Source organism: Ostrinia nubilalis, chromosome 8, assembly GCF_963855985.1.
Source record: "Ostrinia nubilalis chromosome 8, ilOstNubi1.1, whole genome shotgun sequence".
NCBI lineage: Eukaryota > Metazoa > Arthropoda > Insecta > Lepidoptera > Crambidae > Ostrinia > Ostrinia nubilalis.
In genome coordinates, this window is record NC_087095.1 from 5,289,667 (window position 1) to 5,415,475 (window position 125,809).

At 38.3% G+C, this 125,809-nt stretch overlaps 4 protein-coding genes and 1 long non-coding RNA gene across 5 annotated transcripts; 1 reads left to right on the top strand and 4 right to left on the bottom strand.

Annotated features, from left to right (window-relative positions):
- Positions 1-13,835: 13,835 nt before the first annotated feature.
- LOC135073792 (A disintegrin and metalloproteinase with thrombospondin motifs 1-like) lies at positions 13,836-74,593 on the bottom strand. Its single transcript, XM_063967971.1, has 17 exons — positions 74,017-74,593; positions 73,843-73,949; positions 73,566-73,734; positions 71,857-72,022; positions 55,466-55,606; positions 54,877-54,996; positions 50,515-50,647; positions 41,677-41,837; positions 40,227-40,372; positions 39,199-39,317; positions 37,592-37,700; positions 36,398-36,768; positions 33,755-33,855; positions 28,134-28,256; positions 25,920-26,024; positions 25,542-25,674; positions 13,836-14,186 (listed from the first exon to the last, which is right to left on the bottom strand). Exons 1-17 carry the CDS (start codon positions 74,576-74,578, stop codon positions 13,899-13,901), a joined length of 3,054 nt encoding a protein of 1,017 aa, XP_063824041.1. The 5' UTR covers positions 74,579-74,593; the 3' UTR covers positions 13,836-13,898.
- On the top strand, positions 53,727-54,331 carry LOC135074133 (uncharacterized). The gene is made up of 2 exons (XR_010257758.1): positions 53,727-53,873; positions 54,049-54,331. It is a non-coding gene; the product is annotated as an uncharacterized LOC135074133 (long non-coding RNA).
- A 3,071-nt stretch (positions 74,594-77,664) lies between the features above and the next one.
- On the bottom strand, positions 77,665-78,976 carry LOC135073790 (uncharacterized). The gene is made up of 2 exons (XM_063967969.1): positions 78,866-78,976; positions 77,665-78,178 (listed from the first exon to the last, which is right to left on the bottom strand). The coding sequence occupies exons 1-2, from the start codon at positions 78,905-78,907 to the stop codon at positions 77,840-77,842; spliced, it is 381 nt and encodes a 126-aa protein (XP_063824039.1). The 5' UTR covers positions 78,908-78,976; the 3' UTR covers positions 77,665-77,839.
- A 206-nt stretch (positions 78,977-79,182) lies between these two features.
- On the bottom strand, positions 79,183-93,274 carry LOC135073787 (odorant receptor 4-like). The gene is made up of 9 exons (XM_063967964.1): positions 93,157-93,274; positions 86,088-86,275; positions 85,495-85,658; positions 84,759-85,012; positions 84,524-84,620; positions 84,155-84,254; positions 83,706-83,813; positions 80,982-81,146; positions 79,183-79,304 (listed from the first exon to the last, which is right to left on the bottom strand). The coding sequence occupies exons 1-9, from the start codon at positions 93,272-93,274 to the stop codon at positions 79,245-79,247; spliced, it is 1,254 nt and encodes a 417-aa protein (XP_063824034.1). The 3' UTR covers positions 79,183-79,244.
- A 4,106-nt stretch (positions 93,275-97,380) lies between these two features.
- Positions 97,381-120,949, bottom strand: LOC135073796 (proton-associated sugar transporter A). Its single transcript, XM_063967974.1, has 9 exons — positions 120,423-120,949; positions 119,259-119,521; positions 118,513-118,752; positions 115,879-115,980; positions 115,281-115,525; positions 103,787-103,990; positions 103,047-103,177; positions 100,904-101,078; positions 97,381-99,659 (listed from the first exon to the last, which is right to left on the bottom strand). Exons 1-9 carry the CDS (start codon positions 120,626-120,628, stop codon positions 99,441-99,443), a joined length of 1,785 nt encoding a protein of 594 aa, XP_063824044.1. The 5' UTR covers positions 120,629-120,949; the 3' UTR covers positions 97,381-99,440.
- Between the last annotated feature and the right edge of the window lie 4,860 nt (positions 120,950-125,809).

Below are 125,809 nucleotides of genomic sequence, written 5' to 3' on the forward strand. Positions count from 1 at the left end.
AAACTCAACGACCTTTAAAATGGACAACGAATCAGAATTGTTTTAATAACATAACCTTAGCGAACCTTACAATATAATAAACGAAATCAACGAAATGCAAATTACACAACATTCAACTTAATCGACGGGGGGCTCTAGAAAGGAAAAAAATCTGGACACCGCTTGCTAGTGCTAGCGCCATCTAGCGGTGAGCGATACAGGCGAATACCACGGTGCCGGAGTAGTATTTATTATGAATGTGGTGTTACTCTAGATCTTCGATTTTCCTAGTTTTTATAGTTTTCCCTTTGTGTGGCCATTAAACCCTAACTCTGTACCAAATTTCAGCTCTCTGAGTTTATGGAAAGTACTAGTTCTATTTTGATGATTATCAGTGAGTGAGTGTCGTAAATGCGAAACTTTGCTTTCGCTTAACTTCGGAACTAAATGACCAACAGACTTGAAATTTTGGATTTTAAGTACGTGATTATAGCTTACTAGATGACGAAAATTTCTGCGTTCTGGTCTTATCCAGAGGTTCTCAAATAGGGGCCTGAAAATGCGGCGAAATGGTTCCAGTAAAGGATGGTACGGCAGTGTTTGCTTTGCGCTCGACTTGGCGGGGGCACTGCCGTGCCCCCAGATAAACTCAATATCAGAATGATTACATACACAATCGATTATTTCACATCAGGGCCTTAACTTATTTATTTTGTTTTCCTTTTCATCGTAACGAAATTATTGAAAGTTTCTGTCCCCATTCTGCCTCACGTTCGGATATGAAAAAAATGGCGTCCAATATCTATATTGAGTTCGAGCAGGACAATATTATGTGGGGTAACGTTATTTGTACCCTCGTCACGTGTGTCGATTAGCCAGTATCGATATTTCGCTTTCCTTTATATTAATCGATTAAGTGATGAGCAATTTGAGACCGCTTCGAGTTAAAACGTTCGTTTAAACGTTAAATTTATTTGACAGTCAACATCATTGTCTATCAAGTGAGATGCAGGCCAATAGATTCCTATAATAGTTGGAGATAAAAATAGGTATAATTTTTCCACAACGGAATATATACTCTTATAAGTTAGAAAATATCTGTAAGGTTTGGAGAAATAAATCTAAATCTATATATATAAAAGAAAGTCGTGTTAGTTACTTCGCTTATAACTCAAGAACGGCTGAACCGATTTAGCTGAAAATTGTCAGGGAGGTAGTTTAGAGCCAGGAGAAGGACATAGGATACTTTTTATCCCGTTCGAAATTAAAAAAAAGTCTGTTTATTTATTGCCATTAAGGCGGAACAAAGTTCGCCGGGTCAGCTAGTATATTATAACTCAAAGGTGACTGACTAACTGACTGACTGAATGACTGACATGGTGATCTATCAACGCACAGCCCAAACCACTGGACGGATCGGGCTGAAATTTGGCATGCAGGTAAATGAATGTTATGACGCTAAGAAAGGATTTTACGAAACTCCACCCCTAAGGGGGTAAAATGGGATCCACGCGTAAGAAGTTGCGGGCGGCCGCTAGTTGTTTTTATTGTCTCATGCAAAAATCGCAGATACCACTGTCTTAACTTCTCAAATGACCAAACAATATTTAATTTGGACCTGCTACTGATTACGATTCTCTCTTCGGTCTATTTCCTTTAGCCTTTTTAAAAGTACTGGGTAAAAAGGTCTCTTGTTCTAAGAAAAGGTATTAATGTCAAAGAAACTACAATAGAGTACTATTTGTACTTCAAAGAAGATCTGATATTATTTGGTTTTATCGTAAACAGATGCTATAAACGAGCAATTGTGCTTTTCAAAAGAACTTTCAGTTTGCTGTTTGTTATAACGATTCACATTGCCCCTTTAAAAGGCAAGTATTTTGTTACAGATGTGAAATATCATGAGCTCTCGTCCGGAAAAATGACAAGGAAAATCGTATGTCATACGTTTCCATGCAAAAAGGGTCTCTTTACTTAGGCCTGTAAATTTTTTATATCCTTTAAAAAGCTGCATGCGAGACTTATGATGATGAGAGTGAAAAGTTAACGATTTCAGTTGAAAATTACGTATGAAGATAAACTCTTTAGGCTAAAAACAGCACTTGTAATACTGTCTTTAAACTCAAGAGCACTGCCGGATTATAGTCTTTGCTGCATCGATATAAGAGCAATGTAAACGTTTGTCCGTACAACTTGTTCCGAGGGTAGACCCTCGTCAGGCTGTCGGGCGGAGTTAGTGCCCTAAATAATGGATGTGGGCCACGGATTTCATTCTATTAACCAGTGGATTTCCTCGGAACCACCTAAGTCACGGAGCGATTTTGAAATTGACAATTCCCGGATGTAACAAGTGTGTTACTTTTTGTACCGCTTTCGATTATTTTTAGACTTTATTTATAAAGAAGTAAACATTTATAAACTTATTTCTTAAAGAACTTCTGAGTCTTTTCACGAGTCAACGAAATAATCCGTCCTCAATAACTTTTAGTAGGCCTACTTAAATAGTAGTGTAGTAAAGTATGACCTCAATGGTTCGCTTCGGTAAATAAAATATATAGAATATAGAACGCAGCTCAGTACAGCAGAATTAATGGAATATTGTGATACAGATTGCTTTTAGATTTAATGGATTACAAAAAGTGATTGAAATGAATGAAAATCAATGCAGCGACAAAAAAAAATTGCTCTTCGCTTTCATGTTCGCTTCGTCCGAGCTTCGGGGATGAAATTAATAAAACAAACAAAGGGATTATTTTGCATATGTATATTAATTTTGTGCTTCAGATGACACTCGTCGATTGATCTCAAAATAGATTTAAAGTCATCTAGTGATTAATTGCATATTACAAACATTTTGACCTAACATACCAATTTGATGGCCAGTCGACAGCGACAGCGACTCACATCAAACTATCTTATTTGTTGCAAAGTCGCTTTAATTACAAGCACGTAATAAGCCTCATGGCCGATCTGCTCTGCTACCGTCCGTACTATTTTAACAATAATAATTGATTCCCTATCTATTTAGCTACTGAACTGTGATAGTAACAAACCAAACGTGTAATATCAATTCCCGCCGTCACTGTATAAATCTGCTGCTGCCCCGAATGGCAGTAATCCCGCGGTTCCAATTACCTTTGACAGTAAGTAATAGGCCATACCACCAATATTGGCCCAATTTCCGCGCCAAGCGGCCTGATTCCACAAAGCCATGCGAACCATGCAAATTAAATACATCTGCCATCTGAATTCCGAATGCCAATAATTGATGGTGGTAATAAGTTCTTGTTCACAAACTTTGAAATGAATTGGTTTATTACCACAGTAGGTAATGGTAATGAACGTGGTTATGGTCGACTGTTGGCGTTAAGTAGCAGTATTTGCAAAAGTTAGTGATCATAAATGAACTAATATGGGTGCAATCATGTGAAACCGTAATAAAACTGATGCTGTGTGTAGGGAGGTAATTCCAGAAATATAGGGAATTAATTAATAACCATAAGTTTAAACTCGATGTAGGATCGATCAAAAAGACTTTAGTTTAGTTTCAAGACTTAACTGTTTTGAAATTATTATAAAGAATTGGGTCACATGTATCTATGGTACTTCATAAAACAGCTAAAGCTTTTCCCCGTTTCGATTTACATCTTTATTTGACGAACACAGATTTATTACAAATGGTTACAGCCACCTCGTGACCTGTAAAACAAAGTGAATTGGTCCAATAATACTTTCTGGCCCAGTGGGGCCGTGATCAAATTTGCCACCGCGGCGCACTGTGCAAATTGACCGGCGCACAATGGGGAATCGATGCATTGTGCGTCACTACCTTACCAAATGTATGATTGAAAAGTACTTAGTTAAGTTGAGTTATAACTACAAGGTCCGCTTTTTTTGCGAATTTGACTCGGTGCGATGCGATATAGCATTTTCACATTTCTTTACAGAAACAAGAGAAAAAGGACAAAAGCTGGAATGGCATAATTTAGGCGTTTTATTGCTTTACTTCAGAAAGCAGTTACTTCCAGATAACCCAGGAAGGAGAGGTAATTTTTTTCATGTTTTGCTTAGTTGCTTATGAAAGAAAGCTTAGTGCGTATTTTGACCGTATCAAAAAGCAACTGAACACTGCTCTATCCGAAAAGGTTTAATTTTGAAGGTTTATTCCTTGTTCTTACTTAGCTGATTGCCAATTCACCTAGATTGCTAAATTATGCTTGTTTCAGTCGTTCCTGTAATATCAATATCAATTAACAATATACATGCGCATTTCAGGCTTTATCGTTGCAATGAACTCAGTGAAGCTTAACTAGTTATTCGTTGTTATGGAATGTAGCGGCATATTGCATTGGCGGGGTTAAACCTTGCTTTAGAGTTAACGATATTCTACCTAAATTACCCTAAATTGTGCTTTGGATTTGGTTTTTGTTAACTTGACTGGAGATAATTTCATATCCTACTAATCCTACTAATATTATAAATGCGAGAGTTTGGATGTCAGGATGTTTGTTACTCTTTCACGCAAAAACTACAGATTAACATAAAGGCTATTAATTGATGACGATCTGTGACAAACTAAACTTCACGCGGGTGAAGCCGCGCGCACAAGCTAGTGGCATATAAGTTCGACTTTTGTAAACTGTTACAAGTGAAAATTAGTCATCAACTTTGAGAACTTACGATACTAACTATGATAAAGAACACAGAATCTTTATTAACACTGCGCGACTCTGTTCAACCAGCTGAGCTGAAGTGGACGAAGTTTGCGTCACAAAGCTGAAGGTGAATTACTAGTTTGAAAGGATTTCTTTTCCAAGTATTTTTTTCTTTTTTTTGCTTGTTTGCATTACTTATGCAAACGCAACGATACAGTCCGCATGGTTTATCCCTCAAACAAATCTTCCTCGTTAATTTCATCGTTTTTATCTCTAAAATCTCAGTCATAAGATTGTACGTAGGTATTTTTTTTAAATGACTACTACCTACTAACATAAACTACCTAGAGTTTAGAAAAAGAATCAAGTAATCAACAAAGCTGTTATTTCAGCCATTCTCATTTGCATTTTTTCTTCTCAGGGATTGTTTCGAACACGGTCTTCCCTCCTATTTTCTTCCCTTTTCTCCAATCTTCTTGAGATCGTTGGTTCATCGAGCTGGATCACATTTGCGAGGGCCAGGAAGCGGAAAAAAAATATTTACAGACTTTTAACTAAGCGCTATAATTATTACTTCATCATTTACTTTAGGTTATTCACGTTGTAATGGATGTCAATATTCAGTATGAAAGCTTCATGACAGAAGCTTAAAACCTTAATATTTCATGCCCAGTCGTCGAGTGTAAACACTCTGTGGCACTGATTGAGATTACCCGCTCGCCGGGAACAACCATTAATTAGGTAAAAGCTCGAAATCGCGGGAAGCTTTCACCAGCTAACATGTGATACGGCTAATTGGTTTCACTCATTGGGCTTTTTTCTGATAATTATTAGGTTGTATGAAATGTAAGTAGGTTTCTTGACCCAACAGTAGGGTCTAAATGTTACATACTAAATAACATAGGAACAACAAAAATGGAAACTCTAATAATGTAAACCAACATACGTTCCTACTAATTCCATTACAATTAATTTAAGTTAGATATTGACAACAAGTGACGTCATACTCTTAATTCTTATTGCTAATCAATCTTGGTGAACAAGATTTTGACAGCTGATAAAAAGTATGTCCAGTGAATGGCGCCATTAATCAGCTACCCAATGAAGACAAATGATGAAGTTTTTAAAATGTGACGTCAGATAGTGTAATATAATACAATCAATAAATTTCAGTTCACTGAAGATGCAACGGATTGTTAATCCGAGTGTCTCGCTACGCGTGTCTCCTTTAGAAAAGTATCACTGTACCTACTAATGAGCTCAATCTACATTCGCTCTATTGCTCTCATGCCATTCTATAAAGATTTATAAAAAGCCTTAATCCATTGATATAAAGACTACATTAGCAGCTACTTTCTATGCATAGCTCAGGGTTGTCAATTACTGAACCGATGCATCCCTCTCAGCCTTATTCCCATTAACGAGGGCTACTTTAGAGACTGTATCTTGAGTGAAATGGGGCCGATTCCGAGACTAATTTAACTAAAATTTGCATTGCAAATATGTTTTTTTTTTCTTTTAGTATGAGCCTATTTCGTTCGTTCGTTTCAGCCGACAGACGTCCACTGCTGGACAAAGGCCTCCCCAAGGATTTCCACAAAGACCGGTCCTGCGCCGCTCGCATCCAGGCACCTCCTGCGACCTTCAGATCGTCGGTCCACCTAGTGGGAGGCCTGCCCACGCCACGTCCTCCGGTTCGTGGTCGCCGCTCAATGAGTATTTATCTTTTCTGTTTAGTTAAAGAAGACAGTTACACTTTTGAACTTATCAGCATCATTATTGCTTGGCCAATTTAAGAAAGGTTATTTATGTCTTCATTTCGAAAACTTAGTCATTTGCTTCGACAGTTTGAAGCCCCTTCTCATAGTCACAAGAAAAGAGGTAGACTATCTAAGTTAAAGAGGTAGAATCAGTCCCCAGCAGGTCCATTATTGAGGATCGTTCCGAGTGTTCGGTGAAGATAAACAGCGCAGTACGAGACAAAGGCCTGCCCCGATTGGTTTCGTTGAATGGTCGCCGTCAGCCGTATTATTTCTATTTTGTCGCGATATACCGGGTGGCTCGGCTGCGATATTGATTAACGCTGGAATTGCCTGTATTGTCCCGCGCAGGTGTGAAAGAATCAACGTCATGGAACCAATGATACCCACGTGTTGCGATAGATACGAGTTTATTGTTAAATGCTCGCTTGGGTTGCCGTTGAAATGTGTAATTTTACGCATATGTTCTGGACAGTATTGTACAGATAGCCTTTGTATGAGGTGTACCTACTTATCTTTTTATCAGACACCTGTGGCCGACTTTGCTCACTGCGGATATCTATTCATAAATTCAGTGCGGAAATGCAGCCAGCATTCTGGGCACCGATATGGTGCCGACAGAGTGTCTCGCCTTTAAAAATGCGATTTTGCAACAAAAATGAAATGATTTCGTGCGTAAAAAAATTAGTGTTTTCGTATGTAAACAGCTATTTACCTTCTCTTATTAAAAGCTCTTTAAATAAGCTATTCAAATGAAATTAAATACACTTGCAGAATGCTATCTCAAGCCCTCGTCGCCAGCAAGGAACAATAAATCCACTCTACCCGCGTGCGGCTTTAACCCTCTATACTCTATACAGCGGTTCCCAAACTTATTTTGTCTACTGCCCACTTTGAGAATAAATTTTTTTTTAGCGCCCCCATTTGTAGTCGAGTGTCGAGTGCTCAGTCGGTGTCTAAGAGTCCTCCCAGTAAATGACGCCTCCCAAGCTTCTACACAACGTCCCGATTTTTTTTCTGGGTCTCTTACCGCCCCCCTTTAATCCTGCAGCGCCCACAAGGGGGCGTTATCGCCCACTTTGGGAAAGACTGCTCTATAAGCTTCGAGCGAGTATGTTCAGACATGCATAGTGTAGTGTAATACTGTATGTGCAAAGGATGTTGATAGCGAGCTTTGAAGTAATGAGATGTACCGAATATTCACCGACGATCTTGTGTGCCACTTGCGAATACAACTTCTATTCTATGTTATTACTAGCAGTTGCCCGCGGCTTCGCCCGCGTGAAATTTATTTTGTCACAGATCGTCATACATTATAGCCTATTTGTTATTCTGGGGTATAAACAATAATACTGTAAAGTTTAATCAAAATCCGTTCAGTAGTTTTTGCGTGAAAGAGTAATAAACATCCAGATATCCACACAAACTTTCGCATTTATAATATTAGTAGGATTAAGGTCAATCACAGGCTTGAATCTACTCTTCAAGTGCTGATTCCTACTCAAACGTCTTTTCACATTAATAACAGTTCTATGATTAATAAAATTATACTCGTAGAACATAGTTATGTTTAACTTTACAATGCTTTGTTAGCTCAAGCCAAGAAAATTTAAATATTTGATTGCTATTTCCTCGCTGTCTTTAGAATAAAACGGCCCTTTTGATGTAACTTAGAACTTAATAATATTCACCCATGCGTTTATGTTTTCTTATCTAATAAAAATCCTATACGACACTGAAAAAAATACCTGTTCCTGTAAGTTTTGGTATTACACTAAAACGTACAAGGCTTTTAAAACTTCGGCCACAAATTATGTTCCACTTTGACCTCTGTCGTTGCCCTAAAAGCAAACGAAGGACGCGTGTAAGCACACATACCTTATGTGAAACTAGTACCGACGTTCTTAAGCTAAACATAGTAGCCTCTAGTGTATTTGTAATAGGAGCTATATTGCAACAAAACTGTGTAGTCTCATGTGCTGTCGATTGTATAGTAAGTAGACTGTCCAAGATAATTATATCCGGCTTGTATATTTTGCTTTCATCTTCTTTTGGAACTTGGGTAAGTAATGCTTTTTGGTTGTGTCAACGATAATTTGATTCCATGTATAGTGAGAATTTCCTAGAAAAACACTAGTTTGCGAGCACAATTTTTTTGCCCGACTGTCCAAAAGAGCTCGCTCCATATTTTAGCGGGCATTGAACATTATGTTAAGCTAGTTTACCAACATAATCTCCTGGTAGCATATCCTAAAACCATTCCCACATGTAAAAACAATACCAAAACGAGCAATATTGATGTAGGTCAACAGTTTTTTGTTCAAAACTGCTTTTTACTATTGACTGAAAAGTATTTTTAATCTGTCGTAATTTAAGGATCTTAATTATGGCAAACGGACCTAGCAAATGAGGTCACAAAGATTAAAAACTTCAAGAAAACTCTTTGTAATTTGAGGAAGAAAACTTCGTTAAGTTACTTACCTGCTTATTGTGTAGGTTTTCTCTATTACTAGGTAGTTAAACTACTCGTAGATATGTATTCAGTAAAATTATGCTAATGTATGCAAAAGTTACCCCTTTAAAGCTCATGGGAACCACGAAGTCAATAAAGGTCGGAAAGATCCCAGACAGCTCATGTATAATGGCGCAAGTACACTATGCGGGAAATTAGCCAAGACTTAATAGTGTGAACACCATCTCGGTTACTTTCGCCTTCCCTCGCCCGTGCGTCGCTCATACTTCGATGTGCGGGTTAGCGCTTCGACTTGGTCAATTTTCCGCATAGTGTACTTGCGCCATAACACAGTGTACTGCACTCCAATGTAAACTATAGTATACGAAGGGCACTAAAAGCCCCGCGACCGGTCAACGTCGAAGTTCGTAACTGTTGTTATAATCTCAATAGTTGCCCGAACTGGAGGCCGGCCACGATAGTGTTATGGACTAAGACTTCATAATATACTAGACAAGTTGTTTAGAATAAAAGTTTATAGAATAAATATCAAAACTCACTCACTCACACACTCAAATAGAATGCGAACATACCTACAAGTAAATTATGTAGGTTTCATTATCCTCGGCGCTTTTAAAAAGCCTAATTGCAGAAAATACTTAAAACAACATTACAACATAATGGTGCTGTCCTTGCCCATAAAATGAACTAAATGCGTTATTGATACCTATAAGTAACTTACACCCGTATTCACAAACGACGCTTGTTTATGTGAAGCAGCAAATCGAACGCATAGCGTTGAATAGAGCTCTGTGATTGTTTCGTGCTCTGTGACTCTGTGCTTCCACGACCTCTTAGTAATGTTTGTGAATACGGACATCAGTGACCAATATCTTTCAGCAGATGAAGGAATACATAGACTAAGTACATAGTCTGTCTAGGAATACATCACTTCTATGGTTATCGGACCTATAACTTAGTAATCAACAAGCAATTTGCACCGCCTTCGTTCTTTAGTTAGTATAATGCTAACTTGGTTTCACTACATTTCTAAGTATAAATTAGATACAAAATACGTTAGTTGACACATAAAACTTAGCTTCTAGTTTTTAATGTGTTTTTAACCTCAAATGAAATAAGGAAGAAAATAAATCCACCAAAATCACATAACTTTGGTCCCTTTCTTTCTCAATGCCCAATTCAATCACGAATTCGTACTTCGCATTAAATACGTTTACTTTAAGTACCGACCATCGTTAACAAATGAGCAGCTAATCCCCAGCGTTTCGTTGTGCAAAGGAAATGATCAGTCGGTCTGCAGTAGCCAAGTACGTTTCATGAGCCAAGCGCTCTCGACTGGAGCCTCTGACGGCCCATTAGTGAGCGACGCTTTTTCACTGAAAAAAGCTTAATTTCCGCCCGCCATGCCGAATGTTTGTTATTGAATATTAAATTTGAGTTATTGTTTTTGTTTCAGAATATACAGAGTGTTGATTTCAATCCTCGTCATATTTATTTAAGTGATCTATTATTATGAATTATATGTATAAACGCATTATCCACTGAAGGAAGCCACGTAAAGTAGGCAGTGTAAATAGGTATTTTTCTTTGACTAAGTAATTGAAATCAACACCCTGTATACTTCTGCAAATAATTGGAGATGGATGGATGTGCTTGTTGTTAAATACAATAAGGATAAATGAATATTTGTTTGATGGATTAATAGCTGGGCACATAAGCACATGTGATCAGATTAAATAAAACTGCATTTAATTTACAAGAATTACACATTTATTTCTAAGTTTGACGATTATGGCACTTAGTTACCCATTCATGTAAACACTATACTTATGCTACTTATAAATAATTTATTATGAAAGACAAGTAATAGAAAATACTGGTTACATTGTTATTCAACTAATACAATATTGTGTTCCCATTTTATGATAGAGCTGTGGTATGCTCTATTAGAGTCTGTTAGATTAGTAATTCCTATCATTAGTACATAAAATGCAACTTAATGTGTTGTGAATCATAGCTTCCATTCGCATTTGTGTGGATATACTTAAGACTTTACGTAATATGAATTTAAAGCCTAAGTAGTACGTACTACACAATGGTATCTAGTTTGTTTTTAAGAACAACTAAAAGTATAGCACAGTGAGTTGATACCTGAAATATAAAACATTGATCTTATACAGGTTTTAAGGATAAGCCTGCAAGAGCAAAATTGGTGGATAGTTTTCCCCGGAATTCTCTTTCTTACTTTTAATTTGCAGTGATCCTTATTATTTTTTTAAAGAATATTATAGCGGTATACTAACGGGCCTACTTATTTCATACTGAACTACAGAAAGGAGTAAAGGAAAAGGGAAAATCAAGAGTTTTATAGGATGAAATTCGGCTGTTTTTTCAACTCGGAAAACATGATCTGAACTAGCTGTTTGACTTTATTGCAATCTGCTTACACCATGTATACCTACTATACCCACATCTACATTATATTCGCAACTCCAGGTAAGTATCTGTTGTCTAAAAAGGGTGTCTACGCAATTTTTATTTAATTTGTCTGACGCGCGGTTTGGGGGTTCGCGGGCTTTTCCCTAATGAAGGTGGATTTTGGCACCTTTTATAAATTGTTGGTAGTTGCATGCAGCACCCGTTTAGGAAATGAAATAAGGTATACAATATAAAAAAATAAGGCCTAAGCTTGGTTTAAATTGTACTTTTGTAATTAATTAAAAAGAAAGGTAGAGCCATAACACAAAGTCACATTTTGTTTAAAAGAAAAGCAACCAACTAGTAATCGATTCGGAAATGAACACATTGTCATGTCAGCCGGTAAATAATTACTAGCCAGCAGGTATTATTAAAATGGGCGATATGTTATGATTACCTCAGTCAGGTACACCGCGGGCGGGGTAGGCTCTGTGTTAGATTCTTGATGGTACCCTTTTATTCTGTACTGCTTTAAAGAAACAAATAGAATACCACCCATTTTCATTGACAAGTCATTCTATTAAGAAATTCGTTTTCACTAAACGGATTGATGACATCTAGGTATGTGCTTAAGTTTAAGGGTTAATTTTCGCACTCTTCACACTTTAGTTTGGGGGTCTATTGTTTGATTTCCATTACGAGTTACTTAGCAACACCATCAGTAGCGCTTTATAAGTATACAATATGGGAAACCATTGGTCTAGCTAAGGGATACCTAGGGGTTGTCAGTGAAAATGGGCATACATAATTCTTTTAATTGTTTTTGCTTCGGTAATACGGTTCCAAATTCATCGCTATCCCGAGCTGCGTCGACTAACAGAGTTATCGACATCCCTGCACGCGTTGCAGCAGTACTTTCTGAAAGGGGGAACTGCGCAGTTTCTCTTCAGCTCATCTGCAGCGAAATACTCGCAGTACTGAGTCGCGTCGGCGGCGGGGCAGGCGGGCGTGCGGGCGGGGGGGCAGCGCCGCAGTCGGCAGCGCTTGATATTAAGATTTGGGGAATTATTTGATCTAGCTAGAGGCTACCTAGGCTATTTAGGGGCTTGGCAGTGAAAACGGGCATACATAATTCTTTTAATTGCTTTTGCTTTGGTAATACGATTCCAAATTCTATCCCGAGCTGCGTCGACTGACAAAGTTATCGACATCCCTGCACGCGTTGCTGCAGTATTTCCTGAAAGAGGGCACTGCGCAGTTTCTCTTTAGCTCATCTGCAGCGAAATACTCGCAGTACTGGGTGGCGTTGGCAGCGGGGCAGCGACGCAGTCGGCAGCGCTTGATATTAAGATTTGGGGAATTATTTGATCTAGCTAGAGGCTACCTAGGCTATTAGGGGCTTGGCAGTGAAAACGGGCATACATAATTCTTTTAATTGCTTTTGCTTCGGTAATACGGTTCCAATTTCAATGTTATCCCGAGCTGCGTCGACTAACAGAGTTATCGACATCCCTGCACACGTTGCAGCAGTACTTTCTCTTCAGCTCATCTGCAGCGAAATACTCGCAGTACTGGGTGGCATCGGCGGCGGGGCAGCGCCGTAGTTGATAGATATTAAGATTTGGGTCTGGAGGCTAATTAGGCTAGTGAGGGGCTTGGCAGTGAAAACGGGCATACATAATTCTTTTAATTGCTTTTCGCTTTGGTAATGTGACTCCAAAACTATCCCGAGCTGCGTCGACTGACAGAGTTATCGACATCCCTGCACGCGTTGCAGCAGTACTTTCTGAAAGGGGGAACTGCGCAGTTTCTCTTTAGCTCGACTGCAGCAAAATACTCGCAGTACTGGGTGGCGTCGGCAGCGGGGCAGCGACGCAGTCGACAGCGCTTGATATTAAGATTTGGGTAACCACTTGATCTAGCTAGAGGCTACCTAGGCTATTTAGGGGCTTGGCAGTGAAAACGGGCATACATAATTCTTTTAATTGCTTTTGCTTTTGCTTCGGTAATACGGATCCAAATTCATCGCTATCCCGAGCTGCGTCGACTGACAGAGTTGTCGACATCCCTGCACGCGTTGCAGCAGTATTTCCTAAAAGGTGGAACAGCGCAGTTTCTCTTCAGCTCATCTGCAGCGAAGTACTCGCAGTACTGGGTGGCGTCGGCGGCGGGTTAGCGCCGCAGTCGGCAGCGCTTGATATTAAGATTTGGGGACCTATTGGTCTGGAGGCTAACTAGGCTACTGAGGGGCTTGGCAGTGAAACCCGGCATACATAATTCTTTTAATTGCTTTTCGCTTTGGTAATGTGACTCCAAATCTATCCCGAGCTGCGTCGACTGACAGAGTTATTGACATCCCTGCACGCGTTGCAGCAGTATTTTCTGAAAGGGGGGACCGCGCAGTTTCTCTTCAGCTCATCTGCAGCGAAATACTCGCAGTACTGGGTGGCGTCGGCGGTGGGGCAGCGACGCAGTTGGCAGCGCTTGATATTAAGATTTGGGGACCTATATGGTCTGGAGGCTAACTAGGCTACTGAGGGACTTGGCAGTGAAAACGGGCATAAATAATCTTTTAATTGCTTTTGCTTCGGTAATACGGTTCCAAATTCATCGCTATCCCGAGCTGCGTCGACTAACAGAGTTATCGACATCCCTGCACGCGTTGCAGCAGTACTTTCTGAAAGGGGGAACTGCGCAGTTTCTCTTCAGCTCATCTGCAGCGAAATACTCGCAGTACTGAGTCGCGTCGGCAGCGGGGCAGGCGGGCGCGCGGGCGGGGGGGCAGCGCCGTAGTCGGCAGCGCTTGCGTCGCTCGCGGGGCTTTGGACCGCAGTATAGTTCGTCTGATGCTGGACAGACTAGAGGGCGGTAGGATACGCCGCGGCCGCAGGTTGTTGAACACTGAAAAGATTGATTAGATGTTACAAAATATGTACCTACCTATGTTACATTTCATAAATAAAATATTCACCTAGTGAGGTACTCAAAATTATTTGGAAATCAAGTCAGAAATAAACACATTGTAAAAAAGGAATATTATATTGTTGGATGCTTTGTCGTAAGGTCCTATTTAGTCCACAGCATACCTAGAGTTAGGTATCTTAAACTACACTCAGCGGCACGGAATTTGGCCCAAGCCTAAACAACCAGATTTGAGGCCAAATTGGTGTTGTATACCTAAGTTTCGTGTGACATGTTAACAGAACATTTGTTTTTGTTAATTTAAGAGGCTAGATTTCTAAAAAAATGCGTCTGTTTAACTTTTTTGACTCTAGAAACGCATTTCGTTGTTGGAGCGTAAAGAGTACGGGTAAGTTTAAATTCGATATTAAATGTTGTAAGGGTTTGGCGTTTGGTTTTTTGTTTTTAAATTAATCTTAGGGTTATTCTCGTTTCCATAATTTGAGAATAATGCACATTACTCCAGCTCAAGTTGCTCAAATAGTGTTGCTTAGAAGACAAGGGCGTATGCAGCGGGAGATGGCTGAAACTTTCAATTTATAGCGTACAAACTTAAGATACACGTTAAAAAGGCATGACCAGACCGCCTTTTACACAAGAAGATCAAGAAGTCAGGAATTAAGGTGTAAATCAGCACGCGATGACCCGATTATCGTGCTTGCAATATCAAGAAATCGGGTTCTCACTACGTTTGAGATACGCCAGCGTTCACAAACAGCAAGCCCAGTGAATATCAGTGAGCACACAATAAGAAGAAGGATGGAGGATCATAACCTGCATACTCTGATGTGAACATAACGTGATCTGGGGGTTATCATGGACAGTAAAATGACATTTGTTCCACATCTGGATCACATCGTATCCAAGGCGTCTAAGATGCTGGGTTTCATAATTAGAAATGGTAGAGCGTTTAAGCGTAGTTCTACTAAAATAGCACTTTTCAATAGCTTAGTAAGATCCATCCTCGAGTTTGGAAGTGTGGTTTGGCGACCTCACTATGCTTCGCACATTCTACGCATTGAACGAATCCAGAAACGACTTGTCAGACACTTGGTATTCTCGCATTTTAGAGACAAAAGAAGGTACTCGTATAATGAGATCTTAACTGACTTGGAAATAAAAAGCCTAGAACGTCGTAGAGACCTACTTGATCTTTCTTTCTTTTACAAAATTATGAGACATCATGTGCGTAGTCCAACCTTGCTAGCGAAGTTTAACTTCAAAGTCCCATTACGAATACCACGTAAACCTATTGAACCTCTCTCCCGCCCCTTTGCTAGGAGCCAACTCTCCTATATGTCGGATCTGCAAGATCTACAATAAATGTAGTGGTCCCCTGGATGTGCATTTCATGTCCCTACCCAAATTCAAGGCTACAGCAACCGACTCTATATCATAATAATTTTACTTATATAACATCATTTATGCTAACTAAGCAGCAACTTATATTTCTTGCAAGCTGTGTATACCTCTAAGTGATAGTGCAATTAGCTTAATATTTTGCGTATTTTTTAACATATTGTGTATTGTTGTACCTATCGTTGGTGTACCTAATAAATAAATAAATAAATAATACTCGAAGACCAGCTCGAGGACCAGAACTTCTCCGATACCTTCGCGAAGTGCGACTTACGTTTTCTAGAGAACATGCAAATTGGACGTTAGACTAATGGAGTAAACTTGCAACGGGGCGTCTTAGCTAGCTCAGTCTGACACCCCGCTGTTTAGTACTAAGTCCCAGTTCGCTTTCTGCGATGAGGGATGTGTACTTATCCAGGATGCCTACAGGGATATTTGACCAAGGAAACGCACAATCAATAACACAATGGCACTTTATAATTCAGGTTCCACAATAGTTTACTTATTCTAGTTTCACTGACTCTAAATTACTATTATCTGAATAATGAACAAGTTATTCCACAATTGCAAATCTATTACGACAAGAGGGATAGCGACGCGCCCGGTTCGCGTCCCGAGACTAGTTTACGTATCCGCGTGAGGGGCGGCGCCCTGTGCGAGGTTTAGCGAGTGTTAGTTTGGATACTTATAACTAGGGGGGTAGGACGTGGTTCAATAGCTCGAGCCAGAGACCAAAGTCCTCTGATGAGTATGATACCACTGGGAAAGGGCGTCGGACCTACGTGGCGAGGGGGTATGAAGTTCAGGAAGGGTGGCAGCGGGATTGCTACCGCAGGTTGGGAGTGAGTATCACATGCACTACTCGGTAAGGACGAGAACCGATGGGCTATCAACGATAGAACGTCTCGAATCGACAATTAGATCACCGACCGAGTTAACGAGGTATCGAATCAAACCAGAGTCGAACAGTTAGGGTTAGTGGGAACAATGTGGATAGCTATTCGCTAGGGACTCTGTGCAATGCAGCCGAGGGAACGATAGACGCGCGCGCGAACGTCTGACTGTTGCAATGGCTCCCGAGCGAATGCTAGGCGCCCGCTTTTTTTTTTTTTTTTTTTGAAGGGACGCGCGCTGGTAGCTTGAGGAGCTTTTCCAGCTTCACCGGGCAGAGTGGCGAGTACAGAAGATACTCTAGCCGTTTGGCGATCGTCGGTGCGCGTGCCGACGAGGCCGAGTGTGGGCTTCGCGAAGCGAAGCCCAGGCTCGTCCGCGTCGGTCGCAGACCGACGTTCGCGATCGGGCCGTATCGAGCGCATAAGGCGCCCGATCAGTGGCGAACCCAACTAGAGGGTTGCCCACCGCGGTGTTGGACCAAAGTCCAGCCTACGGCGGGCTCACTCTAGTGGGCCCGATCGAGGGGACTACGGACGCGGCCTGAGGGCGCCACGGTAGGCTCGGACCTCGGCTCAGGCCGTGTCCGGGGGACGGATAGGGGAGAACCGGCCCGGTACATGTCTGTACCGTCCGAAATGGAAAGCAGGGCCTCGTACTCGCCTGCGAGTACGGTGTAACGAGCTACTGTGTTGTGGAGTAGTTGGCGTGCTTAAGGCAGTGATGTCTGTGTTCAGAAATTCGGTAATAGGATCGTCCGGGTCGTCTAGGACATGCCTAGGTCGTCGGTATTGGGCAGCGACATCTTTCTGGGATGTATACGTGGCGGCGCTAACGATAAGAGGGTTCTTGTGGTTGATCGCTTTATCAAAGTAGCGGCGAGAGGCTTCTTTCATAAAGTGATCAATCGATGGGATCTCGAAATCTCTATGGAGATTCGTATTACGCACGAACCACGGGGCATCCGCGGCTCGGCGTAAGAATTTGTTTTGGAGGGTCTGGAATTTCTTAAGGTCTGTGCAGGAAGTGTGAGCAAACACCGGACTGGCGTAAGTCAACACTGGACGGATGCAGGTTTTGTAAATTGTCAACTTATTTCTAAGTGACAATTTACTTTTCCTTCCAACTAGGTGGTAGAGTCGGTGGATGTAGTGGTTCGCACGGCTCAAGACGCGTCTGAGGTGCGGAGCGAACGATAATCTCTGGTCGAGAGTGACACCTAAGTACTTGGCCTCACTTTTCCAAGGAATAGTTTGGTCAAATAAGGTGAGATGGGTGGGGACATTAGGACGAGTGCGAACCGGAGGACGTTTCGCAGACAAAGCCCTAGAAAAGTACACTGCTGCACTTTTTTCGGGATTTACCTCGATACGCCACTTCCTGAACCATTCGCCTAATTGTGTGACTGCGCGTTGGAGCGCCAAGATGACGTAATTGCGATTACGTCCGGACTTGTAGAGTGCGGTGTCGTCCGCAAAGAGGGCTAAATCCGTATTCGGATATTTGGGGATGTCATTGACGTACAATGAAAAGAGGATGGGCGAGAGCACGGAGCCCTGGGGGACTCCGGCTCTTATGGGGCGGGGGGAGGAGAGGGAGCCATCTACTCGGTAACGAAAGGTGCGATTCGATAAAAAGTCACGTAAGATGTGCACGAGACTGTCCGGCACACCGAGTTTGTAAAGCTTGTAAATCAAGCCATTGTGCCAGACTTTATCGAATGCCTTCGCTACGTCGAAGAATAGCACTCCTGTCCCTACGGGTGGCTTAGCAGTGAGGCCGCTAAGTATGTGCTCCGTTAAGCGGTGCACCTGTTGTACGCAGGAATGTGAGGCGCGGAAGCCAAACTGTTCGTTTATTAAGAGATTATTAGAAAAAACATAATCTCTTAATCGAGAGACAATTATACGTTCGTATAACTTACCCATGGTCTTTAAGAGACTGATGGGTCTGTAGCTTGTGGGGTCAGCCAGTTTCTTACCGGGCTTCGGGATGCCAATGACTTCTGCCTCTTTCCACGCGTCGGGAAAGATGCAGTGAGACATGGCCGCGTTGAAAATAGCAACCAAGAGGTATACTAGGGGGGCGGGCAGGGCGCGTAAGACTCTATTAGAGATACGGTCCGGGCCGGGGGCTTTGTTGGGACGGAAACCTTTGATTATCGTTCGCACCTCGTCGACGTTGGTCGGGTCTAGGGTTGTGGTCGGATGGAGGGCGGCTCTACGTTCGACTTCGCTGTCCACCATGCGGAGGTGGGCAGAGTCTACTGGGAGGGTACTGGGGGAGCACTGTGCTTCTAGACTGTCGGCTAGACATTCGGCTTTGGCGTCGTCGTCAAACGCAAGCGTTTGATCGGGACGTAAAAGCGGTGGCGTGGACGCTACGGTGTCAGACTTAAAGGCTCTCGTCAACTTCCAATAGGCTTGGTGAGATGGGAGATTTCTTTAAGTAGATCATCCCACTGATTGTTACGGAGTTCCGCGATACGAGCCTTGACAGCGCGCTGTAAGGAACGTAGGCGGACTCTGTTTTCCTCGGTTGGATAAGCGTCATAATCGCGAGTGGCTGCGTTCTTTGCCCTCAATAGTTCTCGCGCGTCGTCCGGCAACCTGAGACGGTGGTTAGCCATCGCAGGCACTTGCCTAGACGAGTCGCCGATGGCGACCGAGATGTGACTAGTGAGCGCATCGATCGCGTGAATAGTTTCGTGAGGCGAAACTATATCGTCGGGGATTGAGGACAGTTGTGGGCTCTGACAGTTCCCAAGTTTTACCTTGAGTTTGTCCCAGTCCACAATTGTTTTCATAATGGGTGTAGACTCAGGAGAGCCTAGTTGTAGTACGACCGGGCGATGGTCAGAAGTGAGCGCGTGCATGGTTTCTATAGAGTGTAGGCGGAGGCCTATATTCTTTAGAATTGCCATGTCCAGAATGTCGGGCCGATGCTCGACATTGTAAGGATAGTGAGTGGGCGTCATAGGGACTAAGATATCAAAGATGAGTTCCTCAGAGAGTTCGCTTAACATGTTGCCATTGGCAGTGGATGTTACGCAACCCCAATGAGTGTGTTTGCTATTAAAGTCGCCGCCAAGAATGACTGCACTATTCATAGCAAAGAGGGCCTGAAAGTCGCTCCTTAAGGGAGTCTTGTTCGGGGAGAGGTAAACCGAGCCGATGAGGATGGGCTCGTGTCCAGTCATGGCTAGCCGACAGAGTGAGACTTCTAGGTTAGAGAGAGAAGGGGGATCGACTAAAGCACAGTGCAGAGAACGCTTATAATAAATAAGCGTGCCGCCGCCACGTGTGGGCCTATCGTGTCTAATGATATTGTAGTTCGCTATCCTAGGATTGCGAATAGAGGGTGTTAGGAGGGTCTCTTGAACCAGAAAGATGTCGACCTGGTGGTCGGTAAGGAACTGAGTAACCTCGTCCTTCTGCTGTCTAAGACCGTTAGCGTTGAAAAAAGCTAAGGTGATTGACCGGGGTTTGATCCTAGCGGTGGGATTAGCCATTACGGAGCGTGGAAAGAGGAGATAGCGTAGCAAAAGTCTACGTGTTCGGCGAGGATAGATAACCTATCCATGATGTTGCCTTCGCCATTAGTCGCGCGCAGTTTTGCGGCGATCACAAACATCTCGCCGACATTAATTTGGCCAAAGAAGTCTCTGACCAACTTAATGTCAGCCGCAGGTGAATGTGAAGGCTGGGGCATGGCCTGAGGGGCCGGGACTTTGTGGGCTGGTGCCTTAGGGGCAGGGGGACTTGGGTTAGGCGCCTGTTGGGTAGGTGCCTTTGGCGTAGCCTTAGGGGCTGGGTGGGGTTGAGGAGCCTGCTGGAGCGCGAGTGGGGCCACAGCTGTTTGGGTGGGTGTGGGAGTAAGGCAGGCAGCCTGGGTGTAGGCCAGAGGCCTAGCCCAAGCATTGGGCCTGTTGGGGCGGAGGCTAGGAGCCTCACTTGCTACCGCAAAGTTGCGAGTAGCATTGATCTGCCTGGGGGCAGAGGGGATGGGGGCACGCGGCTGAGTGCGTGGAGCCCGGGGACAACCGCGATAATTCGCAGGATGACCCTGGCTACCACACAGTATGCAGCTCGGTGGTTCGGTGGCTGTGGCCTTGTCACGGACACAGTCGGCTGTGCCGTGATCGCCTAGGCACTTGACGCACCTAGGACGGGCGTGACAATTACGGGCAGCGTGCCCGTAATGTTGACAGCGGTGGCACTGGCCGGGAGCGCCGCGCTTTCGGGGTGGCTCAACTTTGAGCCCGGAGATGAAGCAAACCGTTTTCAAATTGAAAATCGATTTCGCTTCGTTGGAATAGTCCAGTTAACGAGGTATCGAATCAAACCAGAGTCGAACAGTTAGGGTTAGTGGGAACAATGTGGATAGCTATTCGCTAGGGACTCTGTGCAATGCAGCCGAGGGAACGATAGACGCGCGCGCGAACGTCTGACTGTTGCAATGGCTCCCGGGCGAATGCTAGGCGCCCGCGGTCGCCGCCGTCTCTTATATTAGCTCGGTCCGTGCGGCGTGCGGCCGCGCAGCCGTAGGGTTGTCAAAATCTCCGTGCTCGGTGCTAGGGCTGTCGATGCGTCGCGGGGCGCGTCACAAACTCTTTATGAAAACTGTCTGTTTGCGTAGTAACTCTTCTCCGCACCTTCTCTATACACTTCCACGGCCGTCTGGAGCTCTTAAGGTGACTCTGCAATCATCGATCCATAGAACTTTACTCCATTAAAAAGGCATCAACCTATCTTCTTTTATATAAATCACTGGTCAGGTCTCAGTTGGAATATGCAAGTGTCATCTGGAACCCTCTCTACGCTAAATATGTAGATCAGTTAGAACGTGTGCAACGCAAATTCCTTAAAACTACTAATTACAAATGTTTTCATGCGAAGTCCTCTTATGAAGTACTGTTGCAGAAGTTCTCACTCGCGTCGCTCGAGGCTAGGAGACATTCTTTAGACCAAGGTGTATTGTTTAATATTTGTCAAAATAAACTTGACTGTAATGAACTAACTAATCAATTGCATTATCGCGTCCCTAGCCGGTCTCAACGTATCCGTGACACTCATGTACATCGTTTATTTATGCCCAGATCATGTCGAACTAATGCCGGAAAGCGTGCCCCACTTCATCGTCTTATGGAGTCATACAATAGGGTAATTCCAGGATACATGCCCCAGTGGGATAGGTGCCGCGATTTTAAGTACACTATGTTACAAGCAACTTAGCCTAAAGTTATAGTACGTATAATAGAAAGGGACCTCCCCGTACCACTTTTCGCCTCGCAAACCATCAAAGAGTGCGTTCGTTTAGTCAGTGAGAGCAAAAATCTTCCGCGGCCAGACCTTAGCGAGCGTCGAAATAATATTGGTAAGTATCTTTAAATGGATAATTTTTTTTTCAGCTGTAAAATGAAGCAGATTTTTATATAATTTGATAGACTATCTTATAAATTATACGGGATAGCTATGTTTAATTCGATTTTAGTGTTATTATATTTTTTATTAAAAAAGGCACCTATCCTGTGCTAAAAGGATAGTTGCCTAATTTTTTTTGGGTATAGATGCCCTTAGGGCCATGTCCCATGCACCTAGGGGCATCTATCCTAACCTGCTCTTTTAGTCACAGGTAGCAAGTAAGAAGAAAAAAAGAATGTAGTACGGCTAACCTTAGGAAAGTAATAAATAGGGTGCCCTTCTGATCGAATTACCTTTTTACCCGACTGCGCTAGAAGGAGTTGTAATATTTTTAATAAAAAATATTAAATTTCATGTTTAATTCATTTAATAACAAACAATCTTAAATTATAATACTTGGCTTGTTTGATTTCAAAATGCATTTGATCCTTAGAATTCAAAAACTATATTAACGAGTCATCTATCCCTGCATCAGGCATCTATCCTTTGAAGCAATCATACAGTGAGTCTTCTATCCCCCACATTAGGCGTCTATCCCACTTTTTAGAGGTCAATTAAAATGGTATTTTCTCAGAATCGGTATAACTTAAACTAAAATAATTATAGTAATATCATAGACGAAAGACCAAAGTTTACAGATACTAAGGTCAAATTGTTGATAAAAACTTACTGACTGAGTTACAGAGCTGTTTCAAAAAGTGGGCCATCTATCCTGGACTTACCCTACATATTTTGCAGATATAGATTTGTTTAAACTTACGCCAATAGCTTTTAAAAAGGAAGTACGTCTTAAATTAGAGGAATTTATATCTTAATTTAATATACTTAGCTACCTGAATTAAACCTAAGGATTGTAAAATTTATAATTTTATAATTTTGTTAAATTTAGTATTCAAATTTTGAACAGTAAACTTAGTGGATTTTCAATAGTAAAACTGATAGATCTCATTTAATTAAATTAAATTCATTGTTTAAATCAGAATATTGTTATAAAATATTATTATGCTGTGTTAACTGTCTGACTGTTTATATAAAAAACTCTGTTCACTTGGAAAATTCCAATTTAAATGATTTGTGGGAATGAATAGAGGTATCCGTGGCCGTGGGCTCCACTGATTGTTCTGTTCATTTCCATAAATCAGCTAGTAGTGCAAAGAGGCAAGGCATGTTTGTAAGATGGGGATAGCGGTGCGGGTTGTACAATAACTAAATGTCTATGTATAACTTTACTGCATATCTGAATTGTACAATTGTTTGTTATCCTAAATAAAATAAAATAAAATAAATAAAATAAATTAGCCTTTCGTCCAATTTGCATGTTCTCTAGAAAACGTAAGTCGCACTTCGCCAAGGTATCGGAGAAGTTCTGGTCCTCGAGCTGGTCTTCGAGTATGCAGGTTATGATCCTCCATCTTTCTTCTTATTGTGTGCTCACTGATATTCACTGGGCTTGCTGTTTGTAAACGCTGGCGTATCTCAAACGTAGTGAGAACCCGATTTCTTGATATTGCAAGCACGATAATCGGGTCATCGCGCGCTGATTTACACCTTAATTCCTGACTTCTTGATCTTCTTGTGTAAAAGGCGGTCAGTCATGCCTTTTTAACGTGTATCTTAAGTTTGTACGCTATAAATTGAAAGTTTCAGCCATCTCCCGCTGCATACGCCCTTGACTTCTAAGCAACACTATTTGAGCAACTTGAGCTGGAGTAATGGGCATTATTCTCAAATTATGGAAACGAGAATAACCTTAAGATTAATTTAAAAACAAAAAACCAAACGCCAAACCCTTACAACATTTAATATCGAATTTAAACTTCCCCGTACTCTTTACGCTCCAACAACAAAATGCGTTTCTAGAGTCAAAAAAGTTAAACAGACGCATTTTTTTTATTAATCTAGTCTCTTAAATTAACAAAAACAAATGTTTTGTTAACATGTCACATGAAACTTAGGTATACAACACCTATTTGGCCTCATATCTGGGTGTTTAGGCTTGGGCCAAATTCCGTGCCGCTGAGTGTATGTATTATAGCGCTGTTGAAGTTTAAAGTAATTAAGTCTCTACTAACAGACAGGTCTCGAGATCACAATAGTTACATCTCAATAGACGAGACGGTATTATCTAGATGAAATCCGACAATTTGAGAGGAGACTGAAACGAAAGCAAATAAACTTTTTAATTAAACTTTCGTTCTAACTTTCTTTCAAAATTTAGATCTTTGAGAACATAAAGTGCTAAAGTGGAATTGAAATTACGATTCTAGCGGTAGAGTCACGTTGAGTCAATACAATTATCAGACATGATAGGTTATTTCCGAAATGTTAGGGCCCTTTTCTGTGGCAATCCAGTTCTGCAGGATCCAGTAAATGCATGAAACTGGACTGTCGTGTAAACACATAATGTGTGTTTTTGAAATTCGTTTTTTTGCGGGACACTGCAGACCGAATGATCGTTTGAATTATTAATATTAAAACAAACACTCTAAACGGGATTCTAAAAAAAAAATCAGTTCCTGCAATAAACGGGATATTATTATCTCCGTGGGAAAAAGCCCTTACCTGGTTCCTTCAAACACGGAAATGTATTTGTTTTGGAAGTCCAAATACGTCTATTTTGGAATCTGATTGCGGTGGGCGTTGATTACAGCCATTTGCCCGCGGGGTTCGTTAGTCAAACGCCGATCAGTGAAGCAAGATAAACCGAACACAAATATGAAAAAGTCGGAACTCGAAAAGTCGAATGAATTTGTGGAATTTATCAGCATTAATAAAATGATCGTCACCATTCATTGAACGGTGGTAATAAATAGCAGTTACTTTATGACTTGTGATTCTCATCGAATATAACGATACGTTGGAAAATCATATTGATATCAGTATGGTCGTTAGGTACTAGGACATTATTTTGAAATAAACTGCGAAATGTTGTCAGTAAAAACAAAAGTAGATATCATTATTTTCGTAAAAAACATCTAGGTTTCACAAAACGTCTTTGCCCAACGGAAAAACCGTACTTACATAGAATCAAAGACTCAATAAGCGCTCAACAGGCCTTTCAGGAAAATCGATTCGGTAATTAAACTTGATATCGTCGGAAAAGGCTTTTAACGTGTTTTCATAGAATTTTGAAATGGAATATGCTTTCTGTTTGTAAATTAAAATACAATGGCAGATATCTAATATTGTGTTATGATTTCAATTTTCGCCATGATGACTAAGTACCTAACTACAAGTTAATAAAGGCCCCGTTGCGGTTAGGTCATAAACATTTAATCCATCCCAAGCAGAGAAGGCTAAGTTAGTCCCTGGGGAAAGTTAACTGTCATTAGAACCGCAACTAAGTATCACTTAATCCACAGTGTTTATCACAATAACATTTACTTAATGGTCAATTGTCCTCTAGTTTCTAGTGTAAAGCAGAGGGCTGTAGGTAAATCATCATTATCATCTCAGCCATAGGACGTCCACTGCTGAACGAAGGATCCCCCAATGCTTTCCATGTTGCTCGGTTGGTAGCGGCCTGCGTCTAGCGCCTTCCTTTAAACTTATCTTTCTTAATTCTATATAAACTTAGCTATAAATGCATAAAGTACAAGTAACTACTGCTACTTATATTTACCGGAGTCCAGGCCATCTCCCGCCAGTAGACCGGGCATGGGATCCTGTTGCAAGGTTGTTGCTTTGCAGGTTTTTCTGAAGGACAGAGCGCAGGTGACACACTGTGCCTAATCAGTTCCATTCTTGAAGATGTCCTGTGAGAAAATAACAAACGAAGTTTAGTTGTAGTACAGATATTGAACCTACTACAGAAATAAGTGAACATTTGACTCCCCAACTAGTCTGGCCAGAGCGTGGGGAGTGTAGGCATACTCCTTCCTTTTGCCTCTGGTAAATTAGAAAGGGTAGGGTATCTATAGCCCTCCTGCAGTGCAGATTAAATGACCTGATCATGAAAAAAAATATATCTATAAGTTCCATTTACGGCCAAATTACTCACGTGAGGTTAGCTGGTACGCAGAAAAGTTGCCTCTCCTGCATACCCTCGGTTCCACAAGTGGCGCTGCATGTCTCCCATTCATCGGGAATCCATTTGAACTCGCAGCTGTCAGAAAATAACAAAACCATGACTAACTAATAAGATATGACCAGCTTATGTGTTGTATAGTTTTAAATTCTAAAAATTTTCAGAGAAAAAGGGCTTAGGTAAGGAATTTAACTTAAAGACAAATTCATCTGTAAAGAAAAACAAAAGATATCAAAATACTAACTATTCTTGTAAAGGCGAAGGAGAAAAGTATGTTTAGTTACTAAGGCGTTATTGTTAATAGGGATCAATAACCTTGAGGAGTTTGGGGCCTCTTATCGATTGAACCCTTACCAAAGTACCTAACTTGAGAATCAAACGTCTAAGTTTAGCCAAATATGCCTTTGATAAATTCTGCAATATCACAAGACCAATTAACTGTTATGAGCGGCGTGTTATGAGTTAGTACGAATTATATTATTATCTTCTAAAAATAGTCTTAGTTAATTTTCTTGGAACGAAAGCATTTAAGTAAATACTGAAATAATTAAAATTTGTTGAGTTACTTGTGCAGATTTGAATAAACCTGACTCAAAGTAAAAGTAATTAAATAGATCTATGTAGATAAGACCTTCATAATTCACACTAACTTTAGGTTTTCAGATTTAGGTCTGCGGGAGGGATACTTATTAAAGTAGTTTCCGTTTCAGTTCTATTTGTCATTGTCTATCAGTCCCCCATCCCGTAATGAGTAAAAGAGATGAGAGAAAAATATAAACGGTGTTAAAAGTCGCCCCGATGACCCGTGGTCTACGAGACAGGTGTAAGTAACCCCTCATTCTCAGAAGGCCCTAGTAATATACTTACATGATATGTAAAGAGGAGGGATTCGGGAGAAAACCTAAAAAGCTTTCGCAAACAATAAATTTAATCATGTCACTTGATTCCTTTATTAAATATTCAGGATCGAATTTCGTAGAATGAGATCTTTCCTGAAATTTCCAAAAGCGAGTAATTTATGGAGCTCAAATTGAAAAGCGTTGTCGGTGTCTGAGCTCTAGCAAACAAGTGTGGGTATTAATACAATTAAATATTAAGACGGGATCGATTCTATGAGTGGATCGACGCGGGTGTGAAACGAACCATTATTCACTATAGATTAGGATGTACTTACTTTTAATTAGCTCATAAAAGATTACCAGCTTATATCGCTTAAATACTTTGAAAATATCTGTAATTCTGAGGAAAAGATTTTGCTATAGCTCTTCCGTCAGCAGCACTGCAACAGAAATGGCAAACTACGCCACCAAAACTGACTGAAAATTTTAACTGAAATCTGCGCTAGGAAAGCACCGAAAAAAGGCTTGTGAACTAATATTATTAATATTTTTGTACCTTTTTGTACAATTTAATGGTTTGTTTCATGTTCGTTCGTTTCAGCGAAATGACATCCACTGCTGGACAAAGGCATCCCCTTAGGATTTCCACAACGCCCGGTTTTGCGCTGCCCGCTGCTCTGTTCGTTTCTCAATGCGTTTGTAAAAAGGCGGAATTTAATTATGTCGTGGGCTGCAATGCTTACCTTTTTGCTAAGAGGAGAATGGGTAAAATAGGGTCCGACCGATGGGAAAATCAACCCTATTAGGCTAGTCGATAAAATTTCGTGGTATAGGTAAAGGCGGCCGGATTGAACGTTTCTTTATTCATAATAATCGTTAGCTCACCTTAGATAGCAGATCTCCATAAATATGTTATAACTGTTAGACTATTGTAATCACTGACTGAATGTTGTGCTAATTGAGGAAAGTTCAAATAATTTAGAAGCAAGGTTTGGGGAATGTGGGTCACCACATGGTAATAAAATGCCAGCCTTTTTTAAGACTTCTACGATTTTGCTTTTAGCCCGGGGGTCCCGCGCACCTCCTACGTTACCGAGAATCGAAGCTATCGTTGTGGGTAATATAAAGTGTAGTTCATTTCAGAGGGCTGAGTGTGAGTTTACATGAAACGTCCTCACCATTGAGCGCGTTAAAAAAATATATATAAATTTTAGTTGTTGAAAGTTTCCTCAAGGTGCGCTGTACAATCCGTCATATATTTATTGACATTTTTTTTACGCGCTCACTTCACTAGTGAGAACGTTTGATGTAAAGTCACACTAAGCCCTCAGGCCAACCTCCTCCTTACCTGTGAGTGTTGCATTTCTCGTACCGCTGCGGCGGGCACCTTTGTCCGCGAAGGCATCGCGGGCGCACCAGGCGCACGCCGCCACCACACGACGCAGAACACTGGCCCCGCTCCGTCGACCATCTAGAGAAAAAACAGAAGCATCTGAACAGGAGTTAACCCCCTTTTTGAAGTCTGTTTGAGGACCCATTGATTTTGGGGTAAAAAAGTAATGTGTACTGTACAGCCAATCAGTACCTAAAAGCTACAGGTAAAGCGCAAAACTGAGTCGGTTTCTGCGGTAGCGGTGGCCCGGGAGTGGTGATATGTGCCGTAACAGAGTTATCATGGGATGCATCATGTATTTTAAGTTTCCGAAAACGTCCTCCCGTACCTACCGCTTTTGTAATGCAGGAACTGACCTAGTTGTTCGCTATAATCGCTTCTGAAAAGGCGCCATGGTCAGTTCTGGATGCACACAAAATCTAAAAATCTTTTGTGAAAATGTCCACATAGCTGACCAACTAAGATAAAAAGTAAGAAAATTAATAACTGTAGAATTCGTAAATGCTTTTCGAGGATAATTTGCTTTATGGGGGAAAATAATGAAACAGAGAACAAAAGAATTTTCCATTTAATTTGCTCAGTGAAACGAGTTAGATAGAATTTCGCGCCCGCGACGCGAAGGCGCGATATTACGACAAAGCTGCCGTTTGAAATATGCTCCTAAAATGTCAGCAGCGTGATATGCATTAGCGTGTTGAAGGAGACGATTTTTGGATTTTCCCGGCTTGGTTATTGTATAGGGCCTTAATTAACTCAATATTCATACCTAATACCTACGTTTATTGTTAGGTAAATAATATACAGGCTGTCCCAAAAAGTAGTGTCAAGCCGAAGCCCAGAGCCCATCCTGTATGTTGTAAAAAAAATCATAACTCGTAAACTATCAAAAATCGCGGAACATACATGGGGGTGATTTGGATAGCCCTAGTGATGCTCTACCTCTGGGATTTGGCTTGATACTACTTTTTGGAACATCCTGTATAAGAGGGGGCAAATGGAGTTGTCAGTCATTTAATAACCAATGTTAATCAACTAACTACCAGAAATGTTGTTAATGCGTTGTTTGAATGCAGCAATACAGTGTCATTTTAGTCCCTTTCCAGAGGCCATTAGTATCAAGTGCAGTCGACACTCGCCTCGGGATTCGCGAAGCTCGCGTTAGGTAAAAGTTTAAAATACCGTATAAGGTGCAATTTAAACTTTCACGAGTTGATTCGAGCACACTGCAAACTACAATATCGACAGCTGACATTAAAACTACTGGAAACTAATATTTCAGCATTTAGTACGTGTCAAAGTAAAGAAGCTTGAATAAAATTAAATTCCTTTCAAATATGAGTAGAGATTGACCACACTATCTCGCAATTAGAGATTTAGATAAACCACAGTTAGTGACATTTTGAGACGGACTAAAAAATTGAATTGCCAAGTCGAATTTGATTAGGCTTCGGAGAAATCGTGATTTTGAATTCTCGTTACACTGAATGCTTTCTCAGAAGATTATACACTATGTTTTAACTTCATTTTATTAGGCTAAGCGAACATTATCTTAGAATACCAACAGAAAGGCCGCCCTAACTGACGTTAAATTGACTAAGACCGCAATCTATCACTCAGATCAAAGAGCTCGTTAAAATCTAGCCTAAACACTTAAAGCACTAAGACTGACTTAAGCGAGTAATTGGTGGATTAAGTACGTATATTTACTATGTGTTTAAACTTTGGGAGGTAAATATTGTAATAATTAAACATGTCTGGAGATATGTAAGTAGGATGGGAACTCGTGTGAGGGTATTTGATTGACATAACCACTGATTATACAAGGGGGATTGGTTAGTTTACATTTATACTAGCATTTGCCTGTGGTTTTATCCACTTGGATTTTAACTTCCGTAAAATAAAATACTATTTACTAATACATACTAGTAGATCTCGCTTTCATCTCTCACCAGGATATCCCTCAATCATAGCCATATACTCTTTCTAGTCTAGGTTCTATATCTCTCTAATAAAAATAATCGTATGTATTTCAGAGTTTAGGAGTGAAATGTAACAGACAGACTGTTTTCGCCTTCCTATATTAATATAATATGAATGAAACAAAAGCAACGATCTTGGTGTAGGATCACAGTCACATCCATTATCACTATTAAGTCAATATTTATTCGCATAATCATGTCTTTATCTTCGACTAAGGTGCTTATATTATGTGTATTTATGCCATGAATTTACCTTTAGGAAAGAACTCCTCAAGGGCAGCCATAAATAATCCTTTCAACGTAATTCTGTCGGTGTTAATATTTAATGGTGTTGGAGCGTGTTATAGAGTGTTACTACCCGACTCTATAATACGGGTTAGGTACACAACCCTTATTTAAGTTGTGGGTAAGTTTTTCTATGAAAGTGGCTGCCACTAGGCTACTGCATACTGAGGTTGTTTACTTAATTTTGAATTTTAAAAAGTGGTCTAGTGGCTCTATGTAACCAGACTTAAAATGTAATGTGTAGAATTTATTAGGAGAGGATAAGGTAAGGTGTATTTTAGATTGACGTCTATTCATTTTGCAATAATAAGTTAATTTACGTTTGTTGTAGAAAATTACTTATATTTATGATAGAATTGCAGTACACCTACTCGTAAGTCTTACTTTAGTGTTTCGGTGTCCTTCTAGACTTGGTACCTAATATGTGCCATTATTCATTCTATATTTACATCAAGTTGACACAATACAACATGATGTTGTATACAAATAAACAATTTCTTCAATTACATGACTAGCTAGACCTAGAAGTTTATACCATGTCAGGAAAATAAAGCTAAGTCGTTCGTTAAGACTTAGTTGTGCGTGACTCTCTCGACTACTTAGATATCATAGAAGCCTGCAGGATAATGCTTATCTTATTGAGTAAATATTTACGGGAATATGATGCGTGTGAATTTAAGAGTAAAACTGAGTTGGAATGAAGTATTTGTACAGCCTTAGATATTACTTGTGAATAGAGTGCAGTTCTACGAGAAGCTCGGGATTTGACGCTTCGACGAATTTGAGCCCGCGGCATTTCATGATGGATTTTCCTTTGTATGCACACAAAAAGGAAAATCAATCGTGACAAGCCGCTGGAGGCTGCTGAATGTTGCAGTAGCAGCAATTGTAAAAAAAAAGAAAAACAGAGTTTTGTGAATGGTTTTGTGAAGCTGATAAAAGGTCAATTGTTGGACTCGTACACAAAGGGATCCGTCCCTTCGGACAAGATTGAACCCTTTTTTATGACTTTTATGTAATCTAAATCGGCACGATTAACGCCAGTTCTTGTTCCTTACGTTTTACTTTTTATTATGTCAGCATTAGAAAAACATAGCTTGAGATAGATAGGTAGTTAGTTACATTCTGCTGACAGCTAGATAGTGGAGGTATAATAATTGGGTCTCGTTACTACTAGGTAACCTTTTGGTGCGGAACCCTTAAAAAGCGGTCAATTTGTAACTTATTAAAAGCATAGGTTTTAACTGTTTCTAGTCAAATCCTTGACCGTCTGTATTATAAAACAATAAAAGAAACAAGAAGTATCAAGGAATAAAAACAAGAACACCTAAATTACCTATTTCTCAAAGTAAATTCGATTTTATACAAAAGAAAAATAGTGAAGGTTGCTTTGAAGTTTGTTTAAGCGAAGGCATCCAAAGGCATCGATGGCTGAAGTTTCGCGCCTGTAAGCATCTTTGGGAACAAGGAAAGTATCGAGGAAGGCAAATATTCACCGAAAGTTCACAAAGTATCGGGAATGTCGAAAGCTCCCCAGAGGCGGTATCGAGTAACTAGAATATTGTTTGTGCATCTATGTTTATTTATTCAACTCTGGAAGCGCTCAGCGAACGAACGGTTTGTGTACAATTGGATTACTTACGTTACGGCATGCAGTGCATTCAGGATATATTTGTAGTTTTGCCTCCATTTGTGAACTATATTGTATCGAACTTTATTTTTAACTTTACTGCCTTCTTCTACAAACCTAAGTAGGTACTTATATTCATTATAGCTTTAGAACGTTTAAGATTAATTAAATATCTAGTAGACTTTACTACAGATACGTGTGTAAAATAAGAAAATAACTCAACGAGTAGAATAAAAGTAACTAGGTCAATCTATCTTTTTTCTGCTTACTGACCTTATTATTATGAAGCGCCCCCCTGTTTTTGTCCATTTTGTATATTTTTTCTTCTTGACTTGCTTCGGTATTTGTAGTTATATTGCGATTAAACAAATTGCTACGACTCGTGAGAGCCACAATTTAAGTTCGCAATATCTACGAGTTTAACTACGAAGTCCTTGAGCAAAGGAGTTACGGCGATGCCAGCATTTCTCGCTATTAGGGCTGTCGGGCACTGTACAAATCAGACAAGCGACCTAGTTTCGCGGTAAAATAAAAATAAAACCCGGGGATCTGTTTATTTTTGCCGCCCCCGCCGTTTTATTAAACGCACACTTCTGGCTGTGGGCTGGTAATCAGATTCCTTTGCTGCAAAGCGATTTTAGTTCTTTAGTTGACACAGCTGTTTGTTTATGGGATTGCGGGATGATCTTAAAATACGGGCCTAAAGTTTAATGAAAAAATATTTTTCATAGAGCTTGATAGTAGATTACGATAAGTAATTATAACAGTATTATTACTTTACTAATTTCTTACAAGAGATATAATTTCAGCAGGTAATTTATTTCGGGAATGGGTGTCGGCATAGATTTTGTCGTGAGGTAGGTACCTCTTTCATTTTTTTTAATCAACAAATAAAATTCTGTGAAGGGTGTGATTGCAGTCTAGATATTGAATTTCAATAGACTGTTGGCTTCGTATTTCATGTGTTTCATAATCATTAGTATTTTTTATTGAAGCTAGCAACCCTATAGTCACATGAGATGTCAAACATACGTCACTCACGTCGCCTGCACATTACGTCTCACACTCGCGCTGTAGACGGTTACATTTTATTAAACGCCAAGATCCGCGGCATTGCACGCGCCATTGCGTTTATAGCCTCCAAATTGAGATTTATTCGCCGTGAAAAAGCTTTGTTGTATTTCATATCCTCACACAAAGGGAGGGAATATAAATTAAGTAATATGGCAACACTTGCCATGGAGCTTAGTTGTAACATAAAATCCAATAGACATCGCAAACAACTTTGCCAAATGAAAACTGTTCTCGTGCTGGCACTCACAACATTTAGAGCGTAGGTAAATCATGTGAATAAACCCGCCTTTAAAAATGAGAGAAGCAATAAGTTTAATGCGATAAAAAAGCTAAACTTTAGATAACACGTAAACAACAGCTAGTCAATTTCGATCATTCAATCTAAAACTGATCTATTGAAGAATTTTACCATTTTGAGTTACGTACGGCTAAATTTTTGTAGCAAAATCTCCCATAATGCTTCGTAAGAGCTTCCTTACCTTGGGGTACTGTCGTCTGTTCACAAATTCCCAACACCACAATACAACTAGGTACATTGAAAGCTGAACCAATAGGATTACTGATCATTATGTTCGCAAATCTGCTTTTAATGAACATGCGAGCATTACCTGTACTCCAGGGGTCGGTAGCGCGACGCCGGCGTGCTGTGGTTGACGGCGACCACCACGCTAGCTACCTCGTTATCCGGCACTCGGTGCTCGGGGACTGCCTGGTAAATAAACATATCAATAATCATCTAGTAATATTATTGTGAATGCGACAGTAATTCTGTATATTTGGATAATTCTACTTTGTTCACCTGGGTGAAAGTGGAATTTTTAGTGTGCTCATTTCACCTCAGAACTACCTATTTCACCTAGCTTCATTTTCCAGGTGAATTGAGTCGACTAGTGGTCGCCTTAGTACACCTAGGAATTCATTCACCCAGGTGAATAAGATGCGAGTACCTGGGTGAATTAATTCATAGGTAAACAAAGGCGACTGCTTTAGTCGAATCAATTCACCTGGGTGAAATGGTTCCCAGGTGAAATGAGACCACTAAAATTCCACTTTGTTCACCTGGGTAAGTTCAATAATACCTGTCTGTGTAAGTATATCTGTTGTTACGGTAAACTTTACTTGAATCTTGGAAAGTGACGACAAAAACAAACTAGTTAGGTTAGACGGATTTTGAAATGCGTGATAATAGTTGTAGAGCATTTCTTATTTAGGAATTTGAAAATTCTAATATTGGTAAGTAACAGTGATTGGTTTAGAATAGTTTTGAATACTTTCAAATTTTGTTTTGCGTTTATCTAAGCCTAGTTATTTGTTGTTAAGGCAGTGTAAACTTATTTGCTTAAATTTTTTATCAAAGCACCGCACAAAAAAAAAATCATGCAGGCGAGACGCATAAAATTTATCAGCATGATTCATCTATTGAACCAGGATCGTTATAAAGTTCCGACGGTACATAAAAAAGGGATCGCGTATCAAACCGGGTCCGGTGACCCCTGTCACTCTTTTCAAAACCGGATACTGTGCAAACGTAATAATTACCAGCTGTAGTCCTACAAATGGCCCTAAACAGCTAAATAAAACCTCGGCGAAAACAAAACTCGTCGCCTAAACCAACCTCGCGGAAAATAAGGTCACCACGTGTGACAAAAAAAGCCTTTTGAATAAAACACTGTAAAGGGAAATGAGATGTAAAGTCGGCGTGAGTTCCCAATTAACGTCAGTGCTGAGTTGGAAGCGGCCGTGAATAATTAAGGACTACCCTTATCATCTAATGTTGTGCTTGGTTACACTCTTCATAGTTCCCTTTTGTATGTAGCTCAGGGTCAACACGTAGCGCCGAGGTTTGAATGTAAAGCGGACCCGTGGAAGTGATTCAAATTGTGCTCAAGTTATGAAATTGTGTGCTAATTTTAGTCGCACGTGCGCAAATAAGGCCGCGGGAAAATTATTGTTAACAATCCTTTCTAGAATGTTTATTATACACGTTTCACTTTAGGAAATAGTTTTAAAATTAAAGTTTCTCTGACTCAGATTGAAGAAAAGTTAATGTAATATCTTGGAGTAGACTAAAGAAGAATAGCAACATTGTTTAGAAAAACCAGTCTAGTGTGTGTTGATTTTGGACTTCGTAGTCGGGTTTCATAGTCCAATACAGTAGAATAAATTGTTTGTATTTTCATTATCTATGTTGAAACGGGTTCCTGTATCGAAAAATAATCCTAACAATACGAGTCAAAAATAACAAAACTTGACGGGTAGATAAGGGAGGTATGATAAAGGTTCATTTTTGTTTTACAACGGATCCCCAAAAAGCAATTAGCCAGTTTCCAGAATGGCAATTTTTCCAACAATATTTCTTTCTCGTTTCTTAACAATAGAAACCCTCTTACCCTGACAAGTTAAGGCTGAGAGGAATGTTATAATTAAAAACTTTACAATGAACAAAGTTAGTACTATCCGCTCTCACAGTCCGTTGTTCTTTCAAGTTTGTATTACACAAACTACAAGAAGTTACCACTTAAAACTTATGCTAAGTACGCTTTTAGTACAAATACCTTGCCTGCTAGTATCAATTTAGAGTTACGATGTAGTAGATAGTAAGTACTGAAGTCAAATATCGTGAAATCACAATATCCTAACTAGGGCTGCTCACATATAAAATACATCGATGTTTTTATTAGACGAAACATCGGAACAGATGGATGTTTTTTCAATATCTAAGATATTCTTATTTATTTTGTTTGCCCAGTAAACGAAACATATTCGTCGATAAAAAACACTGTCCTAACATTATTTTGCTTATATCATTCAGCGTTAGCATTTGAAGCAAAACAAGAAGGAACTGGACTCACAACTTTTCCATAGGATGACGCGTCAGTAAATAAAATCTCCGTATCGTCGAATGGATTTGTCATATCGATATTTAATATCATCTCCCTAATCTCATAAGATTTTGTGCACTATGTAGAAAAAGCTTACATCCTTAATAATATTCCTGGTAACTTTACCTTCCAGAGGGTAATAGGTATGGAGTGTGGGCATAATATTTGAAAAATATTTATTTGATCCTCATATTTGTAACAAAATGTAATGCGAGTTACCTTCCAGGAATAAGACGGCTCTTGACAATATGTTTTAAGAATTTCAATAATCTAAGATCGGAAACCTTAATAGGGTAGGTACCTGCTTACATAACATGTCCCATTTAATGACGGATAATATTTGTAATGTATTAAAAGCGTGGAACTTACCATAATCATCAAATCCGTTTGTAGCCTCGAGTTGGCAGTGATAGAAATGTCAGTGTCAGTCTGATTCCACCTCAGGAGGGTTCCAGCTGCCACCACGGAACCCTCCCACCCGTAACGTTCACTCCCCTCCTTTATATTTATCACGTTGTTATCAACTTCTACAATCTGCAGGTTCTGAGGGACAGGCTCATATTTCAAGTAATTGTCTTGGTAATGGTCAGTTTCGAATTTCCTTGAGTTGTGTTTGCTCAGTTCGAGAATGTGCCGATCCCTTTTGCGCTCTCGGATGGCTATTTTAAGGGGAATGGGGGTGGATATTTTGATGGAGACTTGGTGGGCGTCGTGCGGTATTACTACCATGCGGGTCCAACCTAAAACAAAGAAAAGTAGCCTAAAATACTTACAAATACAATAACAAACTATCAAAGAACATAATGAATTCAAACTGGATGAACTTTTAGAAGGTAAAGTAGGGCAACTACTTTAACCATTGTAGCAAGAGACGTCTCTCTTAGACTTCACTAATAGAATTCTCAAAGTTGGAAAAGAAAAATTAAATGCAGTTAGCAATGAAATAGTAGGTAATTTAAACAGAAAAACACTACTGTGAAAATTGGACAAAACGTGTTTTCTGAACAACTTTAGTGGACAATGTGGACATGAAATAATTTCAGTCGGTAATCACTTATCGGCAAGCGACAGCCATTAATTGGCTGCCTAACCGAATTATTCATCCATCACTATCACACTAATTAAGCGTGATGCAGACCATGAACAACAAATACTACATTGTATAGATAGTACGATAGCAGGTGCGGTGCACTTTGGAATTTGTTTTTTTTTGTTTTATTTGTACATAAGACAGTTGTCATAATTGTGTGACCAGCAGTATTTAATAGATCGATCAGTGTTAGTAGTAACCATGAAAGATTAGAACAATATGATTACATATTTTATGTACTTCGCAACTGTCCCTAGTCATAGATCTAAAAGTTTTAAAATCTGGGCACCATTTCTGACTAGGTACAAGAGACTCAAATGTGGGCCTCAAGTCCGCTAATTTACAAATGGCCTAATTCTGCTATTATGAAAAGACCAATGGTTATCCAGTGACATTCCATTGAACTGCCATTGGACTACTGGTTTGAACTGGGTCAAAAATATGTGCCATCATCCCATGTCGTATATTGTTACCTTTTTCAAGATGTCTGGTGTAGATGTAGGTGTTATTGCTGCAGTATCCATCGGGACACCAGTTGCAGCCCAGGTCGGTCGCGTTGCATTGACCTCTTACGCACGCGCCCTGTTGGGTTGAAAAACTTGTTAAAATTGTAAATAATTATCATGCATGGCATAAAAATATCATACGATACGAGTAACTCGTAGTTACTTACTTACTTCTAAAGAGCTACTTTATTAATGAAAATATATTATGAAGTAATTTATTTGAGAGACCATGTTTATTTTTGTGCTGCGTGCGAGTGAATTGGCGAAGTACATACATGTTATGGTCAAATGAAGTTGTTACATATTTTGGTGCGTACCTAATTGGTGAACTATTGTCGAAGCTTTTTGGCGACGAATATTATTTTACTCAGAACATGATCAGGAAAATCATAAGTCAAATTCTTTCTGATTCTCAAATAAAAATTATACGTTGAAACTACTTGAAACCTAATTACCCAATTTAATATTCTCTACTTTAATTTTAATTCCCTACTTTCCAGTTCTACACAGTACCCCGCATTAGTTTTCCTCAAAGCTCGCTCTTCTAATTTCCAAGGACCAACTTTCAGTTTGAGCAGTTTATTACATTTACTCAACTTTGAAACAGTTACAGTAGTTAGCAAGGTAAATAATTATTTGGTTATTTGTTGCATTATGATTAAGAGAAAGTCAACGTAAATTAAGCGAACTTCCATCTGTACTAAAGATTAGTTTAAAATTACAAAATTAATCTGTTACTGTGTACCAAAATGTTGTGAAATCTTAAGCTAGACTAATCGTAGATTTAAAAAGTTGACCGAGTAAAACAGCGTTGATATCAGCTAGCTAAGATTTTTTACTAAACATTAATACAGAAACGATGACAACCAGACGCTGGGCCACAGTTATGATAAAAGGCCACATAAAAACGTCAGTAAACATTTTATTTCCCCACCCAGACCACTGTGTATTTTGTATTTCATAAAACAAGATAAATGAGAAATGAGTGCTTCATTTTTTAAAAGATCACGCCGGTTTTGGGCTGAAACGGAATGATTCTAACAAAAATTTCGCAACAAATTTTGTTCGTGGAAAGGAATTCGTTTTATAGGAGACTCAATTATTTTTCCATTTGTTTTGAGGCTTGTATAAGGGAGCAAAAGAAAGTAAAGTGGATTATTGTCGCACCGCCGGTCCGGGAGCCTCATTGAAATTCATTAGTTTAATGTAGGGTTCCTCGAAAATAAACGGCTGTAAACTGGCTAATAAAGACTTTTAATTTGAATCGGTCAATCCTCTTAAAGTTAAGTTCGATTGAATGGTTTATTGCCAAGTATTAAGTAATTAAGCCAGTCTCTCGGGTTCCTAATAAAGTTTCAATTGTATCTAAAATATTAGGTAAAGGCTATCAGTGAATGACTAGATTTCTAATAGACGTAACCAATTATTTTTTTTCATTTCATTCGTGGAACATAAGTATACAATATTATGTAGGTAGGTATAATCAGGTAGTCGGTATAACCTTCAGGCTTCAGGCTGCCTGCCTGACCTCTGAAAGGAAATACATATGTACATATTATTAAAATACTACGTACCTGGTAGCAGACATCAAAGGGCCGGTCGTAGCTGCAGGGCGCGCCGTCGGGCAGGGCTCCGAACGTAGACGCGTCCCCGCCAGAGAAATCCACACACCAAATTTCACATTGCTTGGATTCTGGGTAAAATATAAAGCAAAATTATATCAAAGTAATAGAAAAATTTGGTCAATGTTAAATTTATTTGTAAATGGATAATTAACGCCCGTATTCATAAACGATGCTTGTTTAAGGCTGAGTTGCACCACCTAACTTTAACGGTAACTATGACGATAACCGGTGCTTTTTGTATGGAGTTTGACAGTTTTTTGACGTTAGTTAAAGTCAAAATAAGATGGTGCAACCCAGCCTAAGTGAAGCAGAAAATCGAACGCACACAGCGTTGAATAGAGCTCTGTGATTGGTTCGTGTGTCACCCTGTGCGTCCATGCGCACTGTGAGACCTCATAGTAATGTTTGCGTGTCAATAAGGGCGTTAACCTCTTTCACTAGTAGGTAAAGTTCACGTCTGACTGCTGTCTTTGTAGATTAAGATAAAAATATCTTAGTAAAGATAAAGTTAGCCGTGTGGTTTCGTTAGAGTTGAAAGGACCTAAGTTTTCCTCTGGATGTTGTTAGCGCCTCTAACAACATCCAGAGGAAAACTTAGGTCCTGCGTAGACTAAGGGAAAAATATGCGAACATCAGTCCTCCTCAAGCCAGTGAACATTAGACCAGCGTGTGGGGGGTGTAGGCTAAAAAGTCCAGCATTTGGTAAATTAGAAAGAGGGTCATCATCAATCATCCTGCAGTCCTAAATGACTTGATGATAACTCTTTCATGATGCGAACAGCTGGGGACTGGTATTCATTGCCTGTTGCTGTCTTTCCCGAACATTATAATCCGAGCCTTTTCAAGGCGAGAGTGAATAGGCACTTACAGGGCAGATAATGTATCATCCTAGACTGCATCTCATTTAACATCAGATGCGATTGCGGTCAAATACCTGCATTGTTCTGCCTAAATAAAGTTAAAGTTGTACAACTTACCATCACTGTGCATAAACGGTATGAGCCTCCGATCCTGCCTGGCGCAGAGTTCAGAGCGTGCATCGCGCGTGTCAGCGCACGCTCTGCCCGCCCAGCAAGCCGTCACCTGCGACCCGGCGCCTTCGCAGGCGGTGTTTGACACTGACCTGTGGCAGAAAAAAAATGCCCGTTATTTTCTGAAAGTCAGGCACTTTTATAGAAATCCTAATAAAGACGTAAGTACTTACTTCTGCTTCAGGAATCGGAAGAGAATAATGGACTTCAATAGTTTCGAAAAAAAAAAACCGAATGAAGTTAGTCTTACACAATCCGTGGTAACTCGTCTTACTGGTTCTTCCACCTTTGTCGCTCGCTCGCTCCGATATGAGCTCGAACACTCGGTCCATGCACTACTTAGTAACTGTCATCCGCTTGGCAATGGAAGGAAGTCGAACCTTAACTTCAAACTCCTCTGTTCTCTAGTTTTTTTTAATTAAATTCGTTGCGGGTCCATTAACAGTTTAATTTTACCACGGGACAAACTTGACCTTCATTGGTTGGGTTTTTATTGGCGGTCAAGTTGTAGATCCTGGCTACACAGGAGTTGCAGCGGCGGTAACGAGAGGTGGGAATAGTCCCGTGTCATATCAGCTCACCCCTTGTACCGACAGCGCCGTATGCGCCGGCGCAGCCCGTAGCCGCAGTCGGCGCTGCACTCGCTCCAAGTGCTCCACTCGTCCCACTGCGGAGTAGCTGGCTCCTCCACCTTCGTCTCCACTTGTACCGACATCAGTTGTACCGACACTAGTACCGACATCATCACTTGTACCGACACTAGTACAGACTACTGTCGCATCAACTCACCCCTTGTACCGACAGCGCCGTATGCGCCGGCGCAGCCCGTAGCCGCAGTCGGCGCTGCACTCGCTCCAAGTGCTCCACTCGTCCCACTGCGGAGTAGCTGGCTCCTCCACCTTCGTCTCCACTTGTACCGACATCAGTTGTACCGACACTAGTACCGACATCATCACTTGTACCGACACTAGTACAGACTACTGTCGCATCAACTCACCCCTTGTACCGACAGCGCCGTATGCGCCGGCGCAGCCCGTAGCCGCAGTCGGCGCTGCACTCGCTCCAAGTGCTCCACTCGTCCCACTGCGGAGTAGCTGGCTCCTCCACCTTCGTCTCCACTTGTACCGACATCAGTTGTACCGACACTAGTACCGACATCATCACTTGTACCGACACTAGTACAGACTACTGTCGCATCAACTCACCCCTTGTACCGACAGCGCCGTATGCGCCGGCGCAGCCCGTAGCCGCAGTCGGCGCTGCACTCGCTCCAAGTACTCTACTCGTCCCACTGCGGCGTGGCTGGCTCATCCACCGTCGTCTCCACTTATCCCGGCATGAGCTTGCATACTCGGTCCATGCACCACTATTACAGACTACTGTCGCATCAGCTTACCCCTTGTACCGACAGCGCCGTATGCGCCGGCGCAGCCCGTAGCCGCAGTCGGCGCTGCACTCGCTCCAAGTGCTCCACTCGTCCCACTGCGGAGTAGCTGGCTCCTCCACCTTCGTCTCCACTTGCCCCGGCATGAGCTCGCATACTCGGTCCACACACCACTGGGACAAAATGAATAAGATTGAGGTTTTATGTATGTCATACGGGTGGGATAAATACATAGGTCAGTAGCTGTAGTGTGATAGTTCTAAAATAGACGGTCAAAAAAGAAACATTGCCACTGCACTGCAATTAAACGAAACATATTATTATGTTTTGAAGTTTGTTACGTCCTGGTTCCATAGTTTAAATCATACTGTATAATGAAGTCAACTAAAAGTTCTTCATTCAACTAAAAAGCAACATTTTAATAACATCATGTTTATGCAATTGGAAATAATTACATAATGATGTGCGAGGTAGGCCTAATGGAGTGGTACAATGTTGCAATTATTATTCATCCACGCTTCATTGTTCGCCATCGCCACACAGTAATTAAATATAATAGTACGAGAGCCCACGACCAAAATTTTTGTCTCATAGCAATACGGCCAAAACCGCATCAAATCGATAGATACGATTATCCTGAACTCGAAAATACCAATATCAGACATTTTCCGCGTAGCGTTTGATCTGACCGAATTTTCAAAATTGTCAAAGAATTTTACCGAACTGCATCATAGCAATATGTCTGATTTGCAGACTGTAGTTGAATGATAGTTCTGAGATACCGGAAACATTATTTTCAGACGTTAGTGGTGTAGCGCAAACCCGTAAAATCACTTAAAAAAATTAAAAATGAGACAAAAAAAATGTCTCATAGCAATACGTCTGAAAATCTTTTTTATTAGTAAATTTTGGTTATTTGATGCGAACAAAACAATTAACAGACGGAAATGTGAACGCATTAAATTTTGAGACCGTTTTGAAAATGTTAACAAATTTTACCGATCGGTATCATAGCAATATGTCTGAAAATTGTTGGACATGATAAAATAAGTTGTCCACATGTGCAAAAAATTTATATCAGACAAATTAAGTGTAGCACCTTCTCTATCATACAACTTTTTGATACACTTAAAGTGTCTGAAAACAGGTTTTTGGTAATCATGGCAGCAATACGAAAAGTTAAAAAAAATAATTATCCGTATTGCTATAATACAGGTCGGCTAAATTTGTTGACATTTTCAAAAATGCGCACAGGCTATATGCTACGCGCAAAATGTCTGAAAACAAACTTTTTCGTAATACAATTATAAAATCTATGTACATTTTCACTATCAGACGTATTGCTATAATACCGACTGTCTTTTTTTTTTTGACACAGCAGAAATGGCCTCCCACTCAGTTGCTACACTTTCGACCGTTACTACACACCTAGTCGGGTTCAGAATCATACAATCTAACGATTTTATAGGGTTTTTGCCGTATTGCTATGACACATGGTTTTGGTCGTGGGCTCTCGTACTATAATGCTTAATAGCTCTTGAGTTACAGTTTTAAAAATTAAACGAACGGATTCATCAATGAACGCTAAGTGCGATTCGAAATTGATTACGGTTGTTCAAACGGCACTTTTCTATTCAATTTTACGTGCGATTTAAAAACTATTTAAATAAAACTTTTAGCTTTTAATGTCCCGGCATAAAAAATCTTTAGACAGTAAGAATATAACTTATTTTGTTTATTTATTTACATACTTGCATTTCCATTTTAAAGGGATAATCGAGATAGTGAATTGTTTCAGATGTCCGTAATGGGGAAAATATTATAGGTATAATCGCGAGTGAATAGTTTCCAGGAACGGTTTGCAGAAGGAGATTATTTTTTAATTCCAGTTTCAGAATACTCATGAAATATAAAAATGTAGTAACATACTTTTCTCATTTAGCATTTCATCGTGGGCCGAGTACTTAGACCACTTTAAGTCCTACTTATTTAAAATGTTTTCCTCGCTAGCAAATGCTATTAGTATTTAAATGAAGAGTAGTTTAATAAGTTTATTTCATTTACTATCAAGAGAGATGGCTGTCGGAAATATGATGTCATTTCATCAAGCGTATTTTTAAATACATATTTTCTGTACCTACTACGTAATGTAATATTCCAGCATGTTTTCTTATTTTTTACGTGTCGACAACAAACTTTACAGTGTCAGCCCAAAACTCCAGCATGTAAGTACTCTTAATATCCTAAAATATTGACAAGGGCATTTCTACTGTACGGTGTATTTTCTCTCAATTCGGTGCTAAAATTTATATTTATTTTTTTAAGTAGTTTTAATACAAAAAAATAAATGTTACTCTATTCTGAATGTAAAAATAGCATTGTCACTAAATATTGTGAAGTGGTTTATGAGAAATGTTAAGCACCGAATTGAGAGAGCACCGAATTGAGAAAATGAATCACGGAATTGAGAAATGAATCTCCAAATATAAAAATCGCTCCGCAAACTTAGAATTGATGACATTATGAAGAAATACCTAATATATTTCAATAATCAATATAATAAATAATTAAAACGTTTTGATATCTGATTGCTGGTCTATTAGTTAGATGGTTCATTTTAGGTTTATGTGTCTGAAATACCAATGGAATAAAACAAAAATCCTAATCAATATGTTTAATTTTTTAATAACGAACTATAATAAATTCTTAATCTATATTATATATTTTTATATATTATTTTAATTTTATTTAAATAAAACAAATAAATACATAACACAGGGTCTCTTTGTTTATTTATTCTTAACCTTACACATAAAACAAATATTGCAAAACCCAAGAGCTAGATTGACCTGACACTATACCGAAAATATTATATCGGACGTCAGTTTGTACACGATTAAAATGGCTCTCAAATAGATGAAATACAACAAGGCACCAGGTGTTACGGTATTATGGCTGAGCTTCGCCGCTACTAAGGGCTCTACAGAAGCAGTACAATTCCGTCATTCTCGAAGAAAAAACGCCTTCGGCATGGCACAGAAGTGTGGTGTTAGCATTGTAGACTCATCTCACTTATGAGGCGTGTTTACAAGCTGTTTTCGAGAGTCCTTACGAATCATCTCGCTCGCAGACTCGACGATTTCCAGTCTTCCGAACAAGATTGTTTCCGAAAAGGCTTTAGTATTATGGTACACACACAGGTACGCTACGGCAGATTATACAGAAGACCAAGGAGTCACGATATCGCGGATGATATCGGAGTCATGGCTGAGACCTTGGAAGATCTAAGCACAATGCTCGATGGCCTCCGTAGAGACTCTCAACAAGTGGGTCTCAAAATGAACATGGACAAGACAAAAATCATGTCAAATGTCCGTGTTGAACCCACTCCTCTGAAGGTTGGAGACTACACTCGAAGTTGTTGACAATTGTATATACCTGGAACAAGAGTCCAGATAGTTAGGTCCAACTTTGAGAAAGAGGTCTATCGCTGAATTCAACTCAGCTAAGCATCGATCGGGAAGCTTCGCTATTACGTCTGAAATACCGCAGTGTCTTAAGACATAAGTCTTCGACCAGTGTGTGTTGCCAGTGATGGTGTATGGATGTGAAACGTGGTTGCTTACTATGAGCCTAATAAGAATCAGAAATGTGAATATCGACAAGAGAACCAAAGTGACCGGCATAGCCAGCAGAATTGCATAAATCAAGTAGCAGTGGGCGGGGCACATAGGGCATAGCTCGTACAGATAATGGCTGTTGGGACTGAAAAGTTGTCGAGTGGAAACCACGGATCAGTGAGCAGGCCCCCCACTAGGTAGACCGACGATCTGGTGAAGGTCGAGGGAAGAACCTGGAAGAATTATTTTGATAAGATAGCAACAGCAGTGTATTTTTTTAATGAAACCTCAAAAAATAAGTTTTATTGTCTTCGGTTCAATGACTGGTACGGTCCAATGATTGGTAGTTCACCCTATTATTATGCTCTATTGATTTCATTATTATTTTAAGTTACACAAATAATTTATAGTACAATAAAAGTCTCTATTTTCATTTAATATCAATTCGGTGTACGTGTTTTCTCAATTCGATGCCCCATATTCCGCGGAATTGAGATCCACGGAATTGAGGAAAAATCACATTTTATCAAATTACTCGAAAATATAATAAATTGCAACAATTTCTACCAAACGTAATGGCAGATATCAGTTAAATACTTAATTAATTGAGCAGTAATCTCATTATATACTTCATGAACATTATTAATGTCGCACACCGGTTTGAGAAATGACCAGTGACCAAAAATTCTGAGTGATTTCAAACCTCTGAAAAATGCTCCTCAAAGCGACAGATCCCTCTTTTATACTGCTCGACCAGTCGAGTGCAACTGCTAGTTTATGGGAATCAGTCGTGGGTGTTCGTACTGTGCGTTGTTAGTGATATAGGAGCACAAAAGTAAAAATCACGGAATTGAGGCACACACGTCGGACAACATTTAAATGTGTTACTGTATTAAAACTCAAGGACTTGCAATAAAGAAACTCATTTATATAGCTTTATTAACTATCCCTTGTTCTGTGAATGTAGGTTTCATGATGGGGAAGTTATTATTTCAAAAGTTATGAAGCAAAAACGAGTAAATTCTGGAAACCGGACACTCCATTTTAGGCCAAATTTCGCCCGTTTTTGAACTTTCGGATTTTTTCAAGGCGAGATGTAAAACCTGGCGGTCTTCTAAATATGCTCTCCATCAAGTCAAGAGTCCTATAAATACGTGTGATTTTATTCAAGTCCGTACTTCAATTTTAAATGTACTTTTTTCGCCCCAGTAGGTCGATCGGTCGTCCCCGTAGAAATGCCCACAATCCATTCATCAATTTATTTATAACGTAAAATGAAAATGGCTACTTTTGTGCCATAAATGTAATTTCGTTTATTACTTCCCAAAAGCTAATTGATGTAAGTAATCAAAATTGTGGTGTTAATACGATTTCTTTAAATGTATCTAAGCTTTTTCTCTGAATAGTTTCAGATTTGGGTTAACCAAACACAAAGATCAATACTCTCAAGTGTGGTGGGTGGTACTTATAGTAGTCTATTAATATTGGCGATGTGCTTCGTAATGCTGTGAACAATAAGTCAATTAAGTTTCGAATTCCTATACATCTCGAAGAGTAAGTAGGTAGGTACTTCAATCCGTACGGTACGGTGAATGTTATTGCATTACTCATTTTTTGTTCATCTCTTTGTCCTGCACTGCAGACCAGACGGTTATTATTTCGCAATCAAGTGTAATTTAAAATTTATTAGCGAGACGTAAAGTCTGGGCCACATGAGAGCCTCGGCGCGATCAATGCGAAATTGGATGAAAGCACACCTGAGACTTTTATCGCTCGGTTTTGTTAGTGAACCCCTTTTGTCATCGCACGATATACTCGGCTACCTATTTTGCATTTACTTACTAATAAGCTCTACAATTCTATGTGAAGTGAGTAGAAATTACTCGTAGATACGAATAAATAACAATGAGTTTAATAAAAAAATATTTCATGAAACAAATTATATTACGAAACAATCTTCCACTTAAAAATTTAAATCGCTATAAATTATCACATTTACGCTTACCTACTTTCTTAACCCATTTAGCCCTACCGTACCCTATGTGGTACGGTATCTTTTCGAAAATATTTCGAAGTACCAAACTGTTGTTAATTTGTAAAAATGATTGTGACAGTAAGCTTCAAGTGATTATTTTACATAAAAATATTTAAAAATATGTTTTAACAAGTGGTTTCGGAAATATTTATGAAATTCCTCGACAGAAAACAAAAAAAATATTTACAATGTATTTAAGAAAGTATAATTTCTTATTATTCATGGTAAATTATGTTATTTATCAATTTTATTTTAAAAATAGAGTACAATAGATATCATGACTACAAAAAAAATATTATTGAGATTATTTTTATACGGTTTATTCCAGTCTAAAATAGGTGTACCGTATAAGGTACAGTAGGTCTATGCATGAGCAAATCATTAGAAAAAATATAATTTAATATTTATTATTTTTATTTATTTTAGGCTATTGATGCTTCACTATATTACCACAACTCATGAAAAATTTGATAATTTCAGCAAACATAAAGCAATTTTGGTATTTTTCTACTGCTGTCTTGTCAGATGACCGCTAATGATGATCAGATTGACGAATATTTAGGCGATAAAGATAGTGTCAATGTAAATAATAACTCTCAGAGTTTTCTTCGATGGATTTGCTAAATTTCCATCATAGTGTTGCTAAATGCGATTATGGATAGCACTAAACCTAACAAATCAGAAGAAGCCAGGTCTTCTTTTGCTATCCTCACTAACTTCGGAGAAGGTAGGAAAAAAGAACCAAATGTGGTTAGTATCACAGAAAACGTCTTACAAGATATGCCAAGTGTGATACTAGTGATTATGTGATTTTTTTTATTTTATATCATACAAAATAAATAAAAATCTTCTTTGAACAACGACTATGTTTTGCTTGCTTATAGACCTACTGTACCCTATATGGTACGGGCTCCCCACGGCCCCCTATTTATGGATTATTTTTTTAAATATTTTTTTCATGATTTTTAGGCTTCCCTTTGTAAGTTTTTGGTGAAAAATCGATTTTTATTTACAAAAATAATTATCGGTCTAAATGGGTTAAACCTTACCTACCTACAACAAACTTTGTAATAAGTAGGTATTTATTATTTATTATGAAACAAATATTCAAACATCTCACCGTTATACTCTTCTATTTACACCTTCAACACGTGCTTTGTGTGTCCTCCCTACAAAGCACTGCGCATAAAATTTTAAATCACTATTATTTCCCGCGAACAACTCTGCTTTCACGTGCAACTTACAAAGAGACAGAGTAAATAAATAAGAACGCGCTAACGCAAATTCGAGATGAAAACATCATAAAAGCATTCTCGGTTTACTTTGTGCAGCGAGGCATTTATCTGAAGGCCTCAGCTGGCCATTTGCATTGCTCGAGAGTGTTCACAAAGGATTTTTGTTGAATTTATGCTGTTTCACGTGCGATTGTGTGGGCACGTACGAGGCGGAATCCGAACGCGACGTATTCGCTTGTACAACTGTAGACAGATGCAGCAGGTTTATTCTTCAGAACGATTCTCAAATGATGCACTACAGTTACAATCTCTCATATATTAATTTGTAATGCCATGCTAATAAAGTAGAGAGATGGGACTAAGAGAAGACTTTAATTGTTGTCTTCTCAGTGTTCTTTACTTTGCATAGAAATCCTCGCTCTTTTCTTTTTAAGTCATCTACAATATAGTGGCAGAAGCGTAATATGACTATGAAAATAAAAATCCAGAAAAACATATAACATACTAGTTCAAGAGTGGGACAAACATCACTCACAAGTAGATCGTGATATACAAGAAATAAAGTCGTTAATGCAATCACTAGATCTTATGATAGGTACGTAAGACATTGGTCATGGACCCCAGGACGTGTGATGCAACCTTAACAACGGGTGATCCTACTATATCTTCGTATGATGAGTGCACTGATCGATTCTATTTTTTGTTGCAGCCGTGTAGGGTTGCATGTGGATTGTGGAATGCTCCTCGTATTGACTCGTGCAATATTACTTGCAAGTTATCCCTTTGCATTCAATGCTGTAAGGTTGCGCAATTGGAAATTGAGAAAGGTATTGGATCGAGAAAAACCTTCATACTCTATTAAATCGAAGATGTGACGCTTACGTGACAATAGAGTTCCGAATAAGAGCACACTCAAGGTGTCCTTCGATTTTATAAGAACTTGTCGAAATCAGAAACCAAATAGAGCAAACAAACTTATTCGGTATGTCTCTGGGTGTGTCAGGGTACCTAATCTATGTATGTTATCACATATCTTTATGTGGTAGGTATCTTGCAAGTGTGATACTTCCAAAGAGTGATTTTACTTAGACGGCCGAATTTCGTTGCGGATATTGCAACGACAAGCCTTTCTTGATAGGTAATATGGTACTTGCATTGAGGGCTGACATAATCACGGGACTTATCTCTGTCGCTTTGGGCTTGTCGCCTCTGAGTCATACTGAATGGTTCCACTGATCTTAATCTCGTGTTGCTAAGATGCAACTAGAAACTGTGGCTTTAATATAAAGACGTCTGCTGATGTAGAGCTACTGTTACACCGCTAAGCCGGCTATTTTGAATGCGTTAAATCCTTAGTAAATTGTTTTAAAGAGGAATTTCATAGCGTATTTCCACCAGGGTGGCGATAATTTACAACGGGATAGTTTACTTTTTTGATATCATCTTTGTCCATTGAGGTATAACATTAACAAATTATTTTGCTAGAGCAAGAGCTATAGTATCATACCTAGTAAGGCCACAGAATAAGTAATAGTTGGTAAGGCAGCATAGTTTCGACCTTGTAGTTTAAGGCGCATGAAATGATGTGCCATAATTTGCCGAAAATACAACACCAGGTTATATAGGAGTCCCGCCACTCACAAACCATCCTCGAGTTTACCGCTATTTGTGGAAAGACATAGCTCTCCATGCTTGATCAAATAGTGAAGAGAGGGCCTGGGCTAAGATAGATATCAACTCATTTCTCTAATCTCACCCGGTTATGTCCACAAGGCGTGCCTTCCATCGGCGGAGCTCGCTTGGATCGGCAGACGCGCGGCACCGCGCGGTGAGCGCACCAGAGCCTTGAGCACGATGCTTTACCTTCACCACCAGAGTCTTGAGCACGCTGCTTTACCTTCACCGTCGCCAAGAAAGCCATCAATTGTTACTAATACAATAGTTTTATAGCAAATCTCACCCGGTTATGTCCACAAGGCGTGCCTTCCATCGGCGGCGCGCGCTTGGATCGGCAGACGTGCGGCACCGCGCGGTGAGCGCACCAGAGCCTTGAACAGGCTGACTTCACCTTCACCGTCCTGCATACTGAGAACCTGCAATGTAAACAAACTCGTTAATTTATTTAATAATGTGTGTTTGTGATGCTGATGACATCCTCCTTGATTTTTTTATGCAGAACAAGGCCGACCGCATTCACACCAAAATGTGAGATGCAGTCTAAGATGGTACATACCTGCCCTGTAAATGCCTATTCACCTCTAGGTACTTATTTTTTATTGTATTTTTACTGCAACTACGTTTGTAACTTTTTATATTGTTGATACCGTATTTTTTACGAAGCAACAGGACCATACAAATAATGTTAACGTAGGCTGTTTGTCTATCAGCAGGCTGTATCTCATGAAATGTAATAGAACTTAATAGGAAACATTATAAGAAACTTATACACACAAGAAACGTATTATTGAAAGAAAGAAAATATAAGTGGTTTTTTTTCCTTTCATATTGGCAAGAGTCAGTCTCCCATTTGACCAGTATTTGAGTTGTTTCTACTTTGAATTTTGTTTTGAATCTATCAATATTTGAGGCTAATATTGATTTATTCAATAAACAGTAATAGAAAACATTACTTTGCGTATAAATTAAAGTCAAAATAGGTATTATTCCTTTATTTACTCGTGTTATTCAATTGCTCCAATTATAGTGTAACCTATCATTAGCTTGATGCAACCAGTAATAAAAGACTTTAATCTATTATTACGGTAGATTATAAAACACCCTGCAATCATCGCGCACTAGAATCTACTTTCATAACAGTTTAAATATACTTTACCCTTTTTTCCAACTGTTAAAAGGGCTTAGTAGAAAAACGACACTTTAGAGGTAGTGCATTTAGTACTTACTTGAAAAAGAATAGGTACAGTTTATAATCACGAACAGCAAAGTTATGTAATACTGAGGGTCCCAAACTTCAGTAAACCTTAAGCCTTGCAGAAAACCGGCTTTCCTCACTACACTCGTAAATTGTTTTGGAAAACTCCTTGTTAGCGAAACTTTACCTTTTACAGTAAACGAAGGCGCGCTCAGTAAATAACTTTTCTCAAATATCTAGTCTCTTGTGGATTTTAGAACTTTATAAAACGACTCTGTTTGAACTTATGAAATGGAACAAAAGTTTACATTTATAATAATTGGTGACTACCACAACATAATAAACATAATATTTGAAAACGTACGTCTCATCTTCTTTTTACCGTGTTAAATTAAAATTTTATGAATCACTTATCTAAATGTTATACCTAAGTAAATAAAAAAGTAAGTATTTGATACAGAAATAGATCATACTTAGTTACAAATACCTAAATTATTTCATTGATTGAACAGTTTCTGGGTTTCAGTTAATACTTACCTAACGAGTAAGTAACAACATGTTATTTTTCTTTTACTTTCAAAGTAATTCATATCGCCCTTAATTATGATTCCGTATAGTCAATTACCGGACAAGCCAGTTGCCAAAAAAGGTTTGTAAATTAAAAGATAACGCACGCACGGTTAATTAGTCCATCCAGCTACATTGTGTGTGGTAATTATCGTTTGTTTGCCATGGAAAGATTGAGTGAACGCCTCATCTCGTCGTACAATGTACTATCTTCCTTTGTTCTCAATAATTAGGGCCACGTCACGAAATTAAGCGCAGCCAGACCTAAATTCCCATGAATCATATCGTCAGATCGTCAGGCGATCGACCATCGAATCGAGAGAGTTATTCCGACTTCAATTCACATTTCAATTGACAAATCTAACTGAAGCGTTAAACTCCTAATAAACAGATCGACAAAGTTACGAGGCAAAGGAATCACACGAATATTCCGCCTTTGGCATAGGCTTCCACCCACAGCTTAGGTGCGGTTCATGTTAGAGAGAATTTCCCAAGATTCATCGTAATGGTTTTTCTTTTCAGATGGAATATTCCGACCAGCGTTTTTTATTCAAACATTTCTATCATCCCGACCGAACCTTTCAATTTAATTACCTTACCTTCCTTTACTAGTTCGCCGACAAAAAGTAATAATCAAATTACAGTGTAATTATTTTTTTAGTTGTACCTGAACAAATATTAGTTTCTACTCAGAAAAATGTATTACGCAGCAATAAGAAAACTCATATTCAATCTCAGCTATGAAAGGTCACAAATGTATCCTACCAGTCACATGTGTATCATAAAATCGTATTATATTACATACGTATTAAAAGATATTACTCCACGTTTCAGGGAGGAAAGTGAGCGGATCATATGACAAAGGGAAGGATTTTTCATGTCGGATAATCTTTATAAAGGTGGACGTCAGACGCAGACGTAAAAGCGTAAGTAGGTAATCATCTAACCTTAGAACTAGAGCACATCAAGCTTAAGTACCCCTGTAGCATCTTACATAGTTGTAATAAGTGTTATTTTGTAACAATAATGTAAAACCTGATACGCTTCTGTGTTTCCACGAGTGTTCTTCGTATTTGGACGGTGGGAGCGCCTCATATGAGTCAGTAGAGCTGGAAGAGTTCAATGACTCGTGAAATTGCGGTATACTCGTAGTTTTCATGAAGATTACCGAAAAAAGGTACATACTATAAAAGGAGACAGTTCGTTAGACAAAAACTATTTTTTATATTACAACGGTTCAAAAGTTGGAAACTAAACCGTGTGTTTGATTTTTAATTCTCGATGTTATCTAGGTGTCTGAAAACGTGTACATTGTACATGTGACAATATCGATATAGACACTATCGAAACCTAATCTGTCAGCTCGAATATCCCACTACATCGAGATTTGCTCGGAATACCCCAGATACGGTCCGTCATCTTATAAGACTGACATCTTCATAAATACGATCTTATATCAAAGGCTATAAAGTTCAAATTGGGTGAATAAGAGATAGATTAAGCGAATCTCCTTCGGGTTGTATGGATCAGGGTATTGGCATTCAGCTATTGCATGTTTCCTTTGGAGCTACACTTAGTAAGACTATCAAAGGCAATTTGATTGGATTACATACGTAATTGAATAGTGTTATTAATCATAATAACATCTATCGGTTGAATGAGTTTTCTACTTATATCGTATTGGCTCTGTGCACGATTACAGCGCCAACTAGCGTCAACAACTTTGTGGGCTCTGTCACATTGACATTTAGGTCGTATATTTGTGAAAAAATATTGAAATGAAAAAATAACAAATATTTTCAACTAATAAATTGTTGTGATACCACGATTTGGGTGGAAAAAGCGTTTTGAAATAATTTTGGTCATTCAAATCAAATGAGGTAAGTCCAAAAAGTGTGTTTAATTTTGATTGTGTCAGGGTTTGTTTACTTTATTTATAGTTGTAGTTTTACAGTAAAACAAAAAGAAAAAGCTACTTTAACGGTTTCATTATATAACAGTAAATATATTTAAATGTTCCTGTATCACTAGTAATAAATTAAACATCGTTTTCAGATCGAAATGAGTATTGTTTTGAAGACCGGGTTTGTGAGTTTTACAATATCAAATTCCAACCACAAACCGTATTTAAAGGAAAGTTGTTGGTATTGGCTGGACAAGTCCGAGATGTAAAAGAATTAAGAACAAAACAAGGGCAGAGTTCAATAATTCACGCTCTCATCATAAGGCAAACATCTGTGCACAACAACTACTGTGACTCATTTTTGTACTACCACATTGTATAGTCTAGTTATTTCCAAATTGTAAACGGCTATTAAACCAGCCCTATCGAAAAACAGTCCACTCTTTTATTTAAGTTCCCAGTAGGACCCTATTCATGCGATTAATTAATGATATTAAAATGTATTAAGTAGAATCGCTTTGCCATTGACAGATACATCTGATGACAGAGCTTACATTATTTCTACTTTTGACCACCATGAGCGCTGCGATCGATTATGTTACCCCCACCTAGTACTTCGCACCCAGCGAATACCTATTTTGATTGCTATTCAAAAAATTCAAAAACTTGTAAGGTGCGCCACATACCTAGCCAGTATATTGTCATTTTACTCGCCAAATTTTAACTTACATAGTAGATAGTAAGTTACCTACCTAACTACTACGTTAGGTACTACGTAGTAGGTAACATTACTATCTTTACTTTACTCTTTATTGGTTTTCTTTCTTTACTTTACACTTTATCAATCTCAAAATAATAACTTTCACGAGATGTTTTCCGCCATGAGTTTGAAAACGCTCTAAAATGGCAGACAAGAACTTAGCATTGTTGTTCAAGTTACCTTAACTAGCATCATTAATAATTAACGTAACTTATCTTACCCTTCTCCAAACTCCGTCCGACACTGTTCGTCCATGGTGAACACGTAGTTTGAGATCTCCTTAGCACCTCCCAGTTCCACCCCTTCGTCTTGACTTCTCTCATGGAGGCACCACCATTTCCTTGAAAAATATCATAATTATGAATTTTGTGTATTCAAAACATAAGTGTGTACGTTCAAAGTGTGTACATTTGACCGACAGCCTTGCAATATAAATGTGGGACCAAGGACCAAGACCCAAATCAATCAAACTGATAGACTAAAGTAACAATAAGTACTTAAAGGTTGTCCATAAGTGATTTGACATTTTATCCTCTAGCAAAGATATGTTAAAAATGTAAAATAATAAATACCATAATTAGGCTAGGCCCGTGTATTTTTAATTCTCAATGTAATGCCAGTCATTTGTTTTTAGTAACTTTTTTCACCAAAACTTTTTTTTTCTGAATGGTCAGTGCCACAGAATAGTATGTATTTAGAAAAAAATTTGAAATAAAAATAATTTGATGAAAAAAATAGCTTACTCGTAATACCTGCACTTATTTATTTTTTGTAATAGATAAGTATAATTAAGAATACATTGTTATTACTTTGACTTTTCGTGGAACTGCTCCTTGGAACATGCAGACCAGGCGTAGTTTTGAAGAGTGGCCAGCACCGTTGGCGCCATCACCGATCCGCGGAGAGAATCCTTTTCGCATTGACCTTCTCCATCGTGGGTGAGACCTAGTCTGTGGAAAAAAATATTGGTAACTTGTATTTGGAATGTTAATTAATTAAAAATGAAAAAAATAGTGGCCAGTATTTTTTTTATTACAAAAACGAGTTTATTAAAAAGCCCAATTATATGGATTGTTCTTTTACTTATTTTAAATGTTAATTTCTTACAATATGTGTTACTTACGGTCTACTTGTTCAAAACATAATTTATCAATGTAATTGGGCGAAATAAATTACTTTAAATTAAAATGGTCGAAACCAAACTCTAGTAGTTAAGTATTAGATCTCTCCGCTCTAATTTACGACATTCTATTTGGGGTTCCATAACGGTTTGTAAATGAAATATTTATTTATTGTTTTATAACCTGCGGTTATCATAAAATTCGCGATCAGGAAGTCATAAGTAGGAGCTGGTCTGTAAACAAAATAATGTTTAAAATAGATTTATTGGAAGTTCAAGTGGCTTTTGAGAAATTGGCCGTAACGTGGTCTTAGCCCGAGTCAGATGTCTTGAGTCTTGACTCACTCGCTTAATTACGTTTTCTCGAAACTCTATATCAATATTAAGTATGAAAGTACCTTATAGACTTAAAAACTCACTTTTCTTTGAAATGTACTGAATGTAGTTTACATTTCAAGTGTAAAAAATATAGGAAAAAATTTTTTTTGAGAATTAATATCGATCACAGATTGGGCAGGGGTCATTAGCATCAACCTACGGTGTAGTGACATTTGTTTCAGATATGACTGACAATTTTTTTTCTATTACGATTCAATAACGGCAGACGAGAAATGACAGAATTTAAGGAAGAAATTTTTGGCATTTCTTACTCGTGGCAGTAAGAGTAAAAAAAAAACTAATTAGGTAGGTAACCAATAATTTTCACTATACTGTCCACACATTAAAAGGGTAATAGCGAATGGGCTATTGAAGACAGAAATATCTTCATTGATGTAGTTACATTGTAACATTTTATTGCGGTCCGGCTTATATGCTGATGCTACTGTATTTCAGGACCTGTTATTTTACACGACAACATTCCAACGAGAGTCTTGTATGGATTGAGTCAATATGAAAGTGTGAATGAGTCTAATAGCTTGATAGTTTGAAAGCAAAAAGCTGCAATGCAAATGGTTAATAACACCCTCGACTGTTCAAGCAACTGTTTCGCGCGTTGGAATGGTTAAACTTCGATTTGCTCCGGCAATTTGAAAACCACTATCTAGATTGGTTCTACTTGTGTAGGATATAATGTTTCGTACTTAGAGAAGGATGGTGGTTCGAATGTTCTATGAATTTGTATTGAGTCACGATTTTATAACTCAACTCAAAACTTGTCTAAATTGGCCACTTTTAGCGTAATCGGTAGAACTATTACTTGGGAATCAAATTGGAGGTATAAAAAAGTTAATAAAAAATGTAATTACCTTTGAAGTGTCTGTGCAAACTTGTTGAATACCTATTTCAATTAAGGGATTCTAAATCAAATTCATTAAGTACTTTTTTGATGAAATACTAATTGGACACGGGAGAACTAGCATACCGTAAATTTTGGTTGTACCTATTGGCAAAAAACATACTCCGTACTAAGTACCATCTGAAAATGTTACTACTATTAGTACTATACTTTAGTAGTATAGTTGACTGAAACCCCTCGTCACCAATTTGAAATACAAACCATCTGGACAAAGGTCACTCCAACTGACATCAATTTGTTTCGGAATTTAACATTTAACGAGTTAAATTACTATAAAGTTTCATCAAAATCCATTTGGTATATCTAACGCGAGATAGTAGGTACCTACAAACTACAAACACCCATCCATCCAAACTTTCGCGCTTATTTCATTAGTACGATTAAATTTTGTTACTACGAGTAATATCAGTAATATAAGGTTACCGAACTCCAAACTAATATGAAATTAACCTCTCAGTACAAGCATTCTGTTGACTGTACCCATTGTAGCTCTCTCTCATCAAGTTAACCACTATAGCCTCTTATGTAGACGTAATAGATGCTATATTCCAACATAAATGTACAGCCTGATGTGCTACAGTGCTTAATTACGAATGCGGAGGCCGTTCACTGGTCCACGCGGCTCCTTTGAGCGCGATTATTAATTCACTCGCGAAACTTCAAGTGCTCATGTGGACGGTACGATTGCCGGCGGGTACACCTTAGTGTAGACATAGCCTAGGTGAGAACAGTCGATGCAAGCAACAATGTGAATGATATAAATCATAAATAAGTAGGTAGGTAGTCAAAGTATGTCTCCTCTACCTTAGGTAGGTACACTTAGGTATTATACTTTTCATAGATAGTTTTGCGGGTCCGAAGATATTAGACGACTACCAATGACATTCGCTATTATTGGCAACAGCTTGTTTGAATTTGAAGGAAGTCAATCGAGGTTTTCCTTCACCTTTCTATTTTATTTAGTTCAAAACTTCATTATCACTTTTTTCATTTAATTTTGACGATTACGATTTCCCTTTTCCTTCAAGCTAAATTACTGACTCAATAATGAAAATCCTTGACGGCCATTATTTGCCAAAGGCTTTTTAAGATTTTTCTATCAACAGTTTTACTAAAGGTACCTAAGTACAGAAAGGTTATTGAATTTCATTCTTAAAAATCCTTTAGCTCTGTCAGGCTAGGGACCAGTCCATGGGATCCATTCCCATCAGATATAGCAAAACAAGTAAGTATTCGATGTACACATCGATTAAGCACGTCATGTCCGTCAACTCGATCAAAGCGGCATCTTTGTACTGCTGACAGCACATGAGACCATACGTTTTTGTTGAAAAATATACCCTATTACAACCATATAAGACACCACAGTGTCAGCTTGATGTGCCGTTGGTAGTTGTCATCAATTCAGGGCATGATCGTGGTAAATTATACGCCAACGCCGAAAAATGCGCGCGCGCAGATGGGGCGCCATATTGAAAGCATTTCGTCGTTGTAACCAAAAAGCAAAAAAAAAAAGATAGGATAGGATCCATTGTTTCATTCAACTGTCACATTAATTACCAGCTAGACTATGGTTGAAATGAATATGGTCGTACTTTAGTTTACCTAGATGGTAGAAGTGTGATCATATTTTTTAAAGTATTCTACAGATGTTTTGTGTAAAATTAATAAAATGTTCTTTATTTCTATTTACAGACTGAAATAAGTCTATTTATCTTTACTATGAAATCAGTTGCATTTGATCAAGTTCTTTTGTTAATTTCGTTCACATACAGATTTTAATACGCCGTTTCTTGCACTGCACTACAAGGTGCAGTAGCTTCCTGACTAGCTTAATTAAATTCAACTGGAGTTAAGATTAATTATTAGCTCGGAACTTCAAATCGCGCCAGTCAGTCGGAAGCTCTAATATTTAGAGCTTTGGATAAATGTTCCATAAAGTTAAGTTAAGCTTTACAACGTAGTTAAATTGCCCTAAATATTTCCAGGTTACTTCGTTTAATTGATACGTTAATTGAAATTTAAATGGGTCTCGCAAATGAAACATTGAAAATAGAACTGAAGAGAGTTTACACAAATACGTGATGTCTTTGTGTTACTAATACTCTACCTACTATTTTTTAAAGTAAGTAATACTGTTATCTTTGATTAATATTAGTGATAAAATTTTATGTATTAATTTTATTTAAATAGCTTGATTAATAAGAAACGATCAATAGATTTTTATAGGACCAAAACATAGAAATGTATTTAAATAAAAAGCAATTTGAAGTTTAAGTTTAGTTTTTAGTTTAGTTGGTAGAGATTAAAGTCACAAGTCAAAGGTAAAAGTCACAGGCGACGGCTAGCTAAATCATAAAGCAACCACTCGCACTTGACTGTTATTGTTTTTAAACGAAATGATCTCGGTTTCGCACCGTCTCACGTTGCCCAAACAAACAGCTTTGCCCAATTTGTGTGTTAAGGGAGACGATTAAAATTTATCTCTGTTTGCGTCTCCAGTAGGTCAGATGAGTCATGGGCCTTGAAGAATTTAGAGATAATGGGAAAACAATTGCTCAATGCTGGAAAACTCTATTTGGTATTGGCCTTATCTTGTTGATAAATCTCAATACTTCAGAACAGAAAATGTAAGAAGTTTCAGCAAGCTTCCCAAAATGTATTATAATCGAATGTTGAAGTCACTTCCTACAAGAGATGATTACGCTTAGTGCAGAGACCGCTAGATTAATTTATTTAAAAACAACCTATATAATTGTTTAATAGGTACATTTGAGTTCAATAAAATCGAAACCATCCAAAAAATAATCCTAATTTTAGAGTCCAAAAGTCAAAAATAGACTGGTTTGGCAGGTTTCAGGAAAAAAGCAATACTTTTCAGAGGAAATGTGAATCAGAAGTCCTTGACCGCTTATAATCTCATATTAATCGTAAAGCTCGTCATATGTCTTGAAACATCCTTAAGGATAAAAATAAGTGCCGTATAAAAGTAACGCCTGAAACGCGCACTCTCCTTTCTTTGATGGAAGATGGGGGGATTAGAAACGTGCTCTCATTAACAAACCCACATAAGAAGAACATCAAGCAAACATTAAAGTTTCATGAGAGTATTTTTGAGGACACAGATAGTAGGTGTACCTGGGTAATCTGTATATTCTTAGATGTAACTTTCAGCGTTGGACTGACCAGGTCAAAACCGCACTCAAATGGTCCACTCCACGAGTGCACAAGAAAGGCTGCAGTGCGGGAGGAAAGGCGACGGATTGGGCTTATCACCGGACCGGGTGTGACGACCACGACCACTCTGGCAAGGGTGTAGCGACGAAGAAGAAGATGACTATCTGAGTTTGCTGGTAACGTAGAATGCTTAACTTTTTACCTTATTGAGTAACCACCACACACGGTTCAGGTGGTTACTCAATACAACACATCGCTGAGACAGTCTTTTTCTTTCAAGGGTTTTAGATTATGTTAATAATTATCTTATTATCTAAAACGAAAGAGTCTTTGAGCTCTTGGATCACTTTTACAAAACGGAGTCACGATGTCCTTTTACAGTTTTTAGCCAAACACTGAATGACAGTGATATTTATTTTATTTATTTATACTTCAGCACACAAAGTAACAAATGCACTGTGGCGGACTTAATGCCGGATGGCATTCTCTGCCAGTCAACCACGGGTCATGCAGAAAGAGTAAGGCGGTGGTGATATGACAGTGACTGAATGTTTGTGTACACATTTTACAAAGGTCAACATGTGAGCACTTGTTTATTTTTAGCCTACCCGCACATTAGCCGCGAAGCGATGCATGTCATGGCATGTCCTGGTTTCCGTCCAGGGCCAATGCCGTGTCGTCTGTGAATTTGTTGAGCCAAACTGATTGGCTTACTGAAAAAGACTACTTAATGCTGGGTTGGATAAACGTCAAAATGCATTGCAGTTGATACTGTCAAAACATCTCTCTGACGTGATGATCCTCACTGTCGCTCTAAATCATGGTAGGTATTTGAATAATCCTGAAAAACATTCTTGTCTGAATTTTTTGTGGCCAATAACCGTGGCTCTAGCTATCAAAGTAGGATTGCTGCCGGCTTTTATTCTTACCCGAAAGATTATGCAATAGTCATGGACCTATAAAAAAAGTCGGACGGATTCTCATCAACAAAATACTGTGACATTAGGATACACCAGCTTGCCTGTACGTATAGGCCGGCACGCACACATTCACACCCTGATACACCACTTCGAGTGCAAACTTCACACAGTTGACACATTTAAGCAGCGAAAAAACAACACGAATACGACATGTCTTGTGTGACGAAATTGTGTAAAAACCGTTCTGTTCGAACAAACAAAAATTAAGGAATCACATTTCACAGGCAAAATAATAATCCAATCACTTATTTCCCGACATTAAAATATTGAAATTAATTGAAATCAAACGTCATTCACTCGAAAAAATAATACGTCAAAGACCAGTGTTCTCAGTTATTTACGTGGGAAAATTACCCGAAATATGGGAAATTAATAATAATTTTAGGACTTTTTAGTTATTTATTACGCATACTATGGAAATAAAATAATTAGCATAATAATTGTGTTTTAATGGGATATATTTTCATAGGCAAATTTGATCCTTCCCAAAAATGTGGAACTGCGAAATTCAAATTTTCTTTGATTGCAAGTCAGTGTCAGTACCTCTAGTAGGAAAAACTTTCGAGTTCGTTTCGTTGCGTATTCAAAGTGTCATCGAAAAATTTTGTATGAAAAATTAAACAGCGCCCCCTAGGGCGGCTATAATATAGGGGGCGCTGTTTAATTTTTCATACAAAATTTTTCGATGACACTTTGAATACGCAACGAAACGAACTCGAAAGTTTTTCCTACTAGAGGTACAGGTTGTATGTTAAAATCTACCAGAGATAATAATAATATATTGATGATGCATAAGATTATGATTATAATGTACACAAGATTCGTAATTTGTAACTGCGTGAATCATTTTTGATCAAGATTATGTACATACCCTGACACACTGACTTGCAAACAATGTTAGAAAATTTGAACATTGAAAATTTCGCGCCTACCTCAACGCATTCCCCTTTCATCCTTTTAAAATGGCACGGAATAATTCTGTCTACATTTCCAAGTAACATCTGCCGATCTATGTTTTTCTTAAAATAAATGGGTAAAATGATTTGGCTAACATGGCATCCCTAAATTCACTCACACAATAGACAAACGCCAAAATTTTGCGTCACAGTTTTGTTGTAGCGCGAGTTCCGTCCGCCTTTTTTTATAGGTCCATGGCAATAGTATTGTAATCAGAATAAGGCTAAGTATTATTTCTGGAGTCACAACTCTACGCATAAAAAATTAATAGATTTTCACAATTTTCTATTCCATTATTCATGAATACGTAAATATAGCCCCCTGAAACTGAATCTCAATAAAATTAATGACATAACATTTTGCAAAAAAAAAACCTATTTTCGGAATGCCCAAATCCCACGTGTATTTGCGCGGAAATACTTTGATATGCAGCCGCTCATTAAAATTCTGATTGATACCCTCTCCCTTTACTCTTTAGTAAAATAACATCCGAGTTTATCCCGTAGGTAATTAAAGTCTCGGAAGCTGTAATTAAAAAGAGATTTACGACACCAATAATTAAATGTTAACCGCGAGCAAGAAAGAGGTTAACGTTATTAAGGCTAATGTCTTCACAGATCATTTCGAGCTTTGCATACTACATATAGTGCAAAAAAGGCAACAATAGCCAAACGGTGTCGTCATTGGACTGCCGATTCAAGGGTCAGAGTTTTGTGCCTGGTAGACCGTTAGACTATTGTGGTGAACCTGGGTACTCCAAACACTATAGAATATTTAATTTAGCTGGAGCTTTAAGATGTGTTTTTGAAAATATTCGTATCCACCGTTTCTTATTTGCATACAGAATTAATATTCCATTTCCTATAGTAAAATGTGGCAGCCCTACAAAGGATGAACAACCTGCGCTCAATTTATGGTGTCACTCCCTTACTGTCCCTGTAGCGATAAAATTATATTTTTGACGTTTGTACAGTCGACAACACATACAAACCACAAAAACTCCTACTTGATGTAAGCCTTATGGACATAAAGTTAAAATCCATTGGCAAATTCGACATTTTGTGGTTAACGTGCTGTTTACTGTACTTGTGAGTATGCATAAATCACACGCAAGAGTACCTACACATGTTTACAAAAATACATTTTATGGGAGTATCAAACGTTCGCGATGTGAAATATGTGTGACTGTAATTGAGGTATTTATGCGTCATAGATGTCGAGAGGCACCAAAATAAAATTATGTAAATATTCATAACTCATATAAAACTATTTTTGTGAATGAACGATCCAATGTCTACTCTGTATAACAAAATTCGCATCAGCACTTCATTTTATTGTGACATTTTTCTTAAGGAATAGAATTAAGTTAAAAAAAACATTCTTATTACTTATATAAAGTCATCCTCAACTAAATGGAGATTAAATAAAAATTGTTACGTAGTACGAGTACCTATACCAGCTACAAATGTTTAGAGGCAATGTAATAACTTAGCGAGCTGTTAGAGGACCAGCTAGCTAAGTAATTACATCGGGGAACCAACGAAAGCTGGAGTAGATGGGTTCTGAAATGGAGACCACGTTTCGGCTGAGGTGACGTATGTTTTAAGCATATAAAACTGTATTCTTATAATTAACTCGCGGCCGCCCGCGACTTCGTACGTGTGGATCCCGTTTTACTCCCTTAGAGGTGGGGTTTCGTAAAATCCTTTCTTAGCGGATGCCTACGTCATAACATCTACTTTGAGCCCGATCCGTCCAGTGGTTTGGGCTGTGTGTTGATAGATCATTATGTCAGTCAGTCAGTCACCTTTGAGTTATATTGAGGCCGAGTTGTACCACCTAACTTTAACAGTAACTATTACGATAACCGGTGTATTTTGTATGGAGTTTGACAGACTTTTGACGTTTGTCAAAGTTAAAAGATGGTGCAACCCAGCCTTAGATTACTTAGTAATAAACCAACATTCATCGAAGCTATAGTTGTTTGATTTAATTGCAACTTCATGGCATACTACGTAGTGCATTACGCCAACACTAGCTCAAGAAAATTAGTAAATTGCTAACAGGGACTGGATGAAAAATGCAGGAAATCGTGCTTTTAACGTTGCTTGAGAAAGCTTCCGTCGAGCAGGAGAGTGCCATTGGCTGATATGATGTCATTTTTATTATTTCAGGCAACAGACTGTAATCTAATCTAATCAAGTTATTTATGATACCTAATTAACGACTATTTTAATAGTTATCACAACGGATGGTGTTATTTTAGTGAAGAAAATAGGTATTTAATTGGTTAATTACTCTGTAAACTAAAAATAAACTCGTCCCGCCACGTGAACTGCACATCTTTGTGCTTTTATTAGGTCAAAGCGCAATTATTCTCAGCTTTCTTCAGTCGCCTTGTCCTATAAACCTTGAACGGGCGACAGTGACGTTCAAACTGCACTTAAATTCATTCAGTTTAGTGTTGGTTGGCAATTGTTAGCACTTTTGAACCTACTTGCTTGGATCACTGTATTTTATACATTTTCAAAGATAAATAGAGCTTAGATACAAGGACAAGTTGGGCAATTTAAGCCGTCCAATCCTGTTGAGCCTTGTCTTCTTGTCAAACGCCTGTAGCGGCTTATTAAGTTAATCAGAATAAAATTGTATCTTTTGTTATAAATTATATTCTAGATTAATGGAAGGTGAAAAAGGTGAAACCATTCAAACATAATTGTTTTAATTTCTTCAATGCTCACGTGTTTGTTAATTCCAGTAGTTCTATAGCTGTTTCCATCTTTTTTCATAACGGATGTAAAGTGGGAAACATAATATTTCTGTAATTTATACACGATACCTACTTGATGTTTCTGTAATCGTTATTGACTGATTTTACTGACTATCAATCACAATTCAAACTACTGACGTAGACGTATGTATCTGCTAAGAAAGGATTTTCCAAAATTCATTTACAAAGTTTAACGCAGTAAATGTTAGTATTTTTGATATGTTGGGGACCGTTGGCCGTTGGAAGCTTGAATGAGGTTGTTTATTCCCAGCTTGCGGTTCAGGGAGGAAAAGTTCTAATGATTTATTTGCACAGTTCGCAACTACTTCGGATTCATTCCCTGTTGACAATCAAAGGATTGCCTTTGATTTGATTTATTTTATATCTTTCTTGTTATGAAATGCGGTTAGGGAGATAACTTTTTATAAATATGCTTGAATAAATAATAAAATAATTAAAGAACTATAATAATAAGTGCGACTTACACTCGCATAAAGAGAGTATTTTTTAACGCGTCACATCTTATGTAATGTAGGTACGAGTACCTAAATGTGAGATTTATGGTTCATTTAAATTAGGTAAGCATCATAAGCCTTTTCTATGATCAAATCATAGCCATAAATTATTTATCTAAAAAGCATTTCTCTCAAGAATATTAGATGTACTCAAAATACACGTTGTAAGCACAGTAAACTCAAAATTGCGATAGAAATTGTCTCATCTATCCGCCGTCACAGAGCAATTATACTTGCTAACTGCTCAGGTGAGTTTAATTAAAACACAAACGCAGACGGGTCACGTCCTATAGTCATTACACTGGCGGCCCAACTTTAAGGCCACTACGAGCAGCCTCTCTTCAATGGCTGCTATGGGCTAAAAATGTTTGTTGGACAAATGCTTACATGTATTTGAACAGGACCAAATCAATGCGTATTCTTAAAGTCTGAAAAGGACATATTGAATTATAATGAATTTTCAATTTATTGCTCCGTTCAAAAGAAAACTTAATGTCATTGGTTCCGAAAAAATCCTAAAAAGGTACCAAATAACTAGGTAAGCTAAATAATATTATAATATGACTAATATCCCGAATTTACTTGTAAGGTGTATAGGTACATCTTCTGAAAATTTTCCCGCGTGTAAATTGTTACTCGTATCAAGAGAATAAAAAGTAAAAAATTACAAAAAAAAAGCCTTTACAACATTTTTACGCCAAGATGGCGCCGTACTGGTGGCTAAGTCCTGGACCCATTTGAATGAGCGTAACAATGGCATGCAATGCAGTTACAGAGTGCGACGTGGAATGACTCTATAACAATATACGATGATTTAATCACATGCATTTCGTGGTGCATGCAACTAAGCAAATGTTAACTTAGTAAGTTAATGCTTTAAAAGCTAACGATAACTGGTGTTTTTTGTATGGAGTTTGACAGATTTTTAACGTTTGTCAAAGTTAAAGTAAGATGGTGCAACCCAGCCTAAGAGTGCCGAGATAGTAAATCATTGAAACATTTGCTCTACTTTTCTGAAAACATATACTTATTGTCATTTTTGTTTAAAGCTTTGCTTTCTATACAGTCTGGGTGGTTAATTTATTTGAAAGGTTATTTTATTGAAGAAAAAAAGCTCCATTCATTAGATATCTTGTAATTTGTTAAATCTTAAACATGATTGTCTGAGGCACAAGAAATAAATTCAATTTTGCATTGGTGTTACTTTGTCGTATTTCACTGCATCTTAACTCAAAAGTTTAATTATGAGTCATTAAATCAGTTAGCGATTACTACGGAATAGTTTAGGTGCGCCTCGATTGGTGCGCCTTAAAACGGGTGCGCTTTGAGGAATACCTCCACCTCTTACCTACATAAAGGTAATTAGGCAGGCACCTATTTCTACTCGTAATTAAATTAAGTAACCTTTATTTATAACCCTTTGAATGGAATGTCCGCATAACAAACGATGCTTGTACTCGTACGCAAGCGCGGCGCCAGAATAATAAGCCCCACGAGCCCGGACGGCAGAAGCGATCGTGAAATGAAGCGCGATGCAACTGTAATTGATTAATATTCACAAAAGCTGTGATCAATCACGTTCAGATACCTCTGGGAAATTCGTTTGCAGATATTCACTTAATGTGGATGACTTCATCCTTACTTAGGTACTGCGAGTAATGGATTTAAAAGCGAATAAATTTTGAGCATGGGTAAAACTATAGTCTAATACGTGTAGCTTTGCACTACTCACGAACATGGATTGACCGTACATAAGTAAATTTTTCAGTAGGTATTATTCAGTCATCATTACACACGTCATTAATTTTGGCCTAATGAGGTCGGTGGACCATAAACGTAACATTAAAGAAGCTAATAAACATTCTTAAAAACAATTTGATCAATCTTTTCAACACATGAGTATGATATAAGATACTTTGTAGGTATAAACTTATCACATAAAAATGAACCCAAATATTTATAGTGCTTAGATTCAGCTGGTTCCAAAAGCATGAAGAGTTTATAGTAAACTCCTAACATTTCCCGTAACCCTGTCTGATGGTCACCGTAGTTCTAAGTAAGCTGTGTTGAATGAGGCGCACGCGCCGCATGCCAATATGAGCTCGTGAAAGACGCACTCCAGGAAAACGCAAGGTAATTAGAAATACCATTCATCATGTTAACGCCTGAGTTGATTAGGCCACATCATGGTAGCCATTAATAACGGCCACATCTTGTGGAAAATAATATTTATACATGCCGTCTTTTGCGTTGATTTACCAAATCAACAGGCTGAAAAAAGCTCCTAAATAGCCTACCTTGTTCTTTAAACCTATGTTTATGAAACAAGGAGAAGTTTAAAGGAAACCATCGAACCTTTAAAAGTAGGTAAGTAATTTTTCTAGGCACTAGCTATAAGCCTATGGGGCAGTCCGCTACTGAAAGTATTTCTCTCCCAAAGGGCACCAAAGGATGTATAAACCTAAGCTTTTTCATTCATTTTCATTCAGGCACTGCTAGCTATCTTCTGAACTACTTTACGTTTGATAATGGGTTTTTCTACTGTAGAAACTACTCCATCCGAGAAATCTCCATCTTTCATAGGCTCCGCAACTAAAGTATATCAAACTCTATATCAATTACCAACGGAATCCTTACACTAACACTCGTTACTTCCATATCGACTTACTAATTAGGATGTTAACAGCTAACGCGAACAAAAACTAAAGATACCCGACGAATGCACCCCAGCTGCATTTGATTACGTTGCGGCAATGCAACGTTTAAACCAGCTATTTTTACAGCCAGCCGCTATATAAAGGTAGATTCACATTTCTGTGGGGCGTTCGCGGGGCGTACGGCATTTATTGAGACAGAGATGTCTTAGTTTGTCAAATAAGCTGCTTAAACGTAATAATGTATACTTAGTTTTTATAGTAGTTATAAGTAGAACCATATAGGGATGTATTAAGATGCTAATATATGGTTTGATGGTAGCGCCATTTTATAAAGAGTATTTTTTATAAAGAGCTTAGTACGTATTATAAAAGTTAATGTAACAAATCCATACTTAATCCCTTATTTGAATGAATTAACACCTACAATATCTACACGCGAAAATAACTCTTTTTATTATTTTGTATGTAGCGTTAAAACACGCAAACATCGCTGAAAGCAGCTATAATAAAAATAAGGATATAGTAGGTAAGTACTTCGTCCAAAAGAAAAATTCACCAGCGAAATTGAGCATGAACTATTCTTTAAATCACTCTTTTACCAAAATATTATTTTACTGAACTATTACGCCTTTTTCATTGCAGTATTAAGTATATTGTCTTTCTAATAAAGGAGGATGTTAGCAACTAATCCAAACAAAAGTAAACCCTGCAACGCTCGCAGCTGCTCTTGATTTCATTATGCGGCTAATGCAGCGTAAACCAGCTATTTTTACAACCCGTCGCTTCCACAATTTGCCCTGCCTTAGTATTTTGAATGGGAATTAAGCTGTAAAACATTTGATACAACTTTGAAATTTATTGTGTTCTGTTCGAGTGAACTTTACTGCCACAAAAAGTTTTGGGTGTCGCGATAAACACCAACATTTTTATTTGACTTGCAAAACTTTAAGCCCTTTTTGTTGCCAAAAGAATACAGTTTATTTATCTTCACACAAATGCTCTCCCATTTCCTATCTTTTTTCATTGTTAGAAAATATAATCTTAAAGATTCCGAGAAAATTATTATAGCCTTGTAATATATTACCTACAACCTTTTATACTAAAACTTATAAATTCGTGATCTAGACGTGATTTACTTTCTAAGTAATTATATAGGACAAGGATTAAAGTTATTTATATCGCAGGTTCTTTTAAGATGGAGGTTTTTACAAGCCCTGGCTTAGAACCATTCATTCTTCTTTTATAACCCCGGCCTGCCTAGATGGTCTTTGTAATATCTTTTATAAAAACTGTAAGATATTATAAAGTAGGAAGCTTTTAATAGACGTCGGACTTATAAATTTTATGTTATGTATTAAAAATCAGACTTAAGATAGTTTTACTAGACTTTCCTTATAACAGAAACTAAAGTTAAATTAGGCACTTAAAACATGAAAATGTAAGTAATTTTTCACTATTTGATGCAAAATTAACTAGAGTCATTGCTAAGAGATACTGAAACTGTGGCGTCTCACAAAATCAATCAATAATACCTTACAGAACTTCTATTTTCGAATCTAATCCAAAAATACCTCAGATAATTCCCGAGTAAACACCGTATAATTCTAAATTATTTACATCCAATTCCCAAATTACTAATACATTAGTATTAAAATGTAAATAATTCTGACGCAACCTTGTGCGCCGACACGAGCCGATAATCGAATAATCGGTAATAAATCGGATCAGAAATAGATGAAAACGTATCGAGTGAGCACGGGACATCCGACGAGATTCGAATCGATTACAATTGCCCTGTAAAATCCAATAGGCCCTAAACTAATTTAGGAGGCCTTTTACTTTTTCATGCTGATAAATTCGTAAACTAATGCTGGTATAGAACTAGGCTCCAAACTACGAGTAGACTCAAAATCAAGCATCTATATTCATGCCTTGATTGCTTGAAGTCTGTTACTAGGTACATATCTAGACAAAGAATCTAGTTTTGAATGTAAATTGACAGTACTTGTGCGTTATTACTCAAATAATACGTGCCTTAATTTCTTATTTTACTTAACTATTTTAATAATTATTTTACATTTAGATTTTCAGGTGATAAGACAAATAAATTGAAAAAATACTTTCTAAGTATATGAGGAGATTAATTAATAGCCAATAGCTACGTAAGCACATAAAATTGCCTATGAGTAAAGCTTATTACAAAATTAGTCCAGAATTACATGTGATGAAAATCCGAAGTTTTGTATTTGAAATTCAACACACTCAAAACAAAAGTAGGGAATGAGACAATGACACGATTTCATTAATTATAACTTTTGACGGTACAAAGGTACGCTTAAAATGAATTCCTGTTTCCGTACAATTTGGCCAGAATCGTTTCCTCTTGCCACGAGGACGATGTTATTGTTCACACAAGTTTGTAGAGCGAAATGTTACAAATGAAATATAAATAAACAGGAATCCAAACGGGAAGTTCAAGGCACGAGAAATTACAGGGTCGCTGTTGTAAGAGAATGAATGAGCCATTTGTGTCGTACTTTGTGGGACTGAAAATCAGTACGACTGAAACACAGCGCGAAATTGAAATGCGAGCGACAAATTGCGTAACTTCATGATATGAACTTTGCGTTAAAGTTCATTTTGTTGGGAGAGTATTAATGAATATACTATCTATGTATAAATATAACATAGGACACTAGAAAATGTTATATTTGCATTTGATTTTACACAATATTTTTTTTTCAAGCATAATAACTATTAACAAAACTAGTTTCAACAATGATTCTTGAGTAGTAAAGGAATTATAAACGAAAGATATCAGAGTTACATATCTTTTTTATTGGCACTGTTTGTCAGTGTTTGTAGGCAAGTACCAAAGTAACTTAAAAATGTAGAGCCCTCATTTCGAGTACAACGTTTTGAGGACATCGATGCACTTGAAGATAAAGGTTTAAAAATAAAACTACCTTAACTCTTGATACATCAATTAGTCAAAGAACTTTATCATCCATCTTTCAGTCATCGTGAGCGTTCCAGAAACAATTATAATACCTAAATGCAAATAAGGAAAAAAACATCAAAACGCAATGACGGAGCGGGATTCTGACTTATCTGATCCAGTGGCAGTCTGGTTATAAATAACGTTTTTCCAATTAATAATGAACTTTATTTTGTTTTGCAGGTTGGTATGAGAATGAAGGTCACGACCTTCAATTAAAGTTAAAAGGTATTCCAGAAGTATTTACCAGGCAGTACAGTTAAAACCAATTATGAACTGTAACTAATGGAAACAAATAGCTATACTTAGCAAGTTTTTTTAGATGAAAGAGCCAGTTTATGTGTCAACGACAAATTATGGTTGTAACAGCCCCCTTATTGAGACAAATTATCGTGAAAGTTTAAATTTCAAATCGCTTTGCTCCGTAATGCTATCTCAAAAAAATTGGTTCTGTATTAAAAGACACCCATGGGTGAGCTTAGGTGAGGCTCGCTCGAGTCCGAGTCAGCCTGATACGGTACTGCGGACAAATGTCCAAGCTAGGACAGTAACTCGCGGCTCCGTTTTATTGGGTTCTGGTGGACCCCGTCAAGTTTTAGAGGCCCCGCGTTTTAGTGTGATAAGGTTGGAGGTTTTTAGTGGTCCCACATAACCCCGTGGTCGTCTCCGTCGGCTAGTGGGAATGCACAATTTCCCGACGTAAAAAAGGTATAGCGAATGAGTACTTACAGATGTGCCAACTCGTGTGCAATGACGAAGGCGCTGGTGAGCCCTTCATCGCGGTCGATGGCAGCGGAGCGCGTCCGGGAGCATACACCCCCCACGGGGGCGAAGCCCGAGGGCCCGCCTAACTGCGCGCGAGTCAGCCACACCGTCGCGTCCCAGCCAGTGCTTTCTGGAAGATGGGGTATGGGTAAAATACTTACTTTTAGGATGCACAAAGACTACAATAACAAGGATGCGGCCAGAAGACCATCAAGGAGGAGGTGTCACAGCAAATTCGGAGATTTTTTCTACAACTGAGTAAAATTTTGAGAGAAGCATATTGACTGGACAATTTTGTTATAGAGAATTGAGAAGCTTACGGTAAGTATGCAACTAATTTTAAGTTTAACTTTGTAAAGTTTGCGAAATTCGAACGTGTAAGCGAAGAAAATAAGTTAGGTAATATTAGTTCTACCTTAATAATGTTAATGCCTTGTACTAACTTTCGCGAGTGAACTTTATAACTCTTATAGCACACGCCAGGTGCGGAGTGACACAGTTACTTTAGGTAGCTTGATTTTAAAAACGTGAACGTAATTTACTACAGTTAAGCGTAGCTAGCGAAGCATTATGATCGCTATTATTGTCTTATTTTTCACAGTATATTGAATTTAGTTTATTTACTCTGAATCAACATATATTGCAAAAAACCTGAGTACCTAAGTATGTTGATTTTCAAAAATTAGTTCTTCTAGTTTACCCCACAAATTGTTCGGATAATTAATCAGATATTTACGAAATTAAATTTTCTAGCTTTACGCAGCCGTACGTAATAGTAGGAGTATAAAAAGTTGTAAATACAATAAAAATATTGTTTACTTATACTATTATTACAAAAGTTATCTAAGCTAGATCGTTTATCTTTGCGTTCATCGGTGTCTTATTGTATCAATTGTATTATGTATTAAAATTGGCTGATAAGAAAGAATTTAATCCCTCGTCATATTACGATCGCGATTGGATTGTGGTGATGCGTGTAATTATATTGTTTAATAAGCCTTAGTAACGCTTTATAATGAAGTTATGAAATGCCATTAAAATGTGTTGAATTTTTGATTGATTTGAATATTTTTATTCAAAAAATTCAAATAAAAGTTTATGGGTTTTGAGCCGTGCCGTTAAAAGAAGTTCAATGACCTTCATTATGTTTGGATGAGATCGAAGTACTTAGTATCTTTCGACAGTCGATGTAATCAATTACATCTGTTTATTCACAAAACGTATGATGTCACTTTTAGTATTCGGATAAAGTAGGAGATGACTCCATGATAAGAGTTTGTACCTTTACTATGATTTGTAGGTACCGTAAAACGTTGATTTTAGTGACATTTTTGTGACGTCTCGTAACGTTACTTACGTTACGTACGGGTACCTACTAATTAGACGACAGTACATCATGTGGCCGTAGCCGTATAAGTAATGCTAAATGTATTGTTACTTTATCATGGGTGAGTAATGTAGCAGACAATTGATATGCGGACATGATAACCATAACAGTAGATATGGCAGCATCTAGAACTAAATATGACAGTGAATGAGACCATGTATCACTGCGCTATAGTGTCGCAGAGATAGGCCGGCCGCCGCTGCATAGATAACACTATGCGCGTGATTTATGCACTGTGTATGAATTCGGTCATTTATAATTTTAGTTAAAGAAATGCAAAACTTACCAGCGGGTAGCCTCATCAAGTGCCGATAGTTCCATTTATTCACAGCTTCCAAAGATTTCTTCACATTCCCGAATTTTATAATAGGATCTTTCTCTTCGTACAAAAACAGTTTGTTGATAACGAGTGTTATGTTTGCATCCAACGACGGGTCGTTAAAGATAGCACTGACCTACAAAGTGTTACATAAAAATTGAGAGACGAAAACCAGACACTAAAAGCATTGCACCAAAATAAACGTGTACTCGTTACACACTGTCGGCCCGGCGGGCATACTTACGATGTTCATTAAAGCTAAAATGTAGTGCTTGACTCTCTCGCGACCGTGGAACTTCAGCATCGTGTGATCCGCCACTATTGCCATTTCGAGCCACAATCCGTTCACACCTGAAACATTCAACTGCTAGAGCCAGATCTTGTCGCAACGAAGCTCGTGGTAGAGTTCGCTACACACCTGACACGGGGCGAGTGACCGGGCGCACATCGCGAAAGTATTCGGTGTCCGAGTGGTCGCTGTGTCTCGGACGCACGTGCGGTGTCGGTTCATCATCTTCCTCGAAGTCAAGTTCAAGATCGGCGACCGTGTCGCCGGTGAGGTTGTACTGGGCCGGCCGCTCCGACCACAGCACGTCGCGCCGGCGCAGCACGTGCGTCGAGCCGGGACTCGTGGGCTGCAGGACGAACTCCTCGTTTCCAACTTGGAGCAGCCCGTAGAGCTGGCCGTCGCACTCGGTGACGGTGACGGAGGACTGCTCCTCGTGGAGCACTCGTCCTCGGTAGAACTGGCACTCGTCGTAGTAGGGGGATCGGATGGCGCGGTTTTCTTGGAGCTCGAGGTGCCAGCCGAGGATGTGGAGGTGGCGGGTGGCGTTGCCGCGGGAGCCGGGGCGCGGCGGGCTCCAGGCGCCGGCGGTGGCGAGCAGCATGGCGGCCGTCAGCCATCGCGGCATCGTCCGCGCGCCGCCGCGGGCTTGGGCTCTCTGGGCAGCGTCGCGCGCGTCGCTGCGCTCACGCATCTACGCACATGGCGCGCGTCTCGCCGCACGGAAGGTAAACGACTCCGCGCCTCGTAGATTGCATGAGCTACGCATGCGTCATTAGTAAACAAAGGGCGAGCTCCCGTTTTTGTTTTATAATCGCACAAGTTATGGATGTTGATAAGTATTTGTAATAAGATATCGACACGTGTTCTTGTCGCATTATTATAAACAATATTCCTAGTAAAACAAACTGAAGTGCTTCCGTATATATTTTTCCGTAATATAATCTGCGCGTATTACGCGGTGTATTCTTTGTCGTTCATGCGGTATTCTGCAATAACACAGCGAGCATACCGAAGAAACAAAAGATTTCGTTAACATTCTCTTAAGACAAAAGTCTCCTCGGCGTTCTTTTTTCCTTTATATTGCTAGCTTTTGTTTTAGTTTTTGTTTAATATTTTTGTTGCAATACGAAAATATGCTTTCTTGCAAATTAATTTGAAGTGTTAGCATTTTTTGCAAATATTGATGTTTGGATTGTTTGGTGATAAAAAAAGGACTAAAATCTGGAAACTCGTAAATTACCCTAAAACCTTTGAATATTTAAAATACAGGCATAGTTCGAAACTAATTCATCAGTATCATACAACACGTGTTGTATAAAAGTTGTATTACAATAAAATGTAAGCAAAAAACTTGATTTAGTATCATTATGGAATGACGAATCTAACGGTAGCGCCCACGTCAAATCCGTCAAATCGTTAGTAGGTAGTACGAGTTAGGTCAGTATGAAAAAAAAACTAAGTCGGTAGGTATCCTTTTAAACAATGGAGGTCTCTAGTCAGTAAAAATAGTAATAGTAACTGATTTTCATCACCGTAATATCAAGTATTATTTTCTTAAACAATAGATACGAATAAAATAATGTATCTATTAATATGTACTTACTAAATAAAAAGGAATGTAAATATTTTAAAATAATTAATATACTCAGCGGTGTTTTATTGTTTCATTCACATCCGATATTTGACACATGGTGGCACTTTCTCTTTGTAAGTGTTTAATGGGATTGTTAATACCCACACGTGGCGAGCAATTTCAAAGAAACAAAGCGAATACGTTTAAAAATACCTACTAATGTAAGCCCTGATCTGTTTTTGGGACATTGTTAACATCCAAATAATGTAGAGTATAGTCCGCACCAATGTAAACCCTTCGAGCAATTTTTGTACCACATAAACCGAAATAAAATTAAAAAATAAATAATTAACATCATCATCATCATTTCAGCCACAGTACGTCCACAGCTGAACAATGATCGTAGGCCTCCCAAAATGATTTCCATAATGACCGGTTGATAGCGGCCAGCATCCAGCGCCTTCCTGCTACCTATATGAGGTCGTCGGTCCACCTTGTACTCACGCTGCGACGTCCTACGCTGCACTAAAGCTTTAAAAAATCATTAAAATTATTTTTGACAGTACACTCTCAAAGAGCACTTTTGCTAACAACTGAACATTTTATATATCTAGTAAGTAATTTAAGTAAACCTAGTTTTTGCGACACTGAGACATTTCACTCACTATTTTTTTTACAAAATTGCCAGTTTGTATTGATGCGGACTATGGGTTAAAACCTTCATTTGTTTACCGTAACGGGCACGGTAGCTTTAGTTTATTTGAATAGTATTACACATATTTACTAAGAACCCTATTCCTCGGAAATGTCGATCGTACACGGTGTTTGGATACGGGCGGTCTGCGATGTAAACAGAGCTATTTTTATACATTCACAATTTAGTCCGTAAAAGGCATGTCCTTTTTTATGGGACCAGCATTAATATTTGATTGCCGTCAAAAAAGTTTAAAAGACCTAAAATAATTGCGACTAATTATATACCTAGATAAAATCTTCAAAAAAGGGAAAAAAGTTTCTTAAACTGGGGTTAGTGGGATGAATTTGAAGGTCAGATAAAGTTCTATCAAACCAACTTAGCAACTTTAATTTATTATTATGCCAATCTAAATAAATTATTTTTACATAATGTTGCTCTACATCAATTTTGAAGGCTCTGGTCATCATAGAGTAGATGTTTTGATATTTTAATGATGGTCTGTGAAAAAATGGTCCACAAAAGGTTAAGCATAGTAACACTGAAGTGAAGCTATTGTGCTTTTCCCTATTACATCAAGGGCCGTTACATCACAATATGCATATTCGAAAACCCAGTGAACCGTCATTATTTATAGGCGACGTCGTCACAGTTGGCTGGTGAACCGCACCCTGGCAATATCCGTGGAAGATAACTGACACACGTTAAATGTACAGTTCTCAGCACATCAGACTGTGTTATTTTTGCTGCTGAATACGGAGTTCGAAGATTACAATAAGTAAACGTCACTTAGGCTGGATTGCACCATCTTACTTTAAACCTAGGTGCAGACCACTGAATTTTAGTTGGCCGATAGTTGGGCCCGATTCTAATTTGTATGAAGAATCGGCCGATACCAAATCTGTGTAATGTGCGCACTTCCTTACATCTCCAAACTGATCCAACTATCGGCCAACAAAAAGTCTGTGCTCTGCGCCTAGGCTTAACTACATAACAGACGTCAAAAGTCTGTCAAACTCTTTACAAGGAACAACAATTTTGGATATAAGTAGTTACTGTTAAAGTAAGATGATGCAACTCAGCCTTAGCAACCCGTGAGAAAGTCGACGAGAAGTCTCGGTTAAATATCCTGGGTCTAAGCTACAATTGTTATGTTACCCAAAATTAAGCAATTAGAATAAGTGATCTACCTAATTCCGAAAATTGATTGTTTTTCATTTGCTTTCTGGAAAAATGTAATTAGAGTTGGAAACATGAATAAAAGCGCCTATCTACAATCAAGTGAAACAATTTAACTCCAAATTGGGTAAAATTCGTGATAAATGTAAATTTTATAGTAGTTATCATGAAAAGGACCTTTTTGCGAAATGGACTAGCATTTGATAACCTTCTAAAAATTCCAGTGAAAAATTAACCCCTATCTAAAACGTGAAACAAAAATTATCTAACAAATAACATTGCTTCTAGTTAAATTTTCCCTAACAATTGTATTCACAAATAAAACACAAAGTTTTATAAAACAATTTATTTGAAGCATTCTAAAACTAGGGTGGAATTTAATTACCAGCAAAAGTTGGCGCGGTGGTTGTTCGAAACTAGAAGCTACGACAGATAAATTTTATCTAAAAGTTTTATGACGGTTTTACTATACGGTTCGGAATGGGCAGACCTTTCCAACCGTAGTTTTAGCCGTCCAGAATGGCTCTCACTTGCTCCCTTTCTTCATTGCCAATTTTCTTATGGAGGAAATAAGTTAGATTCTCATCTTCTAGGTTGATCGGGCCATCTTTAAAGAACAGGGTCAAAACTACTCCTTCATCTTTCGGGTTTCCTTCACCAGAGTAAATGTAGTCCCGGAGGTTTCTTGACAGGTATTTCCCCACGTCCCCTACCCGGTAATAGCCGGTGGCTTTGAACCCATCGAGGTCCAATCCCGGTATCATTCGCAATTCATTTGTAAGAGTTTGCAACTCGGCCACCTTTATTGACAGATCTTTAACGGGACCAGCTGATTTGTCGAAGCTCTGAAAGGAAAGTAATTTCGAATTAATTAACAATATCAATAGCACTTTTACGGGTCGACCTCATTGCTATTGAAAATTTCGGTATGAATGGAAAATACTACATTTTGCTTGGGATTCATGGTCAGTTCATTTTAATTTTAATACCAATGGTCACATACAACTTGATAATGTATTGGTAATATCAATTTATAAGTGTGTACGTTCTAATGTATGGCAAACATTTTGATGAGACGCTGAATTTCACATGATCAAGCCAAATTTGACTTAGCACATACTCAAGTAACAAAAATGACAAGCATGCAATAATATTGTTTACTATTTTTGCACCTACTCTATCTCAGTAGTAGTTTTTCTTTTACGTTTGAAATATCAACAGAACCAAAAGCAAAATGATGCATACAACCATAAAGCCGTTTTATGGCCATCAATGTTATGACACAATAAAAATAAAATGTCCAGAAATATCACAATATACAATGACATGTGCACAATATGCACTGCAGTTTACTGCACTTTGTCTTTATGAGTTCATTTCTCATTTCTTATTAGGTCACTGAATACTTCTGAATTGCTTGAACTTTATTTTGGTCAATAAAATACGACTGTTATTGAAATGGTTTTGATCAGTCGAACAGGGAATTTATAGAAGATAGAATCTGTCAGAAAGTTAAATAACAATTTAATTACCTGAAGATTAACCAGCGTGATTAGATACCCCAAGAGATTCATGTTTGAGCTCAGTCCTTAGCTCACAGTTTAGTGCGTTCTCTCACTTAGTTAACACAGTTTTGACCATACATCCGACTTCGTGGTATTTATAATTATCATTCGAACATGACAACGTTGACTAATTCCTAAAGGTATATGACATGAAAACATTTTGTCGAATGGTAATAAGTTCGGACAATCGTGGTAACATTAACATGACAATAGCATCTACCAAGTTTATTTCGTTTGTCCATCGTTATTTGCGTCGACAGCTGTGTTTATCTAGATGATATTCTAATATTTGCTGAAATCACTACGCGTGTAAATCTTGCGTGCATTATAAACATGATATTAGCTTTTATTCCGTACTTTTGAGACGTAGCAAGAGCGTCAATGCGCTGTATGATGTTTTTAATATCTGCAAAAATAAAGTATTTTAATTGGGAATTAAAAACCTAAACGAAGCTAGGTACCTATTAGTAGAGGTACCTACATGGTAATCTATTTAGTGGTCTAACACCCATTGTTTTCGAGGAACTGCTGTGACCGTTCCACATTTGACAAATCGTCAAGGGCTGTCACACTGGCGGCCATTTAACAGAGATACAGGCTTAGCAACGGGATTGATCGCGACAGACATAGAGTTACTAAGGATGATGGGCACAAATGTATGGAAAGTGGTACCCGCTCCAATAGCCATAACCAATATATATTTCAAAAGGCCTTTAGATGTAGGAAAATGTCTGCTATGGGGCCAGTTCTAATTCACGTTTTGAAAGCAGTAATTCCACTAAGTATTATAATGAAAGTATAACACAATCATCCATGTATACGAGTATGTACTATGACTACAATCTATTAATATAACTAAAAGAAGCCTTGAAAAGGAAAGGAGTTATACCTACGATGAACTACCCAAGCTATTAGCCCTTTATTCGCTTTCATCATCATCATCATTATCATTTTAGCCATAAGACGTCCAGTTGAACATAGGCCTCCCCCAATGATTTCCTCAATGGCCGGTTGGTGGCGGCCTGCATCCAGCGCTTTCCCGCTACCTTTATAAGGTCGTCGGTCCATCTTGTGGGTGGACTTATTGGGTCTTGTGGGTTTATTCGCTTTAGCAACCCATAATAAAACCCTTAAAAAATAATAATCTTTTTGAGAAAATAAATATCTTTAACCACAAAAAATAATAAAACTCCAACCCCTTTATTAATAAAAGTTACACCCTAGATGAACTCTGATTTAAATTGTCATTTGGTATGGAAATGTCATTTTAATCCAAGGTTCATCCTAGGTATAACTTTTTTTAAATAAGGGGGTAGTGTTCTTCAAATAAAAACATTTATTTCACAATTATCTCTACCAATAATTATAGAGTTAAGGAAGGATGCTGGAGCAGTAAACCCTTCATGCCTCGCATAACCTAAGTACCATAAGATGGACACGTATGATACTTTGGTTACACAAAAAGTATGTTTATCTTCGAACGCAACCAGATCTGAGGCTGGTGGCGATAGTAAATGTTGTTCGTCTTGGTAAGACCTTTCAAATGACACTACAAACATAACTATTGGAGCCGGGTACCATTTTGCAAAAAAGTATGTTTATCTTCGAACACAACCAGATCTGAGGCTGGTGGCCATAGTAAAAGTTGTTCGTCTTGGTAAGACCTTTCAAACGACACTAGAAGCATATCTATTGGAGCCGGGTACCATTTTGCCCATTGTCCTTTTGTATTGTGCGGTGAACAAAGTCACATAATTTGGGAACTAGACAGACTAAACTAGACTCCACCAGTCAATTGTGATACTCTTTTTTCTCCTTTTACTTTATGAGCTGTGATGCTGTTTTTGCATATTTACCTACACAATGGGAAAACTACGTATAACGAACGCACCTGCGGGCTGTTTTTCAGTCTATTGACCGAAGATTAATTGACTTCAAGTCAAATAAATATAAGAAATTTAAAATAGTACATTATGCAATCCCTAAAAAAGACTGTTGTAATTTTAAGAAAATTTAATTTATTATTTGTGAATAGTGTCCACTATAATTTTCAGGTTTTATGAGTATAAACTTGGTTACTCACAGAGCTGAAAGTCATAAGCGACAGATCGTAGACCCCTCCAGCAGTGAGGGTCAGGGGCTTGTTGGCGCGCGTTATCACCATGAGCAGGGACACCTTGACTCCAGGGATATTGCTAGCACCGCACTCCCAGTTCGAGCAGTACACTGCTTCACCTACTCTTTGACTCTGCAATTGAAAAAGATCTAGGTCTTATTAAAGTTTCTTAGCAACTACACATTAAAATGTCGACGAGTTCATCCAGTGTCTAAGTAGCTCAGATGAAAGAGTCACCCGGCAAGCGAAAGGTCGTGGGTTGGGTTCCTGCCTTAGGCAGTTCGATTTTTTCAAGTTATTTATTTAAAATCTAGGTCTTAGCCACGAGTCACGACGAAGAAACTATTGGCCTCAATCTCAACAGATGGAAAGTGGTGTTCACATACATGGAAGTATGTAACATCGCTAATTGACCACTTCTAATTTATCGAAGGTTGAGGGCACAAGAGCGCGCGGCAGGTCGCCCATGCGCTAGACTAACCAGGTCAAAACCGCACTCAATGGTCCACTCCACGAGTGCACAAGAAAGGCTGCAGTGCGGGAGGAATGGCGACGGATTGTGAGGCTTGCCACTGAACCTGGTGTGACGACCACGACCACTACGGCAAGAGTGTAGCGACGAAGAAGAATGATTTATCAAAAGGCATAATATGTCAAAGAGATTATGATGTCACTTTCTTCCTACCTAACCTACACTAAAGAGTATGCTTTTTTGTGATTTATAATTCCTCATTCCACGAGCAAATTAATACTGAGTTACAAAGTAATTTATATATCGTTCTGATAAATTAATTCTATTAATTAGAAGTTAATATTTAAGAAGACCTCATTTACCGTACTAGAGAGAGCACAACCATGGGTGAACGGTCTTATAATTTCTCAAGGTCTATGGAAAAAACATTTTTATAAAACATTCATAAATAAAAAATAATCCAGTTTTACCACAGCAATATTACGTCAACAGCATGATGTCATTTAATTCCGACTAGACCACATTTCGTACGGATTTAGACTAATTTGTTAGCGATGCACATGTTCATCAAGTTGACAATGAGTCGATGGCCTCGCTAAAGCGACACTTCATTCTAGGTTGGCCAACTAAGGTAAGGCGTCCAATTATCCACCAATTATACCACTCAAACGATAACTTGATAGCCCAGCCCAGCGCTTTGTGAACGTGACACATTACACGTGACGTCATGCCCTCAAAGGCTACCGCTAGAGTTCCAGTAGAGGTATTCAGCAGTAGGCATATTATTTTCTAACGAACACATGCAAGTCAATTTCAAGTTTCATGATTCGTACATTTATTGTAATATTTTATGTATTATAATGAAAAAATCGCGTAATTAATGTTCTATCCTTCGCCTTCATCATTTTCCTCCCACTTTTCCTATTCTACATAACTTTCATATTCAATTACCTTAATTTTCTGAGGCCATATAATATTGCTCTAACAAAAAGTTAAGTGACAGAAAGGCAGGAATAATATCCACCAAATACATAGAGATTATTTTTTAGTTTAGAACGTTATCTATTATGTACCCAGTAAATAAGCCTACTGCTTTTATTTCTGTTATAGGTACTGAAACAGTTTTAATTATTTGTTGGCATGACGATGGATCGAGTGTCGTCGTAATTAGTAAGAAACAAATTGGTTTCTTGGTAATTTGTATAACTAAAACCATGTGCTTTAAAGATCAATTTTAACACTAGAGTGCTCGCGCCCCTAAATACTCCTAGAGTGCTCGCGCGGGTCACATATGTCACCCATTATGATATGGGTTTATTTTTTCTAATCTTAATTAATACAAGTAAAACAATTTAAAATATTAAACATAAACAATATTTCTTACTAAATAATTTAAAAAAAGCGAGTAATTCTTTCATGAACTCATATTATACACCAAAATAAATACTTCAATATTTTCCAAATATTTTAGAGTCGACGAGACCAAAGTCGTTTAAATAGTCCTTGGACCCATTATTATGGCAAAAATAGCACCTAATTAGAAAGTTAATCACTAGATTGATCTTATTCTGTGATATTTTGATCACAACTCGGGCACGATTTGATTTGATGATCTGGACAAAAACGCCTATTCCACTTGTTACATTTGCTTACGAGTGCTTCGATTTCTTGCTCTTGTGCAAAAACACAACGTCCTTTGCCACATTACTGGCAAGTTTTGTGCTAGTTGATGTTCTCGCAACCCCAGAAGAATCCTGGTTTTTAATTTTATAGACCTAGGTGTATTATTACTACATTACTTACAATCTAAAACAACTACTTTCTTGCATCAGTTTATGCTTATAAATCAATATAATTATTGTAAAAGTTTAAAAAATGGTTAAAAAGTATAACTTTGAACTTACATGAAAGTAAACTTGATTTTAAACCGCGATGATAAGATCTCAAACAATTCCTCGAGTGCTCGCGCGGGGGACATGCGTCACCCAAACACTTTAAATGTTTTCTGCACTCACATTGATGCGTCTAGCAAGATGGCATTACTACTATCATGTGCGACAATACATGCTCGAGGAATACCTGAGAAGGCAGCACTGTAGCTCGATACCTTAAAAAAATATTTACAAATTTTACACCCTGGGTGACATATGTCACCCGCGCGAGCACTCTAGTGTTAAGAAGATGCGACAGGACAATGGAAAAGTCTTTAAAAAAATTACCTGAACTGAAATTTCTTCGCACCAACGACAAATAATGTAAAACACAAGCAAATTGTAACACAGGTAGAACAAACTCATGAGGCACTTGGTGATGTTGTAAGCTCCAGACTGGAATATAATAATCAGACATTATGACAACAAAAAACAATGAAAGCATAGTTTAGAGGAGATTAAGTAAGCTTGTGAGTTAAAAGGTTCGATTCCAATAGTTATCTAAAGTTGGAAATAAGCGACTATATTGGAGTGACCGATCATCCGGCAATAAAGCTCATAGCAGACTTATCAACTCGGAAAGGGATCAAAACCGTAAGTTTGGAGTTTACAAAGAATACTGACCGCCTCAAGTTGATACGGTTACGGTCTCTTTCCGGGTTGAGAAATGTGGCAAAGCCCAAAAGGTACTACCATTCCGCTAGTCATCGATTAAATCGTCGTTAATGTTTCCTTACCGTAGTCGCTTGATAACCGATAAAGCAAATAAGAGTCCCACTGGCCGCCAATTGGCCTAGCATGGGGCCGCTCAGCGTGTGGCGGAGTTCCATGGCGTGGCTGAAACAATTTATATGGTGTCTATGTGGTCTTGTGTAGTTGTAAGAGATGCAAATTTGCAACAAAAGTTTAAAGTCTGATGTCACACATAGTTCACCCCTGTATGTTATTAACCTGTGTGTGATGTGGGATTTTCTTCATCAGCTTCATCAGTTGTAACAATAGATTTAATCATCATATAAGTGCCATAGGCATATGACTTGGCTTAATCCGATCTAACTTATTTGTCTTTACCTATTTATTGTTATTTAACTTCCAAAAATACTTACTCAAGAATATACCGATGTTGAGTAATCATATCACCCAGCCTTGCTTTGAAGACTTCTCTGTAATTCGCATTCGCCAGCAGACTTTCTCGATCTATACCTTTAAGACATAATAAACATTCTAAAAAACATCTTCTCCGAGGCATATTACTAAAAGACACTAGAAAGTATATGGACTTCGACAAAAACTTCTATAAAACTTCGTGATGTTATTTACGATCCTTACAATACATTTTACCTTTAAATCCTTTTGCACAATCCTCCATTAAGTTCTCAAAGCAGTTGCAGAGTACATCAAACTGGCACACCATGTGCAGTAGATGAGCCTGCATGATCAGGTCGTTGGCCATCACAAAGTGGGATATATACGAGAAGACTATCAACAAGAGCAGGTACACGAAGGCGTAGCACACCGGGCTATAGTAAGGGAAAGGCAGGCGAATCCCGATGAACACGTTGTATTCCAGGTCGTCTACCAAGGGGTACAGAAACCTAGGACATAAACAGGTTGATTAATAAACTGGAATATTAAAAGAAGAAGAAATAGGATTTGTTATCCCGATAAACAGTAAAATTTACTACAAAATACAATGTGTCCCCCCCACTGCCACTTGATATTAGCAATTCTGCAAACTATGTCGGTCACTTTGGTTCTCCTGCAGATAGCTCGTAGAGACGATGGCCTTTGGGGCAGAAAAGTTCTCGAGTGGCGACCACGGGCTGGAAGACGTAGCGTGGGCGCCAGCCCACTAGGTGGACCGACGATCTGGTAAAGGTCGCGGGAAGAGCCGGGATGCGGGCAGCGCAGGACCATGCATTGTGGAAAACCTTGGAGGAGGCTTTTGTCCATCAGTGGACGTCATTTGGCTGAAACGAATGAACGAACGAACAATGTCTCCCTATAGTCCCATGTTTTCAGATTCAATATAAAAATATTACCAACTATGAAGATGTTCACATAATATTATGCTTACCAAGCAATTAAGGTACAGTTTCCTAACACAAGTAACAACTTCACGTTGTTAGCATTCCTTTTGACCCAGTAATCAACCACATCCCTCCTTTCCTTTGTAGATATATCAAAATATTGCGACTCCATGGATGTGGCTAGTTTTTTGTACACATCCTTATGGTATAACTGTGAAAAATCGTGACACATTATCTTATAATGGTTCCATAATCCATATTAAGAACATAATAGGCATTTCTAGGACCTTTATAGAGGTTGTAGTTTTTATACGTATGGGATGGTTTATTTGACCGAAAGTAAAAAACCATGACAGACCATTAAGAATACACAAAAAGTCAAATGAAAATTATCTTTCCGCTTTATTCGTTCGTGCAGTTGATTTTATCGCAATATTGGACGTCAAACTGTTTTGTGGTGGCACTGTTTAATGTCGCTCAGTTGTTCTATCTATCACGTTAAAGTTCTCTGAGCTTCTCTAGACATGTCACACCAATGAATTTCGATCAAACTTTGGCACTTAATAATGTCTAAAATAATGTGGGCGATTTTGCAACAAAATGTATATTCCAATGTGTTGTTGACTGCACTTTAACTTACCATGCTCCTGTATCTGAAAATAGCGATATACTGAATGACAGTGATGTTAACCATGTCGGCCATCTCATCGAAGCTTGTCACCTCCGTGGCGAGATGCCAGAACTCTCCAACAATCAGCAAGAATATAAGGAGTTTCACAACGCTACTGTAGATCAGGTAAGGGATATCTTCATCCGCCATAGATATGCCTGTAGGATAATTATAGTTTTTAACTTTACCGCAACCGTACCTATAGATACATAAAAAAATATAACTCTAAGGCCCGTAATAAGTATGAGACCAACTCAGCCCTCATAGACGAAATACGTGAGGACTATCTGTCATGAATTGCTATTAACCCAGAAGTATTAGAACTTGATAAAATCGATTCAACTTGATACCTACACCTATAAGAAATACTAGACCATGATTAGATTAGTGGGCAGGTTTAGCTTCCAGACACTAGGGTTTTTTTATGCAAGACAAGGCAGGTATTTGACCGCATCGCACAGTCTAGGATGGTACATATCTGCCCTGTAAGTAAGGTTCTCCGAACAGAAGATGATAGCTAAAGAAAAGACTTAATAATCGCTATTTTTCTTCTGAATCATAACGTTTAACTTCAACCTTCCCATTTTCAAACAGCCTTTCTTATTACATTTTGTAATATGAACATTATGAAAGATTCCGCCAGTGAGGAATTTCCTCAAAAGTTCATTAAGCCCAAACGAATTATTAAAGTATGTTCTTAGCAGCGGTTTCATCCAAGTTACTTGAGCGAGCAACTCATACTCTTTGCACAATAGCATTAAATTCAGTAGGCTTACTACGGAAGTCAATGAAAACACATTATATTTACTTAGTCTTTATCTTTATAATATTTCGTCAGATCCGTCCGAATTCGAAATATCTACGGATTCCGAGGTTTTTCCATTTTCATATTGTTTAAGACTTATTTAAATAACTAATATTAAAGTGTAAACGTATCAACAACAGGATTTAAATTTGACAGTTGAAATCCGGATTTGGACAAGGATTGAATATGGGAAAGGGGTGTGTATAACGCCCCTATTCTCAACCGATGCTTGCTTAAGTGAAGCAGCAAATCGAACGTACAACGTTGAATATAGCTCGTATGTCACCCTGTGCGTCCACGCGCACTGTGAGACCTCATAGTAATGTTTGAGAATACGGATGTAGTGTCAAGTTTTAGCGTGGTAGGGTAATTGATACAACTTCAGCTGGAGTTTGAATCTACGCTTGTTCTTGTTACATGGCCTTTTAGTAATTGCTATTGTCTGCACAACTGAAAATACTAATCAATAGCTTATTCGTGAACCTTCTAGACCAACTTTCTTGTGCCAACTTCGCGGCTTGAAGTGGAGACACGTCGATAAGTTTGAGCTAAACTTAGATCTGTGAAGGCCTTTGTTATCGTTCTCCTAACGCGAATACATTCTTAAACTTTTCCAAGAGAATATTTCAGGGAAAAGAAACTTATGTTTGAAACTGCTGGTTTGAAATAAAGCTTGTTTGTAAGACTGACATGGTTTAAAAGTAGTTTGGTTTGACACATTTTTTTTATTTCATCTAATTTGATTGTTATATTTTACAAGAGACTGTCTGGTCTCTAGAGTTTTAGACTGAACTACATTTTAACTAGAATATAAATAAATATTGAGACCAACCCCCCTAGACAAAATGCACTTATCAAAAGAAAATCGAATTCATCAACAAAAAAAAGGACGTTCGACCACTTTTCGACCGGTTTGCGATTTTAATGTGCACTTTGTCTAGACCCCCAATTGACTTGAACTTGAACACGCTTAATGAAGTTGAAATCGCAAGTCTTCGTGAAACCAGAATGTTGTAATTCACTCAAGCCTCACAAAATCAGTGAAAAGGTCCTACCTAACTGGAATCTACAACGCCAAGAGCCACTACGACGCAGTTTTTTGCATAAAGTTTATTTAAAAAATGCAATATCCGCTAGCAGCGGCGACCGTTGCATGCTATTACACGAGACCGGAATTTTTCATACGAAGCTATTTCCATCGACAGGCACTCGAATAACGCGAAATAGAACACAAATTTTCCACTTGCTCTATTGAGATACACACTTTTAAGTAAACTTTGCTGAACTGTACTGTTTTATTTTTATTTTTTTCTAATTAGACATGACCTGCATGATCGTAAACTTTGTTGAACTGTACTGTTTTCTTTTTATTTATTTTTTCTAATTAGACATGACATGGCGTGACGTAGCATGGGCGTAGTTGCGTGGTAATAATATGTTATATCGTCGGTATATCGGAATAGGGAATTTAAATAAGCAACAACCGCTACGTTTAAGTTCGTGTATTCGACTGACGCAACAGCCGTTAGAAACAATGGTGAAACTACCGCTATTACATAAAAATAAAAATAACAAAGTACCCGCTTAGTAGCTTAATATTATAACATCCCTCCACCTTTATTCAAAAAAACTTCTTGTAGTCTACAACGCGCCTAGGCCGTCTCGAACGTGTGGAGACTTCCCTCTGAGGTGTGGTTTGAGGTTCACACTCAGACTCGGGGGGCGTCGCTGGTGTGACATCAACAGTTTGTCCAATTTCATTGCCGCAATCAAACCAGTCCTCTGGATTGCTCTCAGTTTGATCTTCGGGGGAGATATTAGTTGCCGGTTGAGCGTTCGAGGTCCCTGAAGACTCAGCAGTAGGTGTTAACTCCTCCGTACTAGGAGGTTGCTCCGCACTCTGCTCCACTGGAAGTATGAAGGCAGGGACGGTATCTGTCGTCGCCGGTTTTTGTTCGCAACATCCATCTTCTCCCCCCTTATACTTTAACAGTTGGTTTACATGTCTTTTAACAATCTGATCATTGCAGCTGAGTTGTACTAAGTACAATGAATTGCCGATTTTCTTGACTACTACACCACGGGTCCATGATTGTCTTTGTTGATTATAAAGTCTAACTAGCACTAAATCGCCCTGATTAAAGTCTACTTCCCGGTTGCCCCGATAATTGTCACTCTGTAAGCACTGTTTAGATTGGACGCATTTGTTGAGTGCAGTGTCTGATGGAGATGACGCGGGAGGTTTAAGAAGATCTAACCGACATCTTAATTTGTGGCCGAATAATATCTCTGCGGGAGACCGGTTGGTCGTAGTATGAATAGAATTTCTATATGTTAAAAGGAATTCTTGTAATTTAATGTTTAAATCTCGCAAGTTTGAACCTGACATTAATATTGACTTTATAGCCTTTTTGATTATCTTCACATAGCTCTCAGCCTGACCGTTACTAGCTGGGTTGTATATCGGAGACGTTAAGTGAGTGATGCTGTTGCGAGAGCAAAATTGTTTAAACTCGGTCGAAACGAACGAGCTTCCATTATCTGAACAAATAGTATGAAATAAACCAAATCGTGCCATCACTTCACACAGCTTTTCAATTACTATGCGGGAACTAAACCCGGTAGACACATCAAAACATTCTACCCACTTTGAATACGCATCCACAATGATTAAAAAGGTTTTTCCGTTAATTGGGCCGAGAAAATCTAAGTGAACCCGCTGCCATGGCTGAGCCGGGTAGGGCCAGGGCGTGAGCGGGGCGCGCGCGGGCGCCGGCCGCTGCGCCGCGCACGTGCCGCATGCGCCGGCGCGCCGCTCCACCGCCGCGGACATGCCCGGCCACCAAAACCTATGGCGGGCTTCTTCCTTCATTTTTGTTATTCCCAAATGACCTTTGTGTAATTCGTTTAAGACCTTAACTTGTAAGCTATCCGGTATAACTAATTTATGCCCTCTCATTAGACAGTCATTTTCAACAGATAATTCCAACCTGTGGCTAAAGAATGATTTGTACTTATCATCAATTTTATTTGGCCACCCATTCAATACGTAGTGCAAAACCGCTGATATTTTGTTATCTCGCTTCGTAGCCTCCTGCACGTCGGAGAGAGACAGAAACCGTTCGCCCTCATAAACAAATCGTACATACGCGGACCTGTCGAGCGATGACTCATCACCCGCAGTCGGGTGCTCCCGAGCGGACGGCGGGCTGACTTCGCTCACAGACCTACTTAAGAAGTCGGCGCAATTATGAACACTATTGACATATTCTATTTTATATTTGTACGCAGACAGAAAAATCGCATAACGTTGTAATCTATTGGCTGATATTTCGGGAATCCCTTTGTCTGGGTTAAATATTGATATGAGAGGTTTATGGTCTGTTTTCAATAGAAATGGTTTATCTCGGCCGTACAAATATTGATGAAACTTTTTCACGCCAAATATGATAGCTGTTGCCTCTTTTTGAATTTGGCTATACCGTTTTTCGGCTGCATTAAGAGAACGGGACATATAAGAAATTGGCTTTTCAATACCTTCCTCAATTTGTGATAAGACCGCCCCAAGACCGTATGGCGACGCGTCTACAGTGAGTACTAACTCAGCCTCAGGGTTAAAATGAGTTAAAGTGTTGTCAGATGCTAACTGACGTTTAATTTTTGTTACAGCTTCCTCATGCTCCGTAGTCCATACCCATGGTACATTTTTCTGTAATAACTTATGCAAGGGTGACAAGATAGCAGAAGCGTTTTTTACAAAGTTTCTATAATAATTTACCATACCTAAAAACGATTTTAGCTCTGTCGTATCAGTCGGCACTTTTGATTGTAAAATCGATTTTACCTTCTCTGGCGATTTGTGAATACCATTGCGATCTATTACAAACCCCAGATATGAAACAGATTCTTGAAAAAAATTGCATTTCTCCTTGTTCAAAACAAACCCTGCCTCCTCTAGTCTACGGAACACTTCAGCTAACCTTGACATCATTTGGGTCCTGTTTTCAGCACAGATACAGAGGTCATCCATAAATACAAGTGTTCCTTCTAGCCCTGCGAGCACGGTTTCTAAGGTTCTTTGGAAAATAGCGGGTGCGCTTGCGAGACCAAAGACTAATCTAGTGAATTTAAAGAGCCCTTTGTGCGTATTTATGCAGGTGAGCATTTGTGAGGCTTCATTTAAAACCAGTTGATTATATGCTTGTGAAAGGTCTAGTTTGCTAAACAATTTCCCACCGTGCAGTTTTGTAAAAAGTTCATCATATTTTGGTAATGGATATTTGTCAACAAGTAATTGCTTATTTATTGTTACCGAATAATCTGCACAGAGACGTATTGAGCCATCACGCTTTAAGACTGGAACAATAGGACTCGCATAGTCGGAATATTTCACCGGCACTAAAATGCCTAAGTCTACTAATCGCTCTAACTCCTTTTCAACGTTTGCACGAATAGAAAATGGCAAAGGGCGTGCCTTAAAAAAAATCGGTTTCGAATCGGTCTTAAGAGGCAAATCTACTTCAACATTTTTAAAACAACCTAATCTTTCAGAAAATAATTTCGGGTATTTAGAGGTTATATCTTCAACAAAGTTACTGCAATTATTCAAAGCACAAATTTGTAAATTGAAGCGTGAAAAAAAATCTCTGCCCAACAACGGAGGTCCCCCATTGTGCACAACATATACCACAATATCGTTACTTTTATCATTATAAGTAAATAATAATTTAATTACTCCCATAATGTTCAATCGATCTCCGTTGTAGCTGTGTAAAATGACGTCACTCGGTTCCAGGCTAACGTTTGAAAAATAACGTTTATACATCTGCTCAGAAATTACGGTAACCGGTGATCCCGTATCTATTTCAAACAACAGGCTAAAACCATTGACCACAACCGATTCCCGCAGAGGTTCTCCACGAAGAGTGCGAATATTACAACATAATCGCTTACCATCGTCATCGACATCCTCACGGCACTCAACATAATGCTGCCCCGCTAATGTTTTACACATTCGTTTGAGATGGCCTTGAACACCGCACTTCCTGCACTTATAACGAGCAAACCGACACGTTTCCGCCCTATGACCGACGAAGCCGCACACGCTGCACCGCTCGCCAGCCGCCGCCGTGGGCGCGCGCGCCGGCGATGCGCCGCGGCCGCCGGGCCCGCGCGCTGCCGCCGCGCCGCGCGCCATCGCCACCTTCATCACTTGCAGCGCCGGCGCCTGTCGCTGCGCCGCCTCGTGAGAGCTCGCTCGAGCACACCGCACCCCCTCAGCTATGTCCAGGGCGCTGGACAGCGTCAGCTCAGCCAAGTCTTTGGTGAACAATGTGTCTCTCTCTGGTCCAGGCTCCAGGCCCAGAGTGAACCGGTCACGAAGCTGCTCATCCAAATGTTCAGCCTTAAAACCACAATGCGATGCTAAGCTTCGAACGCGCGCCGCCCATTCCGCCAGACTTTCACCCGTATGTTGAGTGGCGCTGTGAAACTTCCATCGTTCAGCGAATGTGCACTTTTTTGCTTTGAAATGTCCATCTAGCAGCGACACAACTTCTTCATAGCTCAAAACTCCCACTTCCTTAGGTAAAGCTAGGTCACGTACAAGCTTGTAGGTGGATTCTGACACGTTGCTTAGTAAAATGGCTCGACGTTTACTACCGGCTTTGTCTATCTCCGCACCAATGTCATTTGCGAGAAACCATTGTTCTAAACGAGCCTTATACACCGACCACTCTTGAACTTCGTGGCTAAATGAAGTTAAAATGCCGACCGTAACTTTCGCCATAATTAATTTGCACGCGTTAACTTTTAATCTCGTTCGCCAAATGTTATATCGTCGGTATATCGGAATAGGGAATTTAAATAAGCAACAACCGCTACGTTTAAGTTCGTGTATTCGACTGACGCAACAGCCGTTAGAAACAATGGTGAAACTACCGCTATTACATAAAAATAAAAATAACAAAGTACCCGCTTAGTAGCTTAATATTATAACATAATATAAATGATAGCAAAGAATAATCTGAGCTTAGACAGGCTGTACTGATCTGAGAGGTTGCTCAATGTTGCATGTTGCAACAACAGATGTGCGGCCGCAATAATTCCAACCGACAAAAAACGACAAACTAAATATCGGTATAGACTCGAAGAAAGAGCTCTTACTATAAAATCAATGAAATAACTGCGTACTTTTCCAATTAAATGAATATTATTTATTTAATAGACACAAACCTGTCAAATAAGAAACCCGGTAAACGGTCTCAAAGAACTGAGTTTCCAGGCAGCCGCTGGATTTTTCCAGAGCTTTGGTATTCGTTAGCTTCCTCCAAATTGAATTCAGGATAGTCATTGTGTCACGCAGGTTTGCCTCCTGAAAATGAACAAAATGTTTAGAATCAAAACATTTGCTCGGAGGTAGGTAATTAAATTCAGACCTAGCGGGGCCGTTTCCATTGTACTATTGAACTTATAGCCGACTTTTAAAATAAAGCTTTCATCCGGCTTTGTTATAGAAATTGGCTTTTTAATTTAACTGAAAAGGCTTAATTCTGTGGCTAATATATAGGCTATTTCTTAATTGATTTGCACGGCTTCATACTTACTTCATCATCATCATCATCATTTCAACCATAGCCTCCTTACTTACTTAGCACTAATCTCAGTAAGTAGTTATCACTGTTAAAATTTGAACAGGTGCTTGGGAATGATTGAGAAGTGAAAATGAATAAAAAATGAAAAAACATTTATTCAGTATCTTTTAAGTTAATATATTGTTACAAGTGGCTGGGGTCTCCTTTTAAGTATAATAGCTGTGTTAGGAGGCCCTAGGAGGCCCTAGGGCCCGAGGAGGAGTGGTATATAAATAAACTAGCGGCCGCCCGCGACTTCGTACGCATGGATTCCGTTTTGCCCCATTAGGGGTGGAGTTTCGTAAAATCCTTTCTTAGCGGATGCCTCCGTCATAACGTCTACCTGCATGCCAAATTTTAGCCCGATCCGTCCAGTGGTTTGGGCTGTGCGTTGATAGATCACTATGTCGAATTTGCATACAAATAAGGAGGTACCTTCATGGTCACGTTGACATGCGAATAGATACGATACTAAAAATAAATATAATTGTCATATCTATTTCCCTAATGTAAATAAGAATTTATTGTTAAGTAAAAACTTCTAGGGTTAGCGACACCGCTAAGTTAATAAACCAATTGGTTATCAAGACCTATCTCATTATGCGTCTTAAAACGCTCGCTAGTACAGACTAGCTAGATGGAAAGAAACAAGGAGATTCAATAAGCTCATATTAAGAAATGACGCTCAAAACTCGTCTCAAACTCAAGCTCAGAATTCATTTGGGTGAATATCAACAAACTCGTTTTTTGCCTAATTCCAGTGGCGAATTTTTATTTCCACTTTCTAAAACTTTTTTGTGGCAGAAATAATAGTAAATGACTTGTGTTATTCAATGATATGGTAGAGATCAAAATATTATTAATACTTCTCGAGATATGTTAATTTGAAATTATCAAGAGCCACCGAAATTGTATTTGAGCCACCGGGATTAAGAACCAATCCACCGAAATTTATTTCTACAGCGGAATTAGGAATGTTATGGACTATTGTCTCAAATTACTTATTTATTTGTAATCAATTAAGTATTATTTATCCAGTAATGATGTTTATAATTCGCAAAAATATTTAGGCCTGTGTTGTGACCCTAAAAAGCATCAGATCTTCCCATGTGAGTCGTAAAAGGCGACTAAGGAATCAAAATACTGGAGGAAGGGCTGCAGCATCATTCCAGGTATTACACTACCATACTGGAACTACCAACCAGCCTGCTAAGCATGGTGATAACGGAAAAATCCCTCCATAGAAAACAAATCCAAAACTTTCTGGCTCTAGCCGCCAGCAGCCCCGTTGTTCTAGACTCATCACAAAGACATCATACATGACCCTCAATCCCAGAAAACAACTCTAGTCCCGGGAGGGCGACCAACTGCCCCAGGTTGGTGTCAGGTTTAACTTCCATAAGTAAAAATTTTGGTCCAGGCTAGCCAAGTTTTCATGATGGTATCATGCCTATCCTACACTCAGAATTACGCAACTAATTATTCGCTAAAGACCATGCGAACTGGAGATTAAGTATGATGATATTTCTAGATCTATACCAGCTACTGAACGAACACATTACATTACTAAATGAAAGTAGTGCAATTAAGAAACGGAGGACTAAATCCAGCCAGCTTCATGAAGAGAGAAGGCCTAGCAAAAGATGCTATGACCGCTTATGACCGCTGTCTATGGAGGATCACTATCTATGGTTGCGATTATCTACAGTGAGGGACCGAGGTAGAAGAAGAAGCGATTACCGAAATAGAAGAATGCCGAATAAAAGAAGCTCAAAACATGTCGACTGATGAAGTCTAAGCCACGACCAGTGCCAATCCAGCTCCAAAACCCCACGAATTATCAGCTCGAGTGGCAGAATAGATTGCAACCTACGAGGCTAGGGAAATTTTAGCTGTTTCAGGACTATTCTCATCTGTTTTTAAGATTCTACTTAGTATGGATGTTTAAATAGCAATCCAAGTCCTCACGCTGATACAAAGTGTATTATAGAGGCGATTTTGTGTAATAAATCAAAAGTATGTATTTGCGATTACCAACATGAATAACGAGGATAGCAGAACCATTTTGGTAAATGCCTAAGCTGCTAGAAGAGATTAAGAAGCACTACTAGTAATTTGGCTGAAGATCGAGATTATCCCGACACTTTAGCGAAGATATCCTAGACTTTAGCTTGAGCGAGATTAGAATGCCCTATTAAAAACAACAAGGTATGTACCAGGAGATGATGAAATCACAACTGAGCTTATGAAATCAGATGGAATGCTAGTACTAAAGTCCCCTTAAATACTACCATGTTCATTGGCCGAGAACCCAAAAAATAAGACATGGAGGTGGTAGAGACTGGAATTACATGAACGTTGGCGATGGTCCAGAGTCAGGTGCGGCCTCCTGCTTCGAGCTTTACCGCTTTTTCCTGAAATATGACTGTCTCGTTATCCAACATCCAGTCTCCCAGACAACCTCATTTTCGAAAAGACGTTCGTAATACTACGTACATATTTAATGGTGCGTCAAATTATGCAGAAGACTGAGGACTATCTATAATCAGTCATTATTATTGGCCTTTTTGTACTATAAGAAAACCTTCGGCCAAGACCTGGGCTGTGTTACAGTCTCTTTAATGGCGCCAAATTGACTGTGCAAATTGACTGCAACATCTGAAGTATTTGTATGAAAACTTCATCATATCAGCCCTCCTCCAAGATCAGAACTCGAAACTTATCAGGTTGCTGCGAGGGTTCAGAGAGGGAGACACCATAATCTCTTAAAGTCTTCACTGCCTCCACTCAGGTTTTCAAGCTTCTGAGCTAGAGCGAGCTCAGTATCAAGATAAGGCGAGTACATCACACAACTTCGACTCACTGACGATATTGTAGTTATGGCTGAGACCTTAGTAGACCTAGGTACAATGCTCCAGAGCCAATAAGACCAATTCTGGCAATAGATTCGCCACCGGAGCCACCGAAATTGCGCCACCGAAATTAAAAATTTGTTACAAAATTCTAATTATAAAGAAAACTATAATTCTGATCAATAATTTCTGTATGCAGATACAACAAAATACCAAACTTGAATCATGTAAAACAATCGTTTAGCATCTAAGTAAGTAGTTTTCACTCATACACTTGTCAGCGGAATTGAAAAATTTTGTATTCCTGTGCCGCTGATACACATATTTTCGTGTCTACTGGAAAAACAATACCAGAAGTCGCAAGTCTTTATAGCCCGATCAGGAGGACACAGCTGAGTGATTCAGGGAAGAAGAACTCTACGTCTCTCAAAGCTTCTTTGGAGAAGTAAGAGAGTGTCGAAATTGAGCCACTGTAATTGCTTTTTCTCGTGGGACATTTTTGAAAGGCTATTTAAAACACTTAAATAATGAATTAAGACATTTCTTTCATATCATTTGGAAGTCTTATTTAATGTATTTTATGACTATATTATTCTTAAATTACTAGAATCCCCGAGAAAGAAGGAATAACACAATTTATGAGTAGAAATAGAGTCAGGACACGCCACCGCTATTAGATTTTGGGTCTTTGAAAATTTTTTCAGCACATAAAATAACTACCTATTGTCCTGAAGACTTTGCTATCGTGTAAAACGCTGTTTAAACTATATACAGAAAAAAATTCATCGCTCTAGTTACATTTCTCCCATCGATTCTCAGCTCCGCCGCGTAAAAAACGTGTTTGGGATATTCACCCATTTCTACGTAATTAAAAAGTCCAATAAAATGACGCAGTTCATTGTCACGAACAAGGGATTCATGCAAGCGTTTAGCTTTAAAATAATTAAACTATGAAATCGTAATAAAACCCATAATTATTTTCTCATCATATCCATTATAATTCGAACCAATTATATTCACATTAATACGTTAATAAATAAGCTTAATATAAGTGTTTTGGTATTGTTTCTTACAGTCATTCTTTACAGTTTAGAAAATAAATATTAATAAAACTAAAGGCTGAGTTGCACCAACTTACTTTCACCGTAACTTTAACAATAACCGGTGCTTTTTGTATAGAGTTTGACAGATTTTTGACGTTTGTCAAAGCTAAAGTAAGATGGTGCAACCCAGCCTAAGTACAATAAGTAGTGTCATGGATTAAGTCAAGTGTTTATCAAATATCTGAAACTTAATTATTATAAAGATCACATTCAGTTCTTTAAATATCAATCATCTATCGATTCTCTATTCACATAGCATGCACACATAGCCTAAGTTGCGTACATTTTATTATATTAATTTGATAATACATAAATATAGGGACATACATACATTTTGCATAACTAAAGCCATAAATCAAGTTAATATTCAACGTGTAAATAGATCATTTAACATTACTTTAAATACAATAACAACAGTCATATCTCTATTTAAATAACATACAAATGTGATAACTAGGACTTATAGTATGTTGTTCCGAAGATCCAATTATACTTAAATAACTTATTTTATTGTCATGTATTCCTTTTGAATGCAAATGTCATGATTTCAAGATCACAATTCATGTCGTCATTATAAAAAGAATGTAGTAAAATCATGTAGAATGACTAACAATCACTCAATATGACTATTTATTATAATAAAATGTAATAGAGTAACTTTGATAAATAAAAAGGACACTACACCTGACATCGGGGTTACAATTTGCACGATAGAAGAAGAAAAAGAATCAAAAAGGAAAGAAATAGAAGGTCTTCTTCAGGAAAATTACGATGGTAAAACCAGCTGAATAAATCACTCTCTCTCTTTATGATTCACCGTAGTCGGATAAAACTTTATAAGTAGTGTACAATCAGCGTCAAATATGTAGTTTGTGACACCCAACGTCAAAACATTGATTTTTCAACCAATGCTTGTCGACAAAAATGTGGACCAGAGGCTCTGGCCCAGAGCTCAAGAAACGCAGTCACTATTGTCAGCCTTTTTATTGATATAAGATTTTAAACTTTCGCGTTCCATTTCAATTAAAATAGTAAGACACGGGTCTTACTATTTTAATACGATAGTGATCTTTAACCGAGATATGTTAATACAAATCAATACTGGTCTTTCGAGCTTTAAGCTGAATACTGTGGCACCTTATATCGTTGTATTAGGAATTATTTTGTAACAACAGAGTAGTTTGACGTACTATACACAATATTTCTCGTTTATCTGAAATTCGATTATTGAAATATCAAGATTCAATTATTTGCATCAAACTGTCCAATATTTTAGAGCCAACTTGACCATAATGACAGGACTAGGTATTAAAGTAGAGTTTTTAATGGTTTTAAGTATTCCAATAAACGCTCCTGCATTGCAAACTTATACGTAGCTGTAGATGGTTTTAAATAATATTGTTATTTTGTAAGTTAAACACTTGAATGAGCCATAAATATTATATTTTTTTAGGTATTATATTTTTTAATTATTTTGTGAGAAAGCTCCATGTTTGGCAAGGATATGGCAACCTAACGTAAACCTGAAAACCATAAAAATAGTTCAAACAAATAACGTAACTCAATTAAATGGGTTACCCCATTATTCACCATTCTCCATGATCACTTTTTGCGAGCATTTAGACATTTTGTAGTACGACCGACTAATGTGGTTTTAGTACATAACAAAGAAGTAAACGCCTTACCTACAACTTAAAAATTATCCATAGCAAATCAGATTTAAACGAGATTACAAATTCAGATTACACGTGATTTTGGTGGCGGTGATATGGTCTTGAGGGCAGCCCTATGATGATAGAGAACAGGAGTTGCACCACGAAGACGCAGTTATGTTTAAATTCAAGCCAATTTGCTAGTACGAACATAGTACAGAATAAAAAAAAATTGACGACCAAACTACAACTTAATCGCAATTATTTAAACTTAAGAGATTACAAATCCAGATATGTGATTTTGGTGGCGGTGACGGCAGCGGCGGCGGCGAGCGCTGCCGCCACCGCTACCACCGCTGCGGTGGTGCCCATGGCCTTGACGGCCAGTCCCATGATGACTGAGACGAGGAGTTGCGCCACGAAGACGCAGCTGCTGACCACGGCTACATCGGTGCCGATACCACGCTCCTGCCCACAACCGCCTCCTGCGTTGTCCCACTGGAATAGAAATAATATGGTGCAATTTACAGGCACGGAAACTACATGGTCCAACTTTTTATGAGAGTAAAAAATCTTATACAGTCAATATTTTTGCTGTCTAGTTTTGAATCTGAGGTAAGTTATACCTAGTTTTGATATTTTGCATCCTATTTGTATTGATCATAGTATCAAGACGTAATTTTAAGCCCATATCAGAGTCACAACTTTTAAAATATTATATGAAACCTGAATTTTAGGATCTTTCCATTAGTCTTCTATGTATTGTATTATTCAGATGCTGGCAGTTATCCTTTCTTTTCTATTAACAGCATTTGAAAGTTTTTTTATATAATTTTATTAGACGTACATAAAACTCTAAATTAAACTGCATCAAACCGTTCAGTACAATGGAAACATCGCCACTATATCGTGTCACGTCAAAATGTTTAGCATTTGCGTTCTTAATTACAGGGCGCGCGTCTTCTTTGATGTGGCATGGAATATGCAGCGCTCTCGATCACAAGGGCATGCCACTTTGCATATTTTATGTGCTTATGAATATCAGAAACGCTTTCTATTATGGTTTATTCACTATCACTGCTACGGCAGTTAAAGTTGAAGTCCTTAGGTATATCTCGGAAAAAGTTGTTTATTAAGTAAAAAATAAATGTTGGTTTTCGAAGTGGGTTTTATTTTATTTCAATTGTTTGTAGGCTCAAAAAATAATTTAAAATCTGAAGAATTTGTAATGACGATTTTAAGTTTGAGGATGATGATGATGATTCATTAGAGCGATTTCGGCCATGGCGTGGCGACCTCTTTGACTCCTGTCTTGGCGGCGCTGGTGCACCCGAAGATGGCTTACGTAGCCGATCTTCGCGGCAAACCCCCTCGCACATTGAAGGCATCTGAGCATTTTTTTTATTTTTTATTTTTGAAAAAGATTATTAGCAATTTGTATTGCCCAAATTACTAATAGTCCCATTAGCCCCTCGTGGTAAGCTAAATAAGCTTGTGTTACGAGTGGGCTCACCACAATAGTCGAGCGGCGGTGTGATTCGAACCCGCGTTCCTCGGATCTCGAGTCAGCCACTCCGACCTCTTCACCATTCGGCTATCGTGGCATTAAAACTCTACTGTCATCCTACCGTGCCGCTTCGCGTGAATATGCGTGAACAGCAGCAGGTACGACATAAAGTAGAATAAGTAACTCTGTCGTTACGACATCAATACAAGTTGTAGAGAAAAGAAATATATCTTACCGTCCCTGTCGCGTGGTAGTGCGCTACTAGCAAGTAAGGCATGGTGAACAGCGTGGAGTACATGACGCCGGCCGTCCAGCTGAACAGCAGTACAGCTGCGCGTGCGCGGATGGCACACAGCAGGAACATTCCGCAGCTGTACGTGCAGAGACCCCCCACGTACACCTTCTTGGCTCTGGAAGAGATAAACGTAGGGTTTTGAGGGTTGAAAAAGTAATGTCACGAAAGGTACTCGACATTAGACACTGGATATTCTACCTGTTTCTAGTAAAAAGATCACTAAACGTGTATTGATACAGTTTTAGGTCATCCCGCGTGCCCTATATCAATAGTGCATGGTGCTTAGGTTGTTTGTTTTTATAACAAAGCAACTATACTATTTGTTATTTATGTTTTCGCTGCAGGGCTCGATCCTCTCTAATTTAACATGTCGGATTTAGCAAACTCTACCCTGGCTGACAACTAGACGGGTTGGGCAGGCATAACTGTTTACCATGGAAGAATTACCGCCTAAATATTTCTTTGTATTATATTACTTTACAATTTTGACTATTTTCGCTTCATTTGCTTAATACGCATTTCACATGCCAGGAAATCTCTCGCAGTAGTGATTAGCGTTAGAGTATTGATTTTAAATCAGTTGAAGCCACAGAAGTGTCAGCTGGGAAACGGCTGAAAGTCAAGGGCCGTCTGATCTCATTACTGATAGGAAATAGTGAGTCGCAGTCAAGTTGAAGGGCTAGGTGGGATGACCGATACCTGCATGCAAAGTCAAAATACTGCGACTTGACACTACCCAACAGACTTCAACGAACTTTTTTGTTTTTTAAAGTCTTACAAACGCAGACTTCTTGCGGTCAAATGCCTGCCTTGTCTAGCATAAATAAAACTTACAAATTAGGCACGTATTTTTTTGTTGAATTTTCTTTACACTCCCCTAAATAATTAGTGTGATAGATGAAGCTCTAATGCCCGTTTTCACCATCAATCCCAAATTTTTAAGTGACCCCTATTGGTAACACATAACAGGAATTTTGTTTTCATAGGGGTCACTTAAATTTAAGAATTGATAGTGAAAACGGGCATAATAAATACTGACTTCGAAAATAAGCAGGATAATTTCAAACCCGTATATTTTTTATGGCTCTACCAAGTAACTCAATCTTATAAATTCGAACAATAACTAGACAATATTTTAAAAGTGATTACAAGAAATCAAATCGTCTTATCTTATTTATTAATGGTTATAGGTGATCAGGTTCAATTGGCTCTACCTAAAGAATTTAAAATTAAATGCAGTGATTCGAGACAAAGGCATTAAATTTTATCTTAATGAATTATCGTTAAGGACACTGGTATAAGTAATTGCTTGCGTTAAAAATCTTGAAAATAGGTATACAACAGTAAGTGGTGTGGTCATTCAATACCTTTTAGGGTATTCAAATTACCGATTCTTTTGTATGTCTTCATGGTACAGATTTAAATATCCGACAATTCATATGTTTTATTGTTATGTTTGTCTGTTTTCAGAGATAATTTACAAATACGAAGTTGTTTTTAATAGATTTATACTATCGAGCAACCTTTTTGTAATTAACAACTATTATGACTAAAAATTAAAACAGAAACTAATTAAACACATGGGAATGCTTCAACAGCATTGATTAGTTTGCTTAACTTTCTATTCCACTCTATGCATTATCATCATCATCATCAATCAACCGTCCGTTTGAAAGCTTTCCATGTTAACTAAGTAGGTACTTAAGTTCTTTGGAAAAAATTGTCACTAACGCTTAATCTGCCCAACTGTAGGTACCCATGGATAGATAATGATGTCTATGATGGAGACAATGAAAATATTGTATGGGTATAGCTAGCGCTACAAATTATATCTATCTACTTGGATATCTTAGGGACTACACATCAAACAGAACGGGCAGCAGCGCTCTCTGAAAAACATCAATCTTTTAAACTGCGATCTCCAACCCGCCTGCCAAGCGTGGGGATTATGGCAAAACCCTCCACTGTAGTGGAGGAGGCTCATAGTCCAGCTCCTCTGCTGGACTATGTAAAGGGCTGTTGATGATGGGAATCTGTCTACGCCTAAGCGGAAAAGGGAATATTTTGTAGTACTCAGACTTACCCAAAGCGCTTGATGAGTTTCTCAATGACGGTGGAGTAGCAGGCACAGGAGAGCGAGTACATGGCCATGCCCCAGCATCCGAAGCGGACGCCGGCCTCGTAGTCCACGCGGCTCTCCGAACCCACCGGCGCCTGAAGAGTTTGTACAAGCAATTTAACGTCGACGACATTTTCTAAAGACTTATTGCGATATCGAACGGGTTTCGTGGGTGCGCAAAGTAGTTTTTCTTGAAAAAAATTCTTGTATAAAATAATCATATTTGCAAATATACACAACGCATACATAATTGAAATACCTAAGTGGATTCGAATTCCATCAATTCTTAAGTACTACTCGTAACACTCAAACTCCTACTTAAATAATATCTACAGGACGTGAAAAACATCGCAGGTACGTGATTTGACTAAAAGGACCCATGTAGGCGTATTTGCACTATACTCGTAGTAACGTTTCCCACAGGTTCGCAAGATAAATCCTCAATTTAACTTCATTTTGCAATTAAAGATAGGTTTACACAAGATAAGTGATCAATACATTCAAGAACTACGTAGCCAATGTCAATTGGCTTCATTTGTTAGAAAAAATATCAGTTTCTCGCCCATATTCACATGGAACTATTGTATAAGTAGAGCTCTGTGATTGGTTCATGTGTCACCCTGTGCGTCCGCGCACACTGTGAGACCTCATAGTAGTGTTTGTGAATACGGGCATCTATTGCGGACTAATATCAAAATACTTACAGCGGGATTTCCTCCAAACACAGCCTCCCCAACGAAATCAGTGAAGTACAGCGAGTAGCACACATGGGCCATCCAACAGAAGAGGTTGGTTAGGCATACCACGCGAAGGGAGGCTGGCATCATGACGATGGACTTCAGGTAGTGGGCGAGGGTCAGAGACTGCGCGTGCGTCGCTTCTGGTATCGGGACGGATGGAGTTCCGGTCTGTAAAGGAGCGAAAAGTGTTCCTTAAGTCTTCAATATATTTTTAACTGACATCAAAAAGAAGGAGGTTCTCAATTCGGTTGAGAACTTCCACCAAAAAGTAAGGGTAAATCGTAAAAAAACCTTCATAATTCCTGAGGATACCGGGTGAAGCTCGCTTCCACCTTCGGCCTGATCGTCACTTACCATCAGGTGAGATACAAGCCAAGAGCTTCCTCGTTGTGGATAAAAAAATACAAACTTCGATCTAGAGCTAGACAATTGTTAACTTTTAAGTTATACCTACTTAATTTGATAGGTTACCATTTGAACCATTAGCAGGTTAATTTTTCAAAAAACCAGCTCGTAAGTAAATTTTTAATAGTGACTAATACCTAATACCTACTATTACTTACGTATTGCATTTGAAAGTATAATGAAATGACGCATAAAAACTCGTAGACAACTAAAAATCTAGTCTTTTCCACCAACATAATGTTGCGATTATCAGAACGTAAAATGTTTAATTGATTAATTACTATTCGGTTTACTTTTTAAAAGACGTAGTAAGTACTGTAACACTTTATGTAAGAGATTACATTTAACAAAGTTCTTGGGATGTGTTTTTATCATATTAAATTTGCACACTGAAGAAATACCTACGCTGTGATCAGTCATGTTATTAATAGTATCAAGGTTTTTGATATTACATGAAAAATAAAGGAAATCGTATGCATTTATGTAAAGTAGATAGATAACTGTAACATTATCTGTCAAATCTGAAATCTAAGGACATGATAAACCTGTAAAAGTAAAATAGATATGTGTGAAGAAATGCTTTAAGGAAAATCATTTGCACCATCACTGTTTGTTAGTTTACGTTTACTAAAACTGCGTTCTGTTATATCCGGTATTTGCATCCCTTATTGCTGCCCTGGCCGCCCATCCCGCCATGTCAGCAGTTTGGGATCCAAAGCCATGTCTCTCAGCCTTTCGAGTAGTTAGTCCGTGCTCAGATCCCATAGTAGGCGGTTGCTCCCGGATAATTAATCCGAATTCAAGTTCTAATTAAAAGAAGTTTTTTTTAAAAAGCTAATTTCAATTCCCCGCGTAACATTTTGGTGGCAGCGGTGGGATCCGGAAATCTCCAGTGCCCAAGCACCGCCCCACGGACTCGCTCCGGATTCCTATCCTGAAATAAATAAAAACGTTATCCTTGAAAACTTACCTTGTGCCAGTGAATGTGACAAGTGTAACAAAAAACTTACCGTGATATCGTCGAAGTGCCGTGCTACAAGTCCTACCTAGAACCTTCAGAAGATCGTTTTGTGCTCAAAGAAGAATCCAACTGCATCGTGACCCGTGAACCGCAATCCTTTACCTGTTCTACGAAGTTCTCCAAGCTCCAAGCTGCAAAAGAAAATCCTAGTGAAACTTACCTTTTTCCGTCGTGCTCCGCCGTGACTGCTCGCCGTGTCCTTGAACCTGCAAATAAAAATCCAAGCCATCACTCAAGTTATTCGAAGACCCGTGACCTCGAGCCGCAGTGCGCTTATCGCTCAGGAATGTTCCCGGTCGCCGCCGTCATGTTCTTATCGGTCGCCCACGCAGTCTTCATACTGTAAGTCTTTGGTCATTGTCTAGACTAAGTTTAAATCAGAGTTCAGTTCTTTTTATTGATAAATTTATTTTGTTAGACGTATTGTAAATTGTTTACTGTAAATGTCACCCGATATTTAACAGCTGCATCTGCATTTCTTGAGTTCGTGTTTTAAATTAATTATGCGTAAAGGCTCAAAACCCGAAGACGAAAAACTTACTATCGAGATTCCTGATACGGAACCTACTTTAAGTAGTTCAGACGTGAAATCGCCACTGGTTTCCCCTCGCGTGACAAGAAAAACAGCTGCAGCTCTCGCAATCACAATGTCCGAACTAGAGTTAAACATACTCTTCAAATTTATCAAACCCTATGACGGAAGTAGAGAAACTCTTAATTCATTCCTTGTTAATTGTGACAATGCTTTCGGGCTCGCGTCGGACGCACAAAAATCCATTCTGTTTAAATTTATCCTAAGTCAGCTGCATGGTAAAGCAGAGATTGCCTGCTCAATAAAAGAATTCACATCTTGGGACCAACTGAAAGAGTTTTTAAAGACTCAGTTTAGTGAACGAAAACACTATTCCCATCTATTAACGGAATTACAAGAGAACAAACAAGGTCCTCAGGACACTGTTAGCCAGTATGCCCTCCGCACCGAGACCTGCCTCTCACAACTTTTGACCGAAATATCGTTGTCCAACATCAAGGCCAAGGAATTAGCCGGCCGCACCGCGGCTATGGAAGACCTTGCCCTGCACCACTTTGTAATGGGACTTCATCCCCGAATCTCCAATATCATTAGATGCAAATCCCCTAAATCACTAAATGAGGCCATCAATTACGCTATTTCAGAAGAGCGTATACAACAAACGCTGTACAGGCGTCCACAATCGGATCAAAAGCCAAACAATAATAATACTAATAACAGGTTTAGGGCTGGGCCTTCCAAACCAAATCAAAATTCATCTTTTTCCTCACAAAGACCTTCCAACCCCTCATCACCCTATTCTTATTATACATAAATAATTTATCTGACGTAACAAATCATAAATGTATTCTATTTGCTGATGACATTACAATAATTATAACCACTGACAAAAAAATTAATACAATTAAGGACCACGAAATTGACATAAACAATACTTTACATAATACTATCCAATGGCTTGACAACAATAATTTGACAATTAATCTGAATAAAACTAATTACATACAATTTAATCAATCCAAACACTTACAATATAATTTTAATTTAAATATAAATGTTGGAAATGTAGCAATCAAGAAGGCATCCGAAACAAAATTTTTAGGTATAACAATCGACCAAGACATTAATTGGAAGGCACATGTAGATGATCTCTGTATAAGAATCAATCGGTTTGTATATGCATTGAAACAAGTTAGGAAAGTGACTAATATATCAACAGCACTAGTGTCTTACCATGCCTATGTTGAATCGATTCTGCGCTACGGCCTCATAGCGTGGGGAAATAGTACAGATTTTAATAGAGCCTTCATCGCGCAAAAAAAATGTATTAGAGCTATAGCTGGGATACCATCCGACAAATCGTGTAGACCCTTATTTCTAGAGTTTGGTTTGTTACCATTACCGTCTTTGTATATTTTAGAAATATGTACTTTTGTCAAGAAACATTTTACGTTGTTCAAAAGAGTCTGCGATATAAATTTACGAACCCGTAGAGACCCAGATAGACTTGTTCTGGAAGTCATACCTAGATCTGAGAAATATAACCGAAATTGTGTAGCAATGTGTGTTAGAATATATAATAAAATACCAAAAAGTATAAAAACATTAAATTCTAGCCAATTTTCAAATAAACTGCGTGGATGGCTTAAAAGTAAAAACTATTATAGTGTCACAGAGTTCCTTAATGACCGAGAGTTTTGAATATAATGATTATGTAACAATATTTGGCACTAATGTATGTACCTTTAACATGACTGGGTTTTTTGGCCCAAAATTAATATTTGCATGCTTCGTGTAAGCAAAACATGACTGAACATTTTTCTGTGTAACATCTGTATATACCGTGTTTTAAGCAAATAAATGTATTCTTATTCTTATTCTTATTCTTATCACAAGGGGCCTCCAACGTTGTCTGTCGTTATTGCAAAATACCTGGTCACGACATCTCGGTGTGCAGGAAACGCGAATATAATAATAACCGTTTCAAGGTCCATCAGAACCCCACTCATAACACTCATCAATCCCCACGTGTGAATTTTCTCGAACAACCTGAAGAGGAGGATGGCCATGACGAAGCCACCTCCTTGGTTGAGCCTTTAAACGAATAGTGGGCTCGCGGCGGTGTCTCGCGAGACCCAGTCTCACAAATCCAATCCAGCCATATGCATCGAATGACACCGTTTCCAAATCCAGGGACCACACGGGTAACCAGCCCCAAAAAAGCGCCCTATCTTCCAAATCCAGGGACCACACGGGTAACCAGCCCCAAAAAAGCGCCCTATCTTCCAAATCCAGGGACCACACGGGTAACCAGCCCCCAACAAGCGCCCTATCCTCTAAATCTAGGGACCACTCGGGTAACCAGCCCCCAACAAGCGCCCTATCCTCTAAATCCAGGGACCACTCGGGTAACCAGCCCCCAACAAGCGCCCTATCGTCTAAATCCAGGGACCACTCGGGTAACCAGCCCCCAACAAGCGCCCTATCCTCTAAATCCAGGGACCACTCGGGTAACCAGCCCCCAACAAGCGCCCTATCGTCTAAATCCAGGGACCACTCGGGTAACCAGCCCCCAACAAGCGCCCTATCCTCTAAATCCAGGGACCACTCGGGTAACCAGCCCCAAACTAACGATCAAATCGTTTCGTCAACAAATCCTGTTAATTCCAAAAATCCTAAAATCCCTATCGTATCCACAGAAATCAGTAAAGTATACGAAGTAAACATAGACACAACTAAAAGATTGTTACCGCATGTGCTACTAGATTCACAAGCCTCAGACATCCCATTATCCTTGTTGGTCGACTCCGGTTCTGCTATATGTTTAGTAAAAGATTCCAGTATACGAAAGAATCTTAAACTCGTCAAAGAATCAATTAAACTCAAGGGTATAGATTCCCACGATGAACCAACCCAGACTGAAGGTCATTTTCAACTCAAACTAAATGTAACAGATAATAAATCCTTGTCATTCAAATTCCATGTTGTTAAAAACATAAATTTGCCCTATGATGGCATCATAGGTTCAGATTTTCTCACCACCTTTGGTTGCAAAATCGATTATACTCATGATATATTAAAAGTAGGCAAATTCGACATAAAATTACACTTTTCAGAGCCATTTTATGTTATTCCACCTCGCACAGAAGCAGTCATAGAGTGTTCAATCCAGAAAACCAACCTCAAGGAGGGTATTATCATAGACCAACATCTGTCCGATGATATTCTGATATCCAATTGTATTGTTAAAATAAAAGACAATAACCGTGTCAATCTAACTATTGCCAATACTTCAGAGACCTTCGCGAATGTCAAAACTAACCTTAATCTTCATGTGGAACCATTACACACCTCTGCATATCCAGTTAACACAAGCATACAAACCACATCCAAGCGAACAGAACAAGTCCTTAACTCACTCAGAACATCTCATCTGAACCAAGAAGAGAGAGATGCTCTCATAGACATCTGCTCACAATACTCTGATATCTTTCATCTGCCCGATGACCAGCTTACATTTACGTCTGCCCTCAGTCACCAAATCAAAACAAACAGCGACATCCCCATTCATACCAAGTCGTACAGATTCCCAGAATACCACAAAAAGGAAGTGGAGACTCAGATTGGTAAAATGCTTGACCAGGGAATCATTGAACCTTCATCTTCCCCTTGGAGTTCACCGATTTGGGTAGTGCCCAAAAAGATGGACTCCCTAGGGCAACGCAAATGGCGAATCGTTATTGATTACCGGAAGCTTAACGACATAACAGTCGGCGAAACTTACCCAATCCCTCAAATATCCGAAATCCTCGACCAGCTGGGAAACAGTAAATATTTCACCACATTAGATCTCACTTCCGGATTTCATCAAATCCTTATCTCCCCAGAGGACGCCCCTAAAACCGCCTTTTCTGTCCCTCAAGGACATTACCAATTCAACAGAATGCCTTTTGGATTGAAAAACGCACCATCCACCTTCCAGAAATTGATGAATAACTGTCTTTCCGGTCTCCAAGGCACGCGATGCTTTGTTTATTTAGACGATATCGTCGTTTACTCTCCAGATCTACCTACGCAAATTAATAACCTCAAAATTGTCTTTGACAGAATCCGCAATTTCAATCTGAAACTTCAACCAGATAAGTGCGAGTTTCTCCGAAAGGAAGTGGCTTATCTTGGCCACATCATTAGCGAAAATGGCGTTAAACCTAATCCCGACAAGACCAAAGCAGTGACAGAATTCCCAACACCCCAATCTCCGAAAGATGTAAAATCTTTCCTTGGTCTTGTCTCGTACTATAGAAGATTCATACCTGACTTTGCAAGACTAGCCAAACCCCTGACTTCTCTCCTAAAAAAGGACACGACATTTAAATGGCAGAATGAACAACAACTAGCTTTTGAGTCCTTGAAGAATAAACTTGTCTCTGCCCCTATTCTAGCCTACCCAGATTTTACACGACCCTTCCTTCTGACGTGTGATGCTTCAAATTACGCAATATCCGCAATACTATCACAAGGTCCTGTAGGACAAGATCGTCCTATTGCTTACGCGTCACGCACCCTGAATAAAGCGGAGTGCAATTATAGTGTAACCGAAAAAGAGTGCCTTGCCGTAATTTTCGGTACCAAGGTCTTTAGACCTTACCTGTACGGTTACCACTTTACCGTTCTCACAGATCACAAACCACTAGAATGGTTATTTAAATGCAAAGATCCAGGATCGCGACTTATCCGTTGGCGTCTAAAATTAGAGGAATTCGAATACGACATTAAATACAAAAAAGGAAAGATTAACACCAATGCAGACGCCCTTTCGCGATTCCCTGTTAACCCAGTCCAACCCGAAAATGCCCTTGCTTCTACTTCCAATGGCGAAGAACCTGCCCAAGAACTGGATCAAGACCTAATGGACTTGTTGGTATCTCCTCCATCATTCGACCCTGATGAAATAGATCTATCAGACCTCCTCGACCTGAATGAAGAGATCCTACCCCTACCTGAAATAGTTCCACCATCTCCAAATACTCGCGATCCAAACGAGGATTCCACACCATTACCCCAACCTGGAATAAGCCCATCTAATAATAACCCCGATGTACCCGAAAACGATACCGAACAACCAGCGACTCCTGACACTCAAACTATCGTTGTACCGACACCACCCACAAACGGTTGCTTAGATTTACCCGACGACGACTATCCTGCCTTCTTAAAGGCTATAGAAAAAAGAGATAAGCATCTCAATACCCTTATCCAAGAACATAACGAGAGCATAACTAAATCTGATTGCAAAATCATTATCCTACCTACCTCTATAGATCTTGATGAATCTAATCCCTTTATACAGGATATTCTCGATAGAATACCCAACAGGTCTGAAATTATAGGAAAAGAGAGAACAGTCAACTCTTTTATCACATTCACATTCGAAAACAAATCGTATTACCTGCTCTTTTTCAAAGTTTATCATTTCGATAAATCAACCTACAAAGACTTATACGAGAGTCTCAGATCTCTTAGAAACGAGCTCATCGTTAACCTCGACGCGCAGAACACCCCAGAAATTGCAATAACAGAATTCAAGAATCCATTTGATACTCACCAATTTACCAAAATCTATAACATGCTCCTTTACCTGTTTCATAATACTGGTATTAACATCCACATATACAAAGACAAAATAGCTTACCCATCACTTTCGGAAATTCCTAAAATCCTCAAAGAAAACCATGATGTTCCAATTGCCGGACATCTTGGCATGAACCGTATACTTAACCGAATCAAAGAAAACTTTTATTGGAAAAACATGCGTAGCGACATCGAATCATATGTAAAAAAGTGCCCTCTGTGCCAGGCCAATAAGGCTCTCAGACAAACAAACCGTGCCCCAATGCAAATCACTAGCACATCCACCGAACCAGGTCAACGAATATCCCTAGATATTGTTGGACCGTTACCCGAAGCTGGACCTGCAAAATTAAAATACATTCTGACTATTCAAGACGATCTCACTAAATTCTCCTCCGCATATCCCATTCGCAGCACTACGGCCGAAGAAACGAGCGAGTGCCTTCTTCACTACATATCAATATTCGGAATCCCCAAAACAATTCTAACAGATCAAGGGACCAACTTTACATCGGACCTGTTTAAAAAGACTTGCGAATTTCTCAAAATAAAAAACCTTTGGGCCTCGCCATACCACCCGCAAACCCAGGGTGCCCTGGAACGGAGTCATTCAACCCTCAAAGAATACCTTAGATCGTTTACTAACGAGGAGCAGACAAACTGGCCCCGTTATACCTATACAGCCATGCTTACTTATAATACAACTGTTCATTCAACAACTCACTTCACACCTTACGAACTGATGTTCGGAAAGAAACCAGTAATTCCGAATTCTATCTACGAAGAATCGTCGGGAGCCACATACCCTGAATATGTTCGGATGCTCCAAAATAGACTGAAGTACTCACGAGAGAAAGCTTTAGATTACCATAAGGCAATCATCAACCGACGCCACGTCACTCATCACTTCGATCAGGTGAAGTTGGCCGACGTCGAAGTAAACCTGTAAATAAATATAATATATTATATTATGTCTTAGAATTAACGTAAATACTTACCTCGAATTCACGTCATATTCGTGCGACAATGTATCCATATAACCTGAAAACAAAAAAATTATATACTTAAATGAAAAAAAAAAATATTATATACTTAAATAAAAAAAAATTATTATATACTTAAATAAAAAAAAAAATATAATATAGATAAAATAGTTACTTACTCTTAGGTTATTAATAATTGTAAAATTATTATTTGCAGTTCAGCTCAAGGTCAATCTCACCAAGATTTCATCCAGCCGATTACCTCAAGTTCAGGCGTCTACTATGATTACCTAGGCAGACTTAAGATAAATAATGGACAGCTGAAAATTGTAATACCGGTAGATATCGCGCATTTTAGGCCACACATGCAAAATATTGAAACTGTTTTCGAAACAACGAAACGATTATGTAATCAAACCCGAATTATAGAAATTGATGCAGAGTGCCGTAACTCATTGCAACCATTAGCAGCCCAATTGCAAGAAATGAAAAGAGAGTATGCGTCCATCTCTCACCTAGTAGACAATAGAACCAAACGTAGTGCATGGATAGGAGGTATAGGGACACTTTTGAAACAGATCTTCGGCTCCTTAGACGAAGATGATGGTTTGAGGTACGATGAAGCAATAGCATCATTGCAAAACAACGAAAAGAAGTTAGCCTCGCTTATGAAAGAGAATATCCTGATCACCAGTTCTACTTTAAAATATTATAATAACACCCTACATAAGATAAAAAGCAATGAAGCTAGCCTTGCTGAAGCTATCGACAAGCTCTCTACAAATATAAAAAACATAACTGAAATCACTAATGGACTACAAATACGCGCTAGTGTAAATGAAATACTTAGTATCCTAGAAACGTCAATACTTACCTTGTCATTCCAGCTTGAAGACATAACTAATGCCATTCTATTCAGCAGTCAAAACATCCTACACCCCGCGATAATAACACCAAGTCAATTACATCAAGAGCTTGCCGATAACTACAGGCATTTGCCTAGCGACCTTGAACTGCCTGTAACATTAGACATTAATTCTGTATATCTTATTTTTAACATTTCTAAGTTAGTATGTTATTACTTTAAGGATAAGATCATATTTGTGTTGCAAGTACCGTTAGTTAACACTAAAGAATATGTATTATTTCATACTATTGCACTTCCTACACCATATGAACCCAAGGAACCGAACTCTTTTAGCCTGATCATACCTGATCATAAATACATTGCAATGACCAAAGACAAATCTCATTATTGTACTTTTGACAACCTGAAAATCTGCAAATCCGTAGGCTCAGAAGACTTTGTATGTAATATCGAAAACCTGTATTCCACAGAGGCAAGGACGACCTGCCAAAGTGAATTATTAGCGAAAGTAATTAATAAAAAACCAGTACAGTGTGAATCTAAAATTATATTTGGAAAATTGGACATTTGGAAACCATTGTCAAATAACAAGTGGATCTTTATACAATCAGAACCTAACAAGATTTCAATAGACTTTCATAATGCAGAATTATATGAAACAAGTATTATTGGTACAGGCTTAGTCAGTATCCCCAAGGATTGCATTGGCTATTGTAAAAGCACGACGCTAATTCCAAAATACAATGTTTTAAATATCACATCACCAATCAATCACGTGCCAGATTTTAATTTGATCAACGATACTTGTTGTAACATAAATAAATTAAATGATGTAAGGGATAATGTGTCCCCTATCCACCTACATGACATAGATTTGGACGATTTTAATTCCGAAAACAAAAATAAAATAAAATCTCTTCTAGACGACTTAAAAAGCATCGAACACCCGCCAAATCCACATATTGTTAAATATGGGACACACTATTCCATTATCATAATCCTAATGTTTATTGCTATAATTGCTACATTATGTTATTGTACCGCTAAGCGACTATTTTGTAAATCCGGAAGCAATCGTCCCTTTAAATTTAAAATCAACCTAAATAGACCTTCATCCCAAACACCCCCCGAAACACTAGACAGTACAGACAGACAGGACCCTAACAATTTTGATATAGAAATGACCAGCCCTGTTGCCCCGCTCAGAACCAAAATTTAACAGAGACTTGGAGTCTTCAACCCCAAGTCTCCTCTAGAAGGGGGAGGTGTTATATCCGGTATTTGCATCCCTTATTGCTGCCCTGGCCGCCCATCCCGCCATGTCAGCAGTTTGGGATCCAAAGCCATGTCTCTCAGCCTTTCGAGTAGTTAGTCCGTGCTCAGATCCCATAGTAGGCGGTTGCTCCCGGATAATTAATCCGAATTCAAGTTCTAATTAAAAGAAGTTTTTTTTAAAAAGCTAATTTCAATTCCCCGCGTAACAGTTCGTTGATATCTTTAGGACATTTAAATTTTGACCTTATAGGTACTTACCTTATTTTTCGACATGACTAAATACGTTATTTTTTGACAAAGATTTTTGTAACCATCAATATTGATAGCAGACGAGGCGAAGAAAATCGGCAAGACTTGGAGCGACATCAACGCGATGGAGGACTGCCCCCTTAGACAAAACGCACTTTTTGATCGAATCGAAAATCGAATCCGTCAAAACTCCATACAAAAAAGGGGCTTTTCGACCACTTTTCGACTGGTTTGCGATTATAATTTGCACTTTGTCTAGACCCACTGTTGTAGACGCCCTCTGCCCCATCAAGTGGACATAGAACATTAATCACCAACACAATTTTGATAGGAAAGCATGACATAGATAATATAATAGGTACTTGTGTCGATGGTAAAGTAAAACTAATTGAACCCGGAGCTGGTAACATCTTCGATCAATGTTTTTCCTGTCAAAACTTTTGACGTTCTAAAAGACAACAACAAAATTAATGCAGAATAAAATTAATAGTTACCTCTGGCGGGTTCAAAGACCCATAAGTGGCGTTCTTCTTCATGGTACCCTTCTCAGGTCCCTCATCCCCAGCGTCGAAGCTCTCCTGGTTCCTTTCAGTCTGAGCCAGCTTCCTGAACTCGTCTTGGTAGTTCAGCTCCTCTAAAGGAATCTCCTTGAAGCTGGTCACGGTAGCAGAGACGCAAAAGATGAAGATGATGGTGATGAGAGAGAAGACTGCTCTGACGTGGCCGCCGAACAACTCGCCTGGAATTGAGATTATTGACACGGTTTCAAAATCGTTATGATTTAGGAAATAAATCACAATCAGTAGTAATAAAAACGTCACCGTGAATCAGACTCCATCAAAGGTTGTCAAGTGAGTTAAATATTCTTGAAATCTTTTATGAAGAAATCAACCTTTTTATCGTCGTATAGAGAAAGATGGCATAGGACGGTATAGGATTTCCATTTAATTGCAAGGAGTTAACTCCATAACAGCTTTTTATCTAGTGGCTTCTACTTTACCAGTTTTTTACAAAAGATACAGCTTTTTCAATGTAATTAGTAACTCTCTATAAAAATTCAGTAAAAATATAAATAACGGCGAGTATTTTTACCTAATCGTGTCTCGTCCCAGTTGATTCCTCCTAATGCATACCCGAAGAACCCTCCCAGGCCCGCCATCACTGTGAAGGTACTCAGACCCTTGGCATGATCCTCTGCAATAAACAAAGTCAATGTTAAAATTTAGTTCCATATCAAACTGCAGGTAAATATTTTCAGTAAGAAGAAATTTAAATGTAGACCATATCTTTCTCTTTCCCGGTGCACTAACATTTTACGACATAAAATGCTTAAAAATGACTCAAATCATAACACCTATAATCAGATAGTCATACATCAAACACTTCTCTTTAGAGTAAGTAAATAATTTCAACAGTAGCCACGTTTGATTACATAAATTGTCCTATATAAATTAAAGAATAACAAGTCAAACATTTTCTCAAATATTGTCCATAATCACCTCTTCTCGCAAGTGTGTTGAAGATTTGCAAAACAAATTAGTTTTGGAATTAGGTCCTTATCAAATGTGTCTTCTTCAATATAAAAGAGCATGTGAGTAAATGTTAGGTATATTTGCTCACGGTTCCAACAAATTCTTATCAGAAAAAACAATTTCCAGTTTTTAAAATCTCGTAGCGCAGACAGACATGTACCTTACAAGTTACAAGTTTGTTTTTACAAGTATTGTAGTAAGTAATACGTTTCTAGTGTCATGGTTGAATGCTACCTCATGTGCCAGGTCATAAGTATCATATTTCTTTCCAACACCAGACTTGGTGTCTAGTGCAGGAATATACTAGATTTGTCTCAAGGTCTCTTGTTTTAACGCCTATTAAATTTATGTTAAGTGGTCATCAGTCGTTTGTTACAGTTCCTTTTGAAATAAATCAAATTATTCGAGCATTATCTAGTCTGCCAGTCATGGCTTCCGGCAGATTTCTTTCATCAGTGTTTTTCTAATCTCTTTGAAAAGTCTGATTTTAGATTGTACCTATCTACAGTGCTTTAGATTCGTCTACTCATCATAATATATTTGTCGATTCACGGTGTTCTCTCAAGATAAATAATTCTGTTTCAATAAGTCCGCAGAATTTATTTACCCGAAGTAGCTACAGTATGAGCAAACAATACATGGTTATCACCTCTGTAAGCAAAACGATGTAACATATCTCATAGACTAAGAGCTAGTGAACGCCAGACCTACGTTATAAATACCAAACTTCCTGTTTGGCCATGGTTCTTAGCTATGTTGGGAGCATGCGCTGACAAACTTTCAGCCTTTATAAAATAACGTAGGTCTGGCGTTCACTAGCTTTTAGTCTACCCGTATTTTCGTGACGATTTGAACTTGGACGTCACTGGTTTTTTTATTTAGATCAAAGAAGGAAGCCATTAACAATCTCTGTGTAAAATAATCTAATTTTACTTTAAGTTTCTTTCCATGCCTACAACCGATCAATCTCGTTTAGACATCCATGAAGCTACAAAAGTTATCTACTACCATTCTAAAAATAATTTTGACGTCACTTGTAGTTGCGGTATGTGCCTCGGAAAAGCCAAAACCATTCACCAACAGAGCAGAGATAAATCAATCACAGAGGTGACAGAGATAACCATGTTTTTCGGCACTGAAGACTCCAGAGTCACATGCTCCGAATTACTGTTGTTTAATTGAAATAACTTACAAAGTGGGTGAAGGATACACAAAGTCTTATGAAACTCGTTAATTTTATGTAATCATTGTGACAAATTTATGATTAAAGTAAATTTTAACATGTAAAAATTAAGTTTAATATGTATAACATTGTCACAATGATTTGGTTTGGATAGCAAGAGCCTAAAAATTATATCTACTTAAAATCTGAATCTCATTCTAACTTAGAAGGGTAGGAAAAAATAGGTACTGTTGATGGAAATCACCATAATTGACAAGACTGCATCATTATATCGCTTTAACTGATTCAATTTTCACTGTTGCTGTTAGCTACTAAGCTTTCAGCTGATTTTTTATTAGATTTATTTACAGCTGAATTTTAAAAATAACTAGGAGATCTGAGTAATTGTAATACGTTTTCCTTACATTCATCACCGTAACCTAATTACTCTGAATGATATCGTAATAACTATAGGAAACACTTAGAGGCACTCGACAGGAGCAGGTAGAGATTATATTGATACAAGTCTATTTTGAGAACTTGTTTAGTTCGAGCACTCGAACCTGTGATAAAGGCACGAATCTATTCACACGCACTAAGCACGTTGTTCACCTTTTAGTAATTAAAGACAGTTACATTAATTAGATTAGATATACTGACGGATACTGTCACAAAACTGTTAAAGTGTCCGAAATTCCATAGTTTTGTCTATTTCAATAACAAAGTCTAGCCAGATCATGGGGAAATTATCCGTTTGCTTATGGTAAACTAGAGATTAAGGTGGTGTACCTACGAGTACATTGAATGCGAAATGACCTGGTGATGATGATTGAGGTGCAAATAGATAAAATATGTATAAATCACGTGACACACTAATTTGAAAGAAAGTAGACTTTATGGACGCTCGTAAATCATGTGAAACTTAAATCAGATAAACAAATGACGGTGACCTTAGCATAAATAAAACCAGGCCACAGTCGGACGGGAGCGAAGTCACACTTTTATTTGATGTCGAAAACAAACAGATCTGACCTGGTACTGTCACGTCCAGCAGATAAGCCCTGGCCGGGCTTTGGCAGGCGTCAGCATCGAAGTCCAGGAAAACAGTTCCCAGGACTGTGAAGAGGACTCCCCAGGGGTGATAGTTCGTCCTCTCTTCTTCCAAGGCTGAACTCCGAGGGCCCAAGACTGAGGGCACTCCAGTTTGGTTTGTGGGTCGCTCGTCACCAAGCGCGTAGCCTATCGCCTCCCCATTTGGCACTAAGATTAAACCTGTGACAAAGAACGATCGGTGTTGTGACATGACATAATAAAGCCAAAAGTTGATATTTAAGATTTTAACTTGTCAGCCCAAAAAACGAATTTGACTTGACGAAAACGTGACCGAAAACGTGAAGACACTGGTATTCCGAAATAGATCTGTTATATTTCACTGTCAGATAAAAACCTATGAAGTAAAGATTGAGTGCAGAAAAGCATTTATTTTTTTATTAGGTTAAAAAGACAAATTAAACAATATTCTCGTGATCTAGTAAAGCAGTGCGCATTTTGAAAGTTTATATAGGTATTTAGAAAAGAGATAAAAATTGGTATGCATTAGTTTAAAGTAGTCTCATGAAATGAGACGATTCTAAAAATAATTTTATAGTCTCAAAGCTGCCTTTTATTTACTTGTAGGTACTCCTGTTTGATTAGGTACGTCTTTAATGAACCTACAATTTCGAGAAATTCGAAGAGCTCGGGAAAGCTACGAAGCCAGTTAAACAATATATGCTTACCAAGTAAAACTCCAAATGACATTAGCACAATGAAAGGTCTTCTTCTCCCAAACTTTGACTTGCACCTGTCACTCAGCGAACCCAGCAGTGGGGTCATGAAGAACCCAATGAGTGGTGACAATGCCCACACCAGAGTCATCTGTTGGTGAGGCACCCCTATCTGCAGCAGGGTTGGAGACACAAATGCTGTTTCTCCAGCGTACGAGAACTCTATGCCCATCACTGCTGCCGATATACGCATGAGTTCGACGCGGCTTTTCCTCCTTCAGAAAAAAAAACAGAATACTTGTTAATTGAAACCCAAGTAAGTTTTCTTTCGACGTAATAGTAGGCGGCACTAGACTGAGAGTCTATTAAGAAAATCCTCAATATTTGACTCGTAACACTATAACTTTTGAAAACCTTTTTAGACGATATTTTACTATACACATTCAATGAATGTACCTTAATGAAGTAGTTACCGCTCATAAAGATTCTTAAAGCTTTGTCTGCATTAAGTTGCATTTAGATCGCAATATTTCATCAAAAATTGTGATTACGTAACAAAATCTAACGTCATTGTTTTGTGCGAGACATGTGTTACGACTTGTGCCCTAATGTAAACGAGGCTTTAGTAGGTATCACAGGTCTCGCCAACTTTTCGATCAATCGCTGTCAATTTATCAATGAGGAAAATCTAGAAAATTACCTTTGCCCGAGTTACTCCGAGCTCGCATAAAGTGGCTTTCAGAATTCGTGAATTACATTGTATTCAACAAGTAACTGATGGACTGTTGTGGTTTTTCCTATCAATGTTTAATTTGGCATCAACAACGGGTTTTATCGCGACGAGTAGGTTTAAAGTGACAGACTTTTGTTTATGTAAAGAAATTCTTTGGAACAACATCCTGTCTTTCTAATGCGTAATTAAAAGGAAAATTAAAATAATTTAGTATAAAGTACTTATCTATTAATTACTCTTTATAACTGGCAATCTTTATTATTAAAAAAGAAAGTCATAAATGTAACTACGATTCATATTTCCTGAACCAGTTTAATAATCCATAAGTTAATTAGTCCTAAGTAGTTAGATGGTTAATCTTAAACATGGGCCACAATAATAATCAATCAGTACAACAGCAAAACGATCAAGAAATTAAAAGAAATTGTCAAGTCATTACTTACCTAAATAAATCACTGTACGCGCTATCCTGCCAGACCCTTTCCGGAGGCTCGTCCGAGTTGGGGATCCCAAAAAGCGACTCCTTGACCACATCCTTAACCCCTCGGGGGTGCTGCTCCCTCCAGTTGCTCCACCGTTCCTTGTACTTGTCCCGCACACCGTGAAGACGCCCCGTCACACCTTGGTATTCATTTAATTTGTCTGCCATAATTAATACTTCACTTCATAGCTTTATAACTCTACGAAAATACTTTATTTATTCATTATAGGCTCAGTGAGTTTACGAAACTTGGGCGGCAATATTGGTCATTATAAAATTGAATTCAAACATCAGTCTGAGAAATTATAGCGATACAACTTGAAAGAGACCATCACCGCGAGAACTGAAGACAGTTAAAATTTTCAAAAGTTTTCAGTCACTGTTATATCCTCTATATTGTAAGTGAACTTCACTGGACTTCGTTAAGTGTAACAAGCGTTAGTTTGCGGAGCGTGACGATGTTTGCTCGAGGGCAGCGACGGGCCCGGGCGGCGGCGGCGGACTAGCGCGCGCGCCGCCCTCGCCCGCCCAGCGGGCCGAAACGCCGCTCGTAGGGCGCTGGAAGAGACTCGAAGTTTCAATTAATCGACCTCACTTGTTTTTAATTCTTGATATCGTTTATTTTGTTTACAATAAAAATGTACGTCATTTACTTAGGGCTGATTTTTCAATCGTCGTATCCGACGTTATCACTCACGACTTTGGCACTTCGACAGTTTCAGTATGGGGAATATGTGAAAATGACAAGCTTATTCTTCAGTTAAAAGATATCTGACGATTGAAAATTGATAAGTTTCCAAACATGTAACTTATTAGGATGTAAATCAAGTTCAAATGATACATATTTTGGTTTCAACATCTTGGGATTTGCAAGTTAAAGATAACATTCATTAGAAATTAACCAGTTTAGTAGCATGATTGAAAGTTTTCATGGTTTTGTCATGTCAGCTTTTAGAATAATTATTAATGAACGCTCGCTTCTTTAGAGTGAGAGGGCCTGTCCAAAAACATACTTATCTGTTGCCTACAATAAAGCATACACGTGAGATACATGAAAAACCCACCCACTTAACTGTCCTAGAAAATTGATCGATACGACAAGACATGTCGTCAGAACATATCTACACAATCAATATTAGTCATAGTGAAATGATTTTAATATTATAATCTATGTCTATCTACACATGAGTAGGTAGGTAGACATTCAATTTATTTCATTCACTGTCGCTATTAACATATTCTGTCCACATTAAAGTTGGCAGAAAATTATTCAAAAACCTGAAATTTCAGGACCCTTTCCTGTAAAAAAGATCGTTACGCAGATCAGCGTTCGCCGTTCATTCATTTTGTTTAGTTGATAAATCCAATGTTGTTAAACATTCGTCTGTATCAGAATTGAAAATAAATAAAATAGATGGTCCCGGGCGTAACAGTCCGGGATTACGCTTATTGCGTCCCGGGGGATCGCGACGAATTGTTCCTTCGATCCAGTGTATAAACACGTTGATAAGTCTGTCAGAATTTGGTCGGTGTAGCACAAGCGGGAGCGGAGAAAACATTGAATATTTTTGTGTAGAAAATCAAAGGAACTTCAGAAGGCCACAATTCGTTTTTAATCATGAGACGTCCAATGATAAAACAAACTCTCCCTAAGGATTTCCTCAAGACCGCAGATCTGCGTTACCCGTACGTATCCAGGTACTACCCGCTACTTAATTACTGGTATTTTAATGCAAGAAAGTATAATTTTTAATTACTTTGCAAGTACCTATTAAATAAAGTAAAACTCGCCTATCTGAACTGTCACAATAACACACATTTAAACCATTATACCTAGTGTTAAACAAAACAACATCTAGCGCTAAACAGTTAAAATCAGATTTCCGCTTGAACTCAACCCAAACTGAGCTTTATTTTACAATCAAACCAGGATTTACACGTTGCTGAATTGACTGAACAAAATGGGTGCGCCAATGTTTATCGCAAGGAATTATTTGTAACGCAGACACAAATAACATTATTACTTTATTACAAGAAATCATGTTGATTGTGAATAATGATCATTACCAATTTTGGAGAACTATACACCATGCTTATACCATATAAATATGGTAATGATGGATTTATTGCCTAAAGTTATTGGCTAATATCATTTACGTCATAATTATTACAGTTGCGGTCCCGAGTTCAATGCTAATGAATAGGTATTTGTGTGTACTCGGAGTGATGAAATGATAAAAAATAGGACAGGATATAAACATTTTATATGGCTTGTTAAAAAAAAGAAAACACAAAATCTATCTGAATATCAATCAAGATGAACTAAAATAGTAAGACACGGGTCTTAAATCTTAATACGAGTATTTTAGTTGAAATGGAACGCGAAAGTTTAAAATCTTAAATCAAGATGAAGTAGTTCAATAATTTTTAATCGTCGTTATAAAATGAAACATGTAACTTATTACAAACAATTTTTTACTTACAGATATTGGCAATTGACAACAACACAGCACGATATTTTGTTGCTTGGTTGGTGACTTACCCAAATACCTACTCGAAACACATTTGTCATCTAGTCTCAAGTTCAAGACAAATCTTAAATCGCAGACAACTCTATATTGATAAAAATAGGGCGCTTTACTTATCAATATTGATAAATTGGAAAGGCCGTGTCACTTTCAAAGATCGTATCACGAGGAATATCTTTACGAGATCTTCAAGGACTTGTTTTTAAGTAAAAAGTAATTCTATCTTTGGTGTGCTAAAGGAGTGCGATATCTTTTCAGGCAACTGAAGTACAGATGCACTTTCATTGATTAACATCAGATTCAAACATACATATAAATATGTAAATACTGCTCTCTTTCACTTTTGTGTACTATGTCACTTTCAATATACCTACATGGTTAGAAGTAAGTAGTTTGAATGGCGAGTGTGTGTAACTTTATAAAAAAATAATCATGAAAGAAACAAAAGCAATGAGAAAAGATCAACAAAAGAAAAAAGAATGAAAAAATAAAAGGGAATAAGCAAAAGGGACCAAAGAAAAACAAGGAAAACAGTTTAGTGTATTTGTTTTCTAGGCGCCACAGTACAAGCGTTCCCAAGTAGCAACAGATTATCTTCATAAGGCATTGAAGATATCTTGAAGACTAGTAGCCTAATTCCAGCCGTTGTCTTGGCCAAGACAATAGTCGCACTCAAGAAATCTTGAAGTTATGCCCCAAGACAATGGTAAGCAAAAAAGGGCACAATCCTTTGGAAATCACTGAGACAGAGTTAAGACAACGCTTAAGGCAGACTTAAACCCTAATTAAGAGTGTAGTTTTAAGAATTTCTAAACAAGTACTATAATATAACTTGTAGTATGACTGTAGACAAGGAAATAGAGTTGAAGATATCTTGAATACTTATTTAAGAGTAATAATTATTTTTACAGCTAAGGTTTATTTAACTTCATGAAGAACTATGTAAGACACTTTTTATTAAAGAGGAACTTTAATTTAGTAAACATTGTGATCTTTAACACTAAATCAACTTTAGATAAAGGTTAATGAAAATGGCGATTAAATTATTTTAATAACTAATTTATATTATGTCTAGAATAGACCGTGAATGTCATTTTTGCATAGGAAATATAAAACGCATTGTGGTTTCTCGTGTAAAATCAGTGGATAATGTTATAAAACAGGAGGGCCTTGAAAAAAACCTAATAAGATCAATAAAATATTACGAAATTGTATTGTAAAAGAAAACTTTGAGGTTATAAAATAAGATTTTATTTTATGCAAACGTTCCTAGACATTTATGCAACTAGAAAAAGTGTAACAAAGACGTACTTCAATTTAAATGTCCTGTTGTTATGATATTATTGGTTAATTTCTGATTTATTTTTTGTTACACATAGCTCATAATGGCGGTAATTCTAATTTGTCTTAATGTAGCAAGAGTATAGAAGATTTTGAATTTGTAAGTTTAGTGAAGAAAGAGTTGAGTCAAGTTTTACTTTACATAGTATTAGTTTAGAAACATTAGATTTAACTTACACTTAAAATTCACTTGATGAAGTATTACTTAAGTGCATATGGTATCAAGTAGATCTTTAGTTTTATTTAGTTAAAACTATATAGTTTTCATTCTGTCTCAGTCTTGCTAAATTATTGGTCCTGCTATACATTAAAGAACAATTCATTTACTAACTAATTTATTAATTACATGATTTCTTCCTCGGATTGTCCGTGTGGAAGTCGAAAATGGTTCTAATAGGATTTTAATTGGGTTTTACGTTTTTAGTTTTGTTATAACATATAGGACGGGTAAATTGCACCACCCGCATATTTCGTAAAGTATTCTTTGAACTTTGTAATTGCGACACTCAGAGATAAGCAATTAAATTTATTGAATATCGGCCATATGATTTTTGCCGTATTAATGAACACATGACGTATTTTATTGTGAAAAGTTTTTATTTAATTGTTTTTATGGAATTTTAACAATTTGTGATTTTGTTAAATTTAATCACACAGTGTTTCTAATTTATTAAATGAGAAGATTGAGAAGCGTAAATATTTTTCAGTAGTTATTATGTTAAGATTTTTTTAAAGGTAGGCCTACTGTCACCTAGTTAGTTAAATTGTATAATATCATGTTGTACCCAACTTTACCATACAATTTCGAAAATATTTTAGATAATAATATTTTAGTAAATCATATTATTTTTGAGTTTACTTATCTATAGTTTATAATAAATCTGTAGAGAGGTCAATTCTGTACATGGAATATATTTTCAAAATAACTATTAGTGATCGATACTGATGCCAAAAATGCAATCAGTAAAATTTTTGTCTGTCTGTCTGTCTGTCTGTCCATCTGTATGTTCCTTATAGAAACAAAAACTACTCGACGGATTTTAACGAAACTTGGTACAATTATTCTTCGTACTCCTGGGCAGGTTATAATATACTTAGGAATTCCCACGCGAACGGGAATTAGCGGGAAAATCCTTTTGTATGAAAAATCTAAACCGCTTAAGTTAGACGCTTGAAATTTGGCTTGCAGGTATTTTAGTAAACTTAAAGCTTAGTTACAACAGGAAATTGCAAAATTCCCACGGGAACGGGAATTAGCGGGAAACTCCTTTTGTATGAAAAATCTAAACCGCTTAAGGTAGACGCTTGAAATTTGGCATGCAGGTATCTTAGTAAACTTAAAGCTTAGTTACAACAGGATATTGCAAAATTCTCACGGTAACGGGAGTGAGCGGGAAAAAACATTTGTATGAAAAAATCTTAACCGCGTAAGATAGATGAAGGGGGTAAAACGGGATCCACGTGTACGAAGTCGCGGGCG

What these genes read in the sequence shown, in the direction of transcription:
- LOC135073796 (XM_063967974.1), bottom strand. Translation starts at nt 120,628, where the DNA reads ATGGCAGACAAATTAAATGAATACCAAGGTGTGACGGGGCGTCTTCAC. An exon ending in TGTTTGGAGGAAATCCCGCT is followed by an intron (nt 103,178 to 103,786) that starts GTAAGTATTTTG and finishes CAAACTCTTCAG; the next exon opens with GCGCCGGTGGGTTCGGAGAG. An exon ending in AAACTCATCAAGCGCTTTGG is followed by an intron (nt 101,079 to 103,046) that starts GTAAGTCTGAGT and finishes TATCTCTTCCAG; the next exon opens with AGCCAAGAAGGTGTACGTGG.
- LOC135073792 (XM_063967971.1), bottom strand. Translation starts at nt 74,578, where the DNA reads ATGCGTGAGCGCAGCGACGCGCGCGACGCTGCCCAGAGAGCCCAAGCC. An exon ending in ACCGTTTATGCACAGTGATG is followed by an intron (nt 39,318 to 40,226) that starts GTAAGTTGTACA and finishes TATTTTACCCAG; the next exon opens with AATCCAAGCAATGTGAAATT. An exon ending in TACCGACCCCTGGAGTACAG is followed by an intron (nt 28,257 to 33,754) that starts GTAATGCTCGCA and finishes TTTTTTCTCTAG; the next exon opens with ATGGTCGACGGAGCGGGGCC.
- LOC135073787 (XM_063967964.1), bottom strand. Translation starts at nt 93,274, where the DNA reads ATGACTATCCTGAATTCAATTTGGAGGAAGCTAACGAATACCAAAGCT. An exon ending in TCGGTTATCAAGCGACTACG is followed by an intron (nt 83,814 to 84,154) that starts GTAAGGAAACAT and finishes ATTATATTCCAG; the next exon opens with TCTGGAGCTTACAACATCAC. An exon ending in CGCTTATGACTTTCAGCTCT is followed by an intron (nt 79,305 to 80,981) that starts GTGAGTAACCAA and finishes TTATTTTTGCAG; the next exon opens with ATATTAAAAACATCATACAG.
- LOC135073790 (XM_063967969.1), bottom strand. Translation starts at nt 78,907, where the DNA reads ATGAATCTCTTGGGGTATCTAATCACGCTGGTTAATCTTCAG. An exon ending in TCACGCTGGTTAATCTTCAG is followed by an intron (nt 78,179 to 78,865) that starts GTAATTAAATTG and finishes CTTTCCTTTCAG; the next exon opens with AGCTTCGACAAATCAGCTGG.